Source organism: Nelumbo lutea, chromosome 1 (genome assembly GCF_056320005.1).
Source record: "Nelumbo lutea isolate HS-2025 chromosome 1, American lotus-T2T, whole genome shotgun sequence".
Lineage (NCBI taxonomy): Eukaryota > Viridiplantae > Streptophyta > Magnoliopsida > Proteales > Nelumbonaceae > Nelumbo > Nelumbo lutea.
Window position 1 is genome coordinate 21,908,124 of NC_142684.1, and position 101,692 is coordinate 22,009,815.

At 39.6% G+C, this 101,692-nt stretch overlaps 2 protein-coding genes across 3 annotated transcripts; both read right to left on the bottom strand.

Moving 5' to 3' along the window:
- Window positions 1-15,541: 15,541 nt before the first annotated feature.
- LOC148873905 (amino acid permease 3-like) lies at window positions 15,542-18,404 on the bottom strand. Its single transcript, XM_088986681.1, has 6 exons — window positions 17,877-18,404; window positions 17,505-17,738; window positions 17,304-17,397; window positions 16,992-17,206; window positions 16,769-16,908; window positions 15,542-16,665 (listed from the first exon to the last, which is right to left on the bottom strand). Exons 1-6 carry the CDS (start codon window positions 17,968-17,970, stop codon window positions 16,012-16,014), a joined length of 1,431 nt encoding a protein of 476 aa, XP_088842807.1. The 5' UTR covers window positions 17,971-18,404; the 3' UTR covers window positions 15,542-16,011.
- A 19,008-nt stretch (window positions 18,405-37,412) lies between these two features.
- LOC148873906 (U1 small nuclear ribonucleoprotein C-like) lies at window positions 37,413-91,081 on the bottom strand. 2 transcript variants are annotated; one of them, XM_088960142.1, is made up of 8 exons: window positions 90,782-91,081; window positions 90,490-90,542; window positions 84,771-84,828; window positions 84,609-84,651; window positions 70,501-70,542; window positions 70,133-70,415; window positions 61,965-62,326; window positions 37,413-37,718 (listed from the first exon to the last, which is right to left on the bottom strand). In XM_088960142.1, exons 3-7 carry the CDS (start codon window positions 84,776-84,778, stop codon window positions 61,977-61,979), a joined length of 726 nt encoding a protein of 241 aa, XP_088816268.1. In that variant the 5' UTR covers window positions 84,779-84,828; window positions 90,490-90,542; window positions 90,782-91,081; the 3' UTR covers window positions 37,413-37,718; window positions 61,965-61,976. The 2 variants fall into 2 exon arrangements, with proteins under 2 accessions (XP_088816268.1, XP_088816267.1); XM_088960141.1 differs by having other exon boundaries at window positions 61,989-62,326; window positions 90,782-91,074.
- Between the last annotated feature and the right edge of the window lie 10,611 nt (window positions 91,082-101,692).

Below are 101,692 nucleotides of genomic sequence, written 5' to 3' on the forward strand. Positions count from 1 at the left end.
TAATATAGCACATGCTATATATTTATATATATTAATATATTATATATTATATTATAATAAAATTCAGTTTCATAATATATATAATATTATACGTTATAATCTATAATTTTTTATTTCAGTTTATTCGATTTAGTTGTTAATCAAATAAACCGAATGTTCACCCAAAATCAGATGGTAATTAACCACTTGTAGTATCGTGTGTTGTCATTCATTTCTAGATGTTTGCTTGTAGTGTGGATGTGACCAGATCACAACTCTAAAAGTATGATATATTTAGCTTATGAGTTTTTGACATACTGTCAACAAACATGCATTATATCTAATTAGAAAGTGAGTGAAATGCATTCACTTCTCTTTTGCCATGTGGCTAGATTACAAATGAGATTATTTAAATCAAAATTTTGAAGAAACTATGACGCCAGAGAAAATATGGTACTGGAAGCGTGGGAAAGCTAAACCCACCTGATTTGTTACCACTATGATGATGCAAGTTGATTGCTTATAAATTTTCCCGAAAATTTTGGTATCTAAATCGCCTTGCAATGCATCTAGAAATGATACTGTTTGCCTAATGTTGACTTAATTAGCCACATGTATGTCTTAATTTGTGCTATTTTCTCCAATATTTATTCTTTTTTGTCTTGGACAATGGGAGTATTCACATGGTTTTAAAAAACATTCGGAAATGGAATCGTTTTGGCCACCGATTTTTGGGTCGATGGATCAATCGTCCAGTTTGAACGGATGGCCCATTCTGACAAAAAAATTTAAAAAATAATTAAAAATAAAAAATGACCAAAAAACCATTGAATGGGTCGATGAGTCGACGGTTCAACTACCTGGATCAATGGGCTATTGACTTTTTCAACGGTTTTTAACCAAAGACCAAGCTTGGCGTAAAACAAAACCGGTTGCCTAAATGGTTTTCGGGTCATACAATCTGACCGTCCGGGTCAATAGCAGTTCAAAAACCATGATATACAACCACTAGTCACTACCGATCTACCCACAAGACACTACTGCTTTAAAAGAGTTTGTGTACAGGGGATTCAAGCTCATACAGCAGATCTCACCTTGAGACTGGGACCCACCATAAAAGTGGGACTCGCCATGTATAAGATATGTGGTATGACATCAAATTGGGAGGGTATTGAAACTTATTTTTGTTGGCAGGTGATCCGGACTGGATAATCCTCCCCAAGCTTCTAAACCCCTCTAGGTTCTAACTGGAACCTTCATTTATTCTTAGCTTTCTGCAATCATTTTCTACTTTTAATTTTTAATTATTTATATTTCCACTTAAACAATTAAGTAAGATAAACCAGGAAAAAAGCACTTTTAAAACATTGGTTCACCATGTTTGTAAAACACTTGTGTTTTGGATTTTACTTCAAATTTTATTATACTTTACTGCAATGCATGGGGACAAAACCAAACAAGAATTTGCACTCTCGTTCTGCACCGATTCAAATGAAATTACAGTGCAAGCAAATCAAGCCGAAGTATCAAAATTGATTTTGATTTGTGGGTGGGGTGCAAAGAGATGTTCCATCCCTCGATTTGGTGGGGCCACTCAGCCACTGATCTGATGTAATTTGTGGTCGGTCACAAGATGCCAAAGCTTTCCCTTTCATGGTTTCCTTCATTTTCCCACATCTTATTCTCTCCGAAACTTCGAACCCCCCTTAACCCTCTGATTATGGACCCCACACCATTGATTTGTTTGTTTTTTTGGGAAGTCAAATACTTAGAACCCACATGATCGGATGGTTGACACTGTCCACTTTGCTTGAAATTGTCTTTGTTGATTATGGTGGACCACTGATCTGAACAGTCGCAATCCACTACCAACCACCCATTATTGAGAAACATGATTAGTTTGAAACCCGAGGGTGGCCCAAACCGATCCAACCGTTGGCATTCATTGGCTGAACTGTAGGATTTTGGATCTTGCTACGCCAGTTTTGTCAGACCTGGTTCGGATGTATAAATCAGTCAGAAAGCTTACTGATTTACTGGTCTACCGGTTTAACCGGTGATTTAATGCTTCAATCCCATTAAAAAAAAGGTAAATTTCTTAAACTACCAGTTAATTCTGTCAAAACTCATAAGCACATGACATTATTTTTTTAAAAACCCAATTTTAGCTTCCACCTCTGACTTCCCCCTCATTCTCTCTCCTTTACCCAATGTTACCCACATTCCCTTCCTCCTCCGACCTCTTTCTATCGAATTCCCTCTATTTTCCTCGGACCGTTTCCGTCAACACCAGATCGTGTTGATTTTGAATCTTGCAAATCATGGCCTGATCCAAGAGAGGAACCATTGATGCATAAGCAACACCATCGGAGAGATCGACGGCAACAGAGTTCTCTCTTTTTCTCTCACTCTCTTTCTCAAGTATAATCAGCGCTAAAACTAGCTCTGATACTAGTGATGAACCACCCGATGAATCACCCATTTCGATCCGCTCGTCATCCCTTCCAATCTTCAATATGCAAGAATAAAGAAATCCTCCGATAATAAAAGCTCGATCTACGCCAGACAACTCCTCCGATAATCCGTTGATTGAGAAAGACCCTTGGATTTGATTGAGAGAGACCCCTGTTCAAGTTCGATCTGCGCCAGATGACTCATCCGATAAAAGGTAGGTTCACATAACTAATGGGAACTTTGTTGGCTTTGCTATCGTCCATTCTGCATTAACCGGCATGGTAACTTCAAAAAATAATAAGTAAGATTAGCCATGAACTAATCAAAAAAAAAAAGGAGAGCAAAAACCCAAAGCGATCTACCAGGACTCAAGTCGGCCTGCACGAGCTTGTCTTCGGCAAGATAGTTCGAGCAAAGGAAGCCGAGCTTTGCCCAAGACTTGAGCGTCTCCCTTGTTCTCAAGCCCAGTCTAACACTAGGAACCTGAATTGTCGGCCTCCAATGGGTTAGGAAAGGCCATCCCTCGGGGTTACGGACCATGAAGTAATCCCGCTTCCAAGCCGGGATCTTATTGGGGAGTTTGTGCAATAACTTATAGCTCGGATGGGGAGACAAGTAATAGGTTCTCCTGTGCTCGGGAAAAACACAGGAAGAATTTCTCTCGATTGACAGAATGGTAGAAAAGGTATCAAGGTCGAGAGAAAGACAGTACTCATGAAAGAATGAAATGGTCCCAACTACATTACGGACGGAGTTCGGGTGTAATTGGTCTATGGTAATGTCAAAGGACTTCAGGACCTCCACAATCAAAGTGTGCAAAGGAAGACGAAGACCAGCCACGAGCTGCTCTTCAAAGATCACGATCTCATTGTGATCGTGTTCCCAAGGGAATTTGCCTGAGGGAAGACTGTAAGAAAACTCCCTCAGGAGGTTGTATCGGCGAACTAAGGCCTGAAGCTGTTCCAAAGTCATTGTCGAAGGGCCAAAGTGGTTTGCTACCCGACCTTGGTGAGAAGTGGATGCCAGACTACCCAAGGTCTCTAGCGCCTCCCGAGGTGCCTGAACCTCAGTAGGGCCGCAGACAGCCTCTGAGCCCGAGGTAGCCTCGCTTTGACTACCAACCTGGGCCGAGGTACCCTCCTCGGCCTCATCGAGAAGGCTATCGAAACTAAAAGAAGACATGGAATTAAATGGAACGAAACCGAAAGGAAAAGCGAAGGGAGACTCACCAAAGAGAAATGACCAAACTAGGAGAGGACGGTGAACTAGAAAACCCGAGCTAAAGAAGCCAAACGCGACCTCAAATTGAAGACTAGTAAGCTTGTGGCGAAGAAAATGTCGGGTCCTCCTATTTATATCCACTGTACTGAAGAAGCAACGGTCAAGATCAAAACAATCCGACAGCTCCTAAGAAAACCGGCTGCATGACCCTCGAGATCGAAATCAGTTTAGCGCATTTTTTGGCATCCGCAGAGTTCATAGATCGTGTGACGTCCGCGCATAAACCGCACGCGATCTGCCAGAGCAGCCTAGACCTCGAGCCAAAATCCACTTGTCACGTCATGAACTCCCCACACTAGGTGAAGACCCCTAGCTCGGGGAGTGGGGGGCAATTGATGAAGGGGAATTTGGCCCCACCTCGTAACCAAGAGACACGTGGACGTGACTCAGCATATATGACAACTCGACATGATCAGATCGGCACGTGGACATGACTCAACACGGGTGACAGCTCAGCGTAAATCAACTCGCTACGAAGCGAGCTCGGATGCACTAACACCCCAAACTAAAGTCACCTCGGGCTAAGATCGTCCCAGTACCAGATCACGACCAGGATAACGGGACCAAGTTCACCACAGGTCAAGCCTGGGTAGGTGACTCACCCCAGGCTCGAAGGCACTTCAGCATTCATGACAAGGGTAGACTTGAGCACGAGCTCGAGAAGCTCGTTACCAATAAAATCGCTATCAGGCAACTCGCCTACCATTCGGGCCTCCGCTTGGCAACCTCGAGGAACACACCTCCGTACTTTGTATCTCATCAAGACTGTACTTGTAACGGTAACATTAGCTCACCAACTCCCCGTTCTGACAGGAAGCGACAGTGTTACCGTTTAGCGGTGTTTCATCCACCTAATGTGCCGCATCAGGTCCCATCACTGCAGGGATCCAGAGACCATTCCACCTACCCAACTGGGCTACAGTATATAGAGACACCGCCCTCCAAGGGCGAGGGTAGGTTCTATTATCTATTGATTGTGTGTAATTTTTGCTCTCTAGCTCTCTCACTATTATCATCTTCAAGCTCATTACTATCATTGTGTTCTAACTTAGCCATCGGAGTATCCTCACCGGGTGAGCCACCCTGGGATCTCTGACTCTTCTCTTTCAGGAACCTAGTGCTCGTTGTTACAGGCAGCCACATCAGCATCCAACAGGACACAGCTAGATTACGCCACATCAATTGGCGTCGTTTGTGGGAAACTTGTTACTAAAAGCCTTTTCATCTCCATTCCAAAAACCTAAAAACTCAAAGTCAAACCCATGGCTTCTTCCAGCAACGCCGGACAGCAATGAGAGGCAAATACCCCTGGGAGGCAACTGCAATTCCCAACAACCTATATAGGCCAGTTCACCATACCGATCCCTGCAGGTGGGATCCCGACACCTATTGGCTAGTTTGCATGGTCTAGCTGACTTGAAAAGCCTAAAGGTAAAATGGAGGTAAGCATGGGAGTCGCAAAAGAAGCTCCCCTCCTCTTTGTACCCTCTCTGCTATCCTCCGATCTCCTGGTCTCCTCGATGCCAACAAACTTCAAGGTCCCCTCTGGACAAGTATGACGGGTCTTTCGATCCAAAAGACCACGTAGATTCTTTTTAGTCCTAGATGCATCTCGCTGGGGCTAACAAAGCATGCATGTGTGTTGCCTTCTCCGTAACCTTCAAAGGGGTAGCCCGCACTTGGAATAGAAACATTGCGCCCAATATAGTAAAAAGTTGGGCGCAGCTCGTACACTTGTTCACCACGCACTTCATCACTAGTAAGAAGTGCCCGAGGTCATAAGAGATCCTTCTCGGTATAGTCCAGAGGGAAGGGGAGTCGATCCGAAGCTACATCAAACGCTTCAACGACACTTGCCTACTAATCCCGGACTTAGACCCAGCCGTGAGACTCGTGGCAGCAAAAAGGGGGATCGTTCACTGAGAGTTCAAGTGGCACGTGGTGGCGAACAGACCCAAAAACATCATAGAATTCTTAAAGCTCGCAGAGAGGACCACAACTCGCACAACGGTAGTGGCAAGAGGACAAAAGCAAGTCCAAACCAAGGGAGAGATCAGGTCAGATTTTCATCCCCGAGCTCCCCGGTTGAAAGACCGAGCTTCACAACCCTCAATGCGAAGCGAGGGGAAATTCTCATGGCAATCAAGGACGCCTCCTTTGTAAAGTGGCCGCCCCAGTTGAGAAGTGATTCGACCCACATAAATAAAAATGTATATTGTCATTTTCATAGAGACCACGGTCATAGCACTTAAAATTGTAAAAACCTCCACGACGAGATTGAGGAGCTCATCCGTCGCGGGTACCTGAGAAACAATGTACAAAAAAGTAATAAAGGCCAGACAGACCAACGAGGGGAGCAAAAGAAAGATGCTCTCGAGTCCAGCAACAGGCCAAGTGAACAAAGGCATCTGCCCGAAGAAAGACCAGTTCGCGGGATAATCAGCACGATCACTGATGGGTCGGTCATCGCGGGTTGTTCCACAATGGCGGGAAAGACTTCAGCTCGCAAGTTAGAGCATGAAGATCAAAACCCTCCAAAGTGGCCGCGACTTGAGGACCCTATATTCTTCACCGAAGACGACTGGCGTAGGATCCAATACCCCCACGACAACGCACTAGTCATAAGAATGAAGATCAACAACTTCGAAGTCAAGCGCATCCTAGAAGATTCAGGGAGTTTGGCTGACATCCTGTTCAAAGGCACCTTCGACAAGCTATAGCTCCCGGAAAGTGACCTCCAGCTCGCTAGCACTCCTCTAGTGGGCTTCAGCAAAGAAGAAGTCAGGCCGCTCGGGCGAATTTCTTTACCCGTGGAGGTCGGCACATGGCCAAACATCATGAGATTTGAACATGCCTTCCTAGTAGTCGCAACGCCTTCCTCATACAATGCCATCATAGGACGGCCTATCACTCACGCGCTTTGTGCAATGGTATCTACATACTACCTGGCCATGAACTTCCCCAAGGACTTTGGGGAAGGGGTGGCTCGGGGCGACCAGCTCGAATCCCAGAAGTCTTACGTTGCCGCTCTAAAAGGAAAGGCCAAGCTGGCAGATGACCTCAAGTTAGAACAACCTATGGAGTACTTCGAGAAGCGAGCTACGCCAACCGAAGGAACGATCCACATTCTGACCTCGATGGAAGATCCAACCAAAACTCTCCAGATTGGATTCTCGATCGAAGAGCCTCTCCGCTCTCGACTGTTTTGTAGGATGCAGAAACTAGGAACCCAGAGATCGAGAAGCTAGCGTATGCACTGGTCACGGTGGCTCGGAAGCTTCGCCCGTATTTCCAAGCCCATACCATCATAGTCCTCACAAACAAACATCTGAGGCAAGACTTACTCAAGCCCGAGGTATCCGGTAGACTGACGAAGTGGCTCAGCGAATACGACCTCCATTACGAGCCTCGGACGGCAATTAAGGCTCAAGCCTTAGCCGACTTCATGGTGGAATGTACCTTCACAACCACAGCCTTCGAACTGGCAGTGCTTGAACACGAAGAGGCAGCCTCAACCGATACAGCACCAATCCCGGTTAAAGCAAGGCCAACTTGGGACGAGGAGCCCTAGATCCTCCATGTAGACGGCTCGTCCAATCAACAAGGAAGCGGAGCAGGCATTGTTCTACACAGACCAAGTGGGATAAAACGGGAGTATGCACTTCGGTTCAATTTTGCAGCATCCAATAACGAAGCAGAGTACGAAGCACTACTAGTCGGGCTCGCATTGGTGAAAGAGGTACACGCGAAACACATCATCATCTGCAGTGATTCCCAGCTTGTGGTCAACCAGGTTACTAGCAATTACAAAGCTCGTAACCCCACCATGGCTGCTTATTTAGCCAAGGTCAGGGAAATTCTACAAAGCTTCCACTCACACTTCATCAGGCAGATTCCAAGGTTCGAGAATGTTGAGGCCGATGCCCTGTCCCGTTTAGCCAGCACGAGCAACAACACCATGAGGACCATGCACATAGAGAACATGCCTCGGCCCAGCATTCTCGGGGGGGGGATAGAAGAGGTCGCTCCTGTTGCACAAACAAAGCCGAGCTGGATTGACCCATTCGCGAACATCTTGCTTCACGGAACCCGACCTGTAGATCGCAACGCAGCCAGAAGAGTAGAACGACAGACAGCCAAATACGTCATGATGATAAACGTACGACTGTACTGAAGATCCTACACGCTCCCTTACTTGCATTGTTTGCGACCTTCAGAGGCTGAGCTTGTCCTCCATGACATCCATGAAGGCCTATGTGGCGGACACTTGGGGGGTAGGGCTCTCGCCCAGAAAGCGCTGCGGCAAGGATACTACTAGCCCACGATGAAGGTGGACGCACTCGAGCTCATCAAGAAATGCGACAAATGTTAGAGGTATGCCAACATCCATCACCAACCTACTGCCGACCTGAAGTACCTCACTAGTCTGTGGCCCTTTGCACATTGGGGGATCGACATCCTTGGACCATTCCCGTCGACGATAGGACAGAGGAAATTCTTAGTAGTAGCAGTGGATTACTTTACGAAGCGAGTAGACGCGGAACCCCTAGCAACAATCACAGCTCGAACCGTGCAAAACTTCTTTTGGAAGAGCATAGTATGTCGTTTCGGACTGCCTTGAGTGCTCATTTCTAACAATGGTAAGCAGTTCAAAAATATCATGTTCCAGAACTGGTGTGTTGAGATGGGGATACAGCAGAACTTCACTTCGGTAGCACACCCCTAGGCGAATAGACAGACAGAAGTCACAAACAGAGCCATACTCCATGGATTGAACGCTCGCTTGTCCTGAGCTAAGGGGCTATGGGTAGAAGAGTTACCCAGCGTACTATGGGCTTACCGAACTACCGCCAAGACCGCCACAGGAGAAACCCCCTTCAACCTCACCTATGGCACGAAACCAATAATCTCAATCGAGATCGAGGTACCCACATTACGCCTGGAAGCCTATGACGAAGGAAACGATGACGAGCTCCGCACCAACCTCGACCTGGTAGAAGAAGTATGGGATCTCGCATATATTCGAACCCCAGCCTACCAGCAAAGAGTAGCTCGGTATTATAACGCCCGAATCAGGAAGTAACACTTTCACGTTGGAGACCTGGTCCTCCGAAAAGTTATGGTGCCCGAACCCATTATAGGTAAGCTCGGACCAAACTGGAAAGGTTTCTACTGAGTAAAGCGGATACTCGGGGAAGGTACGCACGAGCTTGAAACCCTAGAAGAAGAGCAAGTACCTCGGACATGGAACATCAGCAACCTGAGATGATACTACCTCTAATTAAGGCACCAGCCTCAGAAACAAGTAAGCAAGTTCAAACTCTCATATTATGATTTTTAGCTCGCAGTCTACTATAAGAGTACTAACTTAGCCATCGGAGTGACCTCACCGGGATAGCACCCTGGGTCATCTGACATCTAGTTCCCTACAGGTCTCCAAGGAGTGGACTACAGGTCCCTCCCAAAGCCTAAGAGCCATAAGAAGACCCAATTGCCACTTCGACATGGGAGAAGCTCAGGAGCGGACTATGGGTCCCTCCCAAAGCCTAAGGGCCATAAGAAGACCCAATTGCCACTTCGGCATGGGAAAAGCTCAGGTGCGAACTACGGGTCCCTCCCAAAGCCTAAGGGCCATAAGGAGACCCAGTTGCCACTTCGGCATGGGAGAAGCTCAGGAGCAGACTACGGGTCCCTCCCAAAGCCTAAGGGCCATAAGAAGACCCAGTTGCCACTTCGGCATGGGAGAAGCTCAGGAGCGGACTAGGGTCCCTCCCAAAGCCTAAGGGTCATAAGAAGACCCAGTTGCCACTTCGGCATGAGAGAAGCTCAGGAGCGGACTACAGGTCCCTCCCAAAGCCTAAGGGCCAAAAATGTCAAACTAGCAAGGACCTAGGCACTGCATAAGACCTAGTTACCTCACTGGCACAAGCAAGCTCCTAATACCTAAGGTAAAGACAACTCGGGTATAAAACCCTACGATGTCTATTCCACCTCGGTTATCGTGCTCAATAACCCAATAGTTTTGGGTAACCTGCGCCATCCAGAGGGTCAGTTTTAAGTTTGTGAGTTATAAGGCTGGGGTCAATGCCGGGCATATTGGAAGCGGACCATGCAAAAATATCTAAATTTTGAAGTAAGAAACTCACCAATTCGGTTCGTAGAGGTTCCTGGACGGAAGCACCAATCTGTAAAGTCCGAGCTAGGTCCGCAGCTGAAGTTGGGATTGTGATCGTTTCTTCTGTGGGTGTAGCTCATTCTTCGCCTTGCTCCGTAGGTCACTCCAGTTCAAGGTCGTCGACTACCTTGGTTTTTCCCTTCAGGGCGGCAACATAGCACTTACGGGACTTGAGTTGGTCGCCCCGCGCTACTCTCACACCGAAGTCCGTAGGAAATTTCATTACCAAGTAATAGGTGGAGACCACTGCCCGTAGGACATGAGTGATTGGCCGCCCTATTATGGCATTGTATGGGGAGGGGGTCACAATCACCAGGAAATCGTGGTTGAGTCTGACCGCATAGGGTCATGTGCTGACTTCCACTGGTACTGTTATTTTCCCGAGGGGCCTGACTTCCTCTCCGCTGAAGCCCACCAGAGGAATGTTTGCGGGCTTCAGCTCGCTTCTCTGCAACTAAAGCTGGTCAAATGCCGACTTGAAGAGAATGTTCACCGAGCTGCCTGAATCAAAAAGCACGCGCCTAACTTTGAAGTCGTTAATCCTTAGTTTGATGACAAGCGCATCATCATGGGGGTAGTGGACCCCTCGCGCATCGTCTTCCGTGAAGAAAATCGGTTCCTCCGTCTTTGGCCTCTTTGGAGGGTTCTTCTCTTCTCGGGCAGCTTCACGAACTGACGCCTGGGCTGCTGCTGAAGTGCAACCTGCGACTATCGAACCTCCCATTATTACGTGGATGGTTCCTCAAATTGGCCTCTCCTCTGAAGGCTGTTTTTGCGGCGGTTCGACCAGCCTACCGCTGGACTCGGGAACATCCTTACTGTGCTCCCCTTGCCGACCTGTCTTATTGTTATTATTAATATTGCTATGCTGTACAAAATTTCTTAAGTACCCGCGACGGATGAGTCCCTCTATCTCATCCTGGAGATTATTACAATGCTCGATTCTATGATCGTGGTCTCTATGGAAACTGCAGTATAAGTTTTGGTTCCTCTCGTTGGGGTTCCCTTTTAGGCGAGGTGGCCACTTTACGTATGGGGCGTCTTTGATCGTCATCAAGATCTCAGCCCGCTTCGAGTTTAAGGGTGTGTAGTCCGTCCAAGCTGCTAAGGGAGCTCGGAAGGGCTGGGTCTACTTCGTCTCCCGAGCTAGATCTTTCCTCCTCTTGTCATCTAGGTTGGAGGGCTCGCCTTCCCTCTTCCTTTTCTCGATCCCGCTCTCGGTTCTCTGGTTGATCTCTTCCTCTGTTCTCATGAATTCATCTACGAGTTTGAGGAATTCAGCTACAATCGCGGGCTGGCTAACTACCATGTGCCACTTGAACTACTTGTGTGTCACTCCTCTCTTGGCTGCCGCAAGCTGCACCACGGGGTCTAGTCGCGGTATCTGCAAGCACGCGTCATTGAACCGCTTGATGTAGCCTCGGATGGACTCTCCTTCCCTCTGGACTACTCCGAAGATGTTTTCCTCGGTTATGGGGCACCGCTTGACCTGGGGGTCAGTTTCCTATACCAGGTGCGGGCCACCCCCCTGAAGGTGGTGGTGAAGGCCACGCACATGCACGACTCACTAACCCTTGCTAGGTGCATTTGGGACTGGAAGGCATCGACGTGGTCATTGGGGTCGAAGGACCCATCATACTTGTCCAAGGGGAGGAGTTTGAAATCTCTGGGCATGGGGACTGCAAAGAGTTCTGATGAGAGGGGGGAAGGAACTGAGAGAATAGGGGCAGCTTTTACCTCGTCCGAGCTTGTCTCTTCTTTACCTCTGAGCTCAGGCAGGACGCGGGTGGCAGTTTAGCGACTTCGTCGGCCTCTTCGTTGCTGAGTGGGCCTGGTACTGGCACTGCTGGCCTCTATGTTGCCGAGCTCGATGGGCCCGGAATGTTGGTAGTCCGCCACTAGGACGCTGAATCGGTTCTCTGTGGCCGGGAGCTCAGGCTTTGAGTGTCGAGGTGCTGACTTGGCGAGCGAGGTTCCTGATCCGCCGGCGAGCTGCGAGGTGGGGGAGGTTTTTCTTTCCCTCTGGCCCGGGGATGAGGCCTGGCTCTTGGAGGGGTTCTGAAGTTGGGAGGCTTCTCCTCGGTGACGGCGCCCGCCCTGAGAGGAAGGCTTAACCGGCTTTGGAGCAGGATGCCGAGGTGGAAGCTGTGGTTGGTTCAGAGGAGGCAGTTGGGGGAACTGCTACTAATAGTGATACTGAGAGAGGTGTGCAGTACTAGGTGCTGCTGGAACTACTGCATTTGGGATTGCATTGCCCACATGCACTGCATCAGGTCGTCAAACTGGCTCTAGCTAGTCGCCAGGGGGACAGCAGTTGGTTCGGTAAAGGTTGTCTCGATAGGGAGAGGAAGGGGGACGTTCACGGCGGGAAGGTTCACTGGCGCCACTATTCGTGGCGCATTCAAGCTGGGGGTCCCATCCACCGGGAGGGGAATAGTGAACTGCCCGATGCACACCACGGGAACTTGAAGCCATGAGTGTTGGGGTTTCTTGGAGAAAAGAGGGTTATAAGAGTTTTAGATGGAGGCTTTCAGAAGCGTTTCCCACAGACGATGCCAATTGATGGTGCGCAATTCGGTCGGTGCTAGCTATCAACGATCTTGCCTCTAGCTAGAGCAAAAGGTGCCTAAAACGGGGAAGAAAGCAAGTATCTTTGGGGAGGGACCCGGTGAGAGTGCTTCGAAGCTCAAGTTAGTATCCTCAAAGGCAAGATAATAAACCAGATGGCACAAAGTTGACATACCAGAGAACCTTTTACAACCACTTTGCACACTCACTCCCAAGCTCCTGTCAGGTCGGGCATCATTACCACTACACTTCTGCCAGTTCGGGTGTCATCACCTCTGTTGGGGAAAACAACCGCCACTGCTCTTTTTGTTGGAGCCGTCTCTGTGACTGGAGGTGGCGGTGGCAGGTGGTCGTTGAAGTGCAACTGTCAAGCGTCAGATCCTAAGTCATTCAAGTGCGCCGCCTCAGGATACAGACCCCTTTGGTGTCAGGTACGGTTTTTAGTTCGACGGCCTAGAGCCGAAGTGCTGGGGTGGTGTGCGAGGTGAAGTCTTGAGTTCAGGTAGAGGTGTGGCTCAAACTGCCCTGGGGCGGGCCAGTTCGGGTTTTTTGCCCCTTGCGCTCCTCGTAAGGCTCGGGGTCAAAGGGGGAATTCGGGCTCCTTTTGGGGAGCTCAGACTGCTAGTTCCTCCTCTCGGAGCTCGCACATCGAGCATACTACCATGCCGAACTGTTGCTTCTACCACGTGTTGGGTGGTCAGGAGGTCGGGCCAAATCTTCCTTCATCAATATATATATATATATATATATATATATATATATATATATATATATATATATATATATATATATAGATATATATATTAGGGTAAATTTCTTAAATTACCCTTATAGTTTAGCTAATTGACTTAATGTACCCTTACTGTTTGAAAATTGATTAGCACTATCCTTACTGTTTCTATAATTGACTAACTCTACCCCTATTGTTAACGTCCGTTAATGCTCTGTCACAATCTATGCACATATGACTCCACGTGACCTATATAATTTTTTTAAAACCTAATATTTCCCTCGTACCTGAGCCCCCACTCTCTCTCTTCTAAGACCTCCCCATCCACCTCTGTCTCTCTCTGGTCTCTCTCTCCATTATCAACCTCTCGTCTCTCTCTCCCCTTCGCCCCTCTATTTTCATTCGAAGAGGGCACATCGGCGCCGCCGGAGCGAGAAGGGGGTGCTGCTAGTTCACCATTGTGTGCAGCTGCGCCTTCACCTCTACCTCTATCTCTCTATGGTCTCTCTCTCCATTCTCAATCTTTCATCTCTCTCTTCCCTCCGCCCCTCTATTTTCGTCCAAAGAGGGCTCATCGCCGCCACCGAAGCGAGAAGGGGATGTCGCTGGTTCGCCATTGTGTGCAGCTACGTCTTCACCTCTGCCTCTGTCTCTCTCAGGACGCCATTAACGAAGAACTTGAGGTGGGTCGAGTACACGAGCTCGATGTACATGTCAATGAAAGCTCCATGTACTTGAGCCTCCCATCGAATTCCAGTACAAGGGTCCAAACCCTAACCCTGAACCCTTTTGGTTTCTTTATGTACCTCACCATCGAGCTCCATATGTGCTAGATCCCAACCAGAAGAAACAACGTCCCTGGCAGAATGTGACCCTTGAATGATCCCATCTCTCCAACTCACCCACTTTAACCACTGATAAACTTTGACGTCTAAGCTTCTTTATTCTACTTTCCTGCTCGTGATGGAAGATCAAAATCCCTATTTTCTACAACCCAACTGTTGACGTCTATTTCCCGGAGTGTTAATCCAAATTCTCTGTTACAACGGCAAGGATTTCAAGATTTCTGCTCTCTATTTAAAATCATAAGTGATCGAAATTTTCAAGAATCGAACTTCTACCTTAGATTTTAAACCGAACATAGGAACAAAATTTGAAGAAATACTTTGACCTCATTTTCTAGGTCTTTTTTGTCACGAATACTTTGACCATTCCATTTTTTTTGTTCGAATGCTAAAGAAATCATCGAAAAAACAAGATTTCTTTCCCTTTTCTCTATTTTATTTTGAAATTTTGTAGAAGAATAAATGGTAAAATAGTTTTTTTCACCTTTTTGTTAATGAACGTTAACAATAGGGGTAGAGTTAATCAATTGTCAGAAACAGTAAGGGTAGTGTTAGTCAATTTTCAAACAATAAGGGTACACTTAGTCAATTAGCTAAACCATAAGGATAGTTTAAGAAATTTACCCTATTATTTAATAATATATTATATTATTTATGTTATATCACTATTTGGGTTATGGTTGAGTTGGCCTCGGGTGCCATGTGGCACCTCCGCGGCCATCTTATCTCTTTGGCCAAGTCGGCACCATATAGGATGGATAAGCGTGACCAAGAAGCCCCGTACAGATAAGGAGAACAACTCTGCCGGGAATTAGGACTTATCCCGAAGGCCTCGGCGAACAACCTCATCTTGACAACCCTAGAAGCCTCATCCGAATAAGACATGAATCATCGGCTATAAATAGGTAGCCCCCGCTCAAGGTAAAGGACTTTTAACTCTTCAGCCTTCATTCTGTTATTCTGCCTCTGCTCGGACCAGCACGTTTCTCTCAACTTCTCGGCCCAACCACCCATCTCTCATTACTAACTTGAGCGTCGAAATGCCTACCTTGAGAACAATTCCTCGAGCCTCTAATTTCTTTCTTGTTTCAAATCTTGTTGCATGACTTCGTTTTTCCACCTCGACTTCGCCGGTTGACAAGACTATGATCGGACAGCATCAATCACCATTTTTTTTACCATAATCCTCGAATCAGATCCAGATGTTGGAAAATCATAAATTGAAAATCTAATAGATTCTTATCAAATTTGAATCAATTGAATTTTTTATAAAATCAAATTGGATATACCGTTTACCGAGCACAATCCAATCCGTTTACAGCCCTACTATAATCCACGCCATAATATCCATGCACTGGGGATGTAAGCTCAATTTGGATTGAATTGGGCTAATATTGCAATTTCTGGTTCATATTTGAATCTCATGGATCAGTCCACGCCATGATACATTCGCTTGTTCTTTTAGCAATAAATGACCAAGATGTTTTATTGAATTTTACTCGCAATGCATCCAAACCGATCCACACTTCAGGGAATACTTGCTTAATGGTTCAACCCCATAAAAACCAACAAAGAGAGACCAGGAGGTCCAGGTCTTACTCTGCACAACACAATTTCTAGTCCGGACCTGGACCAACTGGTCCGTGCTGAAGTGAAAACAAGAACACTGAACAAGATTGATCAGAAGCAGAAAGAGTTATAACAATCCAAGCAGGAGGAGACTACTACATTTGAATGCCATACCATACACTTGCGTATGGTACCGCGAGCCTCCAAAGTTGTTAACAAGAAAACAGGAAATTCACGCAGCTGAAGCAACTGACAGATCTGAACTACAACCAACAACAGCTTTACTTGATGCTGTTGTCATGGACAGGGACGGGAACTAATTAAAACCTCTGATGGCCCGATCTTCTTGCCTTGGAAAGCTTAACCAAGGCTGCCGACGGCGATGGGTTCGTGCGAGAGAAGCAAACTTATTAGTAGCTGGTCTTGAAGGGTTTGTAGACCTTGAGATCAAGGATGACGCCGGCGATGGAACCGGCGGCAGCAGCGACCGAGATAACAAGGCAGGCGAAGCTGAGGATTTGGAGAGAAAGCCAGCGAGTGCTCCATCTGGGTATCTTTTTCTGGGCAATGTACATCTGGACGGGGAAAAATACAGTGAGGGGCCAAAAGCTGAAGGCTCCGAGGATGCCCACTACGTCGTTGAAGAATGGAAGGAGCATGGAGATGATGGTGGTCGCCACCACGAAAGCCGACCGCCAGACCAGGCGGAATAGGTTGAGTTTATAGGGGCAGAAGCCTGGGATCGGGACCTTGATCTCATTTGTGATGAGTTTGCTGTCTGGCCATCTCTGTGATGCCCATTTCTCGATGAAGGCGAAGAGGGGCTGGCAGAAGACTTGGTAGGCACCGACCAGGTGGATAACTACAGCAGCATTGGCGATGTCGATGACCCAGAATGGATTGTAGAAGCCGAAGCCGGTGAGGAGGTTTCCGGGAGACAAATCGCCAAAGGCAGCGTAGCCCATGCAGCCACAGAGCATGTAGAACAGTGTGGTCACGAAAACACTGAACAAGGTTGCCTTCTTCATTGTCTTGGCCTCAGATGGTGGGGATTTGAGTGTGTTCTGTTTAGAAACAGAGTAATTAATTGATCAGCAGATGTAATCCAAGACTCAGAGATGATCTTGTCGTATGCGGGCTTACTGAGTATGAATCATATCTAGGTACCTGAATTTCAATGAGGATGATTGAGTAAGAGTAGGCAAAAGCTATGTCTCCGAGAGCTTGGAAGCTTCTCCATATCTTTTGGGTTTCTGTGACTGCGCCAATCGTTATTCCAGTGAGGCTACCCCTGAAACTTCCAGTCTCTGATGATCGAAACCCAGGTTAGTTTTGGAGAAATTGTTCAGTTTTTTCTGTAAGACAAAGATAGAAAGAAAGCAATTCAGACCTGCAACTTTGGAGATCCCAAGTCCAAGCCCAATGATAGAGTAAGTTAAGGACATAATAGCAGCAACGATTGACAACCACCATATCTGATCAAAGTCTGGAATTTGAGATAACAGAATTTCTGTGACACCAAAAATGATCATGTAGGGGTTGCTTGATACGTGGCATGAGTTTTTGCCTCCACTTTCATGGAAACAGTTAGACCTTCGGATTGCCCTATTGATCAAAACACAGAAGATCCATTAATATAAATACCATTAAACTGCATTGGAACAGTTAGTTGAAGACTGTTAAGTACCAAGTTTCGACTCACATCATGCTTATAGATGCTGCAATGGTGTATCCAATGGATACTCCAAAAAGGTTCAAGTACTGAATTACCCCACAAATCTTAACCTTGACTCCACCTGTGGAAGATTTGAAAAGAAGGAATTTAGTTTCAGAACTTTTCTAGAGAACCCATTTGTTTAATTGGTTAACTGAAGGGAGAATTTTGAGAAGTTCAGTTATGCACCGAGGTTGGATCGAACTGCATCCATGTAAGTGTAGTTTCTCTTGCCAGAGACCGTGTCACCGGATCTGTAACAGTCGGCCAAGAGAGACGAGGTGTAGTAGATCACAAAGGAGAATAGGATCATCATAGCTGGACCAGCAATCCATCCCAGCTGAGCTATGGCCCATGCCAAGGAAAGCACACCAGATCCAATCACAGCCGTAACTATGTGAGCACTTGCAGTCCAAAAGGTCCCTGATTTAGACCAGAAAAAAGAAAACAAAACGAAATTGTTAGCTCAAAGAAACGAGGAACCAAAGCAGAAACACTGAAACAGCAACAGCAAAAGAACAAGATCATTTATGGGGAGTTAGAAGAATTTTCTGAAAATACCAGTTCGTTTGAGACGTCCATCGTCATCGAAGCATTCTGAGCCACCTTGTGGAGACACATCTATCGAGAGATCAAACACCTGTTTCTCAGCCATCTTTGGAACTTGGAAGAGAGCAAAACGAGTGAAAGTGAGACTAGAGAGAGAAGGAAATGAGCTACTGAATCTTCTCAAAGGTGAGCAAACTACTTATAAGAAGCTCTACTGTGTGTCACTGAAAACTGACACACCGTCCAAGAGTCACAAAATCCCAAATAAATCAGAGATTTTGGCTAGTTGGGTTGGTATGCCTCGATTACTTCACCACCTACACCAGATGCTCAACAAATTGATAATGAGGTCTAGAGAGTAGAAAAAGAGAGTCGTAAAAGGGAGTAGGAAAGCAAACTCGTTGCTGTCATGCTGTATTGCTGTGTGAGTGCGTGTGTGTGAGAAAGAGAGAGAGAGACAGAGATGACTATTTCGATCGAGTCTCTGTGGGTGAGACTGCTGAACAGAGAAGACTTGGCACTGAGCGAGAGGGAAGGAGTGAATTTAATGGAGGGAGGTGGTGGGGTATATATAACACCTGTTAGGAAGAAAAAGGTTTACAGAGAACACGTGGTTCAGCAGATTTCAGAAGGCTCCAAGAGGACCAAGACCAAAGACGTGCCACACCCTTTTTCAAGCTCACTATCAAGGAAAATCCCAAGTCAATACTCTCTCTCTCTCTCCACAACTTCCCCAACTGAGTTTTTCATCAAAACCAATTTCTTTTATTTGAAGAATAGTTGTTCACCAATGGACTAACATAATTAAGCAACTAAGAAATTAAACAAAGAGGATCTCCATCCTAGATGGGTAGCTTTCTCTTAATTATTATTACTGAAACAAAGAGGAATAAGGATCCCCACTTGGCCACTTCCTCCTGATCAGTACATTTAATTGATTAAATAGAAGAAATAGGATTCAGTTCTCATCTTTAGCTTCCCAAACACAAAGGAATGACTATTTGAACAGAAAGTAGAGAACTGTTACAGCCTATTCATCAATTCCAAGTATATATCCTTGAACGTTTTAATCAAAGTCTCATCAGAAGGCCAACATTTTATTAATCCATGTATTTTCTTGGAAAATGCAAGTTAAATGTAAGGATTCATTCAAAGACTGAAACCCTTTTGAAGGGCGCTTTTTTTATTTAATTAATAAGTAAAATCACCTTTCTAAGGGCTGAAACAAACTTAAAAATGAAAATTAATTTCCTTTGATTATGAGTTAGAAAGTTTTCCAAAGTTTTGATCGTTATGAGAAATTAACTGAAGAAACTACTTGTAAACTGGGCTTTAATTAATTAACTGCCTCCTTCAATAGTGGGTTTGATATAGAGAGGTCATTTAGAGGTGGAAGACTACTGCAATTTGAAATGATCAGTTCATTATGAATCTTTACCTCAATCACTATACGCCACTACATTCTCATTAATCAAGAGATTCTAGGAGATTTGTTCAGTGAGTCAGACTGAAACATTACCGAGTCAACTCAATTTGGTTTTTAAATAATCTATTAAAAGAACTAATTCTTTCATTAATATAACAAGGTTATTTTTCATCTTTGCACTAATAAGGTTTCAAAAGAACCTAAATCTCTGCCTAATAAATTTATAAATAAACAATGATTTTAATGTATGTATGTGTGTATTATATATATAACGATATAAGGATAAACCTAATATTTAAATAACCAAGTTATTGATCTCATAACTTATAATTACAACAATTACAAACCCATAATTACTTCTCAGAAATTTCAGCATAGATATCATCTGTGATTTAGGACTACAGAACCCACTCAAAAGACATCGACCCTACTAATGACTTACATGGAGAATTATATCAATTACTAATTATTAGATTAACAAATAAATTAATTACTAGTTATTAGATTAATTAACTTTCATATTGACTTGCAGGAGAAACTTCATGACAAAGCAAGACATGAATACAAAGTCATCAAACTCAATCTAGTTCGGAGAGATGCATGTCAGCAGAGCCTGCATGTCCTAAAGAACAGATATATTAGACATAATATGACTTAATAATGGAGCTTTTATATAAGAATTAATTAATTAATGTTAATGGGAAATATATAAAAGTTGTATCTAATATTATATATTATCCATGTTGAAGCAAGTCTATCCGATTAGAATAATGATGATACATGGTTAGTTAGTATATATTGTTTAATATTAACCAACCTTTGGATTGGTATATAACAGGAATAATTAATATACTAGCTTTTAATAATTAATTGTAGTTTTCATCATCTTTTAATTATTTGATTGTTATATATTAATGACTTTTTAATACCTTTAACAAGATTTTGACATAAAGAAGCTTTGCCCAATCTACTTCTGATTCATCTGCTCATCATCCTAAAGAAAACCTTTAATAAGTTTTATTAAACACATTCCCAATTTCCCACCAATAAGACAGCTTAATTAATTAGTTGTTAGGCAACTTTGGTAGATACTAGCAGCCGGTGTCCATTCTTGGAAAACAATCAGGCAACACAGTCAGATCCAATTATCTTGTTTGACTAGTCAAATTTGGAAGAATAAAAAATCCAAGGGCCAAGACCAAGGTTCCAGGTATCACGCTTAGTTTAAAATTTGTTTAAGTTTCAAGGATTGAGCCAATGCATCTCTAGCTAGAAAGGGTATTAACCTTTGATAGATATATCATAGAATATGTATGGATATACTTTGAACCTTGGCCAAGACACAACCACGTATTTACTTAATAGAACTGTGTTTGATCATTCTGAATTTGGATAGAGTTCATCAGGGCATTTTTTCAAGATTGGTCACAGATTTAATTGGAGTTGGTAATCAAATGTAGCTGAAAGAATTGTGTTATAGTATCAGATTATTAGATAATTGTGTTATAGTATTAGTACATCATCATCTATTAGGTTGGCTTGTGAGAAGTGGGTAATCAAATGTAGCTGAAATGTTTGAAAGTGCGACTCTAAGAGTCATGGAGGTAGAGGGATAACCCTTATATCTTCATTCTTTTTAGTCTCTTGAAAGCCTAGATTACTAAGTAGAGAGAAAAGTTATAAGATTTATAAGGCCCTACATGACCCTGTATGATGACTGTGTGCCCTTTTGCATAAAGAAGAAAAAAATAAATATCTGAAACCAGAATTTCAAGCTTAGCTGCCTCTTGAGACATATCCAAACCCTGATTCACATAGTTTCTAGTGTTTATCTAAAGCAGGGATATTTAAAAATTGAATGGCCATCAACCCACTCAACCCGGAAATTAAGCTTCCTTGATGACAAATTTAATGGTTCAACCAGGTGGTTTACCCTGTGGTATGTGGATGAACAATCCAAACCATCCAAAACCCAAGACCTGGTCAGCTATTGTGGCCAAGTAATCGATTAAGGGTGTCAATGGACCGGTTTTGGATTAGACTCTGTCCAGTCCAAAATCATTTTGGACGGATGGGATGGACCAACAAGACATATTGGACTGGACTAATCTGGTCCAAAATATTTATTAGATTGGGTTGGACTTTCTCCGTCCATAGTAAATTTATATTGGATTGGGTTGGATTAAATCAATATCTGGTCCATTAATATAAGATAAGAATATATGTGTCAATAGATCGAGTTTGAGTTGAAACCAATCTAAATTAAAATAAATTTGAACAGATTGAACGATTTAGACATTAAATTGAACCAATCCAAATTGATTCAAAACATTCATTGGACTGGATTGGATTTGATCCATTTATAATGGACTCACATTGGACTGGATTGGATTGGACAAAATCCAGTCCACTTGACACCCCTGTAATAGACAGCTTGAAAAACGAATCCAACTATCTAGTTAGTATAATTATTGTGTTATTGATATTACTCATGTAACCAAATGCTAGCTGCTGGTGCACATCACTTACCTGGTGGATGAACCACAACCCAAGATAAGAATTGACCCTCTGAAAGTCGATTCACATACTATGGTCCACACAATTAGACCGAATCCCATCATAATACCTAGACAAACACACTAGAATGGGTGATTTAGGAAGCCTTGACTTTGAATTATTTTCATCGGCCAGTGTGGAATACAATAACACAGACATACAATTTCAATTTGCTTGTATGACTGACACATGAAAAGATGTATGACCACTCAAGTTGTTCTTGAAAAGGACGGTTATCTCCTTATGAAACCCTAATATGGCATCTAAGATACCCAAAGTCAAATTCCCTTAGATAAGACATAGATGGGTATCAACTGGTCAAACCAAAAATCCCCTTGATGAACAAGTGTTATAGTTGATTTTTGCTATCTTGTTAACATCAATTAGGAATCAAATGCCTGATCACATGCAACCTTTTTATCAAAATTTTGTTCTGTCTATGGGGGATTATGACTTGGATCAGATGGTTTTGAAATTTGAGAATGTGAAGCACCATTATCATTATTGAATGAAGTTCTTTCTAATATCACTATTTGATTCCCACTAAACTTTGTATGCATTATTCATTGAAGAAACAAATTAAGGAATATATATATAGCAAGATAGCAACTAGCCGGTGGATTCCTTTGAAGTGGACCCTTGACCCCATTTTTAGAACAGAGTTGACAATGCAGCTAAAAAGTACACTTGCTTTTTTATCTTTTGACACATATAAGAAGTGATTCATGTGTCACGTCATTCAAAATCAGATTATGTCATACCGATAAGTACACTACAGCCCAATACAGAATTCTGAAATTACAGTCACTATATTCCGCATCGATGGATTTGAGTCATTTGACACCACTCCCCAGTTCCTCTATAGTGGGGTTAAGAATTTTGAGCTGGGTTCATCAGTCATTCTCTACATGGAGCAATAGGATAAATTCAATTCATTTGTGGTGAAAATTAAATTAAAAGGGTAAATTGCATATTAATACACTATTAAAGTACTACTTTAGTCCAACACGATTAGTGGACGTTATATTGGGTAGTAGATTTATTAAATTGCCCTTTATTGTCATAAATAATCAAAAGAAGTGCCGAAGATTTAGGAAATTCACAGCATAAGATGGAGGGGTAAGAAGAAGAAGAAGACAGGAAAAGTGAAAATATTAGAGGAGGTGACTGATGGTGGGCTTGGGATTCTATTTACCGCTGCTTTGGTCCAATATCAAAAAAGAATATGAGCAATGTTTTCCTAAAGGATAATTTTTAGTATTTAAAAATATTTCAAATTGCATGTGACATCACGTGCATCTGATAATTGATAAAAGCAAAGTTGCAGGTAATAGCTACTAGTGAGACCACTCCCAACGTATAAGGTATATTATTAATATATGCAATTTCCCTAAATTGAAATTATGAATTTATATAGAATATATTGTTTTAACTAAAAATTAAATGGTATAAATTAATGCAAAATCTATGTTATCAGACTTGCACTGGACCAAATGGTCATTGCTAAAACCAAGAACCAGCATCCAAAACAATTTTTCGATTGACTGATTCTTAAAAATGTTGGTTTGGTGAATCTTATCTCATTCAGTTGTATTAGTGTGTTTTATACCCTTTAATATTTATATTTTTGTGTTTATTTTGAGGTAAAATACTTTTAAAAGATAATTTATAACAGCATTTCTAATTTTTTTAATTTTATATTTTTTCACATTTATTTGGACAAATTGAACAATTGAAGTAAATGATGAAACCATTAAACCGATTATCTCTAGTCACCAAAATGGTTCTATGTCTGATTAGTGATTAGAGTTTGACAACATTATAAAAGAAAAGCTGATTTATGAACCAAATCATGAATTGCAGACTGTTGAATTCTAGTTTGGCAACTTTCTGAATTAATTTTCAGATGTCATAGTTGATAAAATGGGTTTCAAAAAACATAATAGGTGTCATCACTGGCTAAAATTTGAAACCATAAAACTCAACTCCATTCAAAACAACTTTATCCCAATTAATTAGTGTTGAGCATAAATGGAAATTGAATTAAGATCCATATTTATAAGAGTTTGTTAAGTTTTAATACCAGCTGCCACCTTGATTCAATCTATTGACTATATGTCTTTTGATGATAACAAATTCATTACGGAGTACTAATGGTATGCTAATTATGCAGCTAACCAAAATAGGTTTTTCATAGCTAAATTTGTTACAAGCATCTTGTTAAGGAAAAAAAAAAAAAAAGTGGAAATATTGTTTGATTAAACTAAATGAACTAAACATCATCACTCTCTTCAAAGTTGAGGGTTGCTCTAAGGAACTCAAAGAATGAATGAATTACAAAAGGCTAAGAAGATTTTAAAGCAGCTCAATAAGTATCTTATTACAACAACTCATCAAGGAGGAAAGAAACATTATGTCCATTGTGTAAGGCCATGTTTGGGAGTGCTTATGTTAAAAATAAGTGCTTAAAACAAGTGCTTATTCGAATAAGCATTTATTTCATATTGAGTGTTTGATAGTATTTTTCTCCAATATGCATTTTAATAAGCATTTATGACTATTTTGTCTTTCATTTTTTCAAATTGGCAAAATATACCCTTATGAAAGTGCTTTTATTAAAGCACTTTTACATTATAAATATGAAAGCACTTTTACGAATGAAAACACTTTAATAAAAGCACTTTTATAAAAGTATTTTTACAAAAGCACTTTATGAAAGTACTTTTATAAAAGTATTTTTTATGAAATTACTTTTACAAAAGCGCTTTTATGAAAGTACTTTTATAAAATCACTTTTACGAAAGTACTTTTGTAAAATTCAACTAATGATAATTTTATGTGGTATTTTAAAATTCAACTAGGGATAATTTTGGAAAAAAAATATTTGAATAAGTACTTATACAACTTAAAAAAAGTTGGAAATTTGGACTTAGAAAATAAGTCCTTATTTTTTAAATAAACACTAATTTTGAACTTATTTCTCAAACATCAAAAAGTGCTTAATGGTGTAGTTCGAGCCCAAATAAACACTTAGTTTTAAGCACTTGGGCGGAAGTGACATATTTTTAAGCCCCAAAACTAGGAATGGTCATCTATGACCTAGCCTGACCTACAAAGCTATTTTTCTTCTAGGCCTCCTAGCCTGACCTGGACCTACACCAACCCCCGCATATATTGCAGGCTTGCCCTGGGCTAAGAAACCTCTTGGCCCACCTAGCCCAAAGTTATATCATCACGGTTCAACCTCCAGTTGAACCTCTAATTAGGGCTAAAAGTAAGTCAAATCAAATCTAATTTGAATCCGAATTCAACCATATAAGAATCGGATTTTGATACCTCCCTAGATCTTAATAAATCGGATAAGTCGATTTGTTTATCAATCCACCCAATCCAATCCATTAATTATGAAATACTATATTATATTATATTGTATTATATTATTATATAAATAATATAGTTTATATTATATCATCAAGTTATTTTTATTACAATCCAATTTGAATATCCGATAAGATAACCGAACTTGAATTTGAATCATAATCTTGGAACTTCGAAATATTCTCATTGAATTCGGATTAGTCGGATTTCTTATTGAATCGGATCAAAATACCCTTTACTGAATCCAATTTGACCCATTTGCAGCCCTACGTATGGCCATCTTCCTTTCCGGTTCTATGTCCGATTCAGTTCTCTAAACATTAAATAATTAATATTTATATATTTTCTGTAATTTTGAGTATAAAATTAAATTATAATTTAATTTGTAAAGACCATAATTTTATCAATTAACACACAGGCAAGTCCGGATGCCTAGACAAGCGATCCGATAAAATTCGAGATAAAGTGGATTAGAATGTGAAATTTGAATAATCGGATTAAATTCAGATGTCATTGGATCTCCCCAAATCCGACCCGAATACACCCTAAGATTTCTGCAAGTGGGTCTAGGGTTTGATTATGAGATATAAGTGACGACTGACGAGAGAGTATCTCTGTAACTGCTGTTAGTGTTGAAGACTTTTAAAGTGAGGGGAAGATAATGATGAGGGCCCACCTTTTAATGCCAGCCGTTGGTCTTCGTTGGATGTAATGTAACCGTCAAAAGTGACGCCATGGTGGATCCAAAGTGGGGGCCCACGGTATTCCGATTTGCGGGTTGGAGCTTCGGCCTTTGGGTCAATTATACATACTCGGCTCAATTGGTCAACTCTTCTTTTGCGCCTTGTTTTGTTTCCGCGCTTTGGACAAAACGTCGTATTCGTTTTGCTTTTCGCTGCCTGTTCGAGAGAGAACATTTGGTCGATTTTGATTAATTATTTACGAAACTGCCACTGTGATATACGCACGAAAAAAATAAAAAAGGTAAATCACATATATGTACCCTATGTTTTAGGGGTGGTGAAGGATAGGTATTTGAAGCCCTTCAACTTTTAATTGTAACATTTGTATACCCTAAACTATTGAAAATAGATACTTGGATTCATCTCTTCAGTTAAATATTATATAATGTCAAAAATATCCTTTTTTCACAAAATAAAATTATTACCGAAGAGTATTATCATCAGAAAATTTAAATTTTTATTACTATTTATGTGAAAATGTCATATGATAGGAAGACATTTTGTTACCTCAAAATAATCTGAGAAATACATATGAAAGGTACTTTTAATATTAAATGGTTGATACTTTAGCATTGTTTTTAATAGATAGATTTTCTGGGTTTTAACTATTCACTACATCCCTATAAATCTTAATTCTACCTTTAGGGGTGAAATAAATCCTAACCGTAGATCCATATCAAATTGATGAACAATATGAGATTTAGAAGGGTGGCTACTAGTAAATTAGGATATGGCTGTAATTTCAAATTTCTAAGGAGAGTACAGTCTAATTATCGTAGGTCCAAGTGGGGAGGATGGTTGATATTAGCACATTCTTGTCTTCCACGTCCCAGAGAATGTCTTGACATCTTAACCGTACGTTTACTTAATTAATTAATTCAATTCAATAGCTGTTATTACCAAGTCAAGTCAAACTTACTGATTGTAATTATTCAGGTTTCAACTTTTACGAAAGTTTTACATCATAGAAGGGATGTCAATTTCCCCCTTTAAGAGTGGGGTCCGTTAAATTAATAAAACATATTTAGGTTTAATATTGATATTTAAAATATTTTTAAGTTTTTTTTTTTTTTTTAAATCTTACGATTTTATAATTTTAATCTTAAATTATCCTTAAAATATTTCCAAATTCCTATATCATATATACAAATTATCTATAAAATATATATCTTTTAAATAATTGCCCTGCCCCGCCAATCGGGTACGGGGCGGGTTTAGGGAAAGATATCGTGACTTCGGGACGGGGAGGGGGTGCCCCGCCCCATTGCCCTTCCTACATCATAGAATTGGAACGAGTCCAGCTCCTAATAGGGCAAAGTCCATGCAGGCCCCGTTCGAAGTGATTGAATGCCGTTAGCGCTCAAATTCCTCATTTTCTCTCCTCTCTTCCCTCGCTACACTCCTCTCTCACTCACTCTCTCGCTACACATCCACCCTTTTCATTCTCACTCTCTCCCTCTCCACTAGGCAGCAATCAATAGCCATCTTGACGGAGATATATCAGATTTCTTATTTCCTTTTCTTTCCCTCCACCACCTTGATCTGGTGGATTCCATTTTTCCTTATATGGATCGTTATCAGTCCCTTGGTCTTGGACGCCTCATGGAAGCTGCAAATGCCGATTCATCTCAACTCTTGCAACAAATCATCTATTACGACAAGAGAAAGAATAGGGCCTTTTCCATCTCCTGGCGCTATTCTGCCCAAATATATGAAGATATTCATTATCCAAGGGTAAGGCTGCCTTTTGTGTTCGATACCAGATGTCTCTCCGATGACCCATGGCAGCTCCCCCATGTCTTCTTCTTCTAATCCATCGCTGAACCAGCAAGGCAAGAGTTATTATCAATTACCTGCGAAGATCACTGCGTAATCTACGATCTTGTTCAAGAAGTAGCAATCATTCTGCCGATCCTGTCTCGAAGATTCGGGTCTTCTCTCCTTCTAAGAGACTCCATTTGGTGAATCCGTCCTTTGCCTTGAGTAGCTTTTGGATTGGATTATTATCTAATATAAATTTATTAAGCCTTTAACTTTGTTAGTCCGTTTAATGAACTGAAACGGGTCTCTGTCCCTCTGTCTAACAGATAGGAAACCGAAGGGAATGTTGTGACATAGTTCATCCTGCACCTAAAATACACACTACGGAAATTAAATTTAGGGATTGCATGGAGGACGAAAGCAGTGGCATGATTGTAATTTCCATCAATTTATACGCACAAAACTTGAAAACCATATGGCTATTTTGGTATTGTAATACAACAGAAGCTTAAACATAGATTCAAGCATATGATGTTTGGGAAAGGAAAAAAAAAATTAAAAAGAATGAATACCTCTGGTCGCCATCGATTGGAGAGGAAGAGAGTGAGAGTGAAAAGAGTGGATTTGGTTTGGTGTTGCGAGAGAGTGAGAGTGAGAGGAGTCTGGTGAGAGAGGAGCAGAAGAAATGAAGAGATCCACCTCGCACGTTTCAAGGACGCATGGCGCATTCTAATGCTGCGCAAACGGTGCACGCATGAAGTCTGCCCTGATAGAAGCCGGATTCAATTGGAAGACGGAAATGGAATTCACTGCCCCCAATTCTCTGCAAATTTAAGATTCCGTAGTTTGTGCCGCATGCAGAATTTGGGAATTAACGACTTCGATCCAAATCAAATCCGATCGGACCTAGGTGTCATCAGAAATCCGATTTGAATTCCATTTCCATTCAACTACAAAGAGAAATATTTCCTGTTTATTATTCTTCAAATTATTATAACCCGAGTTACCATTTTACACCATCCTACGCTCGGGCCTTCAGTCGGATCCATTCAATTTTTTATCAAAGCCCAACTCGAGCCCTCCCAAGTTGCATCCAACTTTAAATAAACGAAACCGGATCGTCTATCAACAAAATTCATTTCAATGAACTACCAATATGATCTCACATGCACGATACATTTCATACATAGTAGCTCCCACTTTTATGGTGAGATGTGCGGTGTTAGATCAAGTTGATAGGTAGAGGGTCAGAATGTGTTTTGTTGGTAAAAGATCCCAATTCATCTTAGACTCTTCTCTTTGAAAATTGAAAACAAATAATCTCTTTTTCAAGCAAAAAGAAAAAATTAGAAAAAAAAAAAAAAATCCATGCTTCTAGTGAAAGGTAATGGTTTAGGTTACCATGGTTAAAATTTTCTCAAGACCAGCATAGCAGCTACCAGCTAGATTGTCTAATTGATACTCTGATAGTTTCACATAACTAGCAATTACAGCCAAATTACTAGACTTACTTGACCTTGCCAAGCTAAAGTTTGATAATTTTCATGTGTCAAAATGTGGATCCTCTTTAATTGAATAGTTGAATGGTACTTGTTCACATGCAGGAGAGAGAAAGAGAGGTGGGAGGACAAATGGACCCCTCTGAGCCGTATTAGCTAATAGGTATTGTGCCGACGTCTTCCCGATACATTCCTCCAGGGGTTGTATCTGGTTAGATCATGATGGAGAGGGTAGCCAGGACTTAAACTGATCCCTCTAAATCGGTTTAAAAAAAAACAAATAAATATAACTTAAAAAAAAAAAAAAAAACAAGCCGCTTCACCCTACCAGCCTACCGGTGTATCAGCCTATGTCAATACTTTGAACGTTGCTAATATTAGCTCACTTTGGCCCCTTTTTAAAATGAGGGAAACAGAAAAAGTTTTTGAGAGAAAAAGAAAAGCAGGGAGGAGAAGAGATTAATGCAGTAGATATTTTGGAATGTCACCTAGACATGAATCAAAGGCAAGCATCAACTTTATATAATAATGATAAAGATCTATCATATTCATATCAGATACTCAGGGGAGAGAGCACTCAAAAAAAAAATCAAATTTCTACATTTCTACATAAGATAGACCTCTTCACTTTTCTGTCCAAAAACACCATGTGCAACTCACGTGCCTTCCCACTTCTATACCAAAATGGAAAGTAAATGCTGCAGATAAAAGCTGTTTCAAGCTTTTAATACCAAACAACCTACTGCCATGGAAATTAATGATTTCATTTGGCTTTTACATTGCATTAAAGATCATTGTCTCACCCCTCGACCCCCTACAATGGAGACATTTTTCAATTGCTAAGTAGTTATCACTTAAAAGATTCCACCAAATGGATTCATTTCTTTCTTTTTATTTTATTTTTTTTCCTTCCTTCCCCTTCCATTGTTTGCAGTGAGAATTTCATTCGCACTGGTATAAATATAGAGGAATGCAAATTCTGGTTTATTATTGCTTCAGGTTTGATTTTGTTATGCTTGCTTCTGAGAAGTAAGATAGGAAGTAAAATGTGGAAGAGAATTTAATGGAGGCAGAACGAAAACTGTTTATTTGGGAGAAATAAGATAGGAGGCAAAATTATTTGGTTGCCACTTTTATATATCAGAGCCAATCAAGATATATTATGCATTAGTATTTTAGATGCAAAATTGGCATTGCCAATATTAAGGGTGTCAATGGACCAAAATCATTTTCGACGGATTGGATGGACCAACAAGATATATTGGATTGGACCAATCCAGTCCAAAATATTTATTGCATTTGACTGAACCTGACCTATCCATAATAAATTTATATTGAATTGGATTGGATTAAGCCAATATCTGGTTCATTGATATAAGATAAGAATACTGGTGTCAGCAGACCGGGCTTAGGTTGAAACCAATTTAAATTAAAACGAATATGAACATGTTGGACGGTCCAGACATTGAATTGGAGCGATCCAAAATGGTCCAGAATATTCATTGAATTGGAGTGGACCTGATCCATTTGTAATGGACTCACATTAGACTGGATCAGATTGGACCAAACCCAGTCCAATTGACACCCCTACTGCAAATGAGACAAAATTTACAAATTTTGCAGCAGGTAGAACTGTATAACTGGAAAGCATAGTCACAAACAAATGACAGCAAAGCTGAACTGGGTGCACAATTTGCATTTAGCAAAGAATTTCCCTGCAAACAAACAAAGTCTAACTATCAATAATGACTTCTTCTATGCAGGGCATTGTTATTCAAAATTCGAAAGCATTGCATTTCCATTCTCATTCTCCCAATGCTCCATTTGGAAGGAGTACAAATACAAATACATAGAGCGCAAAACTTTATATTTTATATTATTTTGTATGTATTTATACAGTACATATTTGTATTTGTATTATTCTATCCAAACTGAGTTCAAGTGAATTTATAAAAAGACTTGATTGTAGTGCATTGACCGTGATTCAACAATTAATTAACGGAGGATTTGAATAGGGTGAAAAAGACAGGTGCCACACTTCCACCAAAAACAAGAGAATGAGACATGGGATAGCTTAAATGGGAAAATGGAGGAGATGGAAATCTTCACACTGTTGATAAATTTTTTAGGCTGTGTTTGTTTGCAATGCAAATAAATTTACATTGATGCAAAATCATGGTAGTTGCAAATGATTTGAGTGTAAATTCTGACCTATTTTTATTTCAAATTTTAGATTATTTTGTTTGGTTGCAATACAAATGTTATAAGTTAGGACATAAAGCAGAATAAATTAAAATCTAAAACAAAATTAAACAAAATTTTGCATTTTTTACATTTGCACTCCCATACATTTGTACTAATACAAATAAATTTACACTGCAACCAAACACAGCCTTAAAATCTACACATTTCTATTTGGTAAAATATCAGAATCTTCAAATCAAGTGGGCAGAATGGAACCCAAAGAGCAAGAAAAGAAAACTTCCACAGTAAACCTTAGCAGATGATTGATATCAATACGAAGCAAATTTCTATTGTCTGTAAGGGCTTGGGCTTTAGTTTCAGTTTGTCTTTTAGATGGGCCGACTAGGCCAATCTAAGCCCATATAAGAATGCCATGGAGAAGAGCCATGTGTATGTTTAAGCCCTGTTTGGACTGAGAAGTAAGCACCACAGATTGAGTGCAGATTAAGTCCACTTGTGATAAATATCAAGTTGCATTTCTTTGGCCCTTCACACCTAGAGACTAGAGTTGCCCAAGTTTCACCAAACATGGCCCTAGTGGAGATATGACCATTGAGGAGGAATTTCTTATTACCCTTTTCTTTTGACTAAAAGCCAAGAAAAAGAAAAGGGTAAATTACAAAGACACCCCCGTATTATAGGGTCTGTGATAAAGATTTTCCTGTACTTTGTTTTGCGACAATGACCCTCTTACTATGACTGTGAGACAAAGACCCCCTTTGACCATTAAGTCAGATGATGAATGCATTAAATTATCAAAATACTCCACTAAATTTTTTCTATTTTCTTCTTTTACTCTTTTTCTCATAAAACCTATTTAACCTACTGTTTTCCCTTCTTCTATTCTTTTCCCTTCCCTCACTATCCTCTCTCATTCTTTCTCTCTCCCAACCAATTAGCTACTAATCAGTATCGATTCATGGTCATAAATGTCTGAATCAGTGATGATTTATAAAAAAAATAAGTAACCAGAAACAGAAAAAAAAAAAGTGGGATTTTGAGTTAACAAGGACTAACTCTGTGACCGAATTAATTGAGTTCCGTGGACTCAACTCATTCTTACCTTATATTAACATGATTACAATATTATAATCATTAATGTTGATGATGAGAAGTCGCTTTGCTGTTTGTTCTTTCAGATTCAGAAACTCGTTTGTGTAAGTGTTAATGGAGAGAACAGAATCGACATGGCAGCATTGGCCGTGAAAGCCAGTACTGCCCATTCTTAGGCTTCCGACTTAGAGATCTCTGCCAAGCAAACTGTTCAACATCGTCCCAGAGATCTCTGGCTGTTGAAATGGGCTTATCATCCCAGAGATCTCTGCCGAGCGAACTGTTCAACAGAGATATCTGTTGAACAAAGAACTCTGTTGAAATGGACTCAAGAGTTGTGTGCTTCAACATTTCAACAGCACACAAGCGAACTTGAATATTCTTAGTTCAAGCAAACTGTTGAACTAGAGATCTAGTTCAAATTTCTGTTTATTGGGTTAAATTTCTGTTTAGAAGGGTAGTATGGAAATTAAAAAATATTGTAACCGTCTTTTTAAAGGAAAAACTAACCGAAGCAAGTCTTTGTCTCATGGTCATAGTACAGGGGTCTTTGTCGCAAAATAAAGTACAGAGAGGTCTTTGTCACAGACCCATCTTTATAATAATTTAACAAAAAAATGGATAAAAGTCGGAGACCCAATTTATACTGCATAAGAAATTCAGTCTTGGTCGGTTTATTTCAGCTTTTCTGGGCTGTTTGTAATTCTCTGGGACTAGACTCAAAGCATTACTGAATGAATTTCGCCTTTTTTTAGTCTTGAAAAAAAAAAAAAAAAAAAAGAAGCTGCATTCCAAAAGATCGATATTGTCTCCATTGGTCTAGCCGTCTAGTAATGCATTGTTGTTTCAATCATTTAATAATTATTTTTCAATAATTAATGTGTATTATTCTATTAAGCCTATCTAGTGCCTGTTTGGGAGGGCTTTTGCAGCTTCTGGCTTTATAAGTTGGGCCCCCACCTGGACAACTCTTAACCTATATTGATAACCACCCAAAGGCTTTCCACTGAAGCTTCTTTTAGTGGGCTCCTCCAAAGCAGCTCAATGAAAGCTTCAGCCCTCCCAAACAGGCCCTCAATATGCCCTTTTAACTTCTCTTAGGCTCCATTTGGAAGGAGTATAAATACAAATATGCAGAGTGTAAAATCTTTTATTTTGTATTAATTTGTATGTATTTATATCGTTATATATTTACATTTGTACTTCTTCCAAATTGAGCTTTAGGGATGGTAATTTTTCTCGTCCCTGTTGGGTACCCGACTTCTCCAACCCAACGGAGTTAGAATTGGAGATTGCCCTGGCAGGGATGGAGGTTGATAGTAATACCCAATCAGGGACAAGGATGAGGATGGGGAATGAATCCCCACCCCACCCCAACCCAACCCTGATTATATAAATTAAATATATATTATATATTCAATATATACATAATATTATAAATATATATAATGATATTATTTATAATATATATCAAAATATATTTAAACTATTTTTATATTAAAAAATCCCTTATTTTAAGTAAGTCCATTTTCTAAAAAACTTATAATTTAAAATTTTTTGGGGATTTGGTCCCCAACAAGGAACTTATCTCTATCAGGGATCAGGAAAGGATAGTCATTTTTCTTCTTGGTGAGGATCGAGTTTGAGGGATGGGGACTTGTTTCAAATTCGGGGTTGGGGATGAGGAGTATGGTCCCCGCCCTTAAACAGAATTAATTGTAAAACCCAAAATAAAAGTAGACCGGAATTTGCATTCTTTTCATTTGCACTCTCGTATATTTGTGCTAGTGCAAATAAAATTGCACGGCAACTAAACACAGCCTAAAAATCCAAGACCTCCTTCCTTTAGACTTTTTGTGCTTTGAAATCTAAGGGTCCGTTTGGTTTGCAGGAATAGAGGTCTGAAATCGGAATCGGAATGGCTATTCCAATTCCAATTGTTTGGTTAGGCGGAAACGGAATCCCATTCTCATTACTGATGGAATGGCATTCCCCCATTTGAGGGAATAGTCATTCCCTGCCTGTTTGCATACAGCATATTCAATTAATCAATTTAATATTCATACAAAAAAAAAAAACAAATACACTGTTACAAAAACCTAAACGACTAAACAAAATCTTACTCGAACAAACCTAAACGGCTAAACCTATTCCATATGATAAAACTCTTAGAAAAGGAAATGAAATAAATAGAAGATGGTGGAAGAAAGATTACTGGCAGCACTGTTGAGTCATGAATGGCTGAATGCGAGGCAATCAGCAATTAGCGATGGTCAAGATTGAAGCAAACGGGTGAATGGCAAGTCGGAAAGTCGCAACCTACAACCGATCACCAGTGATGGCAGCAGGCAGCAACATAGTGACAGTGGCGTGTGGCGGCTAAGGTTCTTCGCCTCCTTCTCACTTTCACTCTTTCAGTTGTTTAGAAGTTAGAAGAGAGGAAGAGTCTAGGGTATTCGGGCTCCACTTTTTAGTTTTTACTTTTGTTAGATAATACCTCAATTTTAAATTTACAATTTTAAACCTATGTAATTAATTAAATTACATTATATTATTTTAAAACAAAATATTAAAATGGGGTATAAATGTCATTTTATAATAATTATAAAAAATAATATTATATATAATATTATATAATATATACATGAATGGTCGGATCAAATCAGGGGGTGATTCAAATTTAATCCGATTTCCAAACAGACCCAATTTCGCGATTCGATCCAATTTGAAAGTCCGAAGAGGGGGTATCTGAATCCACTAATTTCATATCGGATCAGAATCTGATCCATTTGCACCCCTAATGCCACATCAATGGGCCTTATTATTATGTTATTTGTTTAACAGAATTGTCAACAGCCTCAACCATAGTTTGAGGAAGGAAATGGCTGTTTTGAAAATTTAGGGTCAAAATTGGTCTTTTCGCAAAGTTCAAGGGTTGTAAAAGCCACAAAAGTCCTTTTTTCTCAAGTTGTGTTAATGGTTAAATATTAATCATTCCCTTCGGTTTTTCTTTTCGATTTTAAATTTTCTTCACCACATTGTTGTTCATATATTTTGTTTGAGTGTATATTGAGGGGGTGGCAATTTCTAACCCAAACCATCCAAATCCCTCTACTTAACAAAGCAGGTGCAAAATGGGTCCTACATTCCATTTGGATCAGAGGATTGGGTTGAGAGGATATCTAATGACTTTCCTTGCTACTAGAGAGCTGCCATTTGGGGTGTGGTTGTCTTTTCCCCCTTAGGTGGCTGATCCCTCGCTTGAATTCTGTAGCGCTTGGCTGTAATTGTTCCATTCTAATGCAATAATTTGATCTGTTACCAAAAATAAATTAAAAAAAAAACACTAAAAGCCCTTATCCCCTTAACCAAAGGACTCAAACTATCATTTTGGTGCTATATACTCAAAAATTCACATCCACCCCCCACAGAAAGCGCCCCAAAACGTCCCTCTGCACATCCCAACTGTGTATTGGGAGCATCTCCCAATGACAAGTATGGGAGATGTTCTCAATGCACCATGTGAGGGGTGGGAAAAGAGATCACCTGATGAAGTATAAATATTCAACATATATACTTCCAATGCCCCGTCGGATTACAACCAGAGAGACACTATTTGGGTGGCAGATCACATCTTGCATCCCAAATTCCCAATTAGTCTCATCTTGATATTCATTTGCTTAGATTATTTTAGAATTCAAATTTGAACAGTGGATAATGTTTTCAGCCTTACACAGCCAACTCCATTGGAAAGGAGGTGTTTGGCAAGCTATGCTTTGTGGGTTTTTGGGCTTTTCAAAGATAGGATGACCAAATTTTGGTATTTTTTCCCATTTTGGCGACTAAGGACATGAAGCCAAAAAGACCCACACCGGCACACCATAAAAGGTTCATGGAAGCCCATAACAGCCAAAAATCAGGAAGCTTCAAGTGAAACTTCCCGTCTTTCCATGCCTAAAATCTTTTATTTCACAGCCCCCATAGACCATGATAGACCAGATACTTACAAACCAGTCTTGATCTTTAAAGACAAGACCCCAAACAACTTACTACTTTTAGCCATTAGACTGTAAGATCTTCCTAAAAAGACTTCCAAAACGGCACCTTAGTAGAAACATAACTCAACAAAACTCACTGGAAAGTTGGCGGTATCTCCGAGAAAGGTATCAATGAGATAGGATTACTACGATTCTTTTTGCTTAGTTATCAGAGCCCCTAGGCCCCCTTGCAATGTGATATACATATATATATATATATATATATATAGAGAGAGAGAGAGAGAGAGAGAGAGAGAGATGCAAAAAATAGGCTATGCAGATCTGCATCCATAACAGGTACTCCTGTGTTTGGTTGCACCGTTGCAGTGCAATTTTATTTGTACAAGTACAAATGTATGAGTGCAAATGAAAAAAATGCAAATTTTGGTTTAATTTTGTTTTGGATTTTATGTTCTTCTTTAGGCCTTATTTTACTTCATTTTTAATGCAACCAAACAAAGTACGGTAAATTTTGATATAAAAATAAATCAAAATTTGCAGCCAAATCATTTGCACTACCATAGTTTTGCATCAGCGCAAATGAATTTACACCAAAACCAAACACAGCCTTAATGTTTCCAAAATGCAAAATTGGACCAGATTCGCAACCTAAGCCGGACAATCAATCTGTTGCCCCCTCTTTCATTTCAAATTGCAGGAACAAAGTCGATCAGAAAGTGGGTTTTTTCAAAAGAAAGTGGGAAAGTGGGTTACTCTCAACCTACATCCTGTGAACAAAGCACGACAAAATGAATTCCTACTCTCTTCAGTGAACCAATTTAGATAAAGGAATGACCAATCTTTCTTATATGATGCCAAATTCCATTACTCGATCAAATAGAATAATGAGATTTTGCAACACAAACTTTGTTCTGTGTTTAGTTCATTACTTGTGCACGAGCAAGACAAGCTTCTTTGAGAAAAGAGTAACCCAGTCTTAATCAGATTCAAAAGTCAAAACCATAATAAAAAAACCTAACATGAAACAAAAGACACAACGCCTCATATCTATCATATAACAACTTTCTATCATGCTGCTTAAAGTATAATAATATCCAACAGCAATCAAAAACCGTCAACAACAACCTAGACCATCCACAGCAGATGAAAAATCCTATATGGCAATTGCAGTGTGCAGTGAAGTCATACCCGGCAGGCTGCAGCAAACCATTTGTTAGAATCACACACATCATAACTTTAAAAAATAAAAGCATAGATTGAGACATTGATGAGTCCAATGATAAAGTGTTGGGGGGAGTGGGTCAACAAAATGCGCAATCAAGAAAAATCAGTCTTCAAGCATGTCAAGGTGCATCATCAAGTAAGACATTATCAAAGTACACATGGATTAACCCTCCCACAAAATAGGCTTCCAGGAGTCACCAAATGTCAAGTACTCCAACTGCTTAAATACTTTTAACACCAAGGCCCTATTTGTTTACCGGTAAACATGCATGGGAAAGTTGGTCAATGGATATCTTTTTCCCATTGACCAAGTTTCCCATGTTCTTTTTGTATTAAGCAGCAGGCCCCATGGTAAAATCACCTTTACTTTCCTAGGTAAAACTTACCATCTCCGAGGTGGATAACTTTCCCACTTCGGGAAAAACTTTTATAAAACATAATGGAACCATTTTGCCCATTTTAATTCTAACTTTTTGTTGGTAAAAATGTCATTCTATTACTTACGAATCCTGGAAATCAAAAGAACATGGGTAAGTGAATTTACCCAGGTAACCATGAAACATTTACCTGGGTAAGTGCACTTACCCAGATAACTTGTAAAGTTGTAAACGAACTAGGCCTAAGGTCTACAACAAACACGAGCTTAAAACTGCACTTGAGCTTGGAAATAATCACTACATCTCACTCAAAAAGAATGGGGAAAAAAAACCTCCACCTTTCTCCTTCAAAATATACCCCATAATAGTCTAAAGAGCCAAATTACAAAGCCTCAATCTTTCTAATCTACAACCTTACCAAAAAATAATAATAATAAATCCTTGTAATCTACAAGAGATCCATGGCAACAATAAACTCTATTCACATCCTTGCAATAAACCCACCCAGCTCTAGAACATATTCCAGAGACTCCACCCATCCCCATGCAACACACGGGAAGACAAAAAAAAAATAGCAGATTAGACAAATTTATTTTCTTGTGGTGCATATTCTTCATGCCATATAAATAACAATGATTCTCACCAAAACATCTCATGCATTTCTTTTTCTTTCTTCACAACCACCATTGACACAGTATAAAGAATAATCCACCAAAGCATATACCTTGATAATATATATGCAATCTACCAAAAAAAGATAAAGTAAAAGACCGGTGACCTTGATAAGAATACATTGTTGAAAAAAATAAGAAAACTTAGATCCTTAGTAGGAATGTACATGGGTCAACGGTTTGGTTGCACACAATTCTCTCAACCAAACCAAACCACTCAGGTTGAAGTTTCTGCCAACCAAAAGCAACAGACTATGCATAAAAATCGATCTGAAAAAATGAGTAATTGGTTCCTCAGTTTGTTGGTTGACTATAATAGAGCCTGTTGACGTGAAAAAATGAGCCTAACAGCATGTACTCTGTCAACTGTTTACGCTTTAACTGAAATAGGAATGACATTTGGGTTTCTCTTTCTCCCTGTCATGCTACAGCCTTTTTTTTTGTTGATGAGTAATTTACTGATACAGCTTTACACTTCAACTGAAATAGGAATGCCTATAACCTGTTGATGCTACAGCTTTCCACTTCTCGTGGGGTATGCTAGATATTAGAATAGAAATTCCATTTATATACTTTTTGTTTACCAATACTAGACTACTATATATACTAACATATAGTCAGTTTGGGTCGGATTATTGTTGGTTTACAAACTTATAAACCAAAACTGAACCAATCAATCGAATTATGCATATTGATGAACCAAAACTGACCAAAAAACTTTGGAAACTGGCCATATCGGATCAAATAGGGCCTGTTTGGTCAGTTTGGTGCATTTTTGTAAACAGCCCTAATCATTAGGACAAGCCCATACAATCCAGAACAATGACATAAAGACTCCATTCACCCTATCCATTGTACAGTTACAAAAAAGAATAATAAATTGAATGAGCTCATGAAGACATTTTTCTTGTTCCTAATCCTTGTGCGGTTCTGCTGTTTCAATAAGGACCACATCAATATACTTTTATCAGTGGGAAAATTCCTTGGCATTACCTGTCCAGAGGGTGAGGAAAGTATACGAAAATGACTCAGAGCCAAAGAGCTAAGGGACCAAGAAATATGTGCACATTTGAAGAAAGGTCAGGTGGAACATGGTTGTGACCAAACTTCTGTGAGCAGTTATGTTTTGGACAGATCATTTGAAATTTTGATATCCTGGATTTTCTTCCAGGCTGAAGAAAAGCAATACTTTTGTCAGAGCTATAAGGTGATCTGGTGGTGAAGTCTCACAGTATCCGAGGTAGGGATAGAGGTGGCAGAGGTAGAAATACTGCAGTCTTACTGGTGATTTGTTTTGTGGGTATAGTGTGTCTCACCCAGGTTCCTTTGCCATTTCCAGGCTCATGTTTTGTATCGTCCTTTGTGGTTCTATGTCTGGTCCGGGACCTCTGGGTATGGGTGGTTGTTTGGGTGCTTTTTTGGACCATCTGTTTCTGTGTTTGGTGGCTCTTTGGGTTATGTGGTCGTTTGTGTTTGGTGTGGTGCTTTTTTAGTTTGGCCCAGCAGATAGTTTAGTTGTTTTCGCTGGGCCTGGGGTCAGCCTCTTGAGCTCTTTCTTTGTTCTATTTTCTTTTCTGTTGCTTTATAAATCTTTACCTTACCTATTCATATATAGTAAGGAAAGGTAAATTGATCCAATGTAGAGGAAAGTGTAATTCACCAATGTACATGCTCATACAATAACAGAGATAAACCATCCTGGGAAGGTAGCCCTCCCAATCAGTGTTGCATGGACACCCCACCTTTGGAGGGGACTTGTGAGCCAACATGTGTCCATTCGTCAATCAGTCAACTCACGCCTGACTCTCCAAAAGTAAGTGTCAGACTCAGCTGTAATGCAAATCAAGTGGATTTATTAAAATGCCTGCCAAATCAGCTCTCCAAAATTATGAATCCTTACTTAACAGTGGGACCGGACTACATTAATGAAAAAAGGAGGTTCAAGTGGATGTCACGAGGAATGGAAGCTAATGTACAGTTGGTGAAAAGAGATGCTAATTCTTTCACCGATACAGGCATATCAGGCGTATCGATACCTTTTTTTTTTACTTTTTTTTATTTTTTTTCAAAACCGGTTCAGGGGGGGCGGTTTAGAGCTCCTCCTCCCCTGAACCGGTCAAACCCCCAATACACCCACTGTAGGGGCGTATCAGAGGGGTCCCAGAACAATACATATCGGCCGATACGTATCGATACTTTGAACCTTGGTTGTAAATATATGTTACATAACTTTTTTATAATCTAAACATGTGTTAGGGAGAGCTACGAGAATTTCTCTCTCCTTTCTCTTTGTTTTAATTTAATGAATCTGATTCAGTTATTGATAAAAAATGAGAGGGACGAAGACCCACCGCCACCGGTAAGGCAGTGAAACCGAAAAGGCAAATGAAATTGAAAATACAAAAAAGAAAAGACTAGGAATCAGGATCAGGAAAGAACAAGTCTTCTACCCCGACAGTGAAGTCGTCGTCTCGTCTGTGTCTGTGAGAAAGATGGTGTCGTCCTATCAACGAAGCCGGGTACGCATTAGAAGAGTCGGGACCTGATCGACCTCAGCAATGCATGCGTGCGCCTACTCTCTGCCCTTGGATGGTGCTCCCTCGCATGATCAAATAACACCAATCAAGAAAGTCCATGGAGGCCTTTCTGGAACTGTCAAATCCTTGCCAAAGCACTTACCAGATTTTAAAGCCATATTTTTTAGCTTCAAAAGAAGTGACTCATTGGAAAAGTTTCTGGGGAAAGTCAAAGGGATGGGCTTGTAATTCAGCATAATGAAGTCTACAACCGAGAAGTTCGGAAGCTTCATCAGAGTTTTAGATTTAGATGGTTTCTATTCCAATTATCAAAAGAATCAGTTCTACCCATCATTGATCACAATCACATTCTAAACTTCTGGGACCTATTTTCCTTCTTTCTTTCCCAGGCCCCAATCGACAAGATACACCACCACGGAGAGAGAGACACACACACACACAGTGAAATGTCTTCAGACCCCATGGACGATGTTGATCGCCTGTTCGAGTGCTTCGAATGTGGTGTCTGACCTCCTCAGTCAGCAGTGAGAGAAAGAAAGGGCTCACCAAGACAAACTAAAGAAGGCAAGTTCAAGACAAGATGTCTCTGCACTTTCTGGCTTTGCATCTCCAAATTCAGCTAGACAAAAACCGCAGAAAACAGCAGATATGCTCTGCATGGAGAAAAGGAGAGCGATGGAGTTCAAGCCAGCGACTACATGGAGAAGAAGGCTGGAGGTCGAAGCCAAAAAGTACGTGTTTGAAGCTTGCAGAAACAAGGGACAGGTGTGCCTGAAGATCAGAGAAGAGAAAAAAATAACTTTTTCTTTGCAGGGATGCAGTGAATTGGGTGAAGGGTTTTGTGGATGCAGTTACTTACAGCAAGAAACAAGCTGGATGGAAAGGTCAGCTGAATATGGGAAGAACTTTATTGCTGAGCTGAGAAACAACAGAAAGGGGTGGTTCACAATTATAACAGAACGTTTTGGGGAAAGCAACAGGAAGTTCGTGTGTATTCCAGAAGGAAATAGGAAGACAGGTTGGAAGTGTTTTGCAGATAAGCTACAGGAGTACCTGGTATTGACGGAGATGAATGAAAAGGTTCAGCAAAAGATTTCAACAGAGAAAGCAGAGGTGGGGGAGAGTGAGAGTGTTCTTGTAGAAAAGGGAGAGCAAATAAACCAGAAGGCAGTGGAGGAATACATTGCTTGCTCTGAGTAAATTGGAGTTGGAAGTTGATAAACAGAAATGGAATAACAAATTTGTGTTGATAGCTGGAAAAAATATTAAGGACTGGCAGCTCGTTGCAGAGGAAATAATGAAGAGTTTTAGCATTAAAAAATCTGTTCTTGTGGTGCCGTTTAGTGAAAACAGAGCCATTCTCGACACAGGGGAGGCGAAAATAGAACTCTCTTCTATTGAAACACAGGAAGGTGTCATTGAAGAATGGCGTATGTCTTGTAATGAACGAGATATTACAGTAGCTTGTTTCAACATCAAGCTTCATGGGGTGTCGTTCAACTTCTGGAATAAGTCGATAGTAGATAAAATAGTCCACACGATGGGTGGACCAATGGAGGACTGCAGCTTCAGTGACTTGACGGCGATCAAAGTAAGAATTCGGGGGATCAAGCCGGAGGAGGTGACCCGTCTGGTCACTTTCTTCTCGGAGGGACTATGGAGGAAGATGTGGGTCCTAACGGAAGTGGAAGTGTCACTGTGGAGGAGCTGTTCGAAGGAGGAAGAAGAAGGCGATGTGGAGGAAGGAAGCATACGTGGCAGAGTTTTAGTGGGAGGGGAAGGAAAGGAACAGGGGGAACTTTTGGGGGAAGAGGAAGACTCGGGTTCCAAGGGGGTACTGGGCAGCCACATTGAAAGAGGAAATAATTCAAAAACACTTAAGGCGAAAAATCACGTGGTCGGCCCATCATATGCAAATGTGGCGAATATTTTAAAGTGACCCGGGATGTCGAATGGCTCAATTTGAGCCGGTTAAGATTCTGGATGGGTTGACTTTCAAACCGGGGGTATCAGTAGTGACCCACGTGATAACTTAGAATCTCACGTGAGTCGGGGCAGAGGGCTGGAAAAGAAGCTGGGTGGGTTGACTTTTGAACCGTGGGGAATTGTTAGTGACCCACGTGATAACTTAAAGTCTCACGTGGGTCGGGCTAAAGGGGCTAGTAAATGTGTCGATTGTAGATAGATCTTCTGGTCTATCTTGTTCCAATGCGGCGAATTCAAAAAGGAGAAAACTGCGGTGGCGGAGCGAGAACAACAATGATCTACAGTGGGTACCCCGCAAAAACCATGAAGACCCTTGTCCTTTGCGTCGCTCCTCAAAGAAACTGAATCCCAGGTATGCAAGAGAGAGAACTGAAGAAAGGGAGGAATTGGATGAAGTTTGGGTGCACTGTGGAGTAAACAACGAAGAGCCGGAGAACAGTTTGGATGAGGGTACCAGCATTGGAAGCGTGAATGATGATAGTGAGTACGACATAGGTGACTTGGGCATGCTGAACATTACAAGCCTATTCCAGGAGGACATAGAGGAGAAATGGAGATTAAACCCAGATGGCCAAAGAAGTCTGATAGTTGATGGAGGAAGAGTTGGGTCTTTTGATGTAAATGAGGCTGGAGACATTAGTCAGAATGCTGCGCTCCCAAGACTTCCGATTGTGCAAGGTGCAAAAGAAGGGGTAAACTTGGAGAACCTGAGGCAGAGCGGGAATACACCAATAAGGGGTAAACAATGGGTAGAGAGGACAGATTGCCAAATTGCCCAAAGGACAGAAATGCTTACCAACCAACCAACTCAGGGAGACAGACTTTGACCAACCTTCTGAACAAGAAAGGGAGGATGGGAACAACATTCCGTGCCCCCGTTCATCCTTCCATTCAAACCCTGGTAACCAAGTGAATTACCTTCTCTGTGTCCTATGCTCCATATTCCATTCATGTTCCAAGTTCAACAGCCCTTGCATGTGCTGCCAACCAAGGTGGTGGGTATTCAATGAGTTATGGAAAGAAGAGTGGAGAACTGTGGGGAGCAGTTGGGAGGAAGGTATAGGCATGAGAAAGTTTGGGAGATTATTGAAAAAATCTTTAGTGAAGTTGAACAAAATATGATGTGGACGAAGAATATAGAGGAGAGAAGAGGGGAGGGATCAGGTGGAAGGGGAGAGGAGGGGAGAAATGGAGGGGAATATCTAGAGAGGACAAGGGTGGAGGAATCCAATAGGGAGGACCTGATAGCAGAATTCATGAGGAAGTTGGGATGCAGAATGGAAGATTTGAATGTTTTGAAAGGTGGCCTACAGAAGGAGGATGTAGAGAACACTTATGTGGGCCCCACTGTGTTCATAGAACAGCATGTGTAGTTATTTGTTTCAGTTATAGTAGTGTCAGTTTGAGTCAGTTTGTTAATTCAGTTGTTATTTATTTCAGCTTTTATTTACTTTATTTATTATGTAAGTACTAAGGGCAGATGTGTCCTTTCCATTGTTTACTAAACCTAAAACCTATTAGGATTCAAGACTGATTACAGTCTTGATCTTCTACTTGGTATCAGAGCCTATCTAGGGCTTCTCATGTGTCTAGTCCAGCCGACCACATGAGGACTAGCTAGGGCTGGAAGCTTTGAAGAAGTATTTGGTGGCTGAATCTTGGAGATTACCAGGAGAGGTTCGCAGCAATTGAAGACTTGCCGCGGCTTGCAGAGAGTTGGTAATCAGGAAGAAGCAGCGAAGGTTAGGGTTCAGGTAACCCTAGAAGACAATAAACCGAAGTACATAAGTAAGTTTTTTTTATTGAGTTTCAGAGACTGCAATCAGTCGAGATAGGTTGGACCTGTCTAGAAGAAGGGGAAGAAATGTGTTCAAGTTTGTTTCTAGGGTTTGACTTGCCGAACTATGTTTAAGTTTGTTTCTATGGTTTGACTGTTGGGCCGAACCCACCCCCCCTCTCAGAGGTGATTAGTTTTAGGGTTTCATATTGCCCTACAACAACTCCCACTTGTACGGACTGCTTGGAGAGTGCAGCTGCGCACCTATTACAGACCTACAGTTGAAACCCTAATTTTGCTCTCGCAGCAATGGGCCCCACAGTAGTGATTTAAGAAAAATAGCATCTCAGATTGACAGGCTGCCTAGTACTGTGCATGCCGATTGGTTTTAGATCAGATTTGAGTTGATTTCTTGCATATACTGTGATAGGCGATTGATTTCAGATCAGATTTGGGTTGTTTTCAGATCAGATTTCAGACCAGTTTTGTGTTGGTTTCAGATCAGATTTCAGACCTGCTTGTTTTACTCAGTTTTTTGGTATAGTGGCTCTAACAGTTTGTAGCCATTGATTCTTGATCAAAGATGGAGTTTAAGGGTCAGGAAGAAAGTAGTTTTGGAAACAACAGTTTTGGTGGTGTATCTGAAACCGGGTTTCAGATTACAACAATGAGATTTGATGGGTCAAATTACTTGGAATGGGCTCAATCAGCCATGATGGCTATTGGAGGAAAGGGAAAACTGGGTTACCTCTTGGGAGATGTGAAAGAACCTTCCAAGGAGGACCCAACATACACTAAGTGGGTTCAAGAGAACTATTTGGTTATGGCATGGCTATGTAATTCTATGCAGCCACATATCAGCCGAAATTTCTTATGGGCAAAGACAGCCAAAGAGATATGGGATGTTGTGAAAGAAACATATTCCCAACCCCTTAATGTTGCCAGAGCCTATGAACTGAAGTGTGAGGTGAACAGCGTTAAATAAGGAGAGAAGCCAGTTTCTGTCTACTTCTCTACCTTGAAATCCTTGTGGCATGAGATTGACCATCTAGAGACCCTTGAGTGGGAGAGTCCCAAAGATGCACAGACTCACAGAAAGCAAGTCGAGACAAATAGGGTATTTGAGTTTCTGGCTAGTTTGAATTCAGATTATGACATTGTGCGACAATAGATATTGACAAGAGATATTGTGACCCTTTCTCAAGCATACTCCCTGATGCATAGTGAAGAGACCAGGAGGAAAGTCATGATGCAGCCTCGGCCCTCTTTCCCAACCTTGACAGCTATTAAACCTAAGCCAGGGGTGACTCAGAAAGGGACCGAAAGAAGGAAGATAAACGGGATCTGGTATGTGAACATTGCAAGAAACCCAAACACACAAAAGAAACTTGTTGGAAGCTACATCCTCACTTGGTCCCAACAAAACTAAGAAATAAGAAGGGTAATGCTCATGTGGCCGTGAACACTGATTCAGCATCCTCATCAAGCACATCCCTAGAGACTTTAGCTGCTGTTCGGGCTGCCCTCATACAGTTGGAAAAGGAAGTTGGGAGTTCAGCTCAGCCATCTCAGTCACCATCAACTCCTGCCACATCTGCATTTGCACATTCAGGTACTCGAGCCTCAGCTTACCATGCTTCAGCTCCAGGTAATACTAACCACTGCTGGGTAATAGATTCAGGTGCATCTAACCATATGACTAGCTTGCCATCTTTGTTCACTTCTTATCACTTGTCCTCTGGCCGAGATAGAGTGTCCATTGCTTATGGCTCTCTTGTTCCCATTTCGGGCAAGGGGGACATCAAGCTATCGGATACTCTCTTTATCTTCCGTCTTGCATGTTCCTAAGTTCGATACTAACCTGCTTTCAGTTAGTAGTATTACCAAACACATGAACTGTTCAGTAACTTTTTTCCTTGACCGATGTGTTTTTCAAGATTTGGAGACGATGAAGGTGATTGGGACTGGCCGTGAGACGAACGGGATCTATCTGCTTGGAGAGAGTTCTTGTCGGGAGGAGTCGGTGGATAAGAAGTCTTTTGTTTCCCAGTCTGTGAGTTCGGTTATGCGTTGACATAACCGATTAGGTCATTTGTCTTTTAAGTCTTTGAAATGTCTGTTTCCTGCTTTATTTGAGTCTGTTGAGTTATCAAAGTTGAGGTGTGAGAGGTGTAAGAATTGTGAGTTTGCCAAACATTGTAGAACCTCTTATTCTTTAAGTAATAAAAGGAGTAATTCCTCTTTTGATATTGTGCATACTGATGTTTGGGGGCCATATCATATCCTTTGATGGGTGGGTACAGATATTTTCTACTGTTTGTTGATGACCGTACCCATTTTTCTTGGGTCTATCTTATGCGTTCTCGGGATGAAGTTCCTACTCTGACCCAAAACTTCCACCAGATGGTTCTCACTTAGTTTGGGACCAAAATCAAAGTCCTTAGATCTGATAATGCAAAAGAATACTTTGCTCAGCCATTGACCTCCTACCTTCTTAGCCATGGAGTTATTCACCAGAGCACTTGCCCTTATACGCCACAGCAGAACGGCGTTGCTGAAAGGAAGAATAGGCATATCTTGGAGGTAGCTAGAAGCATTATGTTTACCTCCAATGTACCTATTCGCTTCTGGGGTGATGCTATCCTCACAGCAATTTATCTCATTAATCGAGTTCCTTCTCGGGTTCTTGATACCCCCTTTTCCCTTCTATACCCAAACAAGGAGTTGTTCATTGTTCCCCTTAAAACCTTTGGTTGTACCTGTTTCGTTCAGCTTCTCGAGCCTCATCATTCCAAGTTTGAACCTAAGGCTTCCAAATGCATTTTCCTTGGTTATGCACAAACTCAAAAGGGTTATTGCTGCTATGATCCGGTTTCAGGGAAACAGTTTGTTTCCATGGATGTCACCTTCTTTGAGGAGACACCCTATTATACTAGGGTTTCTCCTCAAGGGGAGAGCAATGAGAGTGGGGCTGTTTTGAGTTTCTTTCCTCAGCGGGAGAGTAGTGAGAGTGGAAGTGGGGCTGGTAGAAGTAGGGGATTTTTATCTCTCAGAGAAAATATGTTCTAGATCTGTTGGCGGAAACTGGAAAGTTGGGGGTTAAGCTGGCTGATACACCCATCGAACAAAATCACAAGATTAGTGCAGAGGGCGGGGAGCCTCTTGAAGACAAAGTTATGTTCCAACAGTTGGTTGGAAAGCTCCTATATCTCAGCCTCACTCGGCCGGATATCAGCTATGCAGTTAGTGTTGTTAGCCAGTACATGCACTCCCCTAGAACTTCTCATCTTCTTGCGGCAGAGAGAATATTAGCATACTTGAAGAGATGCCCGGGTAGAGGTATACTGCTCAAGAACAATAATCACATGAGGGTGGAAGTCTATACAGATGTCGAATGGGCTGGGAGTGTTGATGACAGAAGGTCTACCTCTGAACATTGTGCCCTTGTGGGAGGTAACCTTGTCTCTTGGAGGAGTAAGAATCAAAGTGTTGTTTCCCGCTCCAGTGCTGAAGCGGAATACAAGTCAATGGCTAATGGAGTGGCTGAAATCTTATGGCTGAGGTCACTACTTGAAGAGTTGGGTATTGACTATGAAAAGCCCTTAATGCTATATTGTGATAATCAGGCAGCTATTAATATAGCCCACAACCCAGTGCAGCAGCATGACAGAACTAAACATATCGAAGTTGATCGACATTTTGTGCGAGAAAGGGTCACATCACAAGAAGTGTGTCTTCCGTACATCACATCTAATATGCAGCTCGCGGATATCCTCACCAAGGTTGTACCAAGGAAAAAGTTAGAGACAGACCTATCCAAGTTGGGAATGATAGATATCTACTCCCAACTTGAGGGGGAGTATAGAGAACACTGATGTGGGCCCCACTGGTTCGTAGGATAGCATGTGTAGTTATTTGTTTCAGTTATAGTAGTGTCAGTTTGTTAACTGCTATTCAATCCTGATCACTAAGAGATTTCAAGTTCGATGAGAAGAGAAAGTGAAGAAGATGTAGAAGAAAGAGTGATGGAAGAGTAATAGAACACAGATTTTGAGGAGAAGAACAGAATGTCAATGTTCTGCCACCGCTACTTTAAGTTAATATATATAGGTTATGCTAGTTACATGAAAGGACATATCTATCCTTGGTGTTTACATCATAACTGTTAACAAATAACAAACAATATAAAACTGAAACTATAAATAATAGAATAGCAAAATAACCACAGCTGTGACTAGATACATTCTACCCTACGGGCAGAGTGGGACCACAACTATGGGGCCCACATCAATGTTCTCTACACTCCCCCTCAAGTTGGGAGTATATGTTCATCATTCCCAACTTGGATAGATCCGCCTCTAGCTTCTTTCTTGATACGGCTTTAGTAAGAATGTCTGCTAGTTGCATGCTGGATGTGATGCAAGGGAGGCATACTTCTTGAGATGAGACCCTCTCACGCACAAAATAGCGGTCAACTTTAATGTGTTTGGTTCTGTCATGTTGTACTGGATTATGTGCTATACTAATGGCGGCTTGATCAGCATCAGGGGCTTCTCATACTCAATACCCCACTCCTCAAGTAGAGATCTTAGTCATAGGATTTCAGCCACTCCATTGGCCATGGACCTGTATTCTGCTTCAGCACTTGACCGGGAAACAACACTTTGTTTCTTACTTCTCCAGGAGACAAGGTTTCCTCCCACAAGGGCACAATATCCCAAAGTAAACCTTCTGTCATCAACACTCCCAACCCAATCTGCATCAGTATAAACCTCCACTTTCATGTGATTGTTGTTCTTGAAAAGTATACCCCTACCTGGGCATCTCTTCAGGTAGGCTAAGATTCTTTCTGCCGCAAGAAGATGTGTGGTTCTAGGAGAATGCATGTACTGGCTGACAACACCAACAGCATAAGTAATATCTGGCCGAGTGAGGTAGAGATATAGGAGCTTTCCTACCAGTTGCTAGAACATAACTTTGTCTTCAAGAAGCTTCCCACTCTCGGCACTAATCCTATGATTCTGCTCAATTGGTGTATTTGCAGGCTTGACACCTAACTTTCCAGTTTCTGTCAACAGGTCTAGGACATATTTCCTCTGAGATATAAAGATCCCCTATTTGGATTTAGCAACATCAATACCCAAAAAATACCAGAGTACACCAAGGTCCTTCACCTCAAATTCTTGGTGAAGAAGCTGTTTAAGAGACTCAATCTCATGGCTACCATTCCCTGTGACCACAATATCATCAACATATACTGCCAACAATGTCAAAGAGGACTCCACCCTCTTGATGAATAGGGTATGATCTGACTGGGCCTGTACATATCCAAACTTCACAAGTACCAGTCTGAATCTATCGAACCAAGCCCTAGGTGACTGTTTCAAACCATACAAAGCCTTGTTGAGCCGGCAGACCTTCTTACCTACTTCTACATCATAGAATCCAGAAGGCAAACGCATGTAAACTTCTTCCTGTAGATCTCCATTCAGAAAGGCATTTTTCACGTCCATTTGGTAAAAAAGGCCAAGTGTGACTCGCTGCAAGGGACAAGAGAACTCGAATAGTAGTCATCTTGGCTACCGGTGCAAATGTCTCCAAGTAATCTATGCCATAAGTCTGTGTAAAACCTCTTGTAACTACCGAACTTTATACCTCTCAATAATCCATCTACATTATGCTTCACCGTAAATACCCATCTGCATCCAACTGGTTTCTTTCCTTTTGGCAAATCAACTACCTCCCAGGTGTTGTTCTTCAACAGAGCATCCATCTCAACTTGCATTGCATCTTTCCATTCAGGGACGGATAGGGCTTCTTGACTGTTTTTGGAATAGGGACATTGGAAATAGAGCTAAGGTAGGACCTGTAGGTAGAAGATAGACGATCATAGGATAAAAAATGGGAAATACAGTGGGTTGTGGATGTGATACAATGTCGTTTCCCTTTACGGACTGCAATTGGAAGGTCAAGATCATCTGTAGGGGGAGTCTTTGTGGGCTCTGGGACTGAAGTATCTGGACCTGGAGCTGCAGATGAGATTGGAGCTGGTCTGGACTACTGATGATCAGGATCAACCTGCCTGCACCGCCTGTGATAAACCCTCAACTCCTGATCCCTCTGACCACCCTCACCATTGCAACTTTCCCTCAACTCCTGATCCCTCTGACCACCCTCACCATTGCAGTTCTCATCACCCAATGGAATAGGTAAAGGAACTGCCCCACTCTCACTACTCTCCCCCTGAGGGGCAACCCGAGGATAATAGGGTGTCCCCTCAAAGAAAGTGACATCTATGGAGACAAACTTCCTCCCGGAGACAGGATTATAACAGCAATAACCCTTTTGAGTTTGTGCATAACCAAGGAAGATGCATTTGGAGGCTTTAGGTTCGAACTTGGAGGGATGGGGTCCAAGAAGCTGAACAAAGCAAGTGCAACCGAATGTCTTAAGGGGAATAGAAAACAAGTCCTCACGTGGGTGTAGAAGCGAAAAAGGAGATTGCATATCAAGGACCCTATAAGGGACCCGATTAATAAGGTATACTGTCGTGAGGATAGCATCCCCCCAGAAGCGAATAGGGACATTGGAAGTAAACATGAGGCTTCTAGCCACTTCCAAAATGTGCCTATTCTTCCTCTCGGCAACTCCATTCTACTGAGGTGTATGAAGGCAAGAGCTCTGGTGGATAACCCCATGATGAAGAAGATAAGATGTCAATGATTTAGCAAAGTATTCATTTGTGTTATCAGATCGGAGAACTTTGATCTTGGCATCAAACTGGATTAGGATCATTTGGTGAAAATTTTGGGTCAGGGAAGGTACCTCATCTTGTGAACGCATGAGATAAACCCAAGAAAAGCGGGTATGGTCATCAACAAATAACAAAAAATATCTGTACCCACCCATTGAAGGGATATGATAAGGCCCCCAAACGTTAGTATGCACAATATCAAAAAAATTATCACTCCTTTTATTACTCAATAAATAAGGATTTCTACAATGCTTAGCAAACTCACAACTTTCACACTGTAGCTGAGACAACTCAATAGACTCACATAAAGCAGGAAACAGACTGTAAATATCGAAAAGACAAATGACCTAATCAGTTATGCCAAAGCATAACCGGACTCAAACTTTGAGAAACAAAAGACAACTTCTCTACTAACTCTCCCTGACGGAACCGCTCCCCGAGCAGATAGATCCCACTCGTCTCACGGCCAGTCCCAATCACCTTTTGCGTCTCCAAGTCCTGAAAAACACATCTGTCAAGAAAGAAGGTTACTGAGCAGTTCATATGCTTGGTAATACTACTGACTGAAAGAAGGTTAGTATCAAGCTTAGGCACATGCAAAACAGATGATAGGGAGATAGTATCTGAAAGCTTGATGACACCCTTCCCAGAAATAGGAACTACGGAGCCATCAGCAATAGATACCTTATCCCTACCAGAAGACAAATGGTAAGTAGTAAATAGTGAAGGCAAGCTAGTCATGTGATCAGATGCACCTGAGTATATTACCCAACAAGGTTCAATGGTACCTGGAGCTGAGGCATGATAGGCTGAAGCTCGAGTACCTAAATGGGCAAAGGCAAATGTGACAGGGGCTGATGGAGGCTGCGGTGGCTGAGCTGAATTTCCAACTTCCTTTTCTAGTTGTATTAGGGCAGCCCGAACTGTAGCTAAGGTCTCCAAAGATGTTCCTTTTGTGCCAGATGAGGATGCTAAATCAATGTTCATGGCTACATGAGCAGTGCCCTTCTTGTTTCTTAACTTCACAAGAACCAAGTGGGGATGCAGTTTCCAACATGTCTCTTTTGTATGTTTGGGTTTCTTACAATGTTCACATACTACATCCTTCTTGTCTTCCTTCCTCCTATCCTTCTCTGAATCACCCCCTGATTTGGGTGTAGCCGCTACAAAGGCTGATATGGGTTGCATCATAACCTTCCTTCTGGTTTCTTCACTGTATACAAATGAGTAAGCCTGAGAGAGAGTCACACTGTCTCTAGTCAAAATCTGTTGCCTCACAATATCATGTTTTGAGTTCAGTCCCGCCAGGAATTCAAATACTCTGTTTGTCTCGATGTGCTTTCTATGGATCTGAGCATCTTCGGGACTCTCCCACTCAAGAGTCTCTAAGTGATCAATCTCATGCCACAGAGAGTTCAAGGTAGAGAAGTAGGCCGATACCGGTTTCTCTCCTTGTTTAAGGGTGTTCACCTCACATTTCAATTCATATGCTCTGGCAACATTAAGGGGTTGGGAGTAAGTTTCTTTCATAACATCCCATATCTCCTTAACTGTCTTTGCCCACAAATAATTCCGGTTAATATGAGGCTGCATAGAATTACACAGCCATGTCATAACCAAGTAGTTTTCTTGCATCTACTTGGTATATGTCGGGTCTCCCTTGGAAGGTTCTGTCATATCTCCCAAGAGGTACCCTAATTTACCTCTTCCACCAATAGCCATCATGGCTGATTGGGCCCATTCCAAATAGTTTGATCCATCAAACTTTACGGTCGTAATCTGACCACCCATCTCAGAAATACCACCATAACTAGTGTTCCCAAGACTGCCTTCTGCCTGAATTTTAGACTCCATTTCTGTCAAGTCTCAAAACAGTACTTGAATCACCAATCACAATCAAAACAGTATAGGCATGATCTGTATTCTCAGTGTATGTGCACAAAACCGAAGTAATTCTGATCTGAAACCAACTAGCCAACACAGCAGTAGTTGTCCGTAGATCTCTAACCCCCTTAGAACTCTGAGAACAACTTTAAAACAAAACTGATATGCTAGGGAAACTTAGGGTTTTAATCAGTCCTGAAAGGAAGCAATTCAGTCGCACAGTCCAAACTGTATAGATGGGCTTGCAGTAGGGTTAATAAGAAACCCTAGAATCTGATCGGACCTACTAATCAACTTAACAGTAGCTCTAGGTAGATCACAGGGTTCAGTCAACCACTAGGACTTGCCGCAGATCACTTTCAAACCCTAGAGCAGAGAGAAACACAGTTCAGTCCAGGGTTTGCTGTAAAACCCTAGGAAATTGAAGAGAGAAAGAGCTAGAATGGTTCGGCCTTCCCCTCCAGATAGGTCCAACCTATCTTCTCTGAAAGAACTATTAAAAAGTAAACAACTTACATGGAAAAAAAGTTCGATGCCTTCTAGGGTTACATGAACCCTAGTCTTCTCTGATCCTTCCTGACCACCAACACTCTGCAACCCTAGCAAGTTTCCAACAGCTGCTAGTACCTCTGGCAATCTCCAAGAATCAGTCTACAAACTCTTCATTTTCAGCTTTCAGTCCTAGGAGATTCTCATGTGGTCGGCTGGTATTAGACTCACATGAAAAACCCTAACCTGGCTCTGATACCATGAAGGTTTTCAAGACTGCTATTCAGTCTTGATCACTAAGAGATTTCATGTTCGATGAGAAGAGAAAGTGAAGAAGATGTAGAAGAAAGAGTGATGGAAGAGTAATAGAACACAGATTTTGAGGAGAAGAACAAAATGTCAATGTTCTGCCGCCGCCACTTTAAGTTAATATATATAGGCTATGCTAGTTATATGAAAGGACATATCTGCCCTTGGTGTTTACATCATAATTGTTAACAAATAACAAACAATATAAAACTGAAACTAGAAATCACAGAATAGCAAAATAACCACAGTTGTGACTAGATACATTCTACCCTACAGACAGAGTGGGACCACAACTATGGGGCCCACATCAATGTTCTCTACAGTGTTCGTAGGACAGCATGTGTAGTTATTTGTTTCAGTTATAGTAGTGTCAGTTTGAGTCAGTTTGTTAATTCAGTTGTTATTTATTTCAACTTTTATTTACTTTATTTATTATGTAAGTACTAAGGGCAGATGTGTCCTTTCCATTGTGTACTAAACCTAAAACCTATTAGGATTCAAGACTGATTATAGTCTTGATCTTCTACTAAGGAAATTAAAATAAAGAAAGAAAAATGAATGAAGTTGAGAGTCTGAAAAGAGATGTTGAAGGTGACAAGAAGTTTGGGGTAAAAGGTGATAGAAGGAAAGGGGGGGAAGTAGTGGTTTTTGTAGAAGGGACTTAATGAAGAAGTGTCTATGAAGATTCTTAGTTGGAATGTGAGGGGTATTGGAAGTGCGAGGAAAAGAGCGACGATCAAAGAGGTAATAAAGAGGTATGACCCAGACATTGTATTATTGCAGGAATCCAAGAGAATGGGGTTTAATAATAAATGGACAAAAAGTATTTGGAAAGCCAAGGGGATTAATTGGGTGGTTGCTCCCTCTTGGGGTGTTTCAGGGGGGGATAGTGACAATGTGGAAGAAGGATATGGTGGAAGGTCTGGAGGAACTGATTGAAAAATACTCAATCTCAGTGAAGTTCAAGCAACAAGAGGATGATTTTATGTGGGTGCTTACAAATGTTTATGAGCCAAATGATTACAGAGAACGAAATGAGTTGTGGGAGGAATTGGCTGATATTAGAGGACTTTGGGATGGGCCTTGGTGTGTGGGTGGGGACTTCAATGTGGTTCACAGAGGAAACCAATAATACTAATCAGAGGGTGACAACTACTATGAGGAGGTTTAACAGGTTTGTGGATGCCTTTGAACTCAAAGAAATACCATTAGCCCATAAGACATTCACTTGGTCAAATCTCCAATCAAGGCCCACCTGCTCCAAGTTGGATAGGTTTCTATTCTCTTTGGATTGGGAAGAACACTGGGGAAATCTAGAATCTAGGGCTCTTCCAAGATTGACCTCTGATCATTGGCCTATAGTGATTTGCAAGGAGGAAAGGAGGAATGGTGGACCTGCCCCCTTAGGTTTGAGCATATGTGGTTGCTCCATCCTGGATTCACTAAAAGAGTAAGGGAGTGGTGGTATGAATGCAACCCAGTGGTGGATTGGGAAGGAATGAGGTTCCATAGGAAGCTACAATTCTTGAAAGCAAAGATCAAAGAGTTGAATCAATTGGAGTTTGGAAGACTTGAAGAAAGGAAGAGAACCTTGATGGACAAGATTGAGAGCCCTGACTTGAAAGAAGAAATGGGAGACTTTGGAGAGGCAGACAAGGAACAAAGAAGAGGTTTGAGAAGTCAGCTTGAGGACTACCTATATAAAGAGGAAATTAGTTGGAGGCAAAAATCTAGATGTAAATGGCTACAAGAGGGAGATAGAAATACTAGCTTCTTTCATTCTTTGGCAAATGAGATGAGAATGGGAAAATCTATCTCCAAACTGGAGAAAGATGGAGTTGAGCTAACACAACAAAATGAGATTGCAGGAGCCTTTGTGGGACACTTTAAATCAATTCTAAGAAGGCCTGCAAGTAGGGGGTGTGTTTAGAAGGATTGGATTGGCCAGATGTAGGAAATGATAACAGGAGAAGGCTGGAGAGAAGGTATGATTTGGAAGAGATTAAGGAGGTTGTTCTCTCTATGGATAGAACAAAAGCTCCAGGACTAGATGGCTTCACAATGGCTTTTTACCAAGACTGTTAAACTGGAGAAAGATGGAGTTGAGCTAACACAACAAGATGAGATTGCATAAGCTTTTGTGGAACACTTTGAATCAATTCTAAGAAGGCCTGTAAGTAAGGGGTGTGTTTAGAAGGATTGGATTGGCCAGATGTAGGAAATGATAACAGGAGAAGGCTGGAGAGAATGTATGATTTGGAAGAGATTAAGGAGGTTGTTTTCTCTATGGATAGAACAAAAGCTCCAGGACCGGATGGCTTCATAATGGATTTTTACCAAGACTGTTGAGATATGGTGAAAGATGGCCTTTTGTTGGTTTTTGAGGAATTTCATAGGAGAGGAGTGGTTAACCCGGGTGTGAATTCCACCTTTCTAGCCTTGGTCCCAAAAAAGAAAGATGTATTGCATCCAAAGGATTTCAAGCTAATCAGCTTGGTAAATAGCTTGTATAAGATCATTGCAAAGGTGTTGTCTCTGAGGTTGAAGGAAGTGTTGCCATATATTATCTCACTGAATCAATGAGCTTTTGCGAGTGGAAGACAAATAACAAATCAAATTCTAACTGCCAATGAGAGTGGAGAATTTCAAGAAGGATAGAAAGAAGGGAGTGGTCTGTAAGTTGGATATGGAAAAGGCCTATGACTTGGTGGAATGGGAATTATTTAGGAAAGTTATGACCAAATTTGGGGCCAGATGGTGCAAATGGATTTATGGGGTGTGTTCGTAATTGTCATTACTCGGTACTAGTGAATGGGACAGTGGTTGACTTCTTCCCAGCCATTAGGGGTTAGGGGTGTAAGACAAGGAGACCCCCTATCTCCCTTCCTATTCACATTGATTGCTGATGTTCAGGGGAAAATAATTTACATAGCAAATTCTGGGGGTTTTATTAGAGGTTGGAGAGTAGGAAGGGAGGATACCCCCCTCACCCATCTACAGTTTGCAGATGACACAATTTTGTTCTGTGAAGGGGGAATATGAGGAATATAAGGAACTTGAAATTGGTGATACAACTCTTTGAACAAATGTCAAACCTGAAGATAAACTTTGAGAAAAGTTGCATAGTGGGTGTGAATATGGAGGAAGGTGAGATCAGGGAAACTACAGAAGTGCTAGGGTGTGAAGTATCAAAGTGGTCTTTAAATTATTTGGGGTTGCCATTGGGTGATAACACAAAGAGAGTGCTTCTGGAATTCATTGGTGAAAAGATTTGAAAAGAAACTTGTATCTTGGAAAAGGAATTACCTCTCTATGGATGGGAGGATAACACTGATTAAGGCTACTCTAGAAAATTGACCTATTTATTTCATTTCAGCGTTCAAAATCCCAGTAAAGGTTTCCAATAGATTGGAAAAGATGATGAGAGACCTCCTTTGGGAGCCAGGAGAGGAGAAAAGGGATCATAGAGTAGGTTGGGAGGTGGTGACCAAGAGTAAAAATAGTGGTGGTTTGGGGCTCGGGAACATTAGAAAAAGGAATCCGGCCCTTCTAGGGAAATGGTTGTGGAGATTCCCATTAGGGAATGAGAGGTTATGGGCCAAGATAGTGGTCAGCATACATGGGCTGGAGCTAAATGGATGGGATGCTAGAATCCGAGCTAGGACTACATGTGCTTCACCTTGGAAAGTCATTCATGAGTTGTTACCAATTTTTTCTCCTCTTATCAGGTATGACTTGAATTCAGGTAATGCTATAAAATTCTAGGAACAAACTTGGGTGGGGGATACCCCTCTAAAGGACCAGTTTCCTCCTTCACAACCCCCTCCTCTTCCACTTCTGGGTTTGGGTGGAATTTGGGTTTGAGAAGGGTTGTGACAGACTCAGACCTTGACAGCATTTCGAGTCTCCTTCAGCTTCTTGATAATATTTTCTTAGACCCTGCTAAGGTGGACTCTAGAATTTGGACTCCCACCCCCAATGGTTCTTTCTCCTGTGCCTCTTTCTTCAAAGTTTTAAGCCTGTCCACCAGTCCTATAGCCCTCCCTTTTCCTGTTCATGAGGTTTGGTGTAGACCAATCCCTCCTGGGGTTGGTAGTTTTTGCTAGGAAGCCTTTCTGGAAAGATTCAGCACTAGTGATTTGCTCCAAAAGAAGAGACCCAATACTTGTTTGTCCCCTCACTGGTGTGTTCTTTGTGAAGCTGATGGGGAGACGGGTTTTCACCTACTGGTGTCATGCCAATATGTAAAGTCTATTTGGGAGTGGGCTCTCTCCCTATTTGGGTGTAGTTGGAACCCTCCATCAAATTTGCAAAATCTATTTTCTCCTTTTTTCAGGTGGCACATGAAAAGGTGCAGGATTATGTGGAGAGGACTAAGGGTTGTGAGTTGTTGATCCTTGTGGGAAGAAAGAAATGCCAGGATTTTCTCAAAAGTAGAGAGAAGTACTGATGAATTGAGGGCTTTGATCCTTATAAGGGTAGACAGTGGATAAAATCACTAGAGTTATTCACAGATTATACAGTAAATGACACGTTGAGGAACTGGAGTGAGATTGCTAGCAATACCCAGACCAAAACAGTGGTGAATGTGTCTTGGACTCCCCCCCTGCGGGTTACATAAAACTAAACTTCGATGGGAGCTGCATAGGGAATCCTGGACAATCAAGGGTTGGGGGTGTTTTCATGAATGAGAATGGGGTTGTCAATGCCATGTTCTCAGGCCCAATTGGAGTGGGTGACTCTCTCAAAGCCGAGATCCATGCGGTTATGGAAAGAATCCAGAAAGCCAGGGAGATGAATATCAGAAAACTTGTAATTGAAGGGGACTGGGAGGTGGTGGTTGGATGGCTGCATAAAGACTACAGTGGCTTATGGAATTACAGCAATATGAGCAGGAAATTTTTTTTTCTATCAAAAACGGTAACTTTCATTAGACATATTAAGAGAATACATTGTCACCACCCGGTCAAGGGTGTTTACCCCAAGAAAAGTACTTTCTGATTACAGAACAGCCCAAAACAAGTTTTCCCTGAAAGTTCCTTGCTTTGCAAGGGTGTCGTCGGCTAGTCCATTCGCTGACCTCCTTGTCCACTTGAACAGTGTCCCAACCTCCCTTGCTAAGCAGTTTATTTCCCTCATGACTTGTCGATGTACCCAGGCCCCCAAGTTATGTGACTGCAACCACCCAATTAATAGTCTAGAGTCCCCTTCTACCTCAATCTGGTGTAAGCCCCATTGTTTAGCCAGTCTTAGACCTTGTGGCAAGGCCATAATCTCTGCTCTCAAAGAGTCTCCATCACCTATAGGATCTGAATACAGTGCAACCAGTCTGCCCTCCCTATCTCTGAAAGCTCTTCCCACCCCAGGGGGACTCGGGTTTCCTAAGGAACTCCCATCAAAGTTCAGCTTCACCCATTGATGTGCAGGAGGGATCCATTGCTCCTTTAACACAGACCTCAATGAGGAAGAGTTTGCCACAGTGTACCATCCTCTAAACAAATCATCAGCAGAATAATCTTTAAATAAAGGGGATGCTTTAAGCCAATGAATGACCTTGGTAGATATGCAGTCAATGATTTGCTCCTTAGATCTTTTAGAACCCTTGAAGATCCTATTGTTTCTTTCTTCCCAGATTGACCACAAAACAGCTGCTCTTGTTGCTCTCCACATTGCTCTCCCCTTCTTCTTTGGAGATCTAAAGGAATTCGAATCAAAGAGTCTTACTACATCCGAAGGAGGGGTCCACCTGCATCCAAAGAGAGAGGAAAACCAAATCCAAACAAAGGCTACAAAAGGACAGGATATAAATAAGTGTGTAATGGTCTCACCACAAGCCGAGCAGAGGCTACACACGTGGGATGAAAGGCAATAGTTTGGTCTTGTTTTTTGCAGCATATCTAAGGTGTTGATTTTCTGGAGTACTACCTCCCAGCAAAAGGCCCTTATATTTGGGGGTTAAGGTTACACCAAACCTCCTTTGTTGGGAAGGTTCCTGCCAAGTTAGATGAATGGAGAAGAGCATTGTAAAAAGAAGCACTAGTGAAAAACCTAGAAGGAGAGGCTGACCAAATTCTACTATCCAAGCAAGACTGATCAAGGAACAGAGTATTAAGAAGGGCAATCAGATCATCAACCATACCCATTTCGGACTCCCTCAACCCCCTCCTCAGACCCAAATCCCAAGAGTTACCATTCAGATAGACACAGGAAATGGTTTTTTCTTTATTCAACGAAGGAGAGTAGATGGACGGGAATCTATCTTTGAGGAAGACATCCCCAAACCAGACATCTTCCCAGAATCAAACTTTATTCCCTGCACAAGCATCAAGTCTGATAAATGGAAGAAATAAGAGTAAAACGCCATGGATAGCTTTCCAAGGAGATGACCGAGATGCCCTAGGGTCAAGACCAGTATCCCACCCATTTTCTGCCACCCCGTGTATACTCACTATCACTTTGTGCCACAGGTTGTCCTGTTCCAGAGGTAATCTCCATAACCACTTTCCCAACAAGGCTGCATTCCTTAGCTTTATGTTTCCTATACCCAACCCTCCACTATCTCTACTTCTAGAGACCACCTCCCACTTCACCAAGTGATCTTTCTTTGTATCCCCCAGTTCCCATAAGAAATCCCTCATTAATTTCTCCAGTTTAAAAGCCATACTAGTGGGGATCTTGAAAGTAGAAAGGAAGTAAATTGAAGGTAGAAAGGAGGAAATTTAGATGGCTGGCTCGAGAAATGGAGGTTCAAATCAGTTGGGTAAAAAGATCAGCTAATTCTTTTGCTGATGGGTTAACTAAACAAGGGGTGGAGAGGGAGTCAATGTTCTGGGCACAGTTGTAATTATTTTTTCTATTTCTCCTTCTCTTTCTCTTTTTCTTTTTCCTTCTCTTGGGGCTCAAGTTATAGCTGGAAGATAAGAAAGTTTGTCTTCCTCTTTGTAATTATCATTGAAAGTTTTAATGAATTTAATGAAGTGTGTTATTGATCAAAAAACAAATGGGAGGGACAGAAGGTCTTTGTTGCATTGGGATCTTCATCACCAAGCTAATAGTGTTCACTTCTTGCTTTGTTTTCTGGTCGTGTCTCTAAGACATGTAACAGGATCCCCTTTATTCGGGTATTCCCTCTCATTCATCATCATCATCATCCAAATAATACCCTCTCATTATTGATCAAAAGGACAAAAATCAATGGTGTATCTTTCATGTTTCACTTTGTTTTAGCTTAAAGTAATGCAATTCAAACCAAATTTACAAGAATGAAGTTTTATCAAGAGAGGGTTATGAGAAATCTTTTGTGTTTTATATTATAGCTTGAAGCAATGCAATTTATATTCTAATCCCTCTAAATGTACAACAAAAACATTGAAAAAACATCTACCTAAAAAGTGGAGGAAGCAGATGGAAGGGATGGGGATTCAAAAGATATACCTGTTGACCATACTAATGACTGACCTCAGCATTTTGACCATAAGTAAAACCATCTTGTGAAGCAGTAGAGGTAGTTAAAGGAGCAGTAGTTCCGCTTGGACTTGGCCTTTGTAGACCTGAAGCAGCAGTGGTATTAAAGCTGTCAAAACCTCCACTTGTTGCAGTGGTTGGGTTTGCTTGATATATTGCCGGTGTAACCATAGAAGGTGCACCATTAGAAGTTGGAGCTGGAGCTGCTGTGCCCCCAGGAACAGTTGTTGGAGCATTAATTGTCGGAGGCCTTGGCAATCCATTTACTGGCATGGGCAAAGGTGTGCCAGATGGGCCTAATACTGATGGCATAGATGGAGCAACCGCATAACCTACAAAAGCCAATAATAAGGTAATGCAATCCATTATCATCAACATTAAACAGCAATGACAAGTGCATACTTTGTGCAGAAGTACCAAGAAATGGTTCATCAATATATGGTACATAAGCTGAAACAATCCTCAGGAGCAAATCAAGGACTAATCACCAATCCAAGAGGTGTGAAGAAAAAAGATGAGGAAAGATAAATTTGTTAAATCAAACTCAATTTTTTAGCATTACCGCATTAGTTTTCTATGTATCCAAACATGCCCAAGCTTCATAATTATTAGACATTAAAAAGCTGTTGTGTGCATATCCAAGCTGACTAAAAATATAAAATAACAGTAAAGTGAACATGGTTTCAGAAAATTAGGTAAAAAACCAATGTACGAGCCTAGACAAGAATCTCAATTTGGTTACTGGATTTTCACAATTCTTTTTTGATAAATGGAATATGTATGTATGTATGTATGTATGAATATTGAATTCCTTTTTTATCAGTTCTTTGGTTTTTAGATTTGTTTTTCTAGTAAGCTATCTTGGACATAGTTGTCAAGGCGATGCCTAGGCGGGCACCTAGGCGACAAGGCGCCCTTGGAGGCTCGCCTCGCCCAGTCGCCAAGCAGTTTTGCATACTGTGTAATAAAATACTTTTATATTGTTATGTTTTTTAGATTATAATTATAAAATAGAGATTATTAAAGAAAAAATATTCATCTTTTGTAACAAAAATAAGGGTTCAGCCCCTACATTTTTTGAATTTTCTTTCCTTTCTTCTTTTCCTTCTCATAAATATGTTGATTTTCTAGACTTAAACATGATGTTTATAATTTTCTTATGAAAATTATGGATAGCTATTAAAAAAAGATGGTTATGGAACCTAGGGAACTACCCTAGGATATGTGATTTTTACTTAAAAAAATCCGTCGCCTAGGCAACTAGGCGACAATGCGCCCCCATGTCGCCTAGCCTCGCCTTGGTGCCTTGAAAACTATGATCTTGGAATTTATTTTATTATTAGAAATTCATCAAAATACCATAAAAGCTTGAGAAATTCTCAAAGTCGTCACATATGTTGAAGTTAGGACTCTTCAAATTAGTGTAAGTCCATATAAAGTCCACATTTTTGTTTGCAAATTTCACCTTAAGATCCATAATAGTTGAGGCTGTAACTGTTTAGAAGAGTATCCTTGTAGGCAATGTTGTCAGACTCCAAACAGACTGGATAATTAGACCATTCAAAAAAGAACCCTATGGTCTTTCCAGTTTTTTACCAGATGACTCACACTCAACTCAGTAGAACCATTGAAAACCATCTGAGTTTTAACAAACAATTTTCAACAACCCACCCAGGTCATTATTTTATTGTAGTTAAGTAGGAAATGGTAATTAAATAAAATTCTGGAAAGATCTCTAGTGGGGGAACACCACTCTTGCAGAATCCTTCCCTAGAATCTTCTACCTTTCCTTAGACCAAGAATCAACTGTCTCCTCTTGCATCCCAGATATACCTGCCGATAACAACTTGACCCTGAACCTGAGAAGACCCCTAAGGGACACCGAGATTTCAGACCTCTTGAACCTCTTTCATACCATTAAAGAAGTCTACACTTCCCCTCATTCCATTGACACCCGAGTATGGACCCTCAACCCAAATGGTGATTTCTCTTCCAAATCTATGTTCAAGGCTCTAACTGCAGGTGAACAGAGTTCCTCGTTCCCTTTCAAGAAGATCTGGAGCAGTCATATTCCACTAAGAGTTTGCTTCTTTGTTTGGGAAGCATGCCTACAGAGAATAAATACTTGTGACCTTCTTTAGGGAAAAAAAAATCTGGGAAGATCATATATTTCTCCTCATGCCTGTGCGCTTTGCCTAAGAGAAGGTGAATCAGCGGATCACCTATTTATTTATTGCAATTTCTCTCAAAAGATTTGGTGTCACTTCTTAAACCTGATTGGATACACTTGGGCATATTTCAGTTGCCATTTGTATTATTTGTTTCTATATTAATAAAAACCTTCACTTCAGTTGACATTGCAATGATGAAGAGAGATTTCACGATAAGAAATCAGAATAAAGTGAAGAAAAGAAAGAACAATAGTCACTATACAGAAGTGACAACAAATAATTGAGAGAGAGAGAGAGAGAACCTTTTTTTTATAAATGATTAATACTTTATTGATATTAAGAGCTTAAATCAGTACAATCCCTTTGAGAGGCACGAGTTGCAACCTCCCCCAAATTTAGAACAAAAGAAACAGATTAAAAGCAAATTACAGCTAAGCCCAATATAAAGTATCCCTGTTTGTCCCTTGTTTAGCAAGACAATCAGCCAAAGAATTTGCTGATCTTCTGACCCAGTGTACTCTTACACTCATGTCCCTCATATACCATTTAAACTTTTTAATTTCATCTCTTTAGTACCAAGGAACAGAATCCGGGTTTTGTACCCATCCCACCACCACCTTGGAATCTCTTATTATCAAATTTGCTAGGCTAAGCTGGGGAGCAATCTGAATTCCTTGTAATGAAGCAAGCAGTTCTGCACTAGCAGAATCTCCTTCCCCCAGTGGTCCCGAGAAAAGTGCCAAGATGTTCCCATCCTTGTTCCTCACCACCCCACCTACACCAGACCGGCCTGGATTTCCTTGACTGCTTCCATCAAAATTCAGTTTTAAGCACTCTTCTGGAGGTGGTGTCCAATCTAAATGTGTTCTACCCTACTCAGAACTGCTATTTGTTATCTCCCTCCAGTTTCCCCTAAAAATTTCCCACAACAATTTCATTTTTTATAGTTATCTCCCACAACAAAATTTACTATAATATTACTTATTCAAACTAAAAAAAATCCAAATACAAGGGCAATATTTATAGACTCCAGATCCAACTCAAAACTGACAAAATAATTCTTAATTGTTGTAATATGTAAACTGAATAAAAACCAGAGAGAATTCATAAAGACACTCCAACTAATTTGGATAGTTGACACAATGTTAAACACAGATTTCTAAGCCTAGTGAAATTAACCAAACCAATAGCAACCAAAACAAATAAAAATTTGAAGGACTCAAATACAGCCACAAACTAGCACATGGAAGTTCTTGAACCCCACGCCAGCCATGGTGGCAGTGGCCTTACTAGACCTTCTTACTAGGCCCTCAAATGGACAAGAGACTCAATCCTCATCTCTAGCTATCAAGGGAGATTCAACCAAGGAAGCAGAGGACACAAGCGAGGCCAATGGCCCAGTGGAAGCAGGCCTGATACCTTAAATTTAAGTCACAAGTTGAATGGCAGACCTGAGATAATTTTCCATCCAATTTTGAGTTGAGGTTAAAATAACTCAGTTAATTTTTTTCAATAAGCAACAATTCATTAAAAGTGAAAAATTAAAAATACAGCTTTTGGTAGCCTCAGCTACAACTCACAGATAACTTCAAGTGCCATATACATCTAGTAATGGGGATGGGAAAACTCAGGCAGATTTTCAGTGAAATCTTTCTAAAATTTTTAGCAAGATCAGAGGACCAATATGTGTCCCTGTCAAGATAATTTGGTGCAAGGATGCTCCTTCAAAGGTGGGTTTCCTTTTTTTTTGTTTTGTTGACCACATATTTTGATAGAATATTCACAAGAGATAACCTATTGAGGAAAGTTACGATGGTGGACTCCCCTAACTGTGTGTTGTGTGATAACCATGCAGAATCTGTAACCCACTTAATTCTACATTGTGACTTCACTGTGGAGGTATGGTGACCAATATGTGTCCCTGTCAAGATAATTTGGTGCAAGGACGCTCCTTCAAAGGTGGGTTTCCTTTTTTTTGTTTTGTGGACCACATATTTTGATAGAATATTCACAAGAGATAACCTATTGAGGAAAGGTACGATGGTGGACTCCCCTAACTGTGTGTTGTGTGATAACCATGCAGAATCTGTAACCCACTTAATTCTACATTTTGACTTCACTGTGGAGGTGTGGTAACCAATATGTGTCCCTGTCAAGATAATTTGGTGCAAGGATGCTCCTTCAAAGGTGGGTTTCCTTTTTTTTGTTTTGTGGACCACATATTTTGATAGAATATTCACAAGAGATAACCTATTGAGGAAAGGTACGATGGTGGACTCCCCTAACTGTGTGTTGTGTGATAACCATGCAGAATCTGTAACCCACTTAATTCTACATTGTGACTTCACTGTGGAGGTATGGTCCAAGATCTTGGGATTGTTGTCAATCTGCAGTTGCTGCTCGGAACCAGTAGTGGAGTACTGAAATTTTCAAAAGGCTGGTGGCTCCAAGGTTTAAGTGAAAGAGCAAAATTGAATGATTTTCTGGAATCCTACTTTTAGAAGGGCTTTGAATGATTGGGAGATTGAGCAGGTAGGCTTCTTCAAAGGTTGTACAACAACCAAATTGATGTCAATGCAGCAGACAAAAGGGTCTGGTTAGCAGAGAGCAAAGGTCAATTCTCAGTGAAATCTTTCTATACCAAACTGGTCCAGGAGGAATCACAGCCCATCGAAGATATCTTTTTTTCTTCTGGACTGCTTATTTAAATAAGATCCCCACAAGAGACAATCTGGCTAATAGGGGTGTGGTGATTAACTCTAGAAGGTGTGTCTTGTGCAACAATGATGAGGAGTCTGTTGGTCACCTGTTACTTCACTGTGGCTTCACTCACAAAATCTGGGTGAGGATTCTCAGAATTTTTGCAATCAAAAGTTGCTGCCCAAAATCTTTGGCTACTTGTCAACAGCTGGAATTTACAAGGCCTAAGCAAAAAGGGGAAATGTTTATGACATCTGATTCCAGGTGCAGTTCTGTGGGTGATCAGGCAAGAAAGAAATTCAAGGATATTTCAAATCAAAAGCTGTCAAGAAGATGAAGTGTGGCAGAAGATCGTGGGGAAGCTCTGTTCTTGGTCATCGACTAAGTTTAAAGTTGACGGTTCTTTTTGTAGTTCTCTGCTTAATATTTTTTTTTTTTTGTAAGAGGTAAGGTATTTTATTAAGTCAAATAACAGTACAAAGGAACCTAGGCCAGTAAAGGCCGCCTAGAGCCACCTCAGATTACAAATGCATCCAAGACTGAGAACTAAACAACAATCTCAAATTCTAATTTTTTAACTCCTCCATTGCCGACACCCAAGACAGTAGTTTACCCACAGCTTTCTGCACCATTTCCTCTGGAGATTTAGCTTTGCCCTGAAAAATTCTGTTATTTCTTTCAATCCAGATAGTCCAAAGCACTGGAGCCAGAATAGTTTTCCAAATCAAGGTTCCTTTCTTGCTGAGACCCTCAATTTTCCAACAAAACAGCAGATCCTTCACAGAATTTGGCATTACCCAACTGACTTCCAAGGCCTGAAGGAAATGCCTCCAAATATGACTCGAGACTGGGCAATGTAAAGAAAGATTTTCAATAGTTTCTGCTGCCCCACCACACAAGCCACATGACATGTCCAAAATCTGAATGCCATGTTTCACTAGATTAACTTTGGTTAGACACTTATTTAAAGCCATTGTCCAGAGCAGAAACTTCGCTTTGGAAGGACTAATTGAGTTCCAAACCTGCCTAGCCAGAAAGTTCCCCTGACCTGAATTTATCAACTTGCTGAACATAGACTTTACAGTGAACCTCCCATCAGCCTCCCATTTCCATCTCCAAGCATCCTCCTTGTTCGAGTCAATCCTCTGGTTATGAAGCAGGCCCGACAGTTTTGCATACTCTTCAACTTCCCGATCAAAAAGGCACCCACCTACAAATTAGATTCCAACTGAAGGAGTTACCAGAGGCATTGAAATTCTCAGCCACCAAGGAATCCTGATTTACAGAAATTTGATACAAGAGAGGAAAGGCATCTTTCGGACACGCTTCAGAACACCAAGAATCTATCCAAAATTTAATTCTTTCCCCATTTCCCAATTTATGTCCGATTCCTTCCTCAAATAAAATAGAATTCTTCAAAATACCTGTCCAAATGGAACTTATCCCTCTTGAAATAGGAGATTTGGATCTCCAATCACCCCAATCCACTCCATATTTGTCCCCAATCATCTTTCTCCACCATGCATTTCTTTCATTTGCAAATCTCCAAAGCCATTGACACAGGAGGGCAGAGTTGAACTTCTTCAATTTTCTTATTCCCAACCCACCAACTTCCTTAGGAAGACATACTTGGTCCAAATTTACAACATGAACCTTCTTCCCCTCCTCCCAACCTCTCCAGAGAAAGTTGTTCTGTAATTGCTTCAATCTATTTGCTACTTTGGAAGAAATAGGGAAGAGGGAGAGGAAATAAGTAGACAGATTAGAAAAAGCGCTCTTAATCAATGTAACTCTCCCCCCGAAAGAAAGATATTTAGCTTTCCAAGATGCCAATTTCTTTTCCATTCTTTCAACCACTGGAATCCAAATCTCAGAGGAAGTACATTTAGCTCCAAGAGGAAGCCCCAAGTATTTGATCGGAAGATGGACAGTCTGACAAGCCATAACTTCTGCACAGTCCTCTAGATTTGTAACATGACCTACAGGGATGATCTGAGATTTACTCAAATTAACCTTGAGGCCAGATACCAACTCAAAATTCCAAGCACCACCTCCAGCTGACTTGGTGAAGCATCACCAAAACATAAAGTGTCATCAGCAAATTGAAGAATATTAACTTTTTCCTTGCCCGGTGCAATTGCAAAGCCATCCCAAAGCCCATTCTCAGCAGCCTTCTTGCTAAAAAGAGTTAGAATTTCCATGACACAAATGAAAAGTCAGTTTGCTTCTCCAAATGGTTTTGTGGTTTGAATCTATTCTTGTATCTCCTTTATACAGCCTCTGGTTGTACTTTTCTCTTGAATGAATTGATACTTTACTTCTTATCAAAAAAAAAATGTTTAAGTGAAAGGGATAGGTTGGCTTGGAATACAATACCTGCAGTGGTGTTTGGGTGCGTTTGGCAGGAAAGAAATGCTAGGATATTCAAGAAAAAAGGAACTTCCTCAGATATTATATTTCAGAGGATTGTGGAATGATGTTTCCATGGTTTAGATATTCAGAGAATGTTCAACGATTAAATTTTCAATACATCTTTTTTTGTTTATGAGAACCTTTTTGTAAAGAAACAGGGAGTGGGGACTTATGGCTGTGGAGACAGCAGGTTGTATATTCCCTGTGTACAGCTTCTTGTTGTACATGGTTTTGTTTTGGTCATTAATGAATTCATACTTTACCTTCTTTAAAAAAAGGATAGTGTAACCACATCGTGTTGATGGTCCTATTGGAGACAAAGTATCAGAACAGGATCCTTGCCCTTCTTTAACATCCCGGGCTGTCCTCTTGGTCTCAAAGGATTGGTAATGGAAGGTGACTTTCACTATTACCGATTTGTGATGCAGGCCAGGTAGTGTCCATGGAAACTTGCACAATTCAAAGAAGCTAGCAAGGCCTTAAGGATGAACATCTTGTCCAATGGATACCAAAGCCAAATAGATATTTTGACACTTAGAGGGTCTAAAATGGCATTCATCCTGAGCTTTAAGAAGGTGCAAGTTGAAGAACTCTTATACCATCATATAAGAGATGCTAGAGCCTTGTTTCCAAATTCCAAGTGAACATCTCTTTTTTCCTGATTGATAAGAAGTGTTTTATTAATGAAAAAAAAAAAAAAGAAAAGAATGAGATATGCACAATGATCAAGCATCCCCAAGCTTAGGCTAGCCTATGCACTTGTTGATACAGAAGTTCCTATGGTAGTGCATGTCCCAGACCCCCATTAACCATGGAAGCCACAATCTAATTTGAAATTCGATATACTGATTTTACCTGGAGGACCAGCAACAGGTCTAGGTAAAACAGGGGGCCTGATTCCTGGAATCAATGGTGACGTCCCAGGTACCTGTGGAGCTCCTGTTGGCAAAACAGGTGTTGGCAGAATAGGAAGACGGGGTCTTTGAGGATTCGCTGGGAAAGAAGTGAGATGTTGATTGTATGCTGCACCAACTTGTTGGAATGCAGCAGTCTGCCCAAGATGTTCCTTGATCCTTTGGTCAATCAGACTTTGTGTTTGCTGCTCCTCAAATTGCTGATAATAGGAACGCACATTTGCCTGAAAGTGGCATATAGAGTGTCAGTAATAAAGAGGTTTTGTTTACGTGCACCAAAGGAAGTCATGTTTACTCTAAATATACTACCTTGTGTTTGTACCCTGCATTGTGCTGCTTTCTAACAGAAGGCTGCAACACAAAAAAGGAGGGTGAGTGACATAGAGGGTACATTTGTTTCAGCTTGAGATATGAGGATAAAGTTACACACATACTACTTCAGTGTGAAAATTTTAAGAAATTTTTAAAATGTGAGAGTAAATACAAGCAAAATTATGTGGTTTTTTACTTTCTGGGTTGACATGGTGCAGTGTAGAAACCTATTTTCATATATATTCTATTATGATATAAGGCTGACCCAGGTCAATTTGGGAGCACCAACTTTGTTTTACTGCCCCTACACATTTATCCAATGAAATTTTGGAAAAAAAAAAGTCATAACAATGAGACAGGTTTCTGAGAGAAATAAAAGGTTTTAAGAGCTTTAAAATGTCATTAAATCAGCAACCATAAGCAGCCAGTTCTATTAAAAATGCCAAAATGAGACTCTCTCAGTTTCACTAATGTTAGAATGAGGGATGAGTACAACCATAACCTAAGGCTAAACATTATATATAACTGTATTAAAACCATAGAGAAATTTATGGATTTATCCCTTGGCTAGTGCCCCCAAAACTTACTTATTTTATTTATCTTGGTTCTTGCCAAGGAGTCAGCAAGGCTATTGGCAGATCTAACCAAGTATCCAATATAGTTTTCAAGGCCAAGGCTAGGTGACAGGGGGGTGCCTAGTCGCCTAGTCGCCTAGGCGAGCGCGATGGATTTTATTCAAGTGAAAACATGTATCCTAGTGTAGTTCCCTAGGTTCCATAATCATATTTCCTTAATAAATATCCATAATTTCCATAAGAAAAGTATAAACTTCATGTTAAAGTATAGAAAATCAACATATTCCAACATATCCATGAGAAGAAAAAGAAGAAAGAAAAGAAAATTCGAAAAATCTGAACCCCTATTTCTGTTATAAGAAAAGAAGAAAAGAAGAGGTGGAAGAAGAAGAAGAAGAAGTTAGTGTATAAAAACACAAAATTAGTAAAGAAAAAGAAGAAAATGTGTTGATTGGACAACATTTTATGTTCTTTCTTACTTCTTGGTTCAGGGTTCGAAGTCTTTGAGGGTTCAATACAGCATTTAGCAACGTTTGTGTTGATTAAACCCTAACAAATAAGAAAATGACAAAAAGAAATTGGTATATAAACACACAAAATGATTATTTTAGTTTAAAAATGTTTATTTTATAATTATAACCACAAAAAATTAAGAATATAAAAGTTTGTTATAACATGCTATAGAAAACTGCTTGGCGATTAGGCGAGGTGAGACTCCAAGGGCTCCTTGTCGCCTAGGCATCACCTAGGCACCCGCCTAGGCATCGCCTTGACAACTAATCCATGTCAGCAATCCTGTCTTCTGCTACTTACATGAATTACTCATCATCTTTATTTCTTTTATTTGGTTTTTGTCAAGTTTGTGGGGATGAAGAACCAAAAATTGGAAGATTAAAACAGAAACGAAGAGAATGCTAACAGCTCAAACTTAAAATCAATCAATAAGATGAAGAGACTGCGAAGAGGAGGTATGTCTCTCGAAGCGTTCGTGAATGTGAAATCCAAGAGAAGAGACTACAGTTCAGCTCTTATCAAAAAGCAAAGAGAGTTCTATAACAATGCAAAAGATGTGAAAAGGTACAAGAAATTGATGAAGCAGCAAAATGAAACAAAGAATCAGCTTTCTGCAACTACAAATTTACTAGAGAACCATAGTGAAACTGAAAATAGTAGCATGAGGACGAAAAGGCAAGGATGGAGAGAAAAGCAAACATTCAAGCAAAGAGGTAAGAGAGAAAAAGAGCCCAAGCTCATAGAATGACTCTAAGAGAGAAGATGTTTAAGAAAACACAGTCAGGTCAGCCTGTCATGAAGTACAGCATTGGGCATCTTTTGGAGAGTATTGAGGCTTCTAATAGTTAGGTTCATCATATGCCTTATTGATTTTCATCCCAAAATTTTTGGTATCCCAACTGGTAAATCATGTATGAAGTACTCAGATATGACAAATAGTACTTTGGAAGAGATTTATAAAAAAAAGGGCAGCCCAGTGCATGAAGCTCCCACGAATGCGGGGTCTGGGAAGGGACAGATGTACGCAGCCTTACCCTGCACATACAAAGAGGCTGTTTCCAAGATTTGAACCTTGGTCACCCACGTTGCAATGGAGCAACCCAACTGTTGCGCCAACGCCCTTGGAAGAGATTTATAAACAAAAAAAAATGTGAACAAGCAGTTCATGACATATGCCAATGCCTTGCTTCATCAAATTCTCAGAACTAAAGGATCTTCTATCCTTGCCAATACCACAAACTGACAGTCTCCTACTACCACCATAAAGCCTGTCCATCCCAACTTCAGTCCTTGAAGAACAGCAAGAAGTTCTGGAAAATTAATGTATAGGCATCTAAACGCTCTTTGTCTCAATTAAAATCAAAAAAAAGATAAGTAAATGGGGAGAAAATTGTTTTCTCAACCTAGGTTATAGAACAAAAGTGTGTTGATCTCCTTCTGAATTAACAGTGGTTTGAAACTACAAACTAAAATGAATGAGCATAAATCAGATCTTTATCATAACCAGACCAAGGAAAGTTTTATTAAATAAAAGGAAAAGATAAGAGACATAGTTGTCAAGGCGATGCCTAGGCGACTAGGCACCCTTGTCTGGGCGCCTCGCCCAAACACCTTGACTTTTAGCTACTAGGCGCCCTTCTAGGTGACTAGGTGCCCACCTAGGCGATTAAGCGCCCACCCAGGCGACAAAAATGACAAGACGAGCACCTTTTATAATAGCATTTATATTGTTGTATCTTATTAATGTATGTGATAAAAGATTTTATTATATGCTATAATATATATATAGCAATTATACTTTGTTTAATGTTTTACTATTCAAATTTAAAAGATCAAATGGTTTTGAGGAGAGAAAAAATAAAGAAAGAGGAAAGAAAGAATCGAATTATAAAGAGGTTCTTTTTTTTCTATTCTCTCTCTCCCTCTGATTAAATAAAACAGAAACTTCTTTAGCTGCTAATTGATATGAAATTGCTCTACTAGTAGTATTATTTTTGAAAATAATGAAATTAATAGTATGTAAAAGATTTTTTATCTTTTAGATGTGATGATTTCCACATTTTTGGAGGAAATTTAATGTTCTTAATAAAGAGAATTGCTATTTTTTTTCAATTAATATACATGCTGAATGGTATATAAAACTATGGAACTAGCCAAATGTTAGTTTTTTATATTATAAATTTTTTATCGCCTAGGCAACTAGGCGCCCAATGTCGCCCAGACGCCTAGACATCTTGAAAACTATGATAAGAGAAAATTACTCAGAAATATACTCAAGAAACCATTGGTGATCCAAAAAAAAAAGGAGTATGAATCCCCCCTGCTAGGGAGTTAGCAGATCCTTAGATCCAGATTTTCCTAATTCCTAAGATAGCTTCATTTCAATTAAATTTGTTTGTCACATTCAATTTGCCTTGTGCAACACAACGCTACCTTAGTTCACTCTCAGATCTTACTGTTATCTGACCAAAAAAAGAGGCAGTCCGGGTCATTTGATTGTTACAAGAGTTGAAGCTTGTTTAGGTTCTTCATGCTTCATGGTAATACCATGGGACTAGGCCACCATTTTTAAGCCAGATCACCACCTTCTGTATTTCCTTCTACTACCAGATTTCTACAGTTGAAAAAGGCCCTGTCAACCTCAAACCCTCTAGTCTTGCTAATAATAGCAATAGTAAGTTTATTGCCAATAGTTGGAGAATTAAAAATTAGGCAATTCACACTTGAAACTCCAAAAAAATACTTCACTATGCCTTATAAGAGCATCCTTTACGTGTATCTCTCTAAGGAGTACAGTCAAAGTGCTTTCATAATAACAATGAAGATGAGAGCTCCATGGAAAACCCGGGAATGCCAGGTATGGGAGGTGTTTTTAGAGATTCTTCAGGCAAGGTGAAGGCTATGTATTCAGAACCTATAGGGTTGGGAGATTCACTTAAGGGTGAACTGATGGCTTTATTGCAAGGCTTATAATTAGCTTAGCAGTCTAGCTTCAAGAACTTGGAAGTAGAAGGAGACTCAAAACTGGTATTTATCAAAAAAAAAGGAGACTCAAAACTGGTTTTCTCCTGTACCACAACTAGGCACCATGTAACTTGGATCTATAGACATGCCCTTAGGGAACTAGAAAGCCTGTCAAAAGATTTGAACTCTACTTTTGCCTGGGTAAGCACTGCAAATGGGTTGGCTGATACATTAGCAAAGCAGGGGGTCTATAAGCAGCAGTTGTTTTGGGCATTATTGCAACTCTTTTGATTTTGGGCATTGAATCATTGTCTACTGTATCTATGGGTGGCTGGATATCCGCTCTTATGTAATTAATTGTTTTCGCATATTAATACAATTAATAAGATTTTCTTGCTGATCATAGAAAAACAATGAAGGTGAATAACTGCTACCCTTCCGGGAGAAGTTATGAATTCCTTTTCTTAGCACTCGGTCTCAAAACAAACACCAATTGTGGTTTCCAGAAATCTAGTATAAGTGGATTCTGCTACAGCAATTGGGTGGCAAATCTCCCACTTTTTCAGATAGGGTATATGTATCATTTCCAGATAGAATCTCATTCCAAAGGATATTCAAACCAGCCAATAAGAGCACTGATGGCCTGTTAGGGAAGCCAAGAAGATGGAAAAGTTGATGAGGGATTTTTGTGGGAACCAGGTGCAGAGAAAAGGGATCATTTGATTAGATGGGAGGTGGTGAGTCGAAGCAAGGAACAAGGGGGCTTAGGGTTAGGGAACATAGTAAATAAGAACGAAGCTCTTTTGGGCAAGTTATGGAAGTGGCCTCTGGAAAGAGAGAGATTGTGGCATGAAGTGGTGGCTAGCATCCATGGTTGTTCTGAATCTGGTTGGGATGCCGGGGTATCTCAACGGGCCACACTCACTACACCTTGGAAGGCGATTTTTGGCATCCTCCCAAAATTTCTCAAGTTGATAAGATATGATGTCCTGCAATGGTAATTCTGTGCTTTTTTAGGAAGATGTTTGGGTGGGCAACCAACCATTAAAAGACCTCTAACCCTCCCTTTTTTTCTATTTCCCTCTATAAAAGGAGCTTGTTTCGAGGTTTCTTTCTCCCCCCATTCTCCCATTGTCTCTTAGTTGGGTTTTGGGTTCCATAGAGGGTTGAGAGATGAGGAATCGGTTTCTGCCTCTGAGCTCTTACTTTTACTTGATTTTGTTTGTTTGGACCCTCCTAAACCAGATAGAAGAATTTGGTCTTTGACTTCGAGTGGCTCCTTCTCTTGTTCTTCCTTCTTTAAGTCCCTTTGCTCTACTCCTTCCCCTTTGTTGTTCCCAGTTAAAGAAGTTTGGTCAAGGCCAATTCCACCTAAAATTGTTGGTTTTTGTTGGAAAGTGTATTATGATAAAATTAATATTGTGGACAATGTACAAAAAAAGAGACCATATTCATGCTTGTCCCCCAATTGGTGCATTTTATGCAAAGTGCAGAATGAGAATTGTCATCACTTACTGATTTCTTGCTCTTTTATAATAAATATTTGGAATTGGGTTTTTATGTTGTTTGGGCACAGGTGGAACCTGCCTCCTGAAGTAAATTTGCTTTTTGATCCGTCTTTTTTTGGTTGGCCAACAAAGAGAGGGAAAGTAATGTGGAAATGTATTAGGGCAGCCCTCTTATGGACCGTTTGGGAGGAAAGAAATGCCAGAATTTTCCAGGAGATGGAGAAGCATTGCTGAAATAAAGGATTCTATACTGACAAGGGCAATCCTTGGGGTAAAAACTACTGATCTCTTTGTGGATTACTCTAGTGATGACCTTCAAAGGAGTTGGGCAGCAATGGCCTCCACATCATCCAAGAAAAATAGAACACAAGCAAGTTGGTAAACCCCTCTGGAAGGAGTTGTAAAGTTGAATTGTGATGGGAGCAGTCAAGGCAATCCAGGATCTCTGGGTATAGGAGGGATCTTGAGGAATAAGGATGGCAACATTCTGTCCTTATTCTCAGGTCCAGTGGGTTATGTAGACTCTACAAGGGCTGAGATATTAGCTGTGGTACAAGGACTACAGATTTCCAACCAACTTGGAGTGACTAATTTGATAGTTGAAGGAGACTCTAAGGTGATAGTGGGATGGATGTCAGACCCAGAAATTGTTGTTTGGGGATATGGGGACATCATCAAAAAAGTCAAACGGCTTACGAGAACCATGTCAGTTAGCTTTCAGTGGGTTAGTAGATCGGCAAATGCTTTTGGCAAATTCTTTAGCTAAACAAGGAGCTTCAAGGGATTTCTCTTTTTGGCTAATTTGTAACTGCAATCTGAAAAGAGTTGGGTTTGGAACCACCTTTAAGGGGAGGTAACACCTCATGCCTCCTCTTAGGGTGGTTCATGCTTGTACCATTTCTATCTCTATTTAATAAAACACCATTCATTCATCAAAAAAAAATAATAGCACTGATGGCTATGATGAATGAGGACTTAAAGGGACGTTTTATTATGGAACTATTTCATTGTGTAGCTTTGCTTTTATCCCTGTATTGTTTGTTCACTTCGCACCTTGTTTCAGGAATATGTTTATATTTTTTCTCCTTCTTGTACCTTATACTGACCAATACCTTCATTTATCAACAGGGAAAAAAATGAATAACTGCAGTCTGCAGGTAAGGAAGAAAACACCTTCTGGTTACTCTGTAATCCTTTTCTTTTTGGTAATAAGCTCTGTAGCTTGGTGAACATTCAGTGAGGAACTAAAATGAAGTGAAAAGGAAAAATTGCTCTGAACTAACTCCCTGTGCTTCACTCTGGAGTACTAATTCCAATCTTTTTGTTTCTAGTGCTACTCCTGGTGGGTATACTTATAGTTAGAACTTAGAAGCTCCTCTATCCTTTAGTTCTCTACTTGTTTGTTTGCTTGTATCTGTGTGTGTAGACCTCCTTTGTGAGAGTCTTGATTAAGGTATAGGTATCCTTATTTCCCTTTTATGGAGTTTTTTATCAATAACTAAAACTTACATTCATTAAAGGATAAAAGAAAAGTACAAAATAAATGGGGTTTTCCCTCCTGTGTGGAGTCTCTTCTCTTTAGGTTTTCCTGTAGTTTTGTTCCCCAATTGCTTTTGTTTGTTTGGTTATCTTTTTCTGTTGTGTTTAGACGGATGAGTTGCAAGAAATATAGTTTGCATTCAAGAATGTCGGGTGGACTTGGTTAATCTTGATGGTGACCTGCCAGATGAACTCTTAATACCTGGTGCCTGTGCATTATTGGAAGAATTTCTCCAAAGGTGTAAGTTCCTTTTGGTGATCTTGAAAATTGTTTGTATGCTTATGAGGAATGAACCGGTCATCTATGTTAGGTTTCTCACTGCACAGAAGGTACTCTAAAGCATGGTTTCAATTCCAAAGTGATTATGATACTATTTTGCAAAACAGTCTTGGTTGGTATTTAACCAATGGAATTTATGGAAAGAATGGAAAGTTGGGCAACCTCAACCTTCTTGGATCCTTCAAGAGGCAGAGGTTTGGGTGCAGATTCATGCACTGCCTCTTGACCATGCTAGGGATGTAGTAGGAAGGCATTTAGGTGCTTACATTGGTGAAGTTCGTGTTGTTACTCCAAACAACTAACACATTCAGGTTAACATGATGGCCTTGATGACTCTTGCTCCTCTTCTATTCTATGGTCATGTTTTAGAACTTTAGGTGATATTAAATCTATGAGTAAAAACATGAACCAGGTCAATTTTGTCTATATTCATAGATCTAGAAATGGGCCTGTTTATAAGGTTGCTAGTCATGCTAAAAATTTTGTCTGAAGTTAGATGGTTGAAGACTCCTCCTGTGTGGTTGTTGGATGTTCTGAACAATCATTTTCTTGTAATTTAATATAATTATTTTACCTATCAAAAAAATGCAAGTAAGGAATGGAATACACGATGGGAGGAGGAATACAAGTATTCCTTGTAAAAAGGAAAAGAAATATCCCCACTGCTATTGCATTTAAGCATCAAAATACAAATAATAATTGTTGAAGATTAATCAGTTTTATGATTTTTTTATGAGTAGATGTTTTATGTTAGTTGTTAGATAAGAGGTGGGGACCACAGTAGTTATGTGAGTCCAAATTTTATTATGTTTTTGTGTCTTATATATGCTGTTTTATGTCTTGCCGCCCTATAAGGGCATAGTTGTCTTTGTAATGCTCTATTATTTTTAGTATAAACAATAAGTGAAGGGGGCGGCCAGATTATTGCTCTCCTTTCTTTTCAACTTCTATTCTTCTCTTCTTCTCCTTCTCTCTTCCTTCTTTCTTCAAGAACTCCTTTTATTTCATATTTTTTAAATCAGCAAGCTTTCTAATTGGTATCAGAGCGGCGGCTAGGGTTTCTAGAAGCATTCTCATGCAGCCCTAGATCAGCCAACTGCATGAAGTAATAAAGGGCTGATCGATCTGCTATAGATTGCTCAGTTCTTGGATTTTTTTGTGGGATCTAGTCATCAAGAAGGTGGTCTACTATTTGGCATCAAAATCAGGAAGAACTGAAGTACGGGGAAGAGTCCCAGAAAAGTTGGACTTTTTGTTTTTTATCTAATCTTGGGCGGCCAAGTATTGTTAGCTTTCTTTTGATTTTCTTAAGAGTGTGGTTTGGTTTTTGGATTTTTCTAAGCCTTCTGGAGTGATCGATTCACTCCTCTCTGTTGGGAGGCGTGGGGAGGAGAGAGATTTCTCTCCACCTAGGGTTTTCTTCTTCCGAAAGGGTTTGTTTCTATGTGTGTGATATTAAATTGTTTTTGGAAAGTTTCCAATCTATTTTTTTCTTATTGTTGAACTATTTGAAGTAAGATGGAATTGGAGGTAGTAGTGATATTTTTTGGTCTGAGATCATTACTATAGTAAAACTTGATAGTACAAATTATTTGGAGTGGGCACGATCAGCTAAGATGGCTATTAGTGCCCGTAGAAAATTAGGGTATCTCGCTGGGAGGAGAAGAAACCTAATACAGACTCTTCCTGATGGATGCAGGAGAATTACATGGTAATGTCCTTAATTCTATGTTACCTCATATTGCAAAAAAAATCCTATGGACTAATACTGCTAAGGAGATTTGGTATGGAGTGACTGAAACCTACTCTCAGAAATAAAATGAAGCCAGAGCCTATCAGTTAAGGAATCAGATGATAAGTATGAAACAAGGAGAAAAGCCTCTTACTATGTATTTCTCCATGCTGAAAACCCTATGGCAGGAAATAGATCACTTAGAAACTGCGGTATGGGAAAGTGTAAATGATGCAACAACCTATCACAGACTAGTAGAGAGGAATTGGGTTTTTTAGTTCTTGGTAGGGCTGAACCTTGAATTCGACATTGCTAGGCAGCATATTCTTTCTAGGGAGGGTGTGACACTCTCTCAAACCTATGCCTTTGTCTCTGGAGATGAGAGTAGGAGGAATGTAATGCTAAGACAACCTGGGATTGACCAGTCGGCTATGATTAGTACAACAAAACCTAAGCCAAATGGAGACAGAGGGAGTAGTGAGACTAGAAGGGACGATAAGGACTTAAGTGTGTGATTATTGCAAGAAGCCTAAGCATACCAGGGACACTTGCTGGAAGCTTCATCCAAATCTTATGCCTGCCCGGATAAGGAACAAGAAGGGAAATGCAAATGTAGCCACTATAGGAGACTCTTCGATCCCTCTTTCCCAAACTGATTGGGAATCCATTGCAATAGCAGCAGTGAGGACAGAATTGGAGAGGTTTGGACAGTCTCTACAGCAGATGGTTCACATATTCCCATTGTTGGGAAAGGGACAGTTAGAGTGACCAATGATATAACTCTGCCTTCTGTTTTACATGTCCCTAGACTTCATACCAACCCACTGTCTGTTAGTTCTTTGACAAAGAATTCGAATTGTTCCGTGACTTTTCTTCCTGGTAATTGTATTTTGTAGGATCTGGAGTCAAAGAAGATGATTGGGAGTGGTCGTAAGGTGAATGGAATCTACCTTCTAGATGAAATTCCGAGACATCAAGGCCATCATGTTAGCAGCAACAGTAGTAGTGGATCAGAGTCAATGAACCAGATTATGCTCTGGCACAATCGCTTGGGACACCTTTCTTTTAGTTCTTTGAAATATCTTTTCCTAAAATTGTTTGAGTTTGTTCAGTTATCTATTTTGGAGTGTGAGAGTTGTCAGTTAGGAAAGCATTGTAGACAGTCTTTTAAACAAAGTAATAAAAGAAGTACTTTTGCTTTTAATATTGCTCACACTGATGTATGGGGGCCATATCATATCCCTTCCATGGGAGGATTCCGTTAATTTCCCTTGTTTGTGGATGATTATACATGATATTCTTGGATATATTTGATGAGATCACGTGATGAGGTTCCTAACTTGGTACGACAGTTCCATCAGATGGTTCTCACACAATTTGGAGTGAGAACTAAGGTTTTTAGATCAGATAATGTCATAGAGTACTTTGAGAAGAACCTGGCCACGTATCTCCTAAAACATGGGGTAATTCATCAGAGCAGTTGTGCATATACACCACAACAGAATGGAGTTGCTGGAGAAAAAACAGACACATTGTGGAGGTGGCAAGCAGTCTTATGGTGTGTGCTTCAGTTCCTGTACAGTTCTAGGGAGATGCAGTTCTTACAGTAATGCATTTGATTAACTGTGTTCCTTCATGGACTTTGGGGTTTAAGGTGCCATTTAGTCTACTTTTTCCAGATGGGGAGAAATTTCATATACCCCTGAGGGTTTTGGGGAGTATTTCCTTTGTTCACATTCTTGGCTCTCATTGCAAGAAATTGGATCCTAAGGCCAAGAAATGTGTTTTTCTTGGGTATGCTGATAACCAACAGGGGTATTGCTGTTATGACCTAGTGTCAAGGAGCAGCTTTGTCACAATGGATGTTACCTTCTTTGAACCCACCTTCTTCTTCTCGAGTGATTCTCCTCAGGGGGAGAGTTTTGGGGAGGAGAACTCACAATCTGTTCCTCTTCTGTTTCTTTGGCACCTTCATCAGTTCAACCAGCACCTTCATCAGTTCAGCCAGCACCCACACCTCCAGTTTCACTACCTGAGCCACTACGGGCAGCCTCACAAAAATATCAACGCCGACAGATGATAGTTGACTCCACACATCCTCAACCCACACCACTCTCTATCAGTCCTTCTAAAACTCCTGATTCGGCAAATACAGTTCTAGGTACCATCTTGAGCCTGAGCCTGTTATGTTTTCTGATAATAATGTTCTTGTCCCTAACACCATTGTTGCAGCTGATCCTATTGACCTTGATCTTCCCATTGCACTCCATAAGGGGAAGAGAAATTGTACAATCCATTGCATTTCACACCATCTTTCCTACAGTGCCTTATCACCCTCCTACCGTGCTTTTCTTTCTTCCCTAGATTCTATGTCTATACCCAGGAATGTTACTGAGGCTCTCTCCAAACTTGAGTGGAAAACAACCATGCAAAATGAGATGAATGCTTTGGTTAAAAATCAAACTTGGGAAATAATTGATCTCCCCCTAGACAAGGAGACAATCAGATGTAGATGGGTATTCACAGTGAAGTATAAGGTTGATGGAAAGATAGAGAGATACAAGGCTAGGTTGGTAGCAAAAGGGTATACTCAGACCTATGGTGTTGATTATCTAAAAACCTTTGAACCATTATGTAAGATGAGTTCAGTTCGTTTCCTTTTATCTCTAGCAGCCACCTATTCATAACCCTTATTCCAGCTTGATATCAAAAATGCTTTCCTTAATGGTGACTTATAAGAAAAGGTATATATGGACATTCTAGCAGGATTTTATGAAAATGTTGGTAAAGGAAAGGTGTGCAGACTCAAAAAATCTCTGTATAGACCGAAACAATCACCTAGGGCTTGGTTTGACAGGTTCAGAGGGGCACTCATCCGTTTTGAATACACACAAACACAATCTGATCATACCCTCTTTGTGAAGAGGAGAGATGCTTTGGTGTCAATTTTGATTGTGTATGTGAATGATATAGTGGTGACAGGAAATGATCTCGAGGAGATTGATGATCTCAAAAAATCATTGCAGCATGAATTTGAGATCAAAGATCTTGGTGAGCTCAAATACTTCTTAGGGATTGAAGTTGCAAGATCCAAGCATGAGATCTTCATTTCACAGAGAAAGTATGTACTTGATCTACTGCGAGAGATTGGGAAGTTGGGGACCAAACCAGCAAACACTCCCATTGATCCAAATCACAGAATTAATGGTGTGGATGGTGAATTGGTAAAGGATGTGGGGAGATATTAAAGAATAGTGAGCCGACTGTTGTATTTGTGTATGACATGACCAAATATTTCTTATGCTGTCAGTGTTGTGAGTCAGTACATGCATGCACTTCGGGTTCAACACTGAGAAGCTATTGAGAGAATACTTGCATATTTGAAAAAGCACCCTGACAGAGGCATTCTTTTCTCAAATCATGAGAATCTGAAGCTAGAATCCTATACGGATGCAAACTGGGCAAGATACTTAGATGACAGGAGGTCTACGTCAGGAGTGTGTACATTTGTAGATGGAAACTTGATCTCCTAAAAGAGTAAGAAGCAAGTGGTTGTGGCAAGGTCAAGTGCAGAGGCTGAGTATAGATCCATGGCTCATGGTGTCTTAGAACTTCTTTGGGTTAGATCTCTTTTGAGTGAGATTGGGGTGAAAGCAGAGGAACCTAAGATGTTATATTGTGACAATCAGGCTGCAATCAATATTGAGCATAATCCAATTCAGCACGATAGGACAAAACACATTGAAGTTCATAACACTTTATAAGAGAAAGGATAACAACCGGAGAAGTTTGTTTGCCTTATGTCTCTTCAGAGTTGCAGCTGGCTGATATTCTCACTGAAGGGGTGGCAAAGAACAAGCTTGAACATGATCTACGCAAGTTGGGAATGTGTGACATTTACTCCCAACTTGAAGGGGAGTGTTAAAGATTAATCAGTTTTATGATGTTTTTTATGAGTAGATGTTTTATGTTAGTTGTTAGATAAGATGTGGGGACCACAGAAGTTATGTGAGTCCAAATTTTATTATGTTTTTGTGTCTTATATAAGTTGTTTTATGTCTTGCCGCCTTATAAGGGCATAGTTGTCTTTGTACTGCTCTATTATTTTTAGTATAAATAATAAGTGAAGGGGGCGGTCAGATTATTGCTCTTCTTTCTTTTCAACTTCTATTCTTCTCTTCTTCTCCTCTCTTCCTTCTTTCTTCAAGAAACTCCTTTTATTTCATATTTTTTAATTCAGCAAGCTTTCTACTAGAATAATAATAATAATAATAATAATAAAATATTAAACCACTTCTCAAGTAGCTTCCAGAGTAGCAAAAAATCAGTAGAACCATGTCATTTGCTTATTTAAAAAAGGGGTAATAGCATATAAGGGCAACTTTTGGGGTTTAATATCAATAAAAGTATTATGTTTAAAAAAAATTCAAAAATAGGTTAACTTTTTAAAAATAATATCAATAAAGGGCAAAAATACAATTCATCTTCTTCTTCTTGCCATTTGTTCACCAGAACCGTCGTCCGCCGCCGCCTCCGCCTCCAGCAACATTGCCGGAGGAGGCCGGAGGTAAAGGTGGCAGCGGCGGCGCTGGTGGTTTCTCTATCCAACGCCGCCACCTCCGCCCACCTCTGCCTCCGCCTCCGGCAACGTTGCCAGAGATGGGTGGAGACAAAGGTGGCGGCAGCGGCGAGCAGAGGAATGACCACCAACGCCTCCGCCGCCGCCACCTCTACCTCTGGCCACTTCCAGCAACATTGTCGGAGGCGGAGGCAGAGGTGGGCGGACGACGGCTCTGGTGAACAAATGGCAAGAAGAAGATGATGAACAGTGTTTTGCCCTTTATTGATATTATTTTTAAAAAGTTAACCTATTTTTGAAATTTTTTTAAATATATTACTTTTGTTAATATTAAACCCCAAAAGTTACCCTTCTATCCAGAAACCCTTTAAAAAAAAAACTGAATGGGAGTGTGGAAAGAAGGCTAGTAACTCACAGAATCATGAGTTAAGTATGTGTCACAATAATCGCAATAATACCTGGAAAATAACAAAAATCAAATGATGGATCAGTACAGCAATAAAGTTATGTAGACAAAGATGAAATAATACATCAAAATATTAAAATTTTGATATCAAGAGGGATGAAAATGCTGTACCGAGGCATGATGTATGGCTAGAACCAATAGGTAGTAAATAATACTGATCCACTGAAACCTGCAATGTTAAAAGAAAACAACAATGAAATTAATACGAGGGAGAGATCAGATAATGCAATAACCTAATACTATTTTCCAATAAAGATTATTAAATTTTTAAAGCAAACTAAGCATAATATAGGACCATTCAGAATACACCAGCTTAGCGTCTAACAAATATGAACTTGTAGTGATTAGGTGAAATCGAAGTTAGGTCTAATGAGAAAATCAATTAAAATTCGTGGCTCAATGAATAACAGTAAGTCTGTAGCTAAGAAATTATGCAGGATAAACCCTAGCTGAGTTTCTCAGGCCCCAATTCTGAGCCGCTAACGAATCCACAAAGAGATTAATTTTTTCCTGGTTCAAAGTGGCGCAACTTGTCATCCCTGCTTCTGTTCCTGGGGAATTCCTATTCCTGAACAGTGATCCTGTGTCTTACTCCTAAGAAACAAGTGACCTGTTTGGCAAATTGTTCCCAAGGAACATATTTCTGTTCTACAGAAATAGAAATGTTGTTTGTATAGGCCTAATTCTTCAGATCAATCCACATAAAAATCAATTGTTACAAGTCCTCAAACCTAAATAGACCCTCATTTCATACATATTTTTGTAATTTTTTCTTCAATATAACAGCTGCCTTCCATTCCAATTTCCACCCTCCAAATATGTCATTTTGCACCCTGCAATACTAAAACCTCCCCTCTCTTTTGTGTACCTTTCTTGCCCTTATATGTTACAACAAAACAGTGATTTAAAAGGCCACCCAGGCACACAGATGAGGCACATTTTAAGGTATGTACCTCACCTAGGCCCCAGGCAGCACCTTCAAAAAGCACGCACTTGGTGCACCTTGTGCTTCAACCCAGGAATGCACCTTTTTCTTATCTTTTGTGGTTTTTGTTCTTTTTTCAACATAGCAGTTGGTGTGGGGGCTCTGCCCCTAGATCCCCAACCAAGCCCCTTGAGGCAAGCCCAAACAAGTCAATGTTAGGGCCTTAAATTCTTAATCCCTACACCCCAAAAAAAAAAACGATTATATAATTTTAAGGGCAAATTTCTTAAACTACCCTAGTGCCCTTTAGCTAATTGACTAACTCTACCCTTACTGTTTACATATTGTCTTAAAGTACCCCCCCAGGTTTCTGACAATTGACATCGTCATTAAGTACTAACAGAAAAAAAAAATGAAATGTTGAATTTTCCCTACACTATTCTTCAAATTTTCAAAATAAAACCCAACTGATGAAAATTTTCAAGAACTACTTCATCGGCATCGGCACTTAAGGTAAATCAACACCACCATATTCAAAGAGAAAATAATGGTTGCCGGCATTATACCGGCGTGAATACAGGCAGCCGACATCAAAAGCCATGGATCTTGACACCCTGTTTTGGCTATTGTGGTCAGAACCACCACTCACACCCTTTTATAATATCAAGTCTCTGCAAATCCCAGTGAGAGAAAATTGGCTGGTTCCTGGCAGGGACCGGTGGGTTTTTTTCAACTGTCCATAATATTTTTAACATCAAATGGAATTGGGCAGCAGTGGCATGCTGTTCCTCTTCCAAGACTAAAGTGAGAACAAGCTGGTCAGCTCCTCCTGCTGGCTTCTTGAAGCTGAATTTTGATGGAAGCTCTCTAGGAAACCCAGGTCCTTCTGGGTTAGGTGGGGTATTGAGGAATGAAGTCGGGAATGTGATACTTATCTTCTCAGGTCCTTTAGGAGTGGGAGACTCTACTAGAGCAGAAATGTTTGCTGCCTTGCAAAGATGTACAGTTTGCAGCTCAATTAGGGGTGAACCAGCTAATAGTTGAAGGTGACTCAAAGGTTGTAATAAGCTGGTTGTAGGACCCAGAGTCAGTAGTTTGGTGCTTCAGGAATGAAATTAAAAAGTTTAAGGTGCTGACAAGAAACATGGACCTAAGAATACAATGGGTGGGGAGATCAGCAAATGATATGGCGGACTGTCTAGCCAAGCAAGGGGCAGCTAGGGAATTCCTGGCACAACTGTAATTATTATTTTGTTTTCTTCTTTAGTGGAGAGATCGCAGCTCGCGCCTCTCCAAGGGCTGCTTGTATGTGCTAATGCTTCCAAATTAATAAAAAGTTCATTTATTTATCAAAAAAAACATTTTTAACATCAAAAAATGCAAAGAAAGCAGGGAAAAGAAGATTATTTAAGCAGAATGCTGAACCAATTACCGCTTAAATTCAATTGACGTCTTTGAGTCTTCTCTTAATCTTTGGCATAATGACAAAACAGGAATTTGATGTCTCCGTTTCTTGATCAATGTTATCGTGAGTCTAATTAGTGGAAGACTTGTTCGGGAGCAGGTGGAAGATTTGTTCGGGAGTAGATTGATCCAGTGATGCTTAGTGCCGTACAGAGTCAGATGGGTGCTAGCGAGTTCTCGGGATCAAGCTCTGCCGTGTCAAAACCCACCACTGATCCCCAACTTAACTTCTCTAATCGTCTTCTTGAATCCATATTAGTCTCATCATATTTCATATCTAATCCATGTTCCCTTGGACAGTAAGTATGTTCAGTCATCAAATTTCTCCATTCTCTAGTAAACCTTCCATTAGATTGTTTTATCTTGTTTACTTTGAGGACTGAAAAGAGAACATGAACGTATTGAAAGTTTGAGTGCCATTACAGTCTTTGGTCCTTCTCTTCACCCTTTATTGCAGGAAGATGTGGTAATCCACCACTGCGTCAAAACTCACCACCATTCCCCAACTTAACTCGTTCAACTCATCTCACCACCAGCTTCTGGCCCACTGTAATTCCCGTGACTCCTATAAAAACCCACCACCGCTCTCTGTTTCTTTGCCTATCAAAGCTCTTGTCATGGCTCCTAATGTACAGCCCACCAATGCGAAAAAGAAGTGAAAATTGCAGAGACAAGGTTCCCAAGAACTGCCGACACCCTGGACCTACAAATGTCTCTTATCTTTTATTCTTTGTTCGGCCAAGAAAGGGGCTCGCTGGAGTCAATGAGACTGCTGTGGCTGAAAGACAGAGCAATGTTTCTTGTAGAAGGGACTCCCCTATCCACACATCTTCCTGGAACCTTATCTTATGACCAGAAGCCAAACTATATAGCTTACATGATTAAGGAAACAGGAAAGGATACCTTGTATAACTTTCCAAGGTGCAGCAAGAGTAGCTCTTTGTAGACAACTAGGATCCCATCCATCTCTAAATAGCCCATGAATACTAGCCACCACTTTATGCCACAATCTCTCATTTTCCACAGGAAAGCGCCACAGATTGTCAATTCCAAAACCACCTCTCCGTTTTAACCACCGTTTCCCATCTCACCAAATGATCTTTCTTCCCTCCCTTGGTTCCTAGAGAAAATCCCTCATGATTGCCCAAGGCATCCTAAAGACTAACATGTAATATACAGGGAGATTAGCTAAAGCAGATCTAATCAAAGTACGTCTCCCACCCCAAGAGATATAATTTCTTTTCCACCTAACTAGTCTCTTCCCAACTCTTTCCATGATTGGGTCCCAAAAACTGACTGACCTAGGGTTATCACCTAGGGGTAATCCTAAATCTTAACAACCATTCCCCACTCTCACAACCCAAAGTCTCTGCCACTAACCTCAATTCCCTTTCTTCTAAATTGATACCCACCACTAGGCATTTATTCCTTTTTTTTACAACTGAACATAAAGATTTATTAATTCACAAGACAAGGAAATACAGCCTAAGAAGAGGCACAAGATGCTACCTCCCCTTTAAGAAAGGGAGATGAAGGATACCACCTACCCTTTAGTTGATTACACTAAGCAAAAATAAAATTACAAAGCCCAATACAAAGTAACCCGAGAAACCCCTTGTTTGGCAAGAGAATCAGCCAAGGCATTTGCAGATCTGTCCACCCACTGAAATCTAACTGTCATATACCTTGTAAATTTAAGGCAGTTTACTTTTTTTAGAAGGTCCTTATAGCCCCAAGTGAGACAACCATTCCACAACCATCTTTGAGTCTCCTTCAATTATTAAGTTCTCCACACCAAGTTGGTGGCTTTTATTCAATTAACACTCAAATTAGACATTCTCTCATGGTTTAAAGTATCGGTACGATACGCGTATCGGCAGTATCATATCGGTACTTAGAAACACCTTTTTTTTAGTTTTTTTTCAAATTTTGCTTTTAAGGAAGCTAAAAATAGGTTTTTTTATAAAAAAAAAAAGGTGGGTTCCAAAAGGGCATATCGTATCGATACTTTAAACCATGCATTCTCTCAAAAAAAAAAACTAACCACCAATTTCAAATTCTCAACCCAATTTCTATTCCCCCCATCAACCAAACCGAAACCGAATTACAATAAAACCGAAATAACCAAACCAAAATTTTTGGTTCGGTTTTCAACTATTTTGGTTAAAAACCAAATTTAATTAATATATACAATATTATATATTATAACCTATAATATATATTATTATAATATATATTATGAAATTGAATTTCATTATAATACATTATATAATATATTAATATATAAACATATAGCATATTATATACTAAATGTTATATATCATACATTATATATTACATATTATATAATAAATTTTAGTTAATTTGGTTTTGTCGGTTAACCGAATTTCTAAATCTGAAAACCGAAACCGAAAGCCAAAATTCCTAAAAACCAAAACCAAACCTAAATTTTTGGTTTGGTATTTCGGTTTTAATTGAATAATGCTCACCCCTAGCTTGAGCTCAACTGCAAGCCAAATTTTAAAAAATAAATAAATAATATACATATAAAAATATTTTTTATTTTACATACAAAAAATTAAGAATTACAAAAATTATTTATTATTATACATATAAAAAATAAAAGATATAAATATAAAAAATTAGTTTATTTTACATAAAAAATAAGAATTATAAAAATTATTTACTATTATACATAAAAATAAAAATATTATTATATAAAATAAAAATTATTTATTATATATATATATATATATATATATATATATATTTATATTTATATGCATATGTATGTATGTATATAATAAAAAATATATTTATTTATTATACTAGGCTCGCAAGCCTCACGAGTCAAGCTTCACTAGGCTCGAGCTCGACTCGATTAGCAAACGAGCCTATATATCAGGCTCGAACTCGGATCGAAGCTCGGTTTAAACCGAAACGAGCTCGAATAGCTCGTGAGAATCTCGGCTTGTGGCCATCCCTAACCAAGGCTAACTATGAATTTGATTTATGAGAAGAAACATTCAAATTGATCGACAATATGCCTGATGAATGTTTCTTGGATTAGATTTATGAGAAGAAACATTCATCAGGCAGCAGCAAGGAAAGCAGAATCCACTTTTTGATGGTTTTCTCTTCTTTTTTTCAGTTTATATGATGTATATGATGGAGAGAGTAAATATGCAGTTTCATCGTTGGCCAATCTCCAACCACCTGTTGTTGTTCAGACTTCAGAGTTGTTAAGGAAGAAGCGTTTGAACCGTATTACAAACAACTGAACCAACAATTATTTTACTAATGCTACAACCATATTACTAGGGCCATTTGAAAACAACTGTTTTGAATGTAGGATTAGAAACTTCAAGTTTTTACAGGTAGGGAAAAGTCATGAGTTCTCCTTCATTTTAACCACAGGGATTTAGGATAAGATCAAGTTACCTGAGTTCTCCTTACAGGAAAATAGGAGGGGTTTGGTCACTCGAACCAACAATCTGCAAAACAGAACCAATAAAATATAAAAATAAAAACAGTAACAACATGAAAAACAAATACAACTACTGCTAAGCCAAAGAATAAGAAAAAAAAAAGAGTAAGTATATGGTTTTCGTTGATATCTCCTCGGCCTAGAAAGAAAACAGAGTTCTGCGAAATGGGATATCGGATGCCAGAGGCGCCCCTCTTTGTCCTTTAAAACAAATCGATGTAAAAACCAATAAATTTCTTACGTTACCTCTGGGAATCGTCGCCGGAGAAGGAAGAGAGTTGAGCTCTGTGAGATCGGTTTGGGGTTCCTCCCACGATCTCTGTTATGGGAGACAAACACTGGTGCGGCGAGAAGATGTTAGGGTACCTCTCACGATTTCGCGGTGATGTCTCACCGGAGAAGATGGTCGGAAGCCGGAGAGAGGGAAACGAGGATTCGACAGAAAAGAAAGAGGGGAACAAAGGGAGTGATGGTGCAGTGACGGGAGTTTGCCGAGTTGGGACTTTTCTTCGATGCCCATTCTTTATTGGCAAAATTACTACCCCACCCCTCCTCCCACTTGAAAATAAGGCACACGTGTTGTAATTTTAAAAACGGTAAATTGCAGGGCAAATTTTTTAGGGAGAATGACGTTTAGGCCCACGGTTAGAATTCTTAGGCGTACAGTTGGGGCAGGTGTCGAACAATTGATGCAAATTCAAGGACGCGCATCGGCATGGTTTTCAAAATCGGACCGGACCGGAAAACCGGAAACCGGTCACCTGACCGGTTCTATTTTCCCCAAAACCGTTGATTTTGGTCAGCAAACTGATGAACCAGCCGATTATCCATGCGAACCATTTGAACGGTTTTGATCGTTTTTCAATTTTTTATTTTTTTTTATTTTTTTATTTTTTGTCAAAACGGGCCCGAACAGCCGAACCATTTGAACCAGTCACTAGTTCGGTATTAAACACCGGTGTATAGAGTGGGGGTATTTGACATTTTGAATATTTATAGGTCTGTATTAGAATTTAGAAATTTGTAATGGGACAATCCGTACTTTTCCAATTTTTTTAAAAGGAAAATTCTTGACAAGTACCTTGTATTTTGGCTCGAGTGACAATTTAGTCCACGAACTTTAAAATGTGACATTCAATACCCAAACTTTCAAAATGTGACAATCCAGTACCCAAACTTTCAAAATGTAACAATCCAATACATGTTGTTAACTAATTCGTTAATCAGCCGTTAAGTAATATCTGAAAAGTCAAAATGCCTTTCAAATGCCATCTAATTCTCTTTTTTAACCATCCAAACATTGACAAAAAATTGAACAATGTCAAATCCTAGCCTCTTTTATTCAAAAAAGTTTGCGATTGTTTAAAATAATCTATAATTTGTGACTGCTCATTTTATTGTCAACGTTTGGATGGTTGATAAAGAGAATTACATGGCATTCTTAGAGCATTTTTTACTTTTCAAAAGTCACTTAACGGCTAATTAATGGACTAATTAACGGCAGGTACTAGATTGGTACATATTGAAAGTTTGGGTACTAGATTGTCACAATTTGAAAGTCCGAGTATTGAATTTTCACATTTTAAAGTACGGGAACCAAATTGTCACTTGAGCCAAAGTATAAGGTACTGATTATAAATTCTCCCTTTTTTTTTAAATATCCCTACTATTTAGCTAATTAACAAATTGTAGTCTTACTATTTAACTATTGTCCCATTGTTGTTCTTGACAGTTGACTAGCTCTATCCCTATTTTTACCATCCATTAATGTTTCGCCAAAATATGTACATATGTGACGCCACGTGAGCTATGATTTATTTTTAAACCCAATATTACCATTCGCCCCTTTTGTAAGTCGGGTAAGATTCATCATCCGTGAGAGGGACTATTATGTTGGTTCTTCGATTTGGCATTTTCCATCTACAAGTGTCTTCGATTATGGCAGAACCAATGGCTTCAAATCTCTTTTTGGGAAATGGCTTCAAATATGTGGTAGAGTCAAAGATGCAAACAATAGAGAGAGAGAGAGAGAGAGAGAGAGAAGAGGAAGGGGAGAAAGAGGGAAAAGAGAAGGGATAGAATGAAAACATCTTTACTCGCAATTGTAAAACCTTAACCCCAGGGGATGGGTCGTGTGATTAAAGTGTAATGTAAGGGTGTTGGATTAGTGTTCGTCTATTATGGTAAGAAGGATAGGCGCTAGATCAGCGCAAGGGTGTTGGATCAGAGCGCAACGTAAGTGTTCAAGTCCCACACCAACCACCAAAAGGGACCAGCCATATTCAAAAGCCTTGACTTCAATGAGCACAATGGATACCTCAAGGGTGTCATCACCAAGATCATTCATGATGTTGGTTGTGGTGCACCACTCACTCGGGTAACCTTTCGCCATCCGCTCGATGTCCCTTCGATGGGAATATTCAATGAAAAACAATGTGACGAATAAAAGGAGAGGAGCAGCATAGAGGAGTGACAACAATAACAGATTTTCTCGATTAGGCCCTCTTTGCCATGGGGAACTCGCCTCTTTCTTTTGGAGGTGATGGAAGCAGTGCCAACTCTTTGAAGTGGTCACGTTTCGACCTCAATTTGTCGCCTTCTGAGTCTAAGTCAACCCCTTCATTGGACCCACAAATAGTATAGGAAGAGAATCTTGGTTGGGATAACACTAAGCTCACTAACATGCGAAATTACGGAGTTATGGTGACTTCAAGAGGTGGGGCAAAAGCTCAATCCTTTTGGATTTCTTAGAGTTGATCATATTAGTAGCCACTAGTCCTCATCCCCCAACAATCATTACTGATGGAAACCAGCCAATACCACCTAGACCCTAACAATCAACCACATCGTCAATCATAGTAGAGGTGGTTGAAGATGGTAAAAAGGTTTTCAGCATAACAGACAACGACGACGAATGCCAACAGGGTGTAGGAGGTGTTGACATTTGAGGAAAGATGGACAGGATTTAATGGAAGGGTAAACTTAACTTTTCATCATTTATGTTAGAACTCAACAGCAATGACAACTGTTAGAAACAATAAGGGTGGTGCAAGACAATAGTTAAATAACAAAGGTATATAGTTAGTCAAATAGCTAAACCATAAAGGTAGTTTAAGAAATGTACCCATTTCAAAATGTGCTAATTCAGTATTTAAACTTCCAAAATTTCCCAATTTTAGTGTTTAGAAACCCTGACCGGGCCGGCTGAACCATGACTTGGGACCTTAACCGATCCAGATATGCCCCAATAACTGCATTTGATTAAAAATCGGTAAAAACAATTGACTAGCCAGTTTCAACAAAAAAATAATGAACCGGTCCTGGTTTTGTGCAACCACCCGGGTCCTTAAACAATTGAAATTTTAAAATGCATTTAGTTAGACTCAAACCCATAACCTCTTATTTCTATATTTTGCTTAATGACCATTAGTCCACCTCTTTACTTATGTTAATTAATGATTCTTTGTTGTACATATTACTTTATTACATATGTATTTTAAAGAGAATGTAAATTAAGAGACTTGAACATTAGTCATTTGCTTTAAAAATGAAGAAATTTGCCATAGTTGACTAACTATCATTTACTGTTTAACTATTGTCTTTCACCACCTCTATTGTTTATGATTATTGTCATTGCTTTTCAATTAATTAGAAAAAATAATTAGGATTTAATATTGGAAAATACAAATTGTATCTATTTGTCTAAATTCAATTTAAGAATCAATTGGTTTGAGCAAGTTTAAATCAAATCCAAATAACATTTCTAGGTAAATTATTTGTCTAGGAGTTTTAATTTTTTATCAATTAATTTTAAAAAATCATTGATGTAATTATTTATAAATTCAAATGAGCTTTAAATTAATGTTATTAGGATTTGGGATTACATATTCTATCTATTTATCTAAGTTTAGATTGAGACTCAATTAGTTTGGATAAATTCAAGTCCAATCCAAGCATTATTTTTAGGTCAGGTACTTGTTAATGATTTTTAAATATTTAAAGTTATTTTTAAAATTTTATTGTTGTAATTATTTGCAAGTGGTATCTATTTGTCAAAATTCAAATTAAAACTAAAATTGAAATGATAATCTTATTGCAAAATATCTATATATGTATGTTCTTCTTCAATAGTTGATTCGATGTACATCTCTTTAATTAAGGATGATGTTCGAGTGGAGGATTAAAAGGTAACAAGAGTTATTGAAATAGCAGTTCTCTTATGTCACTTAGTTTTATTTTTTTTTATTTATACTATTTTGTTTTGTTATTTTATATGGAAATATTCTATGTAACGTTGGTTCTTGTTGAATGTTGTTGGTTGATAATAAACTTTGAGGAACTTTTTTTTATATACGTAATATTGAACTTGAAGAAAAGTTTTACTTAATCATATGTTAATCAAATGGGATGGGTCAAGGTGCATTTAACATGTTTAGGAAACTCAGAGGAAAAGTTAAACATGTATGTTTGGAATCAAAGGTACTTAGGCAGGTTCGGGAATGGGAAGGACAATTTGCACAGCTACTCATTGCCATTCCTATGCATAATATTATATTTCGTTACTAATGTCAAACTAAGATAAAAGCTTTTTCTATAGGTTCTCATCCCAACCTTAAGATAATCTATAATGGATAGACTCTTTCCTCTAGGAAAGAAACAAGGAAAAAAAATTAGCCCATATCATCTAAGAAAAATAAGTGGTATATAGGACTTTAAGTCTAAAGTAGTGCTCTACATCCCTCACTTCCTAATATTTAAGCCGCTTTCATTGAAAGAATAGCATAATCCCTTCCAAGTTGACTAATAATCCTTCTTTGAACCATAAGTAGCATTCTAAAGAAAAGATATAAAGATTTTTTCAATTCTTCTAACCTTTTGGTGTAACTATTATAGAATAATATATAGGTAGGAATACTAATCAAAATGTTCTTAATAAGAACCAACTTCCCATGAAAGATATAAGTTTCCCTTTCCATCCCAATAGTCTCTTGGGTATCTGCTCATTAAACTCCTTAAAAAGAGAAACAAACAACTTTCCCTTATTAATCAGAACCCCTAAGTAAGTGAATGATATCTCCTTTTTAGTGAAACTTGGATATCGTTCCATGATGTTGTTTCTACAATTAACCAAATTGCTTTGAACTTCTACTATTAGAAAGTTTCCTCCATATTTAGAGTAGTGTGCAAGTTTCTCTTGTCATTGTTGAGGTTATCCCTAGAAAGTCCACTCAGATTTTAATTTTTTACACCATTCCCTCTCCTTATGAAAAAATTACGAAAATTTTCAAAACTAACTAAAAACATTTCAAAACTTTCCAGGTTGGTTTGTATAACATTGGCAATAGTAAAAGGTCCAACTCAACATTCATCATATTTTACTATTTTAGCATCGATTTATAGACATGAGCTATTGAGCAATTTGCTAATCATTTTTTTTTGCTCATTTATGATGTACTATATTACTACTAGACTATTGGTCCCACATTGACAAAGAAGGAAAATTTTTATATGCATATTAAATTCTAAAAAATATTACTTACCATTGATTTCAGTGGCTCAAATTAATAACCCAAGCGAGGGCAATAAGGTGATCGGACATTATGTTTGGCCTACACATTTGTGTTAGGGTTAAGGCAAACCCATATTGAGCCTGACCCATTAACATCCCTATAAGTAGGGAGTGAGATTTATGGGTTGGTGCTCTAGATTTACGGGCCTGACCCATTGACATCCCTATAACCTAAGTGGAGGAAAATGATTCAGGTTGTTTTCATTGAGAAGTGATCACCTCCCTCACCTGTTAGTGGAAGGATAAGGGGTCAGTCCTCTAGAGGCCCACCTACACCTTAGTGTCTAATTCTAATGCCCTTCTTTATTGTTTTTTATCGCATCTCATGTTTCTAATAGTATAGTGAAAGAATTTGATGGCTCAAATATCTAAAGGCCCACAACACTTGAGGGTCTAATTCTAATTGGATGTTAATCATTTTGTTCTTTTAGTCATATCTCATTTCCAAAGAGTATAATGAGTGAATTTGATGGCTTAGATTAAAAGTTTGCACATGTTAATCGATATGATTTTATTTTTATAGCAATTTCAAAAAGTATCAAAATACAACAACTAGTAACCATTGAATTGGTTTGATAGATCAATGGGGTTGGATCATTGTGGTTATTAATTTTATCAATGACTTTTTATAATGAAGTGGGCTAGAAGGTGAATCGGGACCCATCATATACGATTGGGTTTGTTTGGGTTGTTGTAGTACTGGGTTGAGTTTCTGTTGGGCCAAGCCCATGCCAATCTTGACCTGTTGTCATCCCCAATATGGGCATAGTGGTCACTCCATTTGGTGCCATGGAAAGTTAGTGGTTTGGTATTTTTGAAAATCGAAGGATTGGTTCTATTTTCAATTGACCTAAATGATTTGGCAGGTAATTGAACCAATTGATGTATATATTTGCATATACATATTATATATAATATAGAAATGTATGTGCATTATATATAAATATATTATATTTATAATATATAATATACTATATATTTATACATTTATTTATAAAATATATATTATAAATATAAAAATCAAGAAATCAAACCAATAACTAGTTAATCGATTGATTCGGTTAGGGGATTCCCAAAACTGGTAGTACCGATTTAGTTTCAAAAAATACCTCATGGTTAACCATATCGTAAATACCCCTATTTGCAAATAGTTTATGTGGAAATGGATATACCTACGCCCAAAATTGATATGAAAGTAAAAAATAACCTAAAAAATTAAAAATGATATAACATAAACAAAATGAATTAAAAATGCAAGCATATACATAGGACTTTTTACAAAAAAATTAATAAAGTTTCAATATTTGACAAACCAGTGTTGTTTTGGGAAGAATGTTGAAATTTGTGAGCGCCAAAAGTAAACTTATTTTTTAGACAAAAAAGTGTCATCTTCTCAGCCTATTATTGTCCGACCGATAAAATTGGAGCCTTCAATCTTCATCAAAGATTTTTAGTTTATGTTCCATCATCAATGTTGAGAACGGAGCTTAAAAATTGAGCCTCCTTAAAACACCCTCCAAAGATTTCATCTTTTTTTTTTTCCTTTCCCATGCATGGTACGTCATGGTTTTTTCCCCCCTAAAATTGTATTTTGCATATGTGCGCCTTCATTGGGAGTCAAATATTTTCCACCATCTCAATTATCTCGTTCATTGTCTCTCATGTTCTCCTCTTCAGAGATTGATTTTATGGGTTTCTTCAAAGAAAGTGCTTAAAATATATGTTGATATCTTTTCTTGGATTTTGTGTGATTCAAATTATTGCCTTTTTGCTGTTTTTTTTTTTTTACCTTTTGCCTTTTTAGCTTTGTGTGCTAATGGAGTAGCTTCCCACATGGACTAGGAAGAGCACTCCTCTAAAGTTTATCTACTACTTGTACTTTTGGGTTTGTCTTTGGGGCTAGTAGAGATAGTGCACCTGAATCACCACACACATGTACACATTGGGTCAGGCCTGGCTGGGCTAGGCTAACACACCTATGTGCCCACCCGTTGTGCCACACCATGTCGTGTTGTGCTATATTCGTAGTTCCATTTTTTTCATTAAAGTTTTAACTTTTTAATCAAGAAGCCTTTTCTCCTCTTATGAACGTGTGAAAGAAGGAGAAATAGTGTTTATGGGCAACTCCAACACCTATCCTATTATTGGAAGGGGAAAAGTGATGCTAAAATTGACGTATGGAAAGACGGTTCAGTTGAATGATGTCATTAATGTCTTAGACTTTAGGAGAAATTTGATTTATGGTTCCTTGCTCAACAAAGTTGGCATTAAACTCAAATAAGTTAATTATGTCCTGTAATGGGGAGTTTGTTGAGTCCATTGATCTATGGCATGGTAGATTATGACATGTGAGTGTTACATTTCCTTGCTCAACAAAGTTGGCATTAAACTCAAATAAGTTAATTATGTCCTATAATGGGGAGTTTGTTGAGTCCATTGATCTATGGCATGGTAGATTAGGACATGTGAGTGTTACATTTGTTAAAAGAATGAAGAAACTTGGATTACTATCCAAATTGACAAATGCTGAATTTGAAAAATGTAAAATTTGTGTGGAAGCAAAATACCATAAAAATCTTCCAAGTCAATTGAAAGAGAATCTAAATTATTAGAAGTAATTTACACCGATTTAAGTGATTTTAGAAACACAATGAGTAGAGGAGGAAAACATTATTACATTACCTTTGTAGATGACTACTCTAGGTAGATAAGTTTATTTATTGAAAACAAAGATAAAGTGATGGAAACCTTTGTTACATATAAAATGGAAGGTGAAAATCAATTAAGTAGAAAAATAAAGAGAATAAGGTATGACAGAGGTAGGGAATACGAGAATGTTTTATTTCTTAAATATTGTAGATAAAATGGAATAATACAAGAAACAATAGCCCCATATACACTTGAACAAAATGGAGTAGCTGAGAGGAAAAATCGAACACTTAAGAAAATATTAAATGCAATGCTAATAAGTTCAAATTTACCTTCCAACATGTGGGGATAAGCTATTTTGTTTGTTTGTGAGCTATGGAAAGGACGCATACCAAATTTGAAATATTTGAATGTGTGAGGGTGTCTAGCTAAAGTAGGTATTCCTGAACCAAAAAAGAGGAAACTAGGACCACAAACTAGTAATTGTGTGTTTATTGGTTATGCTGAAAAGAGTGCAACATATAGATTCATAGTTTTACAAAGAAAAAATAATATACTAGAGCCAAACACTATAGTTCAAATAAGAGATGCAAATTTTTTTAAGAATGTGTTTCCAATGAAACAAAGAAATATAGAAAGACCAAGAGAAGTTGGCCATACAAGTGAGCAAATTAGTATGATTAATGAGAAAAGTGATGAACAAGAACTTAGAAGAAGTAAGATGCCCATATAAAAAACAAACTTGGGAGATGATTTTGTCACTTACTTAGTGGAGGATAACCCTAAAACATATCAAGAGGTTATAATATCTATAGATTTATCATTTTGGAGAGAGGCCATCAATGGTGAGCTGCAGTCAATTATGGCTAATCATACTTGGGAATTGGTGAACCTACCTCCGGGAACTAAAACCAATAGTTGGAAGAGGGTGATTAAGAAACAACCAAGACTCGATGGAACCATAGATAAGTTTAAGACAAGACTGGTAGCAAAGGAGTACAAACAAAAAGAGGATGTAGACTTTTTGAAACTTATTCTCTATTAACAAAAATATCAACCATTAGGGTCTTAATTGCTAGAAAATCTATATATAAATTAATTGGATATAAAAACCTCATTCCTTAATGGGGATTTATAAGAATAAATATATATAGATTAGCCCAAGATATTTGGAGCTTCGGGACAAGAGAATAAAGTTTACAAACTAGTTAAATCATTATATGAACTTAAACAAGCTCTTAAGCAATGGAACGAAAAATTTAACAGTGTTATAATAAATAATGGATAGTAAATGATGTTGATAGTTGTATATATAGTAAATTTAATGAGAGTTCAGGTGTAATAATCTACTTGTATGTTGATGACATGTTAATTTTGGGTACGGATTCACAAGTAATCATTGAAAAAAATTAATAAAACTCTAGATGGCTTAGCATTAACACAATCTCATTATGTTGAAAGATTGTTAGAGAAATTTAATCAACTTGATTGTGTGCCAGTAAGAATACTTTATGATTCTAGTGTTAAATTAAAGAAAAAGCATGGTAGTTTAATATTCTTGATGAATTGTACATGTCCAAATATTGGGAAACTAAGTAGATATACCCATAATCTTGGATGTGAGAATTGGAGTGCATTAATTAGAATTTTGAGGTATCTAAAAGGTACTATTAACCTTGGATTGTATTTTATTTGATATCCAACTGTGTTAGAAGGTTATTGTGATAAGTTGGATCTCAGATTCAGATGAAGCCAAATCCACTAGTGGGTATGTATTTACTCTAGATGGTGGAGCTTTTTAATGAAAATCCACAAAACAAACTTGTATTGCGAGGTCAAAAATGGAAATTGAATTCATTGATTTAGAGCAATATGGTGTAGAGGCCCAATGGCTTCATAATCTATTGGCCAACTTACTTTTGTGGAAAAAACTAGTCTCGTTTATTTCCTTACGCTGTGATAGTCAAGTGGCAATTGCCAGAGCAAAAAAAAGTAGCTACAATGGGAAGAGTCGACATATTCGGCTAAGACAAACATAGTAAAAAGATTAAGAGATGGTGTTGTCACACTTGAATTTATGAGGTTAGAGAAAAAAAAAAAAAGAAAACAGATCCTCTTACCAAGGGACTGGCTAAAAAGTTAGTCTTAGATACATTGAGGGGGATGAGTTTAAAGCACATAAATTAAAATAGCAGTGGTGGCAACCCAACCTCTACAATTAGAGATCCCATGGAGGAAGTTCAATGTGTAGTAATAAGCCACTATAAGCTTGGTAGAGCACTATCATATTATGTTGAGAGTGCCCATCCCTACAGTGTAGATAATGCTAACTGCAACATGTGGAGGTCGGGTAATTACTCTTAATGAATTCATAACCCTTATGAGTGGTATGAATTGTTGTGATACACATTTGATGAATTCACCTATATGAGTGTAGAGGTGGGGCTACCTCGTATGAGAACAAGGGCTTTGTTTTGTAGAGTGTTCATGAAAATATATGTATGGGTGCATAGTCAAAATGTACGAAACCACGAGAACCAGTTGTTATAGAGGGTAAGATATGTGTTGTAAGTAAATCCGGGGTATAGCAAAGGAATTGGTTTAAGACTTAGTTTCATGTGGGGATTGTTGATATATTTACTTGGTTTTTGTGTGATTCAAATTATTACTTTTTGTTGTTGCTCTTTTACCTTTTGTCTTTTCAGCTTTGTCTATTAGTGGAGTAGCTTGAGTTTCACATAGACTAAGAAGAGCACTCCTCTATAGTTTATCTACTACCTTATGGTTTTGGGTTTGTCTTTAAGGCTTGTAGAGAGAGTGCACTTTGAGTGTGGACCACCACATGCACGCACATGCCTTGCCAGGCTAGGCTAGGTTGGGTTGACACACATGCACACTAGCCTGTCGTGTCATGCCATTCTATGCTAAACTGTTCCACG

Bases quoted from the DNA above. Each gene is read 5' to 3' on its own strand.
- LOC148873905 (XM_088986681.1), bottom strand. From the start codon at position 17,970: ATGGCTGAGAAACAGGTGTTTGATCTCTCGATAGATGTGTCTCCACAA. The intron at 17,739-17,876 runs GTATTTTCAGAA...GGTCTAAATCAG, and splicing joins TGGACGTCTCAAACGAACTG to GGACCTTTTGGACTGCAAGT. The intron at 17,398-17,504 runs GTGCATAACTGA...AATCTTCCACAG, and splicing joins TGCAGTTCGATCCAACCTCG to GTGGAGTCAAGGTTAAGATT.
- LOC148873906 (XM_088960141.1), bottom strand. The intron at 70,543-84,608 runs GTGAGTTACTAG...TTTGTGTTGCAG, and splicing joins CATACTTAACTCATGATTCT to CCTTCTGTTAGAAAGCAGCA. The intron at 70,416-70,500 runs GTAGTATATTTA...TGCCACTTTCAG, and splicing joins ATGCAGGGTACAAACACAAG to GCAAATGTGCGTTCCTATTA.